Source organism: Bacillus rossius, chromosome 12 (genome assembly GCF_032445375.1).
Source record: "Bacillus rossius redtenbacheri isolate Brsri chromosome 12, Brsri_v3, whole genome shotgun sequence".
NCBI lineage: Eukaryota > Metazoa > Arthropoda > Insecta > Phasmatodea > Bacillidae > Bacillus > Bacillus rossius.
In genome coordinates, this window is record NC_086339.1 from 19,328,077 (window position 1) to 19,467,626 (window position 139,550).

The 139,550-nt window shown below is 40.2% G+C and overlaps 1 protein-coding gene across 1 annotated transcript; it reads right to left on the minus strand.

Moving 5' to 3' along the window:
- Positions 1-2,585: 2,585 nt before the first annotated feature.
- Positions 2,586-71,248, minus strand: LOC134537657 (lactoperoxidase-like). Its single transcript, XM_063378339.1, has 15 exons — positions 71,198-71,248; positions 69,595-69,722; positions 67,574-67,700; positions 47,574-47,803; positions 45,377-45,529; positions 41,685-41,770; positions 39,349-39,568; positions 35,093-35,389; positions 27,422-27,604; positions 22,733-22,885; positions 21,048-21,222; positions 20,022-20,140; positions 16,902-17,061; positions 14,650-16,155; positions 2,586-13,955 (listed from the first exon to the last, which is right to left on the minus strand). Exons 1-15 carry the CDS (start codon positions 71,230-71,232, stop codon positions 13,787-13,789), a joined length of 3,741 nt encoding a protein of 1,246 aa, XP_063234409.1. The 5' UTR covers positions 71,233-71,248; the 3' UTR covers positions 2,586-13,786.
- Between the last annotated feature and the right edge of the window lie 68,302 nt (positions 71,249-139,550).

Genomic DNA, 139,550 nt, shown 5'->3' on the forward strand with positions numbered 1-139,550 from the left:
AGAATAAAGGAGAAAGAGGAGAAAAGAGGAGAGGAGAAGAGAGGAGAGGAGAATAGAGGAGAGGAGAACAGAGAGGAAAACAGAGAGGAGAAAAGTGGAGAGGAGAGGAGAAAAGAGGAGAGGAGAGGAGAAAAGAGGAGAGGAGTGGTGAATGGTCTGGAGGGCAAGCGAGCGGCGAGGCGCGCAGCCTCCTCGGACACCCTCCATCCACTTCAGGGGCAGTTAGGCCCTTGGCTGCGACACAACGCACCCCACATGTTCCATGATCGTATGGAATACTTTAGAAGATACCATTAAAAATGTATACATTGTGCATAAAAACACTCGTGTTTCGGAAACTATCACCAGGATAAAAATTAAAAATGGTAAAACAATGTGATGATAGTAGATCTTTGTGGGCAAACCATGAATTCCGTGAAGTACTTTATTTAAAGTAGTGGAAATATTTTAATTTTAACAGGGAACCAATTTAATGCTTAAAGACATTAATTCAGCCGTTCTCATCTAGTGCAGATTTTTGTCACAGACAGTGGCAGTTCAGTAGCACCAATGGTTCCAACACTCTCTAGAAAGATTCAAGGTCACGCAGCTTTTTTCAGACCCCATCTTCATAAAATTTTCATTAAAATTAATAATATATCAAATCAGCACTAAAAAACGAAATTTGTATTACAAACAATCCTAAAATAAGAAAATATCAACCTCAGATACAAATAGCAACACTTAAACAAAGCTAGGAAAAAAAAACTCAAAAGCAAAAAGCTCAGACCAAGTCATAAATAACATTTGAACAAAAAACTATTTGTAAAATCTAGGAAAATTGTAATACAAACTGATACCCCATATCAAGGTCTTAACTATATCTAGGCCCAATAGAATACTTACTAAATATTAAAACCCTAATCCAAAATATAAAGCAAATAAAACATAACTTAGAAAATTCTATCTTGTTTGTTCTAAGTTTATGTCCTGTTTTAAGTTGCTGGCTTCTATGTTTTGACAGTTCTAAGTTGTGTGTGTTTCTAAATTGCGTGTTTCTAAGTTGTGATCGTTCTGACTTACGGCAGTTGTAATTTACGTGAATTTGTTTTCTCGAAAACTCCAAGTTGAACCGAGCAGTGGCTGCGGCCAGCCCCAAGAGGAGCCGGAGAATTGATAATCGCGTCTGCACCGGGTCAGTCGAGGTCAAGTGACCTCGGGACACTTCTGTGACTGCCGCTGTTCCCCCCTTGCTTCCCGCCACACGCGGACAACGTGTTGCACTTCCACGTAGAGAAGCCTAAGATGTACATCACGCCCGAATATTCACCTTCGGCCAACCTCGGGATTTGTTTTATTTTTGCGCAGGAAAAATGAATTCAAATATTAAAAGTGGTCCGTTAGGTTAGCTACATTAAAACACTTTAAAACACTATGGACGGTTAGTTAGGCTAGCATAGCTACATTAAAATAAACAGAGATATATAAATATATAAAAATAAACCCGAGGTTGGCCGAAGTACGAATATTCGGGCGTGTTCGGGCAGGGACAGAACTTGATGTACATCTTAGGCTTCCCTTCCACGTACATTGGCAACTATATAGTCCCTTTCACCTTAATGTGAAAACTTTTGGAATCAACTTGTAGCGGTCGTTTCCTGTCGACATCTGCGCCAGATTCAAATTAAGTCACAAAGGCGATGATGATTTAAGTAGAGTGAGTGCTCTAGAGTTTAAATTTACCTACCCCCGTGTTATAAGTTGAGTTTTTGAAGTGAAACTACTTTGCTGAGGGGGCTACACTTTTCGAGCGTTACGAATATACCGATCGTATGAGGGGAATAGTTGTTAGGTACGTGCTGGGGTCGAAAAGGATACGGCAGGGTAGAGGTAGAAATGACGCAGCATACTTGTACAGTTGCATACTTGCACACATGCATACTTTCACACTTACATGCTTGCGCTCGCATACTTGTAAAATTGCATATTTTCGTACCTGCACACTTACTTACATGCTTGCATTCGCATACTTGCATAATTGCATATTTTAGTATCTGCATACTTGCTCACTTGCACGCTTGCATGCTTGCATTCTTCACACTCACATACCTGCTTACTTTAACACTTGCATACTTGCGCAATAACATAATTTAGCGCTCGCATACCTGCATATATATATATATATATATATATATATATATATATATATATATATATTGATCTGAAACCTCAGCCAAAGAGAATTAGGTTTCCGTTTCCTAAACATAATATAAAAAGCAAGAAGTTTCACTTCTGTCGCGTGGACTTCACTACTCTGTGACATATTTGGTTAGGATCGACGGAACACTTTCCTCACACACTATTAGTCTGAACAATATCACAATAGCTTAGGGGGAAGAAAAGGAAGGTTGTGCCGGTGTTACACAAAGCATGATCTCGGACACCATACCACCCCAATACTTTCATTTGTAAAGATAAAATGCTATATTGTGGCAGTTCATTTAGTCTAGATCGTAAAGAGAAAACAGCTTTGCTACATTTCTTTACGATACACATTAGTATGTTAGTATTGGGAGATGGGTATTAAATAAATATACAAATTAAAAATCCTATATTTATTAAAAAATTATATCAAATATTTTGAATGACATTTTCTTTTAATTTTCACAACGTAATGATTTATTTAGATGATATGTTGATTTTAATCTATGAACCTTATCATTTTGCCTCTTTGCTAATATTTATTAACAGTTGTTGTAAAGTGGAATAAACTTTACCCTTTAATAATTATGCAAAATAAAATATTTACATTCTCAAACATAAATACATAATTTATAGTAACGCAGTATCATGCATAAATAATTATAAATTAATTTACCACCTTTTACTATACATAAGTACTTCGCATGATGTTATAACATGTGTTGTACATTGAATATAACATAAGTAAACCAACCATAGAGGTCTAATAAAAGTTATTTACAGTAACTTTGATATATTACATATCTACATTAAACATGTTTTCAGAAATACTATTTACAGTGGTTTATCTCAGGTACAAGACTTAGATTTATTAAAAATTGTTAACATTTAAATTATATTTGTAAGTCATGATTACAAACATATAATATAAACAATGACGTACTTTACAGCTGAAAATCATTCAGTCTAGGCAAGATAGGCAAAAAAAAGTGTTTCCTGGAGGATTTACAATTGTCTTCTGACATTGCAGTTGTATGAATTAGAAAAATAATTATTCTAATTATTAGTTTAAATCGACAACAATGATCTTGCTATTCTCAGTGGCGAGTTTTAGCACCGAATCAAAGAGTGCTGATATTCTTAGCCAGCAAAAAACTATAAAATTGTTCCATGAAATTTTTTCTTCTCCTGTTGTTATAGTAAAAATGCTGGTCAACATTTTTTGAATGAGACACTCACAGTTTAATACCTTGCTTGTGTTTGCAAACTTTGAGTCATCATTATTATTATTAATTAATAAAATTAAGCCAAAGTCTTGATAGGAATATTATATAATTTGGTTCTTATTTATCACTCGCGTTCAAGTACAAGCATGATAAAGTTTGTATATTTAATTATAGACTCCGCATATGTTTTTTTCTCCCAATATAACAACCGAATTGCTTACGGGTGTTCTTCGATCCTTGCCAGGTTTCCAACCATGTTATTATATTAAATTGTCATTAATCAAATGTCAACGAAAAGATTTTTTAAATGTAAAGATCGCAAAACCATAGTAATTCCAATAAAGTTACTTAAATAAGCACTCTTGGAAAACAGTATTAATAACAACCATTTCACATTCATTTTTCATAATATATAAATTAGAAATGTTATTAAATATAGATTAGCCAATGTTTAAATTTAAATCATAGATAGAAATTAAAATATGTCAAACTTAGTAGTCAGGAAAGTAATAATTTTCGGTATTAAGAAATGTGTGTCTGTTCGTAAGGTCAGTATGTTTAAGTTGAACAGTTGAACAGAAAAGTAAACCATATTCGCTGTCTTCGAGCAAACGTCGGTCACTATTCTGTGGAATATACTTCGGTCGCTCGTTTGTGGAGTAAACGTCTGTCACAGATCTATTCAGTAAACGTCATTCGCTGGTCCGTGGAGTAATCGTGAGTTGCTAGTCTGGGGATTGAATGTAGGTTTAAGACTTTTGGAGACTCCAAAAGTCTTAAACCTACATGCAATCCCCAGATTGGAGTACATGTCGGTCGCTGGACAGTGGAGTAAAATGTCGGTCGCTGGTATCTGGAGCAAACGTCGGTCACTGCTATGTGGAGTAAATGTTGTTTGCTGGTCTGTGGAGTAAACGTCGTTTGCTGGTCTGTGGAGTAAAATGTCGGTCGCTGGTCTGTGGTGTAAACGTCGGTCGCTGGTCTGTGGAGTAAATGTTGTTTGCTGGTCTGTGGAGTAAACGTCGGTCGCTGGTCTGTGGCGTAAACGTTGTTTGCTGGTCTGTGGAGTAAAATGTCGGTCTTTGGTCTGTGGTGTAAAATGTCGAACGCTGGTCTGTGGAGTAAATGTCGTTTGCTGGTCTGTGGAGTAAAATGTCGGTCGCTGGTCTGTGGTGTAAACGTCGGTCGCTGGTCTGTGGAGTAAATGTTGTTTGCTGGTCTGTGGAGTAAACGTCGGTCGCTGGTCTGTGGAGTAAACGTCGGTCGCTGGTCTGTGGAGTAAACGTCGGTCGCTGGTCTGTGGCGTAAACGTTGTTTGCTGGTCTGTGGAGTAAAATGTCGGTCGCTGGTCTGTGGAGTTTAATGTCGGTCGCTGGTCTGTGGAGTAAAGGTTGTTTGCTGGTCTGTGGAGTAAAATGTCGGTCTTTGGTCTGTGGATTAAATGTCGGTCGCTGGTCTGTGGAGTAAAATGTCGAACGCTGGTCTGTGGAGTAAATGTCGTTTGCTGGTCTGTGGAGTAAAATGTCGGTCGCTGGTCTGTGGTGTAAACGTCGGTCGCTGGTCTGTGGAGTAAATGTTGTTTGCTGGTCTGTGGAGTAAACGTCGGTCGCTGGTCTGTGGAGTAAACGTCGGTCGCTGGTCTGTGGCGTAAACGTTGTTTGCTGGTCTGTGGAGTAAAATGTCGGTCGCTGGTCTGTGGAGTAAAATGTCGGTCGCTGGTCTGTGGTGTAAAATGTCGGTCACTGGTCTGTGGTGTAAAATGTCGGTCGCTGGACAGTGGAGTAAAATGTCGGTCGCTGGACAGTGGAGTAAAATGTCGGTCGCTGGACAGTGGAGTAAAATGTCTGTCGCTGGACAGTGGAGTAAAATGTCAATCGCTGGACAGTGGAGTAAACGTCGGTCGCTGGTCTCTGGAGTAAACGTCGGTCACTGGTCTGTGGAGTAAATGTTGTTTGCTGGTCTGTGGAGTAAACGTCGGTCGCTGGTATCTGGAGTAAACGTCGGTCGCTGATCTGTGGAGTAAACGTTGTTTGCTGGTCTGTGGAGTAAATGTCGGTCGCTGGTCTGTGGAGTAAATGTCGTTTGCTGGTCTGTGGAGTAAAATGTCGGTCGCTGGTCTGTGGTGTAAACGTCGGTCGCTGGTCTGTGGAGTAAATGTTGTTTGCTGGTCTGTGGAGTAAACGTCGGTCGCTGGTCTGTGGCGTAAACGTTGTTTGCTGGTCTGTGGAGTAAAATGTCGGTCGCTGGTCTGTGGAGTAAAATGTCGGTCACTGAACTGTGGAGTAAAATGTCGGTCGCTGGTCAGTGGAGTAAAATGTCGGTCGCTGGACTGTGGAGTAAAATGTCGGTCGCTGGTATCTGGAGCAAACGTCGGTCACTGCTCTGTGGAGTAAATGTTGTTTGCTGGTCTGTGGAGTAAACATCGGTCGCTGGTATCTAGAGCAAACGTCGGTCACTGCTCTGTGGAGTAAATGTTGTTTGCTGGTCTGTGGAGTAAACATAGGTCGCTGGTATCTGGAGCAAACGTCGGATACTGGTCTGTGGAGTAAACGTCGGTCACTGGTCTGTGGAGTAAACGTCGGTCGCTGGTATCTGTAGTAATCGTCGGTCGCTGGTCTGTGGAGTAAAATATCGATCGCTGGACTGTGGAGTAAATGGTTGTTGCTGGTATGTGGAGAACACATAGGTCAATTGTCTGCGAATAAAATATTCTGGAGTCTGGTCTGTGGAGTATATGTCGATCACTAAGTTGTGGAGTAAACATCGATTGCTAATCTTTTAAGCAAATGTCGTTCGCTAGTCTTTGGAGTAAATTGTAGTCATTGATATGTGAAGTAAACATCAATCACTTGTCTTTGAAGTATATGTCAGCTGCTAGTGGAGTAAATGTCGGTCGCTAGTTTTAATCATAGTTCAATAGTCTTAGGAGTAGATGTCAAGCACTGGTCTCCGGAGTAAACTTTGGTTATTGTCTGTGGAGTAGGCCTAATCGTCAGTCGCTGGTCTGTGAAGTAAACGTCGGTCACTGCTCTGTAGAGAAAATGTTGGTCGCTGGTCTACAGAATCAACATCGGTTCCAGTCTGTGGAATAAATGTAGGTTGCTGGTCTGTGCAGTAAAATTGCATTCGCTTGTCTGTTGAGTAAACATCAGTAGCTGATCTGTGAAGAACTCTTTGGTCACTGAGATGTGAAGTAAATGTTGGTCACTAGTCTTTGGTTTAAATGTGAGTCGCTGGTCTGTGGAATAAACTTCGGTCAATATTTTATTGTGTAAATGTCTGTTACTGGTTGGTGAAAGTAAATTATATCACTGTTCTGTAGAGTAAAAGTCGGTTGTTTGTCTGTAGAGTAAATTTCTGTCAATTGTCTGTTGGTTGCTGGTCTTTTGTGTATAAGTAAGTGGCTAGCTTTTGGAATAAATTTCGGTCATTAAACATTGAGTAAACGTCCATCGATAGTTTTTGAAGTAAATGTTAGTCGCTGCACTATGAAGTAAATGTCTGTCGCTGGTTTTGGAATTAAAGAACAGGTTCGTCTATTTGGAGTGACCGTTAGTCGCTCGTCTGTGGAGTAAACGTCGGTTGCTGGTCTGTTAAGTATATGTCGGTCCCTGTTCTCTGTAACAAACATCGGTCGCTGGTATGGGAAGTAAACGTTGTTTGCTGTTCGATAGAGTAAATGTCGGTCGCTGGTTTATGGAGTGACCATATGTACTTCGTCTGTGGAATAAATGTGGGTCGCTGGTCTGTGGAATAAATGTGGGTCGCTGGTCTGTGGAGTAAATGTCGGTCTCATGGTCTATGGAGTAACCATCGTTGTTTCTTCTGTGTAGTAAACATCAGTTGCTGATCTATGGAGTAAAAATTGTTCGGTGTCCTAAAGAGCAAATATCGATCAATTTTCTATGGGATAACCTACAGTTACTCTTCTATAGAGTAAACGATGATCGCTGATCAGTGGAGTAAACATAGACTGCTGGTCTCTTGATTAAAGATAGGTTGCTCGCCTGTGAAGTAAATCGTGATCACTAGACTGTGTAGTAAACGTCAGCCACTTTTTTATGGATTAACTATCGGTTGATCGTCTGTGAACTAAACGTCAGTTGCTGGTCTGTGGAGTAAATGTCAGTTGCTTGTCTGTATAGTAAACGTATTTCGCTGGTATATGGAGTAAACATCCGTCGATCGTCTGTGGAGTAAACACCATTCACTGGAATAGGAGTAAATGTCGATCGCTGGTTTTTGAATTAAAGATCGGTCGCTTGTATATGTAGTTATCATTGGTCGCTCGTCTGTGGAACAAACGTCGGTTTCTCGTCTGTGTAGTAAACGTCAGTCTCTGGTCTGTGGAGTAAATGTTGTTTGCTGTTATATAGATTGAAAATCGGTTGCTTATCTAAGGAGTAACCATTGGTTGTTCTCCTATGGAGTAAACAATGGTCGTTGGTCTATGTAGTAAAAGTAAGTCGTTGGTAAATGTAGTAAAAGTAGGTCGCTGGTCTATTGATTAACAATCGGTCACTCGTCTGTGGAGTAAATTTAGGTCGCTCGTCATTAGAGTAAATGTTGGTCACTGATCTGTGGAGTAAACATAGGTCGCTGATCTATGGAGTAAACATTGTCAGGTGGTCTATGGAGTAATCATCGGTCGTTCGTCTGTAAAGTAATTATCGGTCTCTTGTCTGTAAGTAAACGTCGGTTGCTGGACTTGAGTAAAACTCTGTCGCTGGTTTTTGAAATAAAGTTAAGTCGCTTGTATATGGTCGCTCGTCTGTGGTCGCTCACTGTGCTCGTATGTGTAGTAAATGTTGTTTGCTGTTCTATAGATTGAACATCGGTTGCTTATCTATGGAGTAATCATTTGTCGTTCTTCAGGTCGCTGGTGTATTAATGTACAGTCGGTCACTCGTCTGTGGAGTAAAATTAGGTCGTTTGTCTAGGGATGTAATATTAGGTCGCTGGTCTGTGGAGTAAATATAGGTCACTGGTTTGTGGAGTAAACGTAGGTCGCTCGTCTGTGGAGTAAATGTCGGTCACTCGTCAATGGAGTATCCATTGTTCTCTCAGTGTGGAGTAGACATTAATCGCCTATCTGTGGAATAAACGTCGGTCACTGGTCTGTGGAGTAAATCATTATAGTCACTTATCAGGTATCATTTTCGAATTAAAACGATACATTGGGGGGTACTTAAATGGGTATGTAAGTTATTATCAAGAAAATATCATAGGGTGTCTTCAAGATGGTTATGACGGTTGCTAACCGTGGGTATAAGTATTGTTCGCAGTGCGTAGGTGTAATCGGCTTATGAGTTAATCGTCTTATTTGGGTACAATAGATGGTCGCCATCCATTGTCGCAAGGGTCATTCACTGTCATAAGGACGTAAACGTCGGGAGCTGACAACGGGCTTGATGGATTGCCGTCTTTGGGCATAAGGATTGGTCGTCGTACATGAGCATAGGAAAAGTCACCAGCCGCGGACATAAGGGCCGTTCACCATCGTTAGGCATAATGCTCGGGCACCATCGATTGGCATAGGTTAAGGCACAGTCGATGGGTTTAAAGGTTTGGCGTTATTGGTCGGTGTAATTTATTATTGGTACAGTCAGTGATGGTCTCCATCCGTTCGTTATCCGTTAGTGTAAATGTTATTCGCAGTCATTATGCCTACGAAACTGTCACTATCAATTAATGTTACTTTAGGTAGTCTAAATGAGTTTAATGATAAATTTAATCCTCTTTGAATATCTATGGGTAGTATAAAGATTGTTTCCCTCTCTGCAGTAGTCAGTCAGGTCAATTACTTCCCCTTGGTCAATAGTAAGGTTTCTTTCCATGCCTTCCCAGTCAAACATGTCTTCAGTCCCAAAAAACATTTGGTAAATTATTTGCTCTTTCCTTTTCTACCTCTTTGAAAATCAAGTCTTAAACCTACTTAAAAATCTTTCCCATCAACATATGATAGATCCCAACTCGTTTTTCACTACCCTGCAATCTGACATGATCCTCTATATTACACTGAAGTTTGTCAACTCTCACTAATACCCTGCAGTTGATTACACCTCTAACTTCTCCCTCACAATCGCTCACATTACTCACTACTTACACAAAGTCGGTAACGTCTCACACAAATCCCACAAAGTAAGTCCAATCATTCACTACTCATCCACAATCGATTGCATCTATCACTACTCATGCACAGCAAATAAGATATTTCGCTACTCCAACTCAGTCGGTCACATTTTCACTACTCCTCATATTATGTTACATCTCTCACTACTCCTCCAAAGTCTGTTACATCTTTCACTTCTTCCCCATAGTCATTCCTCCACAGCCCGTTACATCTCTCACTACTCAAACACAGCCATTAATGTCACTCACTACTCCCCCTCAGTCGGTAAAATCTCGCAAAACTCCCCACAGTCGGTCACATCTCTAACTGGACTCATACAGTCGGTCAAGTTACTACTGCTCCAAAGTTAGTTATGTCTCTCACTACTCCCCCGCAGTCGGACAACTATGTCACTTCTCCACACAGTCGGTAACGTCTCTCACTACTCCCCTAAAGTCGGTCAAGTCTCTAACTACTACCACACTGTCGGACAAGTCTCTAAATATATTACCTCCCAGTCGGTCACACCTTTAACTACTCCTCCTATGTAGTCAGTCACATCTCTCATTGCCCTTCCGAGGCCTTTTTCACATATCTCACTACTCCCCACAGTCGATCACATCTCTCACTGCTTCCCACAGTCAGTTACGTCTCTTTATACTTCCTTTAAAGTCTGTTACGTCTCATTGTACCCCCCACAGTCAGTCAAGTCTTTCACTACTCCCCCACAATTGGTTACGTCGCTCACTACTCCTCCACAATCGGACATGTCTTTCACTACTATCCCAAAGTCGCGCTGTCTGTCAATACACCTCCACAGTCCGTTACATCTCTTTCACTTCTCACATACCTATATTCAGTCATGCCTTTTTCTACTTCCCTATATTAGGTCACATCTCTTACTACCCCGCTGTACGTCACGTCCAACAATTTCCAGTCATTGGTAACATAACTCACTACTCCTCAGTCGGTCACATCTCAAACTACCTCCCCACGGTCAGTTACATTTCCCACTACTCCTCACACTAGGTATCAACCTAACTACTCCACGAATGGTGACATATCTAACTACTCTCCAGAGTGAGTTCCATCTCTCAATACTCCCTTGCGGTTGGTCACATACGCAGTATTTCCTTTTCAGTCAGGTACATCTCCCACTACTCCCCCGCAGTCTGACACATCTCTCGCACTCAGCAGTAGAGTGATATATCACAGCTATACATTATGACACATCTATCACTACTCTGCAGTCGGCATTCTATCTCACTACTTCCCTGCAATCAAAAATGCCTCTAACCTATTAATGATATCTCAACTAGTTAGCAGTTCTTCGTGTCCTTTCTCTTGTTTTCTGTAGTCAGTCTAATCTATATTACTACTTTTCCTCAATTTGTCGTGTCTCTCTCTCCCTTGTCTTCCGAGTCTGTTGTGTCCTTCTACCAACTCGTCCTCAGTCAGCCATATCTCTTTCTCCTTTTCCGCAGTCAGTCATGTCTCTTTCCCTATTCTTCACAGTCGGGCACGTCTCTCTCCCAATTCTTCACAGTCGGGCACGTCTCTCTCCCTACTCTTACAGAGTCGGTCATATCTCTGCAGTTGGTCTATCTTTCTTCCTTTTCTTCCGCAGTCAGTCGCGCCCTCTGAATCCCATTATTTCGTAGTCTGTGGTACCTATCTCATTTTTTTATGTTTCCTTTTAGTCGGTGGCGTCTCTTCTCCAGTTCCTATTTTTGTGTGTTCGGTCCAAGCTCTTTCTTCACCCCTTTTTTTCCTCATTATCCTCGTTAGTTAGTCACTTATCTTTGTCAGTCAAGTTTTGCTACTCTTCTCCTACTGACACCAGAATGGCAGGAGCATATTCGTCTCAGAATTACTTCTATGGTTACTAACAGCGATGCGAATAAATGAAAATTATAGTCTACTATAGACTGAAACATCGTTATATCAGTAGATTTCAGTTCGTTCGTCATGGTAAAATTGTACAATGTTTTGAAATTTGATTTAATTTACACGTGAGTATTGATAATCAAGAAATTTTAAAGTTAGGTAGTGATGTAGGTCGCATATGATTAGATAATGCGATTGGTAAACAAACATTTTTGTGGGTTCCGAATCACATGGTTCCAAACTCTGTGCTTATAAATTAAGTAAGGCTGGGGATGGAGGTCGAATTAATGTCTTGCATCACGCCAGTCTTACGCGTCCATAAAAAAAAAGAGTGTAAATTATGTTAACGGTATGAAAAATGTAAAACTTTCCACAAGTCAGTGGAAATAATTAATGTCATAGAGATTTTTAAAACACTATAATTCTTAATATGTAATAACTTTAATATTATGTTAGTAAGTTTGATTCTGTGCTATACTGGATTAGTCACTATTTAGTTCATTGGTAGTTTGTATATATTTTAAGGCAATGTTTTTGTCTACAAAAACATATTAATTTAAAATTAATTAAAAATATATTTTTTATTTAAGCGTTTACACTTTTCAGGTATTTAAATGAGGAGGTAAAGGTTGGTTTTTAGAAAATGAAAAAGCTGCATCAAAATTACTGAAAAATATTACTATGAAAAAGCTTAACTTCCTAATGATACACAACAATAAATATTTTTTTTATAAGTAAGTTTTATAAATTCATTAATATTTTACTAGCTGTGCCTGTGATTTTGTTCACAGGAATAATTTTAGAGCCATACGTAAAAAAAACTAGATGTGCATCCATATAGGCATAAAAAATAAAGGCCCTAAATGTTACTCCACGACATTCATATTTTCATGCTGAAATTAATTGAAATCCATGGGATAGTTTAAGCCTGGTGCTCCAACAAATTAACTGATCGAAATTTAAAAAAATATATATTTATTTATGAATCTGTCATTATTTTGAAATTATTTTTTATGCTCAAACACGACTTCATTACAGTTTTGTAATGTATTAATATTAGCACTTTTTTTAAAGGTAAAAACTATATCTTAGAACGTCCAACGAAAAGTATTTTATTTCATACGGCTGACTTAACTGTTGTCCATTTGTTATTATGAATCTCGGCAGTGTGGAGATTGAGAGTTATAGTTCAGAGAGTAATATTTATTTCGCAATCATTTTGACTACTGTTTGGGTCTATTTACTGAGAAATGATTTCGGTTAGACCAATGAACGTATTCGATTTTTTAACCAACGATTTGGTTTTCAGTTGGCATATAATATTTTAACTTAATATTTATTAGTGTCTCATAAGTGGAACAGTCTTTTCATCATTAATAATTTTCTCTTTAAAAAATATATAAATTATTGCGTGATATTTGTGACTCATTCAGTTTATGTTCCTTCTTGGATGATATGTAACATGGATAGTTTAGTGCCAAGGATAACTAGTGGTTGGATACTTTCAAAAGTCAGCGTCGGGAGAGTCTTCGTGTGTGTTGTTCATTGTACAGAGTGGAGTAGTCAATAAAAGTTTTAAGTCAGTTGTAGTAATTTTCACAGAACATTGTCGTTTAGTCAAGTCAGAAACATATTTCATACATTCAAACTCATATTAAAAATACACAAAATATAACATTACATTTTCACCTCAAATCTCAACCAAGACTAGTTGGAAGCAATTATTATAGAATTAAGTAGGATTTCCACTTTACACACAAATGGAATTAGATTATAATATAATAAACCAGAAACATGCCTATTACACTTAAAGGAATATTAAAAATATTAATGAAATAAATATATAAATAAATATAAAATAAATAATAGCTTAGTTTGTGGAAAGTTTGTGTAAAAATATAACTACACTCTATTTAATCAATAAAGTACATGTTTAAAGAGATTATTAATCATTTCATACTCTTTTTATTACTTCACTACTTGCGATATTACTTTTTATAATTTACTGAATTGAAAAGATTTTCTCATAAATAACGAGATCATGAACTGAGCACCATTTAGTCTTGTGTCTCACATATTATGAACAATTCCAGCAAACATTTAATAGATATTCGTTAAATAGAATCCAAAGAAAATATACCTACCAGTTTAATGTTTCTATTGTTCAAAGTTAAATCCCAAGTTTTGTTATCTTCTCGAGCACCAAATCATACGAGTCATACATCTGAGTTTTACCTAAGAAATCTGCATTTTTTGATAAATGTATTTTCTAGTGGCTGTTGTTTTGAGGTGTCACCTTTACCCATTCAATAAATTACAGGAATTTTTTTTTTTAAATTCTCAAACCATCCGTCTCTATGATAAATGAATCATTTATTCCTCATGCCAATGACCTGCTGTCGTCACCTGAACCTAGCTCTTCCTCGTCGAATAGGGCTATAGGATTCGGTATTTCGAACAAGGCTAGCGGATCAGCGGCAATCCGAGGCATTTCCGGCAATTTCGAGTCGTCTTCAACGTCATCTTCGACGAAACTCCACTCGTCGTCTCTGAAACGAAACAAATGAACAATAACTTAAGGTACTTAATGAGTGGCGTCACTATTTTCTCGCGGGGTAGTTGCATTTCAGTCTATACTCTATTTGCTGACAATATACGTCAAGCCGAGAACAGTTGATAGACCAACTATATACAGTTCTGAATCAAAAACAGAAAAAAAAGTGACTTAGTTTTCGAGTTATATACATAATTCCCCCCCCCCCCTTCCCAAAGTTGGCTATTTAAAACAAATAAAATGTTAACAAAAAACATTTTGACAGTAAAAAAGTCAAATTTAACAACAAAAAATTTGCCGCATAAGTCGTGCAAGAATTATTTTTTCCCCCAAAAGTGTAGCATGTTTGATTTTATTTTCATCTTTTATCAGTACTAGGGATATATTATTGTGTAGAAAAAGTCTTTAGTTAACATACTTAATAATTTAGTGCAGGGTGGGAATTTAAAAACCTTTGAAAAAATGCCTATAACTCGAAAATTAAAACAATTTGTTAATTTTTTTTTTGTTTCAGAACCTGACCTATAATTTTTTTTTTTCCGGCTTGACGTTGATAATTGGGACACCTTTTATAATCAAACCCTTTTCAGAGAGCCCTTTAGTCAGTAGTAAAATTATCAGAGAAATGTTTAAAAACAAATATATTGATAATATCTCAACTTTAGACTATTTGTAAAGGAAGGCCTTACCTGCCGACCGTTGGAATGCCGTCGCCCGAGCCGTCACTTCCCTGGGAAGCTTCATCTCCGAGACTCGTGCTTGTTTCAGGGTCCAACTCCTCCGGCAACCAAAGTCCTACGTACTTGAGGTAGCTGCTCGCCTGCTGCTCCCTCCTGTCACCGTTGTAGTAGTAGACCGGCTCGTTGTAACGCTCTATGAAGGAATACGGTCTGCTGGTGGACTTGTACCCGGAGCTGTGAGCGAATGTTTGAGGATGGCCCGGTCTCTGTGAGGACACGCGGTGTTCGTCCGACCCCGGCAGGAGGTACTCCTCGTACATGTGGGCGGGTCTGTCGAAGGCAGAAGGTCCAGTGGAGTGGTACTTGTCCGGGCGACTGTGCTCGTGGTAGCCGGAAGTCTGGGACCCCGGTTCTTTACCAGGGATGATGATGTAAATAGGATCCTCGGAATCGGATGGACGATACCCGGCGTAGTGATCGTCAGGGTTGCTGGAGCCAGGGAAATGAGTTTCTGAGAAAGAGTTCTGTGGACGTGTTGTGATCACCTCGATAGTTGGCTTGGACCCGAATGGTCTGGGAGGTTTTATATATTCTTCTTCAATTGATGTGTTGTGCGACTGAGTATTGTATGGATTATTTGGGTTATGGTTATGCTGGTAATCTTCAATTATGATAATAGATGGGCGAGAATGTGCATTGGGTGATTCGGTAGTGTATTGATGATTTGGTTTATTGTAATGCTGATCTTCAATAACTATTATAGACGGGCGAGAAGGTGTATTAGGCGATTCGTTTGTGTATTGATGATTTGGTTTATTGTAATGCTGATCTTCAATAACTATTATAGACGGGCGAGAAGGTGTATTAGGCGATTCGGTTGTGTATTGGTGATTTGGTTTATAGCTGTGCTGAAATTTGTCATCAATTAGATATGATGGCTTTGTCTTCTCCGTGGTGTAATGGTGATGTGGTTTGGACTGATATTTATCCTCAACAAGATATGATGGTTTTACACTCTGTGTGGTGTAAAGGTGGGTGGGTCTGGAGGGTTTATATTTATCATAACTCGATTGTGAAGGTCTTGGGTCATCTGAGGTATAGTGGTGATCTGTTGGTTTGGACTGTTGAAATTTATCATCAATCAGGTAAGAAGGTTTAACACTTGCTGTTACATAGTGATGGTCCGGAGATTGCGAAGTTTCCAGCTTGTCAGTATCCACAAGGAATGCGGGCACGACACTTTCACTGGCGCTCGCAGAATTTTCCTCGTCAAACGGGTCTTCGTCGATCAGAAATGATGGCAGGACTTGCTCTGCCTGAGGTTTGTGCTGACTGCCGCCGGTCTCTGAAGGATAGGAAGGCAGCTCTTCAGCTTCGTTTTCCGGCCTAGCTGACGGGAGTCCAGCGCCATTGTAGGTCTCATCTCCAGGGTAGTGGGGGTGCGATTCCTTATGGTGTTCTACCCATGGCTTCAAGTCGAACTGCGGGATGAGCTTGCATGATACATGTGGGTTTCTGTAAACACAAAACACATAGTTCATTAGTTTTCTTTATTAATTTTTACATGACTACACTTATTTTTAATAATGACATGTTAGAGATACAATTAGACAAATATAAAAATTATTTCCAAAAAACCTAAATTTGTTATACATAAGATAGAGGCATGATTAAACACAAACTGATCCCAGAGCTGAAACGATCGCATTAGACTTCGGGTATGGTTTGATGTCGTATAGTTATGCCGAGAGGCTTATGGCTACGGGACCTCCAAGATTATTGTCGGTTCCAAACCACTTGGTGCAAATAATTATGAATCATGCCGGGGGTATTGGGATAGAATCCACGATACTTGTCACGCTAGCGAAAAGCGTTAATCACTGATACCGTGAACGTTTTTTTCTCACCCCACCTGTCCGTTTGTTTGGTCAAAAATTCAAGACTTCTGGTTGGTGGACCAAAGGTCTTGCTTGGGCTATATTACCGGTCGGGTAAAGATTTTTTTTTTTTCACTTGCGGAAAATTTCCTTTTCGGGTTCATGACTGGGTGCTGAGTTGTCCTCAACCTACATAATACTGCGGAAGGCAATATCATTCCACCTCTGAATCATCTCGCCTCATCTGCCACGTACGCGGGTAATCTCGACCAACCCATCATCGCCCGTCATCAAGGATGTACAGTCTTTGTCGAGAAACTTGTTTCGAATACGAAGGTTATCCAACGTACATAGTACCAGTAGGTCAACCCTCGGGGAACCCACCGGTCGTGGTCCGCCATGAGGAAGACGAACGGCTGTATGGTGTCGATGGAGTCCAGGTTGTCACACATGATCCTCGCCAGCGTGACCCTCCTGAGCTGCTGCAGCTGGGCCGGCGTGAAGGACGACTCGAACTCGCCGTTCTCGTACCAGAACCGGTCCCCTGGAACCACGACAAAGTGCGTTGTCGACACTGGAGCGCTGCGTTCATGAGTAGGTACTGATACACACCCTGTGTGCAGGGGGCGGTTACTCTTGGGAGGGGCACCGAGTGTTTTCACACCCTCTTCCCAGTCAAATCGGGGGGACGAGATTAAATACCTACATAGATGCTGATAAATTAGTCGATATATTAGATCCAGACTATGTTATTAATATATACATCCTTAATTTCGTTTAAAATTAACCCAAGAATTTATTAAGATTATTGTCAACCATTTCATCTTCTGGACCAGGAAATTAAGAACTCCCATCCCCCTCAAAATAAAAATTTACGCAAAAAAAAATTGCGAGATATCAGTGAAGGCAATGCGTTATTTTGAGTGATGCAAGTTGATCTATGACAAGTGGAACTACAAACCACATAGGAAATTCTGCACGCTGAGAACGATAAATGTAACAGTCTAGACCTCTTGACGTATTTTTTTTCCAATACACAAATTTTATTTTTTCTATTTTTAAAATTCCCCCTCCCTCACAAAAAAAAATCCCTTTTCAACATTTACCCACGCATCCCAATGAGCTACATTTCCCCGAAAATTATTTCCAATTTGACCATACTGAATTTTATTTTCTAAATCTGCATCTACACAAGTTAATAAAATTGAGGTTTCTCCCGTGATTTCATAATTAAATGTTATATATTTTTCCTGTTAAAAATTTTGATACTAAAACCAAAATAAAGTTTAAAAAAATATTTTTTTTCCTCTCTGTATGAAATGGTTTTAACCCAAAAACTGTTAATGTTATTGTCTTGAAATTCACACGTGTTTTAAACAGGAACCGTTATACATTTGTCTTTATTTTATTTTGATATCTCAAACGGTATAACAAAAATGGATTTCCGTAAAGCATTACCATGCAAGGTTATAATTTCACTGCATATTTAGTAAATTAGGATTGATTAGTAAATATTAATAAAACAAAGTTGTTTACCTTTTATATCTTAATAACCTGTGTGAATTGATTTTTAATGCAAACAAAGATGCGGGCACAGCAAGTTTTTCATCAAACGTTTGAGTGTAACACTTCTTAGTTTGGCCGTTTGAAAATAGTATTACAGAGTTTTTGACAGCACGTTGTTACGTTACGTATGTGTAACTTGAATCCATCACGTTGACATTTCAATGCACGAATTAAGTGTTGTTTAGATCAATTTGACAGCAGAAATTTTCGTTTTGTGCAAAATTGTGGTCATTTTCAGAAGAGCATAATGAGTATAGCTAAAAATTCTAAGAGTACAGTACTTAATGACCTCAGTTTTTTTTTTTGCTAGGACTAACATCATGTACCACCCATGCTAAGATAACGCGAAACTGTACGAAATTGGGTATTTTTCTTGTAACCACTAAACTTTAGTCTTATATTATACCAACCATGAGAAAATAAAGTGAAAATGTCCGAAATTGTGTCAGTTTCTTGTGATCTTCAGACTTTCCAAAGAAACATTCTACCAACGTGGGTGTCAGCTTGAGGAAGCGAGTATACATCCCCCCCCCCCCCCCCCCTTAAAGTTTTCTAACTGAAGAATTCTCTTGGCTATCGTAGCTGTTCATGTAGTCTTTTGTGTCAGGCGATGAAATTAGGCGGCATTGTAACTCAATTGCTCTCAATCTTGGCCTTGACACACGCTTTAGAAATACAACCTCGTAGGTTGAGCCATTGACACGTATATTTGTTTGATGAATGACTTGCTTTAATTGTGTATACATGCCGCCGGAAGCTAAATCATAAATGTCAGTAGTTTCATCTATGATTAGTTTTTTGGGAGGTATTATCAACGTATTGCCACTTAACGTTGTAAGCCTGCACGAAAAGTGACCTTTGACCGAAATTTTTAAAAATTTATTTCGTAAACTATAGGCGCTATAGAAATAAAAGCTACACGATTAATTCAAACAACCCCTGCACATACGTACATAAACAGATAATGAAAGAAATGTGATCTTTAATTGTCTTGCCTTGCATTTTTTCTTAAACACGACGCAAAAAATAATAATTTGCATATTCAAACTAACAAAATATTAACACGTTCTAAAATATTTTGTCCGCTACTAATAACCTACGACTTTTCGTCTAGCATTTCCTCAGGCGTCTGTCCTTCAGTTGGTCTCACTACAACTACTGGTTAAGGGGGAGACGACACAATGGTTTCAACATTTTTCATGCCAAGGCATTTTTTTTTTTGATCATTTAATATTGAAAATTTTCAAAGACCACAATGACAGTATTATTACAGTTGAATTCATTAAAATCATAATAATATTAATACAATACAAAATAGCAATGTCTTCAACAGGGTAATATATTTGTAGCACCCAGACACTTTTAACTTCAGGCATTCCATTAAATTGTATGATTTTCTTTAAAGAATCAACATTTTGGAAATCAAATGACAGGAAACTTTTATGGCCTGGAAAAAAAATTATCGTTGAAACCAAGATGGCGCCTTACAGATGCTATACTTCTCCCTTGAAGATACCCCAAGCAAGTGCAGAAAAAACAAACTTGCATCTACGAGTCCCGCCGAACGCAAGACGGATGACGTCACTTGCAGTGTTGGTCTTGCAAAATAGGAGGGAAGGTGGAGGACAGGGAGGATATGTGTTTGTCCTCCCCCCCCCCCCTCCCCAATCACGCACCCTTCTTCGCATCCATGAAGTTGAGAAATATTTTGCAAAACTTTCAGTGAAGGCAGTTCGTTATTTTGGGCGGTGCAAGGTGAGCTGTTTAAACACCTGGAATTACTGTGTGAGAAGCCTCGTCGCCTTTACGGCTGCTACTGCCGGCGCATATTTCAGTGTGTTAGTGTCAATATTAATGTAAGTTTACGTGTTTTATATATATATATATATTCCAATTCCAAACCCTCCCTCCTGTGCCCGCCACTGCGCCGCCGCTCACCTCTGCGCAAGTTGCTGAACTGCTGCGCTATGATGCAGGCGAAGGTCGGCCCGACCAGGCCTCCGGTCACGGGGCGCTCCGCCATTCCTCCGGGGAACAAGTCGATGTCGTCGACGTCTCTGAAAAAAAAAAAAACCGTGAGTGAATCTTTTAGTACTCACCAGAGAGTAGTAACACCAGTGGCGTAGCCAGGATTTGTGTATGAGGGGTGTTAAGAAGCACCCCCCCCCCCCCACCCGTATTACAGCGGGGGGGGGGGGGTCCGGGGGTCCTCCCCCGGGAAAATTAGGATTTTAAGGTGTGAAATAGTGCTATTTTAGCAGTTTTCTGTACTTAAATTTAAATATTGTAAAATTTTATTAATTTTAATATGAAATTTGTTTGAGTGATGAATAAGAAATTAATTAAAGATTTGGTGCTAAGGGGGGTGGGGGGGTGGGTTTGAACCCTTAACCCCCCCCCCCCCCCCTGGCTACCCCCTGAGTAACACACAACCTCGGTGACGAGCGTGTTCACGTGGCTCTCACATCGCAAACACACTCACAATACGACATTTAACGTACAAATATATTTCAAATAATGCCGAGAGATCGTGTTTCCAACTACATCATTTTTCGGATGCGAACCACGCGTAGTTTCCGCGCCCCGGCCGCTAGAATTCGCTGCCGGGGCAACTACGTCGACAATTGGATCATTTCATTGGCAGACTGAAAGTTTAAAATTAATGATAAAAAAAAATAATCCCCCAGTTTCGGAACTGATTTTCGACAAAAACAGTTAATACTGTAAGGTTTCCCTTGGCGCCATCCGCCACAGCCGGCACCACGCGCGGAGGAGGAGGAGCAGGAGGAGGAGAAGGAGGAGGAGGAGGTGCAGGAGGAGGAGCAGGAGGAGAAGGAGGATGAGCAGGAGGAGGAGGAGAAGAAGGAGAAGGTAGGAGGAAGAGGAGGAGAGGAGGAGAAGGAGGAGGAGGTGTAGGAGTAAGAGTAGGAGGAGGAACAGGAGGAGGAGGAGGAGGCCGCTCACCTGTAGACGCCCCGCAGCCGGCGGAGCGTGTCGGCGGACACGAGGCCCGCGAGGTCGCCCCACCCGGACAGCCGGCGCAGCCCGCACAGGCGCCTCCACGCGCCGTAGGGCGGCAGGCCGTGGTCTCGGCCGCGCTGGATGTTGATGGCGGCCAGGTCCGCGCCGTACGCCCGCCCTGCGACCAGCCAGCCCCTCCCGTCAACCGCCCTGCCGTCCACTGGTCGATGGTGCGTTACCAGAGAATGTATTGAAAACATCGACCGTCAACTTATTTTGTTTAAGCTCGAGCGGTAGGCTCCAGATAACTTATCAGTCCAGCATAGTTGAGTTAACATTACTAATGAACGCCTCAACACTTGTACGCTCCATACTTTCGGTATAGAAACCATTATTATTTGCATTATGGACTGTATTATACCGGCTAATTTCATTATCTTCAATAATTATAGAAACTATCAGGTGGTAACACATTACCGTAAAACACATCCGTACTAAACAAACAAAAATATTAAATAATTTTATTTATTTTTTTAACTTCTGTTTATTAATTAGTTATACGTATTAACGCTATCTATGATTTTACGGGGGGGGGGGGGGGGGGGGGAAACTAGCTAACTGCAGTAGCGCTATGTATAGTTTCGATTTTAAACACTACTCGGGTACATGTCGGGCTGTTTGAGGGTCCGCTCGCTGGCTAAAACACTCGTCTCCCGCCGAGGCGATCCGGGCTCCAATTCCCGACGGTCCGTGGGTTTTCTCGGGGTACTCCCGTTTCCACTACCGATTCATCCCGTCGCTGCTACTCGCCCCACCTCGCCTCACACTCTCTCCAGGTCTGTCCCTCGGGTGGGACAGCCAACACCTGTGAGTGTCTTGTCAGCCCCGTTCCATCCGCGTAGACCCTGCCCCAGGCGGGAAACTACGTGTCGATTTTCATTTTCATGACTGGTATCCCAAAAAATAAAAACTTTTACAACAAAATCTACATAAAAAACTGTGATTTATAGCTGTTTATGCATAATCATAGTTCGTGTTAAATTTGAAATATATATTTACAAAAAATACACTTATTAAATACACATAAACATACAAGCATAGTTTCATTATGACTTTATTTAAAATCATGAGCAAAAATTATGAAATTCATAAAAGTTGAATAATTTAAAAAAATATCCCCTTAAGACCAAGTTGGTTATTACTTAAATTTTCTTGTAATTACTGTTAGTTATAAGATTTTTTTTAAAAACATATATTCCGATAGCCGTCTTGGATTTGTTATTGGGTAAAAATTTCCCCACCAGATATCTACTAAACGTTATTTCTTAGCTGTGGAAGATAGTGTGAGTGTTCACAACTGTGTTGTATGAAAATGTAAGATAGTATTAAAGTGAATATATTTTGAGATAATTCGAGACAAGGCATAAAATGCAAAAAATAGCTATCGTGATACGAATTCACACGAGAAGCCTTTAAATAACACGAATGAAAAGAAAGTGAAATAACTATAATATATGACAGTGAAACCAGACCACGCCCGGTTTACAAACTGCGCAAGAAACCGAAGGAAAAAAAAAAGTTCATCAGCGACGTTTTCAAATACTCGTTTAAAACTGCGCACGGCGCAAAAAAAAAAACTCAACGCAAGCATCTCTTGCCACACTGGAAGTGACGTGGGCTTGACGTACCCGGCCCCTGGAACAGGTGGTTGGTCAGCTGCTCCGTGATGAACTCGTCTCGGCGCTGCGACGGCTGCGCGCACAGCCCCAGCAGCAGGCGGTCCACGGCGCCGATGTTGCGCAGACTGGCCGGGTCCGCCATCTCCTCGTGCAGCGACACGTCTGCTGACACACACGCGCGTGTCTCGCACTGCCCGTCCAAGGCCGGTGCAAGGTAAATTTGGCACCCTAGGCGAAAAACCTTAATCCGCCCCCCCCCCCCCCCTCGCCGGACACCCCAAAAAAAATTTACCTGCCTCAAAATACATCACGTAAGCCTAAGATTTTGTCAACAATCAAATGATGTAAGCAGGCTTGTGTGTTTTTTTTTTACTTTTTTACTTATTACAAATCATAAACAGGTCACCGTGGACTTTAAATAATTACTTATATCAATATAAACATTCCAAACTGTTACAAAAATCCATTCTCATCTAGTTTCAATGATCGTTAAACATATTGTATGAGCTGTTATGTGTCGTGCTGCGCCGCCCCCAGCTACTTGGCGCCGCGCCGGCCCTGTTAGAGGTGGGTTGTTACAGCAATTTTCGGTATTTGTTCCAACCTGATACTGATACAGCATTGTACCATGTTACAAGTCTCTGATACTTCTGTATCAGACGGTCCCAGGAGGCAACAAAGCTCCGCGTACGCAGACCGTGCGACCGGAAGGAGAATCTGATACATTATTTATCACGCCTGGTAATTCTCTACCTCTGATACTCTCATGCCCGCCTGATACAACCAGTATCAATCAGTTCAACATTCACTGCAGTTCGTCCTGGCCGTGTATCACCATGTTGCGGGCTGTCATGCTTTATAGTTAGTATCTTTATAGTGAAATAAGGAATGGATAAGTGCACGAAAAAGACTTCATTTGTGTGGAATTTTTTCACGGAAAATAATGAGTTTGCTAATTGTAATTTGTGTAAACAAAAACTGAGTTATAAATCATCGACTAATCTGAAGAAACATTTGAAAAAACATTGATATAGTATGCTCACTAATGTACCTATCTGTTTTTTTATTTTTTATTTTTGATAAAATCGTGAATTTTTAATGTATAAAAACACTAGTTACTAATTGTTTTCGAAAAAAGAAAGTCCATATGTTGATTACATCTGTTATTAGTGTCAACTGAGAATTTATTTGCATTGTCATAGCTGTTAGGTGCACAAATATAAATATTATATCTTGTATTAATGTACTTTTTAATATTAAAATTTCATTAGTTTTATTATTGAACGAGACGGTGCACGCACTGCGCACTGAGCGTACTTTGAAGTAGGACAATAAACAAAACGACTTGTAACCAGGGCTGCCACTCTGATATTCATGAAAAACCTAGATAACCTACAAAAAAAACCAGACACATGGGTAAAAAACCCAGATGCATCTAAAATGCTATCGTTGAAAATGTTTGCGTACTAATTCAAAAATATAAACATAACTGGTTTTAATATAAAACAATTAATTACCTTACAAGACTGAAAACGGTTAAATACAACCAATACAAGAAAATTACACTGCAGCAAAATGGCTGTATAAGTAATTCTTGGACCAGCACATATCATAAAAAAACCTACAAATATATACATGACAAAACAAACACCATCACTGCATTCTTTAAACCGGTAATTGTTTTTATAAAACTGCATCATGTACGTTAGTCTTTATTCAGTCTGATTCTACAAGATTGGTTTGAAGGTTAATTGTTGCATTGGTTTTGTGTTCTGCAAGCCTCTTTGAAGAATGTGTCTAATTTAATATTCGACTTAGCTTCTTGATAACTAGTTTTGTGTTTATATGTATTTTTGTGTGTGAAACACATAGACTTGTTTGCATTTATCAAACAGATATTGCAACAGATACAGTAGCTACTACCTTTATTATTGTTTTAGGTATAAAAATAATTAAAATTATAAAAAACCTAGAATTGTTGGAATTCATTATTTAAAAACCCAGAAACCCAAACACCATTGGAAAAACCCAGATCTGGGTGGAAAAACCCATGAGTGGCAGCCCTGCTTGTAACAATATCGCTTTGCGCCTCTCCTTCAAGGCTTCAACGCCTTCCCCTGCGCTTCCTCCCCTACATTCTTTCCCTTCTTTATCCCTTATTCGTCGTTCCTGCTCCCTCCCCTTTCACAAGCTCCGCCCAAGTGACCGTCATCTGCGATCGGGTACTGCGCTCATTGGCCGTGGTGTTGTTCCAGGCGAATTCTGAACTGATACTAAAGTCTCTGATACTTTTCAAGTGTACTCGTTTGCTGTTCCTGATACAGGCGCGTATCAGTGACAAAGTATCAGGTTGATACTTTTCGACCCACCTCTAGGCCCTGTGCCCATCCCCCGTCCCCCCGAGCGGGTCTTCGCAAAGGGCAAACTCCGTTCAAGACGCTATTCTGGACATACGTCACTGCTGGCTAACACTGTGAGTTAGAGATCGTAAAAAAAAAAAAAATTGTTCCGCAATAGACTAGAATCCAAATACGTTAACTTTTTTTCTTTCTTTCTGCTGCTTCAATTTTTGGGCCACAGTTTATCTGGCGGACTCTGAGCCGGTGAAAATACCCACAACCAAACATTGTAACATTGTAAAACACATGGAATTGATTATTTTTGCATATTTGAAATACTGAGTAATTTTTTTTTAAGAAAATTTGCGCATAATTTTGTATTTAAATTGATGTTTCATTCAAGCATTAATTTTTTTTAATCATGGAAAAGATAATCGGCAGTTATATAATTGGACTTTATGCTGGAAAGCTATTCAGGGAATGGTTTAAAACTAACTTTAACTATTTGAGGTACCGTGACAACACAAAGCATATGTGCCCGGGTAAGAATCCGAACCTAGTATTACTCTGCGAACATTATTTTTTTCGTGACACAGTTGTTCTCGTGTAAATGTACAACTTTATCTGTATTTATACATGAATATTTCTGTTACATTTAGTCTTTCGACGAAATTTGAAACATAAATTGCCAGGAGCTGCCTGTATTTACAGGAAAAGCCTTCCATAATTGTTATAAAGATAAGGAGCCAGCCTTAAGGCCCCTGCCGTATTCTCATGGTCGCGACTGATGCGTAGGATCTGATGGCGCAGATGCGTGTATGACTTTTGATTGGTTCACGTAACCTACGACGTCAGATGCTTGATGGTCCGACCAGGGCTGGCCAACTTGACTCCGAGGTCAGGCACAACCATCTGCATATGAACAATTCTCGCTAATGAGAAGCATGATAAGTAAAATCAAACAATAAAATGGCAAGAAAATAATAATTCCCCACAAAATATTTAAATTTTTATTTATTGTCATTTCTTCTTTATCATCTATGTAATTGTTTTCCGCTAAGTTGCTTTGAGACGGAAAACGAGGCAAACTTACCAGAAAATATAAATAAAAAAATTTAAATATGTGTAGGCATTAAAATAATGGGTCCGGCCACAATTAAGTTTTCGTTTTCAAGAAATGTATCGAAATTCCATTAATCTTTTTTTTTTGTATAAAGCTGTCGAGTAAAGCCAGGATAGCAGTCAACTAAGCTGTTCTATATGTGGCAGGTAAGGATGCATGCCTGCAGACAGGCAAGCAGACTGGCAGGTAAGCAGGGTGGCAGGGAGGCAGGGAGGCAGGGAGGCAGGGAGGCAGGGAGGCAGGGAGGCGGGGAGGCAGGGAGGCAGGGAGGCAGGGAGGCAGGGAGGCAGAGAGGCAGGCAGGCAGGCAGGCAGGCAGGCAGGAATGCAGGCAGACAGGAAGGCAAGGAGGCAGGCAAGCAGACTGGCAGGCAGGCAGGGAGGCAGGAAGGCAGGCAGGCAGGGAGGCAGGCAACCAGGCATGCAGGAATGCTGGTAGGAAAAACAGGCAGCCAGTAATGCAGGCATGCAGGCAGGGAAGAGGCCAGACATGCATGCATACAAGCAGGGAGTCATGCAGGCAAACAGGCAGGAAGGAAGGCAGGCAGGCAGCCAGGCAGGCAGGCAGGCAGGAGGCAGGCAAACAGGCAGGAAGGCAAACAGACAGGCAGGAAGGCATGCAGGCAGGCAGGCAGGCAGGCAGGCAGGCAGGCAGGAAGGCAGGCAGGCAGGCAGGCAGGCAGGCAGGCAGGCAGGAAGGCAGGCAGGCAGGAAGGCAGGCAGGCAGGAAGGCAGACAGGCAGGCAGGCAGGCAGGCAGGAAGGCAGACAGGCAGGCAGGTAGTCATGCATGCAGGCAGTCAGGCAGTCAGGCAGGCAGGCAGGAAGGCAGGAAGGCAGGAAGGCAGGAAGGCAGGAAGGCAGGAAGGCAGGAAGGCAGGAAGGCAGGAAGGCAGGAAGGCAGGCAGGCAGGAAGGCAGACAGGCAGCAGGCAGGCAGGAAGGCAGGCAGGCAGGCAGGCAGGCAGGCAGGCAGGCAGGCAGGCAGGCAGGCAGGCAGGCAGGCAGGCAGGCAGGCAGGCAGGCAGGCAGACAGGCAGGAAGGCAGGAAGGCAGGCAGTCAGGCAGTCAGGCAGTCAGGCAGTCAGGCAGTCAGGCAGAAAGGCAGGAAGGCAGGAAGGCAGGCAGGCAGGAAGGCAGGAAGGCAGGAAGGCAGGAAGGCAGGAAGGCAGGAAGGCAGGCAGGAAGGCAGACAGGCAGGCAGGAAGGCAGGAAGACTCCGGAGGACGGGCCACTCACTGGAGCTGAGCTGCTGGTGGTTGCGGTCGCCGCGCGCCAGACTGCGCTCCACCAGGCTGTGGCCGAATCGGAAAGCGGCGGCACTGAAAGCGTTTGCGATCGTCGCGTCCGCCCTGATGTCGTAGCCGTCGTAGCGGCCGCTCCGTCGTAGCTGCAGGTCGAACCTCTTCATCACGTCCTCTCCTGCAGACAGCACAGTTGTGTTCCAGACGTCAGCATCGCGAGGAACATTGAAACATCCTTGCAGACGTCATGTGAACGTAACGAAAAAAACGTGTAACCCCAGTGGTGAAACTGCTCCATCTGCGGGCTGTCTATAATTCACTAATCCTTTGGTACACGCCCAAATATTTGTCTTCGTAACTTAAAGTTTTTTTTTTTTTTTTTTTTTTTTTTTTTTTTTTTTTTTTTTTTTTTTTTTTTTAAGTTTTAAAATACGCGCAGTGTTAAAGCGTGACACAAATTTATAAAGTGACGTTACAAAGATACTTATGCCATTATAAACGAGAAAAATATCGATTTGAAAATTGCACCAAGTATCTTTGTTACGTCACTTGATAAATGTCGCTTCGCAAACAGTTATTATTTTAAGGTATCTGTCATTATTGAAGCAAGCTGTTTGCAAGCTTAGTAGAGACTATGGCGGCACCAGTTTAACTGCACATGCAAACACTTGTAGTTAAAAAATAGCCCGAAGAATCGGGCGTATACGAAAGGATGTGTGAATCCTGTGTATCTGCACTGCTATTTGGCGTCATGTCTGTGCCACTTGACGCCTCATGCCGAAACTGAGCAGTTCGGTGTGGCGAGACCTTGAGTCTGCGGATACGTCAATTGCAAATTACGCACATTATTTTTCGTAAAGGTCATTAGAGACGATTAAGCTGAGGAGGTTATTAGATGGGAGAGAAGTAGTGACGGATTGATAGAACGGGGAAAACGGGAGTAAAACTGAAGGAAAAAACTCAACCGTACTGGAACTGATTCAACATTTAAGATTTAACGGTAAACATTTAATCACGATATTCTTTTATTCAACATGGCGTGGAATATATGTAGGCTAATAATTTGTTCTTTCACTACAGTATGATGAACACTGAGTTATATCTACATTCCAAAGTTAACCAAGGGTTGTCAAAATTGTAATACCAGTGATCATTATTTTTTTACAACAATGAATTACTAAACACGTACCAGTATATATATATATATATACACACATATATATATATATATACACATATATATACAAACATATATATGTATGTATATATGTATATATATGTATATATCTGTATATATGTATAATGTATATATATATCTGTCATAGTATGCCGTATGCAATTAGGAACTCGGATGAAGATTTTCGAGGAGGAGGACACCTCTTTGGACGAAGTGAAACCCAGCGCTCGTGCGCGCGCGCCGTGTAACGGAACCACGGCATTCGCGGGCTCGTGCGCCGATTGCTCCCACGCACGGAACGAACCGCGGCCTGGCGTTCAAGGGCATGGTCAAGGAGGGAGCAGTTTAGGGACATCTCCCCCACTACAGCCAGATTTTATTTTCAATAAGAACGTAAACCATTAACCGGCTTAAAACGACTGAAGCATGTCCTCTAAGTTTTTGCCACTGACCAAGCAAAATGAGAGTAGTCATATCTTTAAACACGTAATAAGACGTTAATGCAAGAATATACCTTCTAAAACTGAAAAATATTTTCAAATAAATACAGATTTTGAAAATATACTGAAGGGGTCATGAAATAGAAAAAAAAATTAGAGATATTTCAAGAATGATACTTTTCCGGGGGAGGATTTACATAACTCTCAGATACAGGTCTAGCCAAAATAGTTATGAATCACCTTCCCTCTCCTCTTTCAACAGTTATTGGCTACTCCCATGCTGGCGTTTCCGCAAGACTCGTAGGACTGGGTCGGGTCGATGAAAAAAAAGGGGGGGGGGGGAGAAATTCCTTTAATCGTGTTCGGAATATCTGCTCAGTGAAGCAGTCCCATCGCAGCCTATAATGGCCTTACTGTCGACGAGAAGGTTAACTCCCAAATAAAAATTTTAATAGGTTAATGCCTTTCCTCCACTGCAGCCGGGCAGTCATCGCAGCTGGATGCGGACCCTGAGGGTCGGATGCCGAACTGGGGCATCGAACCCCGGAGCCCGCAGAGGAACGCCAGTCGGCGGAATGTTGCCCCCGAGCTTCCAAATTACACGGGTTTCAAATATCAAGTGTTATTTTATTGTAAAAAAAATTGTGAGGGGGAGTCTTTCAGTAACTCGCCAGTGATGTGTAACATCTTTAACTCATTCATTCATACGTTCTCATGCTGCAAATACACTTACAGCACGAACTCCAGCAGTGGACACGAAAATTCAAATTAAAATCCTTTAAAATAATGCCGAGCGTGATAAATATATAAGCAAGTACGTGTTTTCAACTTCATTTCTTGACGCGAATAACTCGTAGTTTACGCACTCGCCGCTAGAATTCGCCGACGGTGTCCCTGGCGTGTGGTGTCACACGTTTCCGTCTTTAAGGGGCCCACCTCGTCAGGGGTGTATGTGTGTTAGTGAGGCGGGATGATAAGTGCGACGCTCGATGGTATTTCTAGCGCGGTGTCGCCTCTAAGCGCAAGGTTCTGAATTGACGCGTAGTCTTCTCGTCGTCACAGGATAAATGTGAAATTTGAGCGGTGACCGCAGCATTATATGGCCGATAAATGAAGATGAAGGTGTAATGCAAGTCCCTTAAGTGTTTTTAAGAATCTGTACCGGTTGTTTTACGACTAAAAATTACTCTGAAAACATGCGTTTTAGCCATTTTAACTCTTCTATAAATACAGTTTAAAAACATGATCCAAAATTAAAAGTACTTTTCGGGCCTCAGCGAAATCTTAAATGTTTTTTCGTAAACATACCCCACTCGGATATCTTGAGTAGTTTTGAAATCGCGTTGTTTTTCCTGAAGCTCTGCACACCGTATGTGTGCCCAGGTAGGCGGGGCACTTAAATGATCTCGATCAGACGAATATCGATCTATCGGCGGGGATCGATCGACTCACCGCCGGCTCGGACCCGGAGGCGCGCAGCCTCGCGTCGGCGGTGACCTTCAGGTTGTTGAAGTTCTCGGAGGCGTGTCGCAGCTCCATGGCTCTCCTCTGCGGCGACTGAGCCCGCGCCGCGTCGGGCCGCGTCCGATATAAGTCCGCCGGTGTGCTTTCTAAACCCCCCCTCCTCCTCCTCCCCGCCTGCCCCGCGGCACACTTCGTCCACGACCTAGAACTTGGCCCGCGGGCGTTGCTGTAGGAGGAGGGAGAGTCGTCCCCATTCCTCCCGTCTCTTCGGCACACTTCTGCGCCAAGCCAGCGGAAAATCCGACCCGGAGAACATTATAAACAGCTAAAAAAATCTGCTCGTTGTAGCAGGTAACGAAAGTCAAAACCCCCGCAAATAAGACAATCCTAAACTCAGACGAAAATCAGCTGTCGCCACAAAACTCTCAACCACGGCCGAGGCCTCGAAAATTAAATCTAAAGATGCTACTTTAGCTGCAGTCGCAATGCCACGTCGGGCTCCACACGCTCAGCAGCCAATGAAAGACAAGGTCGCCGTGACGTCAACACGACAGAATACGCGCCCCGACGGCCCGCAAGAAGTAGATTCGATTTCTAATCTCGTCTTGTCGTCGAGCCGCGCGAAGGAGAAGCAAAACGGAAACCTTACAGAACTAAACTTTAATAAAATATTTACCTACTTGTTAAATCTTTCTTGCTGAGAAACGAAATTTCGTTTTACGTGTAGGCACACTTTCAAATTTGTAGCGTGCCTTCAACTATTTATTACGTTTTTTTTTTAAATATTTTTAGCATAGCTAACAGCAGAATTATTTTCTGTCCCATATCAACATATATAGCCTATAGCCTGCTTTGTGCAATAGACGGCAGAGGTCTTCAAGGGTGTGTTAATTTCACCGCAATCAATTCACCAGCACGAAAAGCATACGTATTTTTGCTTCAAATCTATTTTGTTGAACAATGAATCTGCAGGATAGTCGCGGCTGTAACTGTGACATGAGTGTCTGGCACAGCGGCGCGAGGCGTCTAGGCCGTCCAAAACCGAGTTTCCCCTCTCTCACCGCCTATCCGTAAATACAATGCCGGGAAAGAGGTGTTTGACCTTGCTTTCACGTCGTCAGCTCGTAAGTGGGTAGCGACCCATTGGACTTTCCCTTCCAATCCACGTGGGAACATTCGGCCGCGCTGGAGAGAAAACTCTTCTCCCCCGCATGTGTTCTACGCAGTTACAAATTACTGTAAATCTAACGGATTTTCATCGAAGGAATAAAATAAGCGTTGTTCGTAGTTCAGATAACTGTGTTTTTAAGTAAACTATGCAGGATTCTAAGACCTGGTTCATAATATACGCAGAGAAACATAGGGGAAAAAACCGATAATGCACAAAATTCTAAACGACGTTTTACTAATACTTGAACAAAATTCACGCCAGAAGCAAAAGCCGCAACATCGGCAAACATTTTGAGTTTCGGCATGCGATACCCGCCTTTTATATTTGAAGTGAAATGTGAACTTTTTAGACGTTGACGTCATGTACTTAGAAGGCTACGATGTTATTTTTATTATAGACATCACATTTTCACTTGATTAACTTTTGCACAGTGAAAGAATATAACCAATTTAAATCGAATTACTAACGATTTCATAAGTTTTCACGGTAAATATATATTGTCGACTGTAGTCGGAGGAAGAAAGTTTTTTTCTATTGTTTTACCATTTCAAGTTTTAGGTTAGTGACGTCTTTAGACTTGGGTGATTTTCTTGCGTTGGTTACGTATTTTGTAGTTGCGTTCCCTGTGTAGTTTATAATTCCGGTCTAAGTTCTGTGACGAATATCACTGTATTATTTACGATCAGAGTTAGACCGAGTTTATAGTACGCAATAAACGAAACTACGCAACAACGTAACATGCAACCAAAACAAGAAAGTAACAGTCTTTTACAAAGCACGCAAATCGCACGTCGTCACCAACCGTATTACTTAAAATTGTAAAACAGTAGAAAACAAATTTCGTCCTCGGTATTTTATATAATATATATTTATCATTAAATCAAAAGAAATTGTCAATATTTTTATTTAAATATGTTATTTTATTTCACACTGCGAAAGTATTACAAGTGTATACATGATGTATATAGTAAAAAGAGCATCGTGGGCTTTATATGCACATACCATCTGTCTCTTTAAAAGTTTTTGGAACGTCTCTTTAAATATGGCCGCTTTGCGTAGTTTACAAACCAAGCCTTATTAGTAAATTCAAGGGGGAAATTTTTGACAGTGTAATCTTCGACTTTGCTGCGTGTTTCCCGTAGCGCAATCGTGCTCGTATGCATGACAAATTGTTCGAAAGCGGGAACAGAAGAATAAGTGAGTTGTACCTGATTCGTAGCGTACTGGGGAAATGTCTGTCTACGGAGAAATTTCTGTCTACGGAGAAATTTCCCGCCTATGGCTGTTTATTGTGAGAAGCCAGAAAAGGTGTCCATAAAGTTTTGAAAGTTTGTATGAAATCTATTGCATAAATATACGTTTATAAGATTTTTAAGCAAGAAAGTGGTAAAATTTGTTGTCCTTTTAATGTTGTTAATAGAGACGATTGTTATTGGCGTAGTGTAAGAGTTCATCTATTTTGTTTCAATAATATTTCATTAGATGCCTTTATAGTGGAGTGAACCCTTTTTAAAACATATTTTATGGCGTAAAGCATTTAAAACACTGATAGAAATGTGGTTAAAACATTATATAAATAATGATCGAGAAGTTTTAATACGGATTAGCAAAATGCAAGTTTATACGTTTCCAAAACAAATTTTAAATTATTATTACAAACATATCCTAAACGTGATCCACAGGGCAGTATTCTTGGTCCAATATTGTTTCTTATTTAAATAAATGAAGTGTAATATAGTGACATAAGGGGCAAATCGTTTCTTATGCAAATGATACAGCAATTATACTTTCTTCAGACAATTGGCATTCCGTATTTGACATAGCCAATAGAGATCTAATAAATACTAAATCGTTATAAGATGATAATTTTCTTTCCCTAAATTCAAATAAAACTACGTAAACACATTCTCTGCAAACATTTCTGGTCAGCCTAGAAAACAATGTAATAAAATAAGTATAAGCTGCGGAAAATGTAATGTCACAGAAAGACTAACGTTTCGGGCTCAAATTTTTTTTTTAATGGTACAGCCACGGTCCTTTATCTTACAAAAATGGTTTATAATTTCGTTAAACTAATATCGGCATTATTTGTTGAAGGTATTTAATTGGTTTACTTAACACTAAATCATATATCAGCAATATATTTTGTAATCCTGTTCTATTCTCGGAGTGAGAAAAGAAAAAAAGGGGTGGGGGGCGTTTAACTGGACCAGACCATCGTAGAGAAGCCCGCCTTGGAAGTGACAGTCAAGTTTCACGAGAGACCCGCGCGGCTTTCTAACGCCCCTGGCTGGTTAGCGCGAAGCCGAGGTCACGGCTCCGCGCGAGACAGCGTGGCCAAACAAACATCGCGCAGGTCGCAGGGGTCAGGGGTCAGGGACATCGTGCTGCACACTCGCCAGCTAGGGTCGGGAACAGGCTGGTCGGATGGACACAGGGATGACAGCTACAAGCGCAACCCGAACAGCCCCAAAGTTTACCGAAACAAAATGTTAGGTTAGGTTCGGCCCGCACTACAATGGCACGGAAACGAAACAAATGGCAACCAATAGGATTGCATTTCAAGGTTACGAAAAATTAATTTAATTTTTTGAAAAATATATTATGCTTCGAGATCATGACACGGGCAGAATTTACATGTACAATAAAAATAAACGATTAAATAATAATAGAACACCACATATTCTCTTTTAAGTTTTTAGAATATGAACGAAAATTGCTATTTCTTCTGTGATTGGCTCACAGTTTATGTGAATTACTCCGAGCCAATGAAAAACCTCCAACCAAAGAAGTATCGAACGGCAAGAATCCCAGTTGACATGTCTCACGAGTGGCATTTGCCCAAGTATGTAGGGGACTGTGGAGTCCATCCTAGAGGTCTTCCAGTCCCTGTACATCTATGTCTTTATATATCAGTATTTTTCTGACACACATTCTCTCTTTCCATCTATCTCTAGCACTCGGATCATTTTCGCCAGGGGCGCAAATCTTTACGGATTCGCAAAGGGAGGGTTCCGCGGAAATTAGTAGGGGCTGGGTGGCGACCCGACAGTTTACCAACACGTCATCTCTTGTGTTGGGCCACAATCAGGGGCGTAGCCCGGGGGGGGGGTTTATGAGTTCAATTCCCCCCCCCCCCTTAACACCAAATATTTAATTAATTTCTTATTCATCACTCAAACAAATTTCATATTAAAATTAATAAATTTTACCATTACAATATTTAAATTTAAGAACAGAAAACTGCTAAAAAAAATAGCACTATTTTACAACTTAAAATCCAAATTTTCCCGGGGGAGGACCCCCGGACCACCCCGCTTTAATACGGGGGGCCATGCTTCTTAACACCCCTCATACACAAATCCTGGCTACGCCACTGGGCCACATGCATGCAGTACGAAGGGAGGGGCTCACCCAGCACGACGGGCAGGAACTCGCCGAAGGTGACGTGCTGCAGCATGGCGCCGACGAGCCGGCGCGCCTCCTGGTACAGACGGTCGTCGTCCCAGCGCGGGTTCAGGTGGGCCAGCTCGGTGGCCAGGCGGTTGTGCGCGCGCAGCCACAGCGTGTGCACTGCCGTCAGCCCGGGCTGCTCGTTGGCGCGGCCGTCGCCCGCCTCGACGCAGCGCCGCCCCCGGCACAGCCCCTGAGGCGGCGGCGAGGCGGGCAGCAGCGGCAGGCGGTACTGCACCCGGCTGTAGCGCAGCAGGCCTGCCCACCCACAACACACTCGCTCAGTCGACTGTCCGTACTGTCAGGCGGGAGTGGGTCTGACCCCTTCGGGGGAAGGTGATTGCTCTTTTGAGGTGTCGGAGCTATTGCCGGCTCTAGTATCCGAGACATGACCCAACAGGCCCACGGAAAGGGTGCGTGGATGCGAATATAGAGCCTCTCCTGGCAACCACCTGCCTCCTCGTGGCACCGCTGATGGGGGTGAAAGTGGTGACTGTGTAGGGATGGTAGCCCCTACTTCCAGTCATAGCGGAAACCCTGTTAACTGAAGGTGGCTCTGCCGGGAATACCCCTGCCTCGGGCATCCTCAATTGTCTGGCTGGGTACCAGAAATAGTGGAAGGGCTGTATCTGCGGGCAGCAGCAGACAGTGATTGAAACCTTTCTGGGTGGTTCGACTACCGAGCCATGGTGATGCATCCCAAAGGCGGATTTCACCTTGAAGAAATTCATGCCCATGGAACGGAGTGCTGTAAGCTGTCGACATTCCTGGGTGGCGACCGGGCCCGAAATGGCTGTAAACTGATGAGCTTAGCTCAAAGGTCGGTGGAGAAGCCGCGATAGCATCAAGGCTATCCTGCTTCTAGGAATGTTTGTGGACTGCGAGGGGGTACCTGGGGCCACGGCCTGTAAACCTGGGCGATTGCCCCAGGTCGGGGGAGAGACCGTGATAACTTCTAGGTCCTCCACTATCCCAATCGGTTCGAGATGGCGGACCAGACGTCACCGAAATTGGTAGTGGCGCGGGGTGGTCCAATTGTGGAATAGGTTCCCCGCTGAGGTTTCCTTTGTCGGCCCAGGACCACAATTTATTGGTATCGGCCTCGCACTAGGCGGTGGTGCCCCGTGTGCTTTAGGGGCCAGCACGAGGGTTCCCTAGCCCTGAGACATGCTGACGTAGTGAGCGACGGAGACAGCTCCGGTTCACCGGCCTGGATAGCCGGGAGAGATTGGGTAGGCCTCCACCGGACCGCGGGTTTGCTGGGTGATTGAGTCCCAGTTACCAAGTCATGCAGACGGGACCACCCTCTGACGGACACACATTATAATTTTTGTTAAATTTTGTAAAGTAGTATTTAAATTGAAGCTGATTTACAGCCGGCAGGGTGATTATTCGAGGCGATAAATCTTCAGAGCGTAACGAAAAGTGCAACGCTCAGGATTGGTGCGCTTGTTGGTTGGGAGTGGGAGGGGAAGGAAAGTCATAGATTCTCCAAGTGGATCGTGTAAACACGGTGCTGCTATCTGTGGAAGTCTCAGAAATCTCGAAAAGATGGCGGACCCACGTGATTCGTCCATAAATATTGCTGTCTTGAACATCTCAGATATTACGCCGCGCATAGTTATTAAAAATAAAACTTTATAAAAATAAAACTTTATAGAAATAAAACTATACAAAAATTAAACTATATTAGAATCCTTTAATACTATGTATTAATTTATAGTCATTAAAATTAATGACAACTTAAAATATCCGCATTACAATTTTGACAACCCTTAGTTAACATTGAAATTAATAGATAGTGCAGCGTTCATCATACTGTAGAGACACATGAAATTCTAAACCTATATACCTTCGACGCCATGAAAAATAAAAGACTTTCATGAAGAAATTATTACAGTTAAATCTTAAATACTGAATCAGCTCAATAACGTAAAAGTTTTGTTTATAGTACAAATTTAAAGACAGATTTGTGTCGTTTAAGCAAAAACAAATATAATATATGCTTTAAAACGTTTCTGGTTGATATTTTAGTAATTAATGTCATGGACGTATAACTTCTAAGATGTGTATCCAAGTACACATACCCCTTTTTTTTTCCTTCGGAAGGGTGGGAAAGCTGCCACCTCCCTCCCCTGATGTTCCCCTTAGACATGCCCTTGAAGAATTCAACGGTAAACATGTGCGATATTTGGGTTGTAATGCTGTTGGACGGAGCGGGCCGGCACTACTAGATGACGTCAGCACTGGCGTGACGTCACTGCTGTCCCTCATTCGAAGCGGAGCCAAGGTTGCTAGACCACGCGGCGAGGCGCGAAGGCCATAATTTTCCTGGTGTGTGTGTGTGTGTGTGTGTGTGATGGATGCGACAATAGACTCGAAATACGCTGAAGGCCGCGCGGACACATTTAATTGTGAGTCTCGTGAAAGTGCAGTTTCTTCCCGAGAAAGGATAAACGCAAGGATTACGTCACACGGCTATTCACAGGGACCTAAAGACGAAGTACAAGTGGGTTCCAAACCATTTCAAAAAACCGCCCGGTGCTTTGAGTCATAACTCATTACTAACTTATGTTCTGTATATACAATATATATATATATATATTTTTTAATTCAACCAATTTCGTTGTAAAAAATTTTAAGCTTTCAGTCATGGTTTTTAATTAATGTTTTATATTTCGTGCATAAATATAGATGTAAAATATTTGAAGTTAGCTTTCATCACATGTTAGTTGATGTTTCGAAACAAGGCCGCGTGTTATTGGCGCTACTTTAACTTATACAAAATGTTTAGTAGAGACCCAATAAAAAAAATTTATTTGATTTATTGTGTGGCTCTAATTTCTTTCTAGTGCTGAAATAGTTTCAAATTTGTATTTACCTTTTGTCATTGTGTTATCATTACAATACTGTTAATATGAATAAAACAATTAACTGCAATCTTAAAAACTTAATTTCCTTGTGCCATCCCTTGTGGTGTATCAGATATAGAATGTTTTTATTTACTTAACTTAAAATTTTTTTACAATAACATTTTTACTCACTACCTTTCGCTTTCCAGTGTACTTAGAAAAAAAAACATAAAATATTATCTGTATATAGTACATAATTGATTAATTTAAAAAAAAAAACTATATTTTATTGAATTTTACATTTTAAGAACAAAATTAAGTAATTCAGGTTAATTTAGTTGCGTTTATGTGTTATGTAGTGTGTCGACATGCTTTTTTATGTTTCGGTTTCATCGCTTTCCGTCGTTGAATTTCGTTTACGAGTTTCGTATTATAAGCTTATTTTTAACATGCGGACACATGAATTGGCTCGTTACCGAGGTTAGATGTTGCACAGATCTGGCGAGTACTGGGAGACTCAACCGCATTATATATATTTTTTAATTTTATTTTAGTTCCTCCATGTGTGATTGCTAAATATGTGTGCCTTGGTGACACTGACCGTGCCGTGCTAGGCTGGGTCTGGTAGGGTCTGGTAGGATCTGGTAGGGTCTGGTAGGGTCTGGTAGGATCTGGTAGGATCTGGTAGGATCTGGTAGGATCTGGTAGGATCTGGTAGGATCTGGTAGGATCTGGTAGGCGGCGAGTGCGCGCCCTTTGCTTCAAATATTGTGCCTAAAAGTAACATAAGTAATTTTGGAATAGTCATTTTGGCACTTGATTATTCCTCCACTAAGGGGATTTTTTTTTGTCTTAGAATCATTTTGGTCCTAGGATCATTTTAGTGTTTGGATAATTGTGGTCCTAGAATAATTTTGGTTCTATGATAATTTTGGCCCCAGGATCATTTCGGCCCCAGTGTCAATTTGGCTCTAAAATCTTTTTGGCCACAGGGTATTTTTGGTACTTGGATCATTTTGGTCCTAGGATTATTTTAGTCCTGGAACCTTTTTGCCCAAGTGTCAATTTTGACATATTTTTGGCACTAAAGTATGTTTTTTTCCCTGGGGTCTTCTTGAACCTAGGAACTTCTTGGCTCTAAAGTCTTTTTTGGCTCTAGGGTAATTTTGGCCCTATAGTAATTTTTGTCAGAGGGTAATTTTGGCCATATGGTAATTTTTGTCAGAGGGTAATTTTGGCCCTATGGTAATTTTTGTCAGAGGATAATTTCGGCCCTGGGGTCTTTTTGGCTTCAGGGTCATTTTGGCTCTAGAGTCTTGTGTAGTCTTGAGTGTAGGCGTGACAGGCGTGACAGGTGTGACGTACCGTCGCGGCCCAGGCGCAGGCGGCGCGCGCGGCGCTCGTCGCTGCCGTACACGACCGAGCCGTCGAGGTAGGAGGTGACCTGGTTGATCTGCTCGCGCGGGCCCAGCGCGCAGCCGGCCCGCGGCGCCGGGCTGCTGCGCACGAACTCCAGGCAGCGCACCCCGTGGCGGCCGTAGAAGCCGTCTCCCGGCGGCACGGCGATGGCGAGGCAGTCCGGGTGCTAGACACGCGCCCCACGTCACTCCATCAGTACCAGTCAGTGGCAAACAACTTCAAACACACCTGCCTCACCTGCCTCATACAACCACACTACTGTGATGCAGGGGCGTAGCCAGGGGGGGTTAGGGGTGCAACCCCCCCCCCCCTTAGCACCAAATCTTTAATTAATTTCTTATTCATCACTCAAACAAATTTCTAATTAAAATTAATAAAATTTTTACCATTACAATATTTAAATTTAAGTACCGAAAACTGCTAAAATAGCACTATTACAAATTAAAATCCAAATTTTCCCGGGGGAGGACCCCCGGACCCCCCGCTTTAATACGGGGGGGGGGGGGAGGGCACGCTTCTTAACACCCCTCATACACAAATCCTGGCTACGCCACTGCTGAGATGATAACCACTTAGGCTTTGATACATCGCAACTTAGACTTAGAAACATCGTAACACCTTGAAACATTGAAACTTAAAAAAATCATAACTCAGACAGTCATAGCTTGTAAATAAATATCCTACTTAATAGCCAATAACTTAGAAACCCATAGCTCAAAAACCAATAACTTTGAGACAAATAACTCATAAAATTCATGACCTAAGACACAACTGAAGACACCCACAACTGAAGACACCCGCAACCCTCGCCCATTTCTTTTTGTATCTTTTAGCTGCAGATTTAGTGCTAGGTTCTAACTACTGCTGTACGCACACTAGCGCGACGGCGCGAGGCGGAGGATGCGATGCGAATGAAAAAATTACTGCGTTATTGTGAACATAGCGACTAATAAACATAAACGATTAAGGGGGGATTAGGCCATGCCATCTTACAAGTTCATGTATCCTGATACTGCTTGCAATAAAACTTCCGTGTTCCATATTTTTTTTTTTGTGAACGGTTGTGATTATCACGATAGTTGTAGTCGCCTTGTAAAATAGTAAGTTATTTCCTCGCGGCGCTTACAGACTGGAGCTTGTTAGTAAACATGTGGTTGCAACAAGGTGTAGAAGTCCAGGATATATGATATATGTCTTAAAATGTCACAAATTTGTATATAGAGTTTAAAATTAGAATTATAGCAAAACTATAGAAAAATCCAAGATGGCGGGACCTAACAACCCTTAATTTTATACATCAACAAACATACGGCGGCCATCGAAATTCGCAGGGTTTTATAAATCGATATATTTAAGATAAAAATGTATAACTAAAATTTAACATTCAGTTAAAAAAACTGGGCGTGAATACAAATCAGAGAGTTCTGAAATAAATTTAGTAAATAAAACCTTAAAAAAACCTAAAATAAAAATAGCATTACCAACGCACCGTTGAAACCTTTCGAAAACAAAAATTAATTTCAGTAACGTCGCGGTACGCGACGCGATGGAAATATATGACGTCCACCAATTACGTCACGCTGACGTCATGGATTGTCGAACGTGAATGGCTTTTGGAAAAAAAAAATATTCGCGCATCCAACGAATCGTGCGCTCATCGCGTTGTTGTGATTCCAGCATTTACAGAGACCGGAAAATATTAGCGGATTCATTTCGCGACAGGTTAGAATCAAAATAAAGATAACTTTGTGCTGTTCTTGAAATTGGGCTCACAGTTCGTCCGGAAGTATCTGGACCAATCCGAAACCCTTAACCAACAGATCGGAGAAATCACAAGCTAACCCAGTCGATACCTTGATAAGTAGGGACACCTGTATTTTGCGAGTACATTTCGTGTCTAGGTACATCGCAAAACAACGTAGTTTTTTTTCTTGTAGTTATTGGCTGTGGTCGGCGAGAGGTGTTTTCCCGCACTTGACGGGGCCAATGGGAATGTGGATACCGTATTGCTGCACGCACACGATTCGCCATCACTCTAAGAAAAATCTACAGTGTTTTGTGACACACCTTGACACGAAATGTATTCGCGAAATACAGGTGTCCTTATTGATAAGCAAACGTCACCTTATTTCATTGGCTGTTGACTTGTGAGGCTTTTCAACTGCGGGTAATCTGTGATTCGACACTTCTTTGATCTAGCATCTAGGGTTTCTAACTGGCCCAGAGTCCGCCACGTGAACAGCGGACCAATAGCAGAATCACGACGCGGGTCGGTTTCTTACGGTGAGTTCAGGTGGCTGGAAGCTTCGTCCGCCGTCGCCGCAGCACTTGGGGACGGATCCGTTGAAACCTCTGGACTGGGCAGTCGCTGGAAAAAATAAAAGAAAACAACGATGCAACATTTATAGTGTTTTACAGAGCACAAAAATTTACAATTTATTTGAACACTGAGAATATTGCCGCTTACTACAGAACACTATTACAGAGAGAAATATAAAAAAAACGTAATGTAAAATTATAATATAAAAATTAAGTCCATATAATTATAATATGCTATTATAGTTTCAGGGCCGGCGCGTCCATATAGGCGAACCAGGCAACCGCCTAGGGCGCCAAGTAGCTGGGGGCGGCGCAGCACGACACATAACAGCTCATATAATATGTTTAACGATTATTGAAACTAGATGAAAATTGACTTTTGTAACAGTTTGGAATGTTTATATTGATATAAGTAATTATTTAAAGTCCACGGTGACCTGTTTATGATTTGTAGTAAGTAAAAAAGTAAAGAAAAAAACACAATCCTGCTTACATTTGATTGTTGACAAAATATTAGTGATGTATTTTGAGGCAAGGAAAATTTTTTTGGGGTGTCCGTCCCAAGGGGGGGGGGGAATTAAGGTTTTTCGCCTAAAGCGCCAATTTACCTTGCACCGGCCCTGTATAGTTTGTCATAATCGGCTGGACTGTGTTTAATTTATCAACTCGTCACCACTGTTAATTGCTTTTGTTTTACTATTTTTAATTTTTTATTTACTGTAAATTCGTGGTTATTTTTATTTCATGGTAGCGTTCGTACCTCGGAACCTGCGTAGTAGCCTTGAAAACTAAAATTAACTACTATGCGGTACATATATACTGATGAGTGATGAGAAACAGTGTATATCAGCAGTTTGAATGTAATGTTAGGTAGGCATACTGTCGGTAAGGTTTTTTTTTTACTATGTATCAGACCAAGTGATTTCATTTGACGTAAGTCCGTAAAGATAAATTAAGTATTGTTTATTCTTCCAATTCTTAGAAAATGTTTTTTGTGAACGAAGGTAGCAAGGGAAAATTAATTATGTAGTTTTGAACAAATTATATTATAAAAATAATTACAAATAGTTCATTAAAAATACAACGTTGTGAGCGTCAATATTCTCCAAAGATACATAAAATAAATCATATGTGTGCTCATAATAAATAGCAACTGTGATGTCATATTACAGTATAAAATAATCTTGAAATTACCTTATTTGACCGAATATAGATTATGCCATGCAGTTGGAATTTCGACTTCGTCATACTGTTATACATTTGAAAATATTTACGCTATGTAACCTTCGTAATTCTAGCGGGGTTTTTGTGTTTGCAATTAGTTTAATTTGGCTAGATAATGATTAGAAAAAGATAATGTACCGAATATGGCACTATCAGATGTTCGTTCATATCTTTATAATTAATTATGTATGTGTATTTCAATTCATTTCTATGGACCCCTCCTTCTCACTCTTCTTTCTCCACACCATTCAAACTTTATTATCCCCAAAAATCCTAATTTTGTAACAATGTAGGAAAACACATGCTTAAAGAAGTTAAGTCTAATGGAAGACTCCAGTTTATTCAAGTTACCTTCAACTGTAAGCTGTTTTTTTTAAATAGGCTTGAGTTTAAATGGCTTATGTAGAAATTACATTGAAATTTTACTTTTTTTGCTATAGTTATTACAGCAATTTTGGGCATGACGGGACATAAATTATACTAGTCCTACCAAAAGCTGTAAACAGAGAGCTAAAATGTTAACACATAAAAAAATACTGTCAATACTGCAGTGATCAATTAATTTTAAATGAAAAAATAACTACTGGATAGTCTGGTCGATAGGGCTAGGCGCAACCACCAAAGACACCCCCCCCCCCCCCCCAGGTTTTGGCAAACAAAGCACAGATAAGCAACATATCTAGATGACATCCATCTCGCGTTTACACAGATGTAGCTTGGCCTTCCGTGTAGTTAGACGTCTTAACGGGTCGCCCGTCGCGTTTCTTAAGCCCGTCTATTAGGGGCCTTTAGGGCCCCATAAGGTATTAACACAATGAACACATAAGGTATGCGGGCACACATAAGGTATGCAGAGCTTCAGAAGAAACCGCGCGATTTGAAAATTGCTCAACATATACGCTGTGGGAGGATGATTAGTTCTGTTCCCAGATTTCGTTTTCAAACTGTGCTTTTAGGCTTGTAACACACGGTACAGATTCTTGAAGTCGCTCAAGAAACTTGCATTACACGTTGATCTTAATTTCTCCGCCATATACTTTTATTTGTAATTTTTCATTATACCTACGGTAAATTTGTAATAGCTGTGTTGATTGGCCAGTATACATACCAGGAAGAATTTCAAATATCAGAGTGTGTTTGTTTGGAAACTTTTAGTCTTGTTCGAACCTCCACGAAGAGCTATCGCGTATCGACGAATTCCAGAGTTTGGAAACGTTATTTCGAACCAACAGGATTGAGTTCCATGTTTAAAGATAATTCAATTTATGAGTGGTTGGAATTGGTGAAATTCCAAGAGAAGAAGTTAAAACTTATTTTATTCGTCGTCAAGTAAGGTATGTATTATAAGGACATTAATTTTGTCGTAACAAGATAATACAATTAGTCTAAGCAATGAGAAGAGGCCTAAACTTCAATTTATTCGCAGCGAAAATTATTTTTCTGCGAAAACGTTTAGAATGAAGAAGAGTTGGCACGAGACATCAGTGTGAATAGTCGGTGAGTGGCCACAGCTGCGTAGCTAAGGTGACTGGCGGCCCCTGGCCGAATTTGAAAATGGCGCCCCCTCTTGGATTAAAAGAGAAGGGGGGGAGGGTTCAGTAACCGCTTTGAATATATATAATGTATAGAAGTCGCCAGCCCAGGTTAAAATTTCTAATACGGTTTTGAGGTAGTTGGTTAATTCACCGCCCGCAATAGCCACCATCTCTAGGGCATCGACTTGTGGTGGTCCCTAGCGGACAAGTGTCGAACCCTTCAAACACCCCTTCCCCCTCCTGTTGAACGACCTTGAGCTGCAGTGAAAGATGGGTGGGGGGTGCGGGGAATGACAGCGGGCGACAGTGCTGCGCTCTAACGTGTAAATAACAACCTAAGACGATACAGGGCGTTACGGCAGCGCACTGCAGCGGTGAAGTTCCCAAGATGCTCATCATACGCTTCTGAAAAACGTAGAGTAAATCCTATCCACTCGCGACTTCAATACAATGTCACTAGTAGGGTTTCCCCCCTTTTCTTTGTTGACCCAGCGCTCTTAGCCTTGAGGCCCTACCGCCCTGGGGCCCCCATGGGCATGGATGCGGATACGCCGCATACGCAACCATGAAGAGCGTTAGAGCTTTTGGCTATGCAAAGAGACTGAGGCTACCCATCTCAGCTTATGCACCACCTCCGGCCCCCTACCCCACTCAGCTCACCAGCAAGTTGGATGCTCCCTTAGCCCTCTGGAGTTGTCATCACTTCTGGCGCCTACCCCAGTCTCCCGCTCTCACACTGGGACTCCTCAATCACCCAGCGAACCTCGCGACTTCTATACAGTATATATATTCAAAGGTAACCGCGAACCTTCGCGGCAGTGTGCCCCCCCTGCTCCGGCGCCATCCCTGCCACCCGCTTGCTACATCCGCTGAATGGCCGGGGTCTGAACACTCACCGGTGAGGTCGTGGTCGAGGAACTGGCCCCACTGCATGACCATGTGCGACACCCCGGCCAGTTGCACGTCGCGGTCCCCGTGGATGGCGGAGCTGACGGCGCGCGCGCTGGGCAGGGCGCCCCCCGACACCGAGTCGCGCACCCGCTCCAGGCCTGCACACCGCGCACACTCTCCTCACTGTGCCCACTCCACACACACACTCCTCACTGCACACCGCGCGCACTCCACACTGCACACCGCGCACACTCTACTCTGCACGCCGCGCACACTCCACACTGCACACCGCGCACACTCCTCACACACTCCACACTGCACACAACGCACCAGTGGCGGATCCAAGGGGGGGGGGGGGGGGCACCAGGGCAGGTGCCCCCCCCCCCCCCCGAATAACCAGTTGTCTGCTATATGTTAATATTGCCGACAAAAATGATTGTTTCTGAAACCAGTAAAATAATTTAATATAATTAATGAATTTCTTGTAGAATCATAAAATCTGGTGGTCGGATGTTATGTGTAGTGTGAGTAGATTAAATACAAATTTAGTAATTTTAAGACACTTTTTTCTTCTGGCTACTCTGAAATCCTAGAGTGCCCCCCCCCCCTCCGAGGTGAACCTCTGGATCTGCCACTGCCGCGCACACTCCTCACTGCACACCGCACACACTCTACTCTGCACACCACACACACTCGACACGCGACAGTCGATTTAGAGACAATTAACGGGTAAATGCTCCGGACACCTGATTCTAGGAAGCGACGAAGGGGTGCAAGGGGTACGGGGAGGAAGCTAGCGTAGAGGTAACTTGGGGGAAACTTGGCCTCTCTGGCGCGTCCTGGCGATGGCGAACAAGATCTTCACCCCTGATTGAAAGTCGCCGAATTAAGGCCCGTCTACAATAGCAATGTCCTAAACTGTGTCCCGAAGGACACTCGTCGCTGATTGGTCCACGTGACCCTCTGACGTCATGCGTCAAGTGGGCGAAGGTCCGAACCTACCTGGGTCCGAAGACATTCGTCAATTTGAACTTTTTGTCCCAACCTGTGTACTTCGGACACAGAAAAAGAACATAACACTCACGATAATTGAATTTCCGGTTCCCGTTTGAAAACGTGGTGCTTGTTTTTGTTATTGAAGGATATGGAAGGTGTTGTAAGTCACTTATAACTTACATAACTTTCATAAGTTCAATCTCAAACTACAAAGCATCAAAACAATAAACAAAAAACATTCGGTTTGGCACATTTACTGCGCTCTGGTGACAACTTTAGAAATCAATGCATTCGGACATCGGACATCGCAATTGTGGACAGGGCAGTTTTCGGTGAGACAATGTGACGTCACTCACATTCGGATAAGGACACGGACCACGCACAGGTTCGGACTATTGTAGACGGGCTCTTAAGGGCGTATGTCCCGTTCCAGGTCATGATTTTAGATTTATATTAATCACTGATTAACTTTTAGGCATTTTCAATCGTTTAACTTTCACGAAATGAAAAATATATATAGTTGCATACTTTTTGCATAATTAGCTGCCAAATTTACATTTTTAACCTTTTTGGGTTGTACAAATAAGGAGAATTTAATTTATTGCAGAACTGAAACTTTTTAGGATTAACTGCAATGCCACTGGCTACTTCAAGAAATGGTTTGCATTTCTTTCAGAAAATATTAATTAATTTTACCTGACATTTGAAAATTCTCAAAATTTGTATGATCTTGACAGCCAAGAAACATGAAATGAGTTTTTGCTCCCCGCAGCAACATTTTTCGGCGTTTGGCATTCGGCTTTATGGCATTCGGCTTTATGGCATTCGGCGTTTTTGTACGTTCGGCGTTGTCAGTGGTGTAGCCAAAATTTGTGTATGGGGGTTTTTAAGAAGAATGCCCCCCCCCCCCCCCCCCCGTATTAAAACGGGGAGTTCGGGGGTCCTCCCCCGGGAAAATTTGGATTTTAAGGTGTAAAATAGTGCTATTTTAGCAGTTTTCAGTACTTAAATTTAAAAATTGTAATGGTAACATTTTTATTAATTTTAATATGAAATTTGTTTGAGTGATGAATAAAAAATTAATTAAAGATTAGGTGCTAAGGGTGGGTGGGGGGGGGGGGGGGTTTCAACGCCTAGAACCCTCCCCTGGCTACGCCCCTGGGCGTTGTGGTAACGGGGTCGGTGACCGGGAAGGGGGCGGCTCACCGTCGCGGTAGAGCGGCGGCAGGAAGCGGCGCGCGCGGGAGACGGCGGCGCCGCGGCGCGGGTGCGCCGGGTTGTTGCAGCGGCCGTCCGGGAGGCGGTAGCGGCGGCCGGAGGCGTGGCAGTCGACGACGGGACCCTCCATGGCCTCGGGGCACTGCTCGTGCAGCCTCGTGTCCAGCGGCGAGACGGGCGGAAACCTGGCGGGCGCCGGCCCGCGACCCTCGTACACCCTGAAAATTCATCCCGCGTGAATGTGCCCAGGGTTTTCCCTTGTGTCCACGCAGGTTTTTTTTTTTTTTTACCTGGGTCCAACATAATCGCACTGTCAAAGTAATAGAGCCATATCTCAAAAAAAAAAAAAATCTGAAATTTAAGTTAAGATCGCCAATGCAAACAACATCTGCCAATCTTACCAATGCAATGTAATGTAATGATATAATTCTTTGACCTAATAACAGATAAGAAAACTAAACTCTGGTAAATTTTTATTTAAAAATACATCACAAAACAAGAAAAATATTGAGTTTTGTAAACTAACTCTTCACTCTGAGGTTTAGGCTTAAGTTTATACAATTTCTTGTGTACCCATGTTCTTTTTTATGTACCCGTGTTTTTTTATTATTACTTTTGAAATGTAAAAGTACTGTGTAATATCTTGTTTTTGTGGTTGTACAGTTTGTTTGTATATATGTATATATTTGTATTAATTGACTTGTTCTATATCCCGGAGTCCTTACCTCCATATGGGATCTACAGAACAAAAATTGAATAAATAAAAATAAAAATAATAAATAAAAAGTAATAAAGTCATACCTGAATCTTGAAAAATAACTGTCAAAACACGATGTTGCGATGGACGCAAGTCTGAAATTTAAACCATGTCATTGCAATAATATAACCTCTTCTTTAATTGTGTTAAAAGTTTCTACTTCTGACATGCGGCCGTATTACTTTGACAGTACGAATTATCTCTAGTTATAGTCTAGATTTAAGAGTGAGGGGAGTAAGTCATGGCAACAATCGCTGCCATGGCTGGCCAATCCTCTCCTAGCACATGATGCATGCGACCCTCTCCCTGCATGGCTAATCCCAGCATGACTAGGCGTATAGGCTTCGGCCTGAGACGCACCTAGGTCCCTCCCTAACCCGGACCCCTCCAAAATACACTTAGTTTTAGTTAGGTTAGGAAAAATAAAAATAAAATAATAATCTCGTACGCCCTGCGGCACCAGGCGCACACACCGTCAAAACTCGCGGCAAGCAGGGAGACTCATGCAGCGCGACACGTTAAGTATAAGCATCGTCCTTTTTTATATGATACAACAATTGCTAATCCAACATATTTTTTTTCCAAATTACTCTTTGCAGTTCCGAGTGCAACCTTTGTAGTTAGTGGAATAAACCCACAGATTCCATAATAATCAAAATAATATATTATTGTTCTCCATCGTTTGTTTGGTATTCTCAAAAACTAAATTACCTTCACGTTAAGTCGAATTTCATGTCTTGTGCTCACTGCAAACGGTAACCTGACATTAAAATCACAAAGTGACTTAGAATCACTTTTTGAATATGAAAAATTTAAAAGAAAAGCCATCTAAGGTCCATTAGAAAAATTCGCTTCGAATTACTTACTCAGGAAAAACCAACATCACCAAACTTTTTTTTAGAAAAAAAAATTAAATTTAGCTATATTTAAACAATTTTTTTTTTACCTTGTAAAATGATTTTACCTTAATGACCATGAATTGTAATGTCCTTATTTGAATTTAATAATTGTATTCTATTATTTTGTACAAAAATATTAATTTATACACCTTAAATAAATCTTAGTTCATTTTCAATATAAAAAAGTTTTTATTTTAATTAAGTTATTTTTTTTTACTTTTTATCATACTGTAAAATAATGTCAATAATATCCTCGTGAGAAAAAGTCATAATATTTATTGCCTTTCAGATACAATTCAGGTCCGCAAATTTCGTTTAAGAGGCCACTCCAGTGTTTCAGGCGGCACTACGCAACCCGCGTTAACTTCATAAGATACAATGCTATTTTCATTTTGCTTATAACTAATTAACTATTATAGATTTCGAAATGACGCTTGCTTGATATGTAAGACAACGATGCTCTTATCAAAGCCCCTTTCTTCAAAAAAAAAACGTGCATAAAATTTTGGTTCAAACCCTAGACAATACACTTATGCATATTAGTAAAGATTAGTATAAAACCATAATCTATGCGCACGTTTTTTGAAGAAAGGGGCTTTGATAAGAGCATCGTTGTCTTACATATCAAGCAAGCGTCATTTAGAAATCTATATTAGTTAATTAGTTATAAGCAGAATGAAAAAAGCATTGAATGTTATGAGGTTAACGCGGGTTGCGTAGTGCCCCTGAAACGCCTACCTGGTCACACAGACGGTGCGCAGAGCTTCAGGAAAAACAACGCGATTTCAAAACAAGTCAAGATATCCGGGTTGAGTCTGCTTACGAAAAGCATTTAAGAGTTCGCCGAGGACCGAAAAGTATTTTTGATTTCAGATTAAAGTTTTAAACTGTATTTTTAGAAGAGTTAAAATGGCTAAAACCCATGTTTTCAGAGTAATTTTTAGGCATGAAACAACACACACAGACCCTTGAAAGCACTTAAGGAACTTGCATTACCCCTTTATCTTCATTTCTCCGCAATATAATGTTACGGTCACCGCTCAAATTTCACAGTTATCCTGTGACGACGAGAAGACTGCGCGCCATTTCAGAGCCTTGTGCTTAGAGGCGACACCGCGCTAGAAATACCAGAGAGCGTCGCGCTTATCATCCAGCCTCACTAACACACATACACCCCTGACGAGGCGGGCCCCTTAATAACGTAATTGGCCGCTGTCAGAAGATCCGTCGAGGCTGTGTCTGACTCACCACAGGAGGCAGCCCCTGTCCGCGCGACGCCCATGTCTCCGACTACGTGCCCGGCCCTGGAATGAGCTCTGCGCGGCGCCTCGGCGCCACTTTAATGAATTGTCCCCCACCCCTCTACCCACGGTGGCGCCGACAGACGCTCCGAAGCCGCGCGGAGAGTCGCGGACGGCTGCCCGAGCGAGGCGGGACCGCGGGAGCCATCTCGCGCCTGCGGTCCATCGCCGGATTCGGCGCGCTCTCCCCTCCGACACGACACGACACGACACGACACGACACGACACGACACGCCGCGCCGATCTCTTCTCTCTTCCTCCATCCCTCTCTCGCCCCGGTAGCCTACAACTCACGTAGTTTCGGTTCCCCACCACGTTCGTGCAACTTTCGGATTTCTCTCAAAAATTGAAATTAAAAAAAAAAAAAATATCGAAGGGTTGGGTCAGGTCAGGTCAGTCACAACATGCTTGTTTTCATTGGAAACTTTCTGATCTAGCGGCTGAAGTGGCGTTAGTACCAAAACGCAAAACTTCGGAAATCTTCGGGAATTCTTGCAGGGAACCGAAACTACGTGAGTTGTAGACTTCCCCTTCTCGCCCCTCAGTCTAACCTTCATGCAGCTGACACTTCATTTTCAAACCTAAATTTCATTCAATTTTAACATTACATTATGCAACTGTAGGAAAAAAATCATTAAAATATATTAAGTTTATTAATTGTGTTTTTCTTATGTGATTTTAATAATATTACAGCCAATTCGTTAGAATTTTTTTTTGTGAACCCCTTATTTTATAAAAAAAAAAACTTTTCGTATATATATTAAACTATACTGTATTGGCTATTTCTATAATTTCAGGTCTCCCAACCCCATAGAATTCTGTCAAGTCGTTCATTTTCTAATATCGTTTTTTTATATTGTCGTCATTCACGCACCATGCGACCTTTCCTATCCTCTTAAATTTAGTTAATTCTGCGTTATTTCACATCTATCATAAAGTTTTCTTATTGGAACACGTGTAGTAGACTAATTTGTATTGATTTTTTAGATTATATTTTGATTTTAAAAACATATTTTTCCCATAAGGAAGATATCAATTTTTATAAAAGCCTATATTGAAACTAAAGCGTGTTTCATAAAATAAATTGTTTAAAAAATAATAAATTATTATTTTTTAACGTTTAAGCTTTTTTACTTAGCTCCAATCAAAATAGTAACTATAAAATATTTAATTGGTGGTGTTTGAAACAAGCTTTATCTTTTGTCTCGTTACTGGACCGCTTTAACCGTGAATAAACGGTCATTCTCTCACTGTGCGCTGAGCCAGTTACTGCTTCATGGTGACGCGGGCATGATTATTATTATTACGAAATTATTGCATAATTAATTTTACTAACTTTTTTTTTTCAATTTATAGCTAACAACTTTAAGCCAACAGCTGGCTAACACCAAGAGAGTAGCGGATATGAAATTTACGTTTTACGCGGCCTTGCCAGTATTAACCTGGCATTGTGATGTTTACCGGAGGAGAGGTTGTGGGTTGAGGAATCGGTTGAAGTTACGCCCTTAGTGCATCTGCGAGCTGATTTTTAAACTCTCGTTTGGCGTCATAAGACACGGTAAACAACGAAGGTTGTGTTGTTTTACCGCAGGAAAAAAAAAAACTTTCACACACGTGAGTACTAACACGACGTTTCTCGTCGAACTAACGGCTACTGATAACGTGGCGGCGGTATAAACCGTAACCTTTTGAGTATGAACACACATTTCGTATGGTGCATAGCGCACCTGTGCTATGTGCTGGTCGGGATCACAACGACCACATATCGAGCGTAAGTCACCTGCATAGTCGAAGACTCAACGTAAAATTCGTAATTTCATTTTGCTACAAGCTGAAATTCGGACACTTTTACCTTGGCGCTGCTTTAACGACGGTCCCGTATTTAATGTGGGCGACTTCGGACCAAAGAGATACCCTCGACCAAAGAGCGACTCAGTTAGGTCATCTCAAGTGAACAGGGATCTTATTCCAGAGCACTGCGGCTCGGTTCTTAGTTGGCGGTTTAGTTTTCTCGCCGTTGCTGCTATCCAAGGGACATTCCCATTAATTTGCCCAGATAGCTCGCTTGCAGTTCTGCGTTGCACCACACGTTTTGTCACTAAGTATTTCCCAAGCGTTGTGCAACAGCGCTGAAAAGTCACGCTAGTGTTCGTAATAATAATTGTGGTCACTTGGGTGACATTTTACAGCGCGCAAACGACGCTTAGTATAATTATATTTGGTGACGACATCTGTGGGAAACTTAAAATGCACAAGAGCTATCGTGAAAAATTTAAATTAATAGCTATTAAATAATATAACTGGCAATTAAATGCAATAACCAACATAGAGGTGTGTGTGTGTGGAGCCTGTCTAATAGGTCATTCAACTTGATTTTTTTCAGTTCCTATTAATAGCGTGTACGTGAAAATCAGATCAATTTTTAATCAAGTTGATGATTCATGATGTTTGATGATTGATTGATAATGACTGATGTTTGATTGTTAATGGATCCATGAATGCTGATTGATAATTGATTGAATATTGCTGATTGAATGATGATTGACGAGTGATTGGTAAATGATTTATTATTATTGGTTGATTACTGATAATTATGGATGATTGATGTTGTTGATGATTTATGATGGCTGATTAATGATGTTAGTGATTGATAATGTGTTGATAACCCGGAGGCACACTCCCAAAGCCGTCGCCATGGGCAGATAGCCAAGGAGTAACTCGGGTGTACCAGACGATATGATTCTACAATGTTAAAACATCGCCTTCCGCAGCATAGAGTGAAAGGAACCACAGAGCACCCAGCCCTGGAACACGGGAAGGAAATTTTCCAATGACCCGGCCAGGAATCGAAACCGGGACCTTTGGCTCGCCAGCCATAAACTATATCCACTGACCATGGAGAAAAAAAAATTTCACGGATTCTAATTTTAAAATGTTCATAGCATTATTTATCGGTCAATTATTATAAATTCCGGGGAAGACTTGACAGGACCTTCAATCTTAAATAAATTTCGATTTAAAAAGAAAAATGTTCCAGATTATTTTATTTGCTAACGTTGCTTCTTTTCCGTCGTGGCAAATCAGTTGTATTCACGTGAACTGCGGCCCAAGGGTTAAGCTGGGTAGGTTGTATGGAGGGGAAGAGGCATGTTTGAAGTTCACGCTGAAATATCCCGCCTCACGGCTTTAAGAATATAGACGAGTTAGGCGAAAATAACAACAAAACTCATGAGTGGGACTATAAAGGTGTGTAAAAATTATTTTTCCTCTTCCTTTCAACAATACATATACCATTGTAAATAATAATCTGACATGCATGCAATGTAAACGATCAAGTTCGATATCGTTGAGTAGTCTAGGTCTATATGCCTGCAATTAGCGGTTAACTTAAAAATATTCAATATGTCTTTTGTCTTATATTTAAGTGGAACAAGAGTGGTTAGGGATATGTAAAAGACGCGGTATTAATATCAAATTGTCTTTATATAATCTAAGATTAAATTCAAATCATTATTTTAGACATACGCCATTAGTGAATTTGGCTCGTTTTATGTTTATTTGTGTATTCATCTTTCTGTGTCCGTTCTTCGGGTTTCCTCTATGACCTACAGTACAGACTAGCATTGGCATTATGTCCAAAATAATGATTTAAATCATTCTTCCCCATTGCAAAAATCTATTCAAAGAACACCCCAAATTAAATGTTTTATCTATTAAGACTGTGATTTTTTTTTCAAGGAAACAATACGAACTTTCGAAGAAAAAATTATTATGATAAGCGTTACTCAAAAACTTGGTCCAAACTCAGGGATGACACGTAACCGTTTAAAGGATCTAGATGTTTTTACTGCAGAAACAAAATGTAAATCAGGCAGTGTTAAAAGAGAAGTAATTTATTGCGGTGAGAAAGTCACTGAAATGTTAAACGTGATTTCCTGAAGCGACTAGACCGCATTAATTTCGCGCGCTACTGATCAAACGAAAGATTAAGTTCAGAAAAGCTACTTTCTCCTGCAAACTTAGACAGCATTGTTCAAGAGTTCGTTTCCAAAGCTAGAAGCAATTCCAAAAATATACCCTTTGATAGTTAAACATGTCCATATATTCATTCATATATCTTATAAATTGACATTGGAAAGTAAGAATTCCATAACGACAGTCATTAACTAACTCTTTGCTCAAATGACAGTCTTACTATCATATACCATCCTTCCCGACTTGAAACGAGTTTTCAGTAGACCTCAAGTGAGTCGTAAAATATAAAGAACGAAAGAATTAATTAATGACCTAATACTGGTACATGTTTTAAGATTGACTAATATATTTGCTTCCTTTGTTTATTTTTCTTGCCAATGTTGTATTTTTCTGTACAAATTGGTCGCTAATTATTTTAGTTCACGATTAAATTATCAGTGCCATTAAATTATTCTATTGCTAGTTTTCACCCACTACTTCGTCCGTATTGTATTTTTTTAAAAGTGAATTATGTCTTTAAAAAAAATTTAATCAGAAAGTTTTTTTTTTGCTTTATCATTCTAAACTTTTTTTTATTTTTTAAATCCCATAAAATTACACAATTATGTAAATTCTGGTCCCTCAACGCAATTTGGGTGTGATATATCTGCTTTTCTCTCTGATGGCTTTTATTTTAAAGGAAAACTAAGTTTCCAAACAGTGGGTATATTTAAATTCTGTGCGTCAGCAGTGATCCCGATTCTAAGAATGGGTTAAAGTTAAGAAACCTTTTTAGGTTAGTTTGGTATCATAATTTATATTATTGCTGTTTCCTTTTCAAAAAAATTTAAAACATTATTAATGTATCGTTATTGTGGTTTGCGAACAGGAATTTTTAAAAATATTATAACTATAAAATAAATGTAACTAAAATAATTGTTAATCACTATCTTATAATATTTTTAATTCTTCAAATAATAAATTTTAATCTGTGCAATAGTCTGAAAGCTGTAACATTTTTAGTCAGCTTAATTTATGGTTTAAGAAAAAGATATGTGATAGATTTAAAAAAAATGGGGTGAATGGTAAAGTTTTACGAAAGCAGTTTAAAGTATCTTTCACGAGGACACTTTTATAAATCATTGTACATTTGCTGACTTTTCGACGAAGAATGCGCCTAACAAAGATTCTTTGTGATTCACGGACCTGAATATTCGTAGTAACTGCCCCGCCTTCTTACTTCAGAGTTGCGTTCCGTTATAAACAAGGTAAATACGGAATAATTAAAAAAATAAAGATTTATGGTGTAGACTTGACAAGTTTTTAAAAGTAAATAGACCATAGGCTTTCCTTTGTTTGATTCTTGGTCGATGAAAAAAATTAATTTTAACTTAAAATTTTTATAAAAAATAATTTTATTTTCATTAAATTTCGACAATCATACTAAACATCCTCACCACTGCCATTACCACGACCATCGAGGCAATATTCGACGCATCTTATGTTCACTAGAGTGCCAACTATAAGCATAAGTATAGACCAAGCATCTCCAAACCTTCAAACCTTCATAAGTCAATACTTGGTATTCTTTGTAAACGATGGTGTGTCCGTCGTTTGGACATGCCTTGTCGCAACCATTTTTTAAGTTTTGAATCGTCCTTGAATATGGTTGCAAAAAGGCACGCCGAAACGTCTGGCACATTTTCATTTACAAGGACTTGGCCTCAACCCAGAAGCCATCAAGTACATAGTTAGTTTTTAAAAGGTTATACTAACAACTAGCTATGCTCGGCATGCGCTGCTATGCCTCTTTCAATTATTTTTTTTTTTTGTAATTTGTTTGAAGTAAGTACACATGTTCAAAGCATCCCTCTTTATCGCTATATATATATATATATATATATATATATATATATATATATATATATATATATATCCCTCTATAAATCTCACTATATTTCTCTCTATATATAACAATCTCTATATCTCTCTACATCTCTAATTCTAGATTTACATCTATATATCTCTATCCATGTATCTCCGTATCACTATCTTTCTATATCTATCTATGTTTCTATTTTTATCTAAATCTATATCACTCTACATCTATATATGTATATATCCCTCGCTCTATCTCTTTATACATCTGTAGGTATATCTCCCTCTCTATACCTCTATCTCTCTATGTATATATCTTCCTATCTATATCTTTATCTTTGCAAAACAGAAGACGAACACACAACCAGTCATATTGAACACACAAACATATTTTTATCTATCTTTTTACCTGTCACATGTGTGATATAGGTATATAAAACACGCGCGTATTCGAATGCAACGTTGTGTCAAAATCAAAGCAATCGTTGAAGAACTTTAGAAGATTTAATGTTTTTAACCAATATTTACATTTTTATTTATATAGATTGGGAGTAAATATTCTTAAAGAAATGTAAACTCATTATCAGGAAATTTTCTAAGATATCCGGATGGTTTGTGGCCAGTGTCAGTCAAAATTTTGAGGTGAAAATTATTTTAACATTATTGTATAACAGGTTCTTTAGACGAGTATCGCATCTTATAGAAAGACGAAACATTCCGATGTTAGGTATGAAACCCTCATTCCTTTTTTTCTTCCCCCAGGAAAGCAAACGCGATGTCTTCGTGATGGGTGATAGCCACAAACTAACTTACCGTGACGAAAATGCCTTTCTTTTACGTCACGGTTGTCAGCCCCTCCTTTTTTTTTTTTTTTTTTTGCGGAAGAATCTAGCATCTTCCTGGACGTGACAAGCTCACCACGTCCGGCTGTGTCTGTCTTGGACAAGACTCGACGTCTCTGAAAAATAACTACAAAATTTAAGGACTTGCTACGGGAGCTACTTCTGATATAAATTATTTAATTACTACTGTTTCCTCAAAGTTATGAGTATTATGTAGTACCATCTCCAGTGGAAAAAAAACACACCGTGGTCGTTCTTATGTAATTTCTTGAATACTCTTGTAGGTTTGGTAATGAATTTTTTTTTCACATGTAAAAACTAGTGTTCTTTGAACTAGCCATCGCTGATTAATTAAAATGGTGCTAAATATTTATTTCAGAGAAGTAAAATAATACCCAAATTTAAGCACAATTTCAATAACTGTAAGATAAACGTTTGAAAATAAACGCATAGCATATAAGGCTATATTTTTCTCAATAAAACCATATAAATAATCAGTCAAGGTCACACAATTATAATTTCATTCGGTTTACAGAAAACGTCCGTTAAGTTTTGCGCTCAAACAGTGACCTTGAACCTAATAAAACACTCTTAAACTATCTTCGTAATTTTTTAACCGGTTAATCACCCTTGAATCATTTCGAAATACAGAGTTTTTGAGTTTAAATCGGTTTATTCAAAAGCATAGAGAGCTTAAATTTAAATTCCGAAAAAGTACCTATCACGTTTATAAAAAAACGTAATGCCGATGAAAATTAGATTTAGAACTTGCGGAAGTGTGGCATGACGATTTGACGGTTCCAATCGATGTGCCCACGAATACAAGTCGCCGGGCCCACTTGAGGCTCACAAGGGGACCACCATGTATGGTACAAACCGATTTTAATAGGTCTTATATATGTTGTGGAGGGAGGCCCCCAGATTACTAAGCTAAAAGGGTTTTGTCCAATGCGCCTTAGTTTTCGCGAAAATGGTGGTTAAAGTTTTATACGAAAGTTTTACACCGGTACATTTTCCATCGCGCCAGGCGAGCCAGCCTAGCCTAGTGGTAAGGCTCTTGCCAAGCAGCCCGCCGGTCAGGGTTCGCTTCCTGCTTATAGAAATAGTTTTTTTTTATTATTTCATAATTTTAACGCTGAAATAAATAGTCAAATAATATTTTATTTTTGCGTGATATATTTTTTTTTCAATCATACTTGGGCTACCTGATTTTGATTGCTACCTGATTTTGCCGTTCCCAACCTTTCTTTTAATAATCACTCTTATGCTGTAGTTACGGTAGGCGAGGCCTAATGGGATTCTAATATTTTAAAGGGGGAAATAAATGGTCAGGCAGAAATGAATTATAACACATCATTCACTCATTGTTGTATTTAATGCTATTCAATGTGATTTTAATACACTTCTAGTACGAATTTAATACATAGTCGCTAGCGTTAAAATAAGAATTATTATACAATTATAAAAAAACAAAAAATAAATTTTCTATGAGCAGGAAGCGAACACTGACCGGCCGGCTGCTAGGCAAGAGCCTTACCAACTAGGCTAGGCTCGCTCGCCTGGCGCGACGGAAAATGTACCGGTGTAAAACGTTCGTATAAAACTTTAACCAACATTTTCGCGAAAACTAAGGCGCATTGGACAAAACCCTTTTAGTTTAGTACTCTGGGGGCCTCCCTCCACAACATATATAAGACCTATTAAAATCCGTTTGTACCATACTTGGTGGTCCCCTTGTCAGACTTGAGGCTCAGACTTGTCGCTCGAACGGGAAACACCGCCGCGGGATAAGCCGCAACTGTGCTGCCGAAGAAGTCATTGCGGGCCTTGTGGTCTAACTGGCATAGAAAGAGCTCCCGGCCGCGAACTGCCGCCCACTGCCTCTACTCATAAAATTTGCAATTAGGTTTCTGATTTTGACGTGAATAAAGGATGTTAGGTGACTTTGAAATTTTCTCGAGTCGAATAAACAAAAAGGGTTGCGGTCGGGTCTCAAACCCCGAAGCTGAGGGCAAATCAATAATAAAACAAGTTAGGGAAAGATTACAAGAATGATATTCGGGAACAAGGTTGTGTAATCCGCTTTATAAGTGGTGTGTATTAGTTGTGTGGTGAGGCGGGATGATGAGCGCGATGATCGCTGGTGCTTATAGCGCGGTATCGCCTTAAAGCGCAAAGCGCGCAGTCGTCTCGTCGTGCATAGGACAACTGTGAGAGCTGAGCGTTGACCGTAACTTTATATGGCGGAGAAATGAAGATAAAGGCGTAATACAAGTCCCTTTAGATTTTTCAAGTTTTCCAGTTTTTATATCTAGATAATATCACTGAAAACACGCCTTTTAGCAATTTTCAATTTTCTAAAAACACAAGTTTAAAAACTAAATCCGGGAACGAAACTTCTTGCAAGCCCTCAGCGAACTGTTAAATGATTTTCGTAGACAGATCCCACTTGAAGGTATATCTAGATCAGTTTTCAAATCGCGTTGTTTTTCCTGAAGCTCTGCACATCGCCGCGTGTCCGCCTACCCGGGCACACACACGGTGTGCAAAGCTTCAGGAAAAACAACGCGATTTCTAAACTAGTCAAGATATCCGAGCGGGATCTGTTTACGAAAAGCATTTAAAAGTTCGCCGAGGACCGAAAGGTACTTTCGATTTCGGATTCAAGTTTTTAAACTGTATTTTTAGAAGAGTTAAAATGGCTGAAACCCATGTTTTCAGAGTAATTTTTAGGCATGAAAAAACCCACACAGACCCTTGAAAGCGCTTAAGGGACTTGCATTACCCCTTTATCTTCATTTCTCCGCAATATAATGTTACGGTCACCGCTCAAATTTCGCAGTTGTCCTGTGACGACGAGAAGACTGCGCGCCAGTTCAGAGCCTTGTGCTTAGAGGCTATATACCGCGCTGGAAGCACCAGCGAGCGTCGCGCCTATCATCCCGCCTCACTAACACACATACACCCCTGACGAGGCGGGCCCCTTAAGGCACATATCGCACAACGAAAATAATCGGGCCACAACTCAAAAAAAATTTTTTTTTTTTTACATTTTTGTATATTTGTAATGTCTATAGCTATATCTATTCGGTATAACAAGGCCATATATGTAGTACAACAAATATTCACCTGAGATGAGATATGTCCTTATTACATTTTAAATTTGTAAAACAGAAATCAGAATAATACAGCCACATGTTGACACGCGGCCTTATTATTCGTACAGCTGAGGGTGGGTTGGAATACACCATGGCCATATTTTGACTTGTGCCCTAGAAACAGTGCCGACATTATGCACTTCCTGATTGCTGAGGCTAAGAATAAACTTTCAATTATTCACTCTCCTGTAAAATGTAGTTTTTTTTTTTTTTTGATGTGGCCCTATTATTCTCGGTGTGCGATATATCCGCCGCACTGAAGCGGATGTCGGATCGGTGATAGTTGTTTCGCCACGGCGCGGCTGTGAGGCAAGCGAGGGCGGAGCTGCGTCGTGCGGCTTTCTCGTCCCTCCCCGCGGGACGGTTTACTGGATGCTCGTGGTTTCGGCAACAGGAAGATATTCCGCGAGAGACACGCCCCCTTCCCCCCCCCCCCCCCCCCTCGATGAACAACGGGATTCGAACAAATCTCCCGGCAAGACACATCTCGTGCCCGGGCGCCGCAAACGTGACCACGTTTCATCTTCGCAGATTACCCTTTCCGCTTTTATTTATTTACTTCTTACTTTCCCGGCTTTGGATTGCCGGCAACAGAATGCTGCCGCGTCGCAACACCACGTTGTTCTGAGCATGACGTTTTCACCCACCACGCGGAAAACAAAAATAAATAAATAAATAAATAAATAAATAAATAAATACAACATTAAAGGTTTCTGCCTGTCAGGGCCCGGTCTACAATGACACGGAAACGGAAGCGGATCTCCCTTAACATTGCATTATCGCGCCTGCCGCTTCCACGAATGATAACACGGTTACGAAAAAAATTAATTCAATTAAATTTAAAAAAAAAAATTTGAACTTCCGAGAACATAAAACGGTCAGGAGTTACATGTTTAATAAAACTAAAACAATAAAGTAATTATGGAACACAAAATACGCTTGTACTTGAAACAATTATTATTAACGTATCAAAAATCGTAAAAAAAATATGACTAGCACCGCGGCCAAACACTCGGCTTCTATTGTTTTCATGGAGTAACGTAAACTAAGAGCCGAGCGCTGCCAAGATGATCCGTATAGGTCCGCGTGCCATTGTCGATAGTCCATTTTTCATGAGTTCGTTCCCTTTCCGTCTTACGATTGCACCACAATGCGACAACCGTCAATGTTTAGTTTTTTTTTTAAATCGACATGCTCGAGATAAATCTGTTTAATACAAATGTAACGTTCATTATGAAGAATCATTGTGCCTTAAACCCATTCCGAAGAGTTAACAGAAAAAAAAATCAGTAAACGAAACCTCAAAAATTCACGAATAATAATTTCATTACCAATGCAACAACATAATCAACATTGGAAAACTAAATTACACGCATACTTCGGTAAAATGTCGCTCGCGACCCGATAGAAATAAGAGGGGAAAAAAAACTTTAATCAGGAAGTCTTTCGCGTCCACCATTTTCGTCGTGCTGGCGTCAGAGATGTGTCGAATGTGATTGGTTATACAAAATATTTCAACCATGTCGCGTCCATCGCACTGCACTTGTCGCTCTATTGTAATTCCTGCTTAAGGCCGTACTTATAAAAACTCAAGAGTGCGAGGAAATAACACGTAGACAATGAGCAAACACTGTATTTAATTAAAATTAATAATTAGTAAGACTCACCCTACTAGTTGATATCATAAACTTCTGTGAGAAACTTTTGCCGATAGAGTGCCTATTTATTGATCCGTGTTCATCTTAAAATAAATACGAACATTATTTTGGATACATCTAGCTGTTTGCAACCCAATTGTTCGTTAACCAGGCTTCCAACTTAAATTTCAAAACTTTATATCCAATTCCAAATTCTGACTCATTCTGTGTGTGTGTGAATATATATATATATATATATATATATATATATATATATATATATATATATATATATATATATACTCTATTTGAAATATGTTATTAATTTACCGGATTAAAAGAATATAAATTTGCAAATCTTGGACGTTAGATACCCAGATATGAAAATAAAGTTGTTGCAGGGTTCAAAAATGATGGTTGAATGTTATAAATCGTGGCTCTAATTGAATTTTTTTAGAAGGGATGGAAATAAATAACACACTTTATATAAACACAAAATAAAAATTTTCCCACATTTTTTGAAATATTAAAATTTTATAACGGATCGTGGTCAATTGTTTACGTAGACTCTGAATATTGAAAACAAAATTTCTGACAGGAAATCTAATGTTCTTCCCAATGATGAAATTGTATTGTTATTATTTTCGTATATCTGTAATTATTGGCGTTTTCATACGTCAAGGTAGCTAAATTCTGGGAGAACACATATAAATTATTTTTTTCTCGCAAATGGTGTTTTTTTTTTTTAAATTTTTTATTGTAACTTCGAATGTGAAGTTGCACGCTTGAGCGATGAACTTCGATTATGTTCGGAACTGCTCAGGCGTCTGGCTCGGTTTCATCTGGTCATTTTAGCTTAGTTTTTAAATGCGTGATTATCAGATATCAAGATTCCCGAGTCCGAAACCCGCCAGCAGATAATTCATTTTTTTCCCAGGGCCTCCCCTCCTCCCCCTTCCAAAGATCCCACGTCTTCTGTATTCTCCTACGCTATTAACGCATGTCCATCGCACCCCGCATGTCGTGAGCTCAGGATTTTCACCTATGTCTGTGCAGGATTTACCTGGGTCTAACTTGAAATAGTTATAATTACTTATATTTAAGATAGGGGAGTTAGTCATGACTTCAATCGCTGTCATGAGCCACAGCTAGGTCCCACCAAAACCAGTATTCTCCGAAAAAAAAAATTCACTTAGTTTTAGTTAGGTTAGAAAAAAAATATAGACTCCACTTCACGGAATCTTAATCTTCGCAATTATTCGCGACTGAGACGCTAGCATGGATATTAAGTTTCGCCAACCGAGGAAGCGAAAGAAAAAAAAAAATCGTCTCTCGTTAAACGGCGAGCTTCCCAGCGCGACAGGGTCAACGGACCGAGGAGAAAACATCTCCGATCGGTGTCGACATCCGCCGGCTGTTTTCTTGTTTTCTCTTTCCCCCGCGAGTCGCTGCGGTGCGGCGGGGCGGGCTACTTCCGCCACCGTGCGTTGTAGTCACTTCAGTGTCGTTTAGCGTCGCGCTGGAGTCAGCGATGTCACTGCGGAGGATCGCGTTGCTGAGAACACGCGTATATATGTTTCTCCAAAAAATGTATTTAATCTATGCTAAAATAACCCTAGTCATGGTTGTACAAAGTTACAATATATATTTCTTGTAGTACAACAAACTATTTCTTGGCAACTGGTTTCCAAATGAATCTTTTTTTAAAAAACACAGAAAATATTTTCTTGGTAACATGGTGGATATTGCCCTTGAGGTGGTGGATTTTATCAGAGCACTCTTGTTTACTCCTTCCCCCCCCCCCCCCTCCCCTCCCACGAAAATAATTCTGCAACAACTTCATCTCACAGTCCTGTCAGTCTCTAATAATCATAATATTGACATTAATCGTCAATTCCTTTCGTCATTTCCTCCCTTAATATTGTTAAGTAAGCCATTCGATCAGATTACACTGTTGAATCATTCTGGACAATGCTGTTATAAATCCAGGCCAGGAGATGGCTGATCATTGGTCCGTTTTTAAGATTGCATTTATTTTAAATTAATAGCGACGTTTTGGCAAACCAGATCCATCTAAGAAAAAATTTCTTACCAGCGTTCAAATCTACTGTAACAAAAAAAGCACGCATTATGTGGAATTTTACTGACGTTTAAAATTAAGATATGCAACAATACTTTTAAAAAATATAATTATTTATTTCCTAAAATAATATTTGTAGTAACACCTCTTCCCGTTAGGTTATGTTTCCTCTCTGTCCAGTAGGCACTGTAGGCTAGTGATGAACGTAGGGAACGCAGAACACACACGATCATTGCCAAATAGAACTTTAAAAAATTTGTGTCGTGTTGGACGCAGCCTGAGCGTTGTTGAGGTTATGAAATTTCTTAGCACTTTGTTAAGTCCGAGTTTCAGTGCTTACATCGGTGGAATTTTAGTTATTTTGTTTAGCCTTAACGGTCCAAAGACCTGGGCATGTGATGGGATAGGGTTTTACACGTTAAATAAAAGTTAGAGCTATTCAGTGATTTTTTTTTTCCACAAAATAGTATTCAAACCAATGAATTTAAAATAAGACATGGATAAAAATGAGTGTTTTATATTGTTTTTTTTTTAAATACAAACCAAACAATAACAAACCAAACAAACCAACAATAACTTTTTATATTCCGAGTTCTTTTTGTTTGAAAATGGTATTGAAAATACCAATAATAGTATATGTCTGGGTCAGGATTATGACCATAATCCGTCATTATGTTTTCGTAAATGGTCGAAGCATATTTCAGGGACTGTTAGCAATGCACAGTATTGACTGAAGTACCTACAAAAAATTTAAACATATTGTGTTAACCAATCTTAAACTTTAAATCTGTGACATTTCGGTTCGTTACCGTTGAACTATTGTGCAAAATAGTTCAAAAGAATAGACAAATATATTCAACATAGAATTCAGAAACTTCATAACGCATGTCTTCGACATTAGTACAACTTGAATAGAATACATCATTTCACAGAATATTTGCAAAACACTAAATGGTCAAATATGGAAAATAGAAGATTGCTCCAACTAACTAGGCAAGCAGCAGAAATAAAAATGCTTTAGAAAACTGACTATATATTATATAAACTATTGCAACTGACCCCTTATCATGGTCATCTCACCAGACACATTTTACAGAAAATCCTTTACTTACACGTCATCAAACTGTGGAAAAAATGCAAGAAAAATGCAATTGAGAGTATTGTTCCAGAAGTTCAATGTAAATGAAATCTTGGTTAACAATGGTAATGTAATTATAGTTGATTTAAATATTTTGTTTATATGTTTCAATATTAATTATAAGATCCATTATTATGGTAAAATATGTTACATTTAGGTTTATGAAAGACAGGTATTTGTTGAAAACCAGCACTTGGCTGAATTGTACATAGGTAAACAAATCGTTTGTAGTCAAAGAAGGCAGCCTGAATGAAATAGTTAGCATGCCTGCACTTGACTGGTTAAGTACCTTCGACTAAAAAAAAAATTGTCCATTAAAAAGTGAGATTTCTCAGTCTGCACAAATCCACATCGACTGGATAAGTTACTTCGCCATACTGGAAGTACAGGGACTCTAATTAGAAGTTATAAATAATGAGTCTGAATTCGACCGAAGAACTCCGGCTACAGGTTAATCGCGACAAAATAAGTTGAAAACATCTACTCGACTAATGGTCTAATGCGCTTACCAAGACTGGTATATCTCATTGAAGTTGGAGCCGAAGAACACTTTTATTGTAAATAATAGAGAAAGTATTTAAGGTGGAACACTGAGCATCCGGATTATTTTTAATTGACTGAAGTTCTACAACCACCGCGGGTTTTGTCGCTATCGCAAAATTATTTCATTTATATAGTTGGGGTAAAACATTTATTTTTCACATATTTTGGTGACGTTTAACTACCCACCAATTATTTCAACGAAATATTTTTATACCGCGAAAAAATTTGCCGTGGTTGGATAACTTTATTCAGTTAAATATAATCCTGATGCTCAATGTTTCATCTTAAATTCTTTGTTTATCATTTACGATGAAAAATATTGTTCAGCCCCATATCTAAAGATGTATACCAGCCTTAAGAAGTGTAGTTTGTCCATAAAATAATGTCCCAGTTTCAATGGTATATTATGATCTCTTTGGTGTTCTGCAGGTTCATGAGGATGTTCATACCCCCAGATACGAACATTATGAGTAGTTTACCTTCCCACTTAGATGAAAAGTTGACTCATCGCTGAACACCACACGATCAAGAAAATCATCTCCCCGCATAAACACTTGGAAGTAAAAAGTTACAGCGTACACCATAGTCATATGGCTTTAAAAACATGTAACAACTGTAACCGATATTGATGCATGCGTATACGTGGTCTTAAAACCTTCCACACGGTCACATTTGGTAACTGAGGTTCAATACTTGCTTTCCGAACAGATTTCTTATGACCACGCAGGTAAGATGCTCTGACACGGTCAACATCCTGTACATACACTTTTGGTCGTCCCGAGATTTTCCCTTTAAAAACACTTCTGGTCATTTCGAGTCATCTATACCATCGGCGGATGTTTTTGCCACGTGGGGGATCACAGTTAAACTTTAAAAGAAACCCACATTGAACTGAAGTTACAGATTCACTCTTTGCAAACTGCAGAATTCCAAATGCTTTTACGCTCAGGAGAAGCCATTTTCTGTAGGTGGCGCTGCACGCAAAAGAAAACAACAAAGCAGTATTCGCACATGCGCTTATCCAAAACTGTTTGATTTACTCTTTAATTTCCAACACTCTACAACACTTACTGTTGATACTATCAAATTTTATAGCTGGGACATTATTTTATGGACAACCTACACTTCTTAAGGCTGGTATACATCTTTAGATATGGGGTTGAACAATATTTTTATCGTAAATGATAAACAAAGAATTTAAGATGAAACATTGAGCGTCATGATTATATTTAACTGAATAAAGTTATTCTGTTATTCAAAGTTATTCTGTACTTTATATCAGCGGTTCCCAAAAGGTGTTCCGCCGAACCCTGGGGTTCCGTGGCAGGGTCACAGGGCTTCCGTGAGTCAGGACGAAAGTCACATAAAGCAGGCACAATTATTGTCAAACAACTTTCTTTGAAGAGGTTTGCGTTCTGCCAAAATAAAGGTCGATCATGGCGTTCCCTGGCCGGAAAAAAAAAGGAACCGCTGCTTTAGGCCATGAGTCGTCGCGATAAACCTGCAGCGAGAGTTAGTTGGTCGAGCTGAGGGAAGCCTACAACTCACGTAGTTTCGGTTTCCTTCCACGTTCATGCAACTTCGGATTTCTGTCAAAAATTGAAAGTAAAAAAAAATCGAAGGGTTGGGTTAGGTTAGGTCAGTCACAACATGCTTGTTTTCATTGGAAACTTCTGATTTAGCGGCTGAAGTGGCGTTAGTACCAAAACGCAAAACTTGGGAAATCTTCGGAAATTCTTGCAGGGAACCGAAACTACGCGAGTTGTAGGCTTCCCGTCGAGCTGAGGCTGGGCACACTCACTGCTGCGCGAGCCGGGAACTGGCCTGCAGCGCGGCGTAGCCGAACCGCGCCAGCCGCCTCGCCCGCTCGCCCTGGTCGTTGAAGGCGGCCACGTAGCTCGCCGGCTCGTCCCTGCTCAGCCGCATGCCTGCCAACACCACCACCACCACCACTCAACACTCAACACTCTCCATTTCACAGGCAGAGATCTATAGAATTTTTGCTTCCAAAAATTGCAGCTATTCTTCCTCAAAAAAGTAAATAAAAATAATTTTTAAATGAAAAAAAAAAGGCTCAATTTATGGCACGACAGTTTATCTGAAGATGTATTTTCTTTTCTCTGGGAGTATTTTTAAAGTTATTTTAAATTTAATGTTTTTTTTAATCAAATTAATACTTCATTCTACCAAAAAAATAATTATACGATCTTTTAAAAAAAAGCATTAAATAATTAAGTCAATTTTTTTAGGTTTTGTATTTTTGTCATTTATAGTATTTTTTGAAATATTTGTTTTTCATTATATATGGATTATATACTTGAAATACCGCACGTAGCATAAACAGACTAGTAGCACTTAAACGCACTTAACTTACTCTCTAGGAACCACCACCCTCCCATGCTCCCTCGACTACTTTAAGTGCTTCTATACATTTCCAGTTTCCGTACGTGATCCACATAAACAAAAATTGTAAATGTTCGTTAGTTCAAAAATGTAGTAACATATCTACTGGCAGTCAGTTACATTCTTCCATTCAGCCGGAAATGTCTGGAAACGATACCTCAAAAGCCTTACGACTGGCGCATTACGAGCCAGTCCATTCTCCCGTCTCTAGAGACCGTTAAAAAAAAAAAATCCGCCTGATTCATTTCGCGATAGGCTACAATCCAAACTAGTTCACCTTCATGCCGCTTCGGTGATCGGACCACAGTTCATCTGAAGGACTCTGAGCCACTGGAAAACCCTCGACAAGCATTCCCAGTCACACAGGTGCCGTGGGTCAGTAGCCAATGAGCACGCGTAATTTGCCCGAGCACGTAAAGGATCGTCGAGTCTACCCCAGAGGGAATTTTACCAGACTCCAGGGACGTCGGAACAGGGGGGGGGGGGGGCAGCAGGGGCGAGTTGCCCCCGTGCTGTTATGCATGGGGGGGGCGGCGAGAGTAGCATTTCTCCCTCTTCCTTTTCCCAGAATAAATGTTTGGTCCTAGTAGTATTTTTCTCAACCAGTGGTTACAAACGTTGCATTGGTGATCACATTGATTAGAATATCAAATTTATGATTGTCAATATACTGTAAAATGATTGCAAATTCCTAGATGGTATTTTATTTAAATTGTACTACATCTACTGTCAGAGTAGTATTTAATACATACTACTTCATCAAATTCTTGGAATGGTATATTTAATATTTTGGTTTGGAAACTCATTAAATAGCACAATTTTGCATCTAAAATTACAAATTTTTCCAGGACAGGACAAAAATACAAAACCTAAAAAATTGACTTAATTATGTTTTTTTTTTAAAGATCATATAATTTTTTGGTAGAATTAAGTATTAATTTGATTCCACAACAAATTAAATTTAAAATCACTTAAAAATTACTTCCAGAGAAAAGAAAACACATCTTCAGATAAACTGTCGTGCGATAAATTGAGCCTTTTTTTTTCATTTAAAAATTATTTTCATTTACTTTTTGAGGAAGAATAGCTACAATTTTTGGAAGCAAAAATTCCATAGATCTCTGCGAAATGGTTACATGAAGTAGTGGAATAAGGTAAATTAATTTTCAATTATTTCCTTGTGGGAAAATATTATGAGCCACATAATGACACAAAATATAAATGATTTTTACGTCCACACATTAATCATTTGCAGCTATAATTTAATTTTTTACACTCCTACCCTTAAAGTAAAATAAAAAATGTTCCTGAATGGGCACGTAAAGATATTTTCTAACATATATATGATATAATATATATAATATATTATGTATACATAATGTAGCAAGTGGTTAGAACGTGCCGAGGTCCGGTGCTCACCCATCTTGTAGAGTCGCGGCTCCGTCTCCAACACCAGCTCGTTCATCTTACGGAGGCCGTACTCGGCCGCCTCCCTGACCGCCGCCCGCTCGAACAGCCGCCCCCGACAGCCCGCCGCCGCCACCAGCCTGCCGGAAAAACGCACCTCCCAGTCAAACACGGGATTCCAAGGGAGGAGGTCGGGGGAATAAATGCCACTTCAAAAGCCATTTCAACGCATTTCTGACGTCTCGATGAGCCACGATTCAAACTGTGGTTCCACCGCACCTGTACCCTAACAACCGTATTCCTAGAGCACGATGGGACACAGGCCAGTTCCTCATATTCAGGGAACGGATTGTGGTGTCCTATCTGTTGCCCGAATTATTCCGCGCAAGCGCAGAGCTCACTTTTCCTTTGATTTCGTACAGGTGGCGGACCCCGCATCTGGCGCCAATAACTCGTATATAGTAATTTGCAACCCGCATGACAGTGCCCAGGGTTTTCGCTGTGTCCGTGCAGGTTTTACCTGGGCCCAACCTTTCTCTATTTATAGTCTAGAGTTAAGAGTGAGGGGAGTTAGTCATGGCCTCAATCCTTGCCATGGCTGGCCGATGCCCTTTCTAGCTCACGATACATGCGACCCTCTCCCTGCAGGGTTGATTCCCAGCATGACTAGGCGTACAGGCTTAGACCTGAGACGCACCTAGGTCCCTCCCCTAACCCGGACACTTCCCAATTACCCTTAGTTTTAGTTAGGTTAGGGAAAATAAAACTGAAAGAGAGTCGCTGCGGGCTGGACGAGGCAGCACCAGTCACGCCACTCCCGGGACGAGCACGTCAGGACCTGCCACGCATTGGCGGGGGGGGGGGGGGGGGGGGAACCGCGAGCCGAGCCGACCGGGGTGCTGTCACAACTTAGAAACATACAGTGGCGTAGCCAGGGGGGTTTTTAGGGGTTCAACCCCCCCCCCCCCTTAGCACCAAAATTTTTAATAGAATTTCTTATTCATCACTCAAACAAATTTCATATTAAAATTAATAAAAAAAATTTACAATTACAATATTTAAATTTAACTACCGAAAAATGCTAAAATAGCACTATTTTACACCTTAAAATCCAAATTTTCCCGGGGGAGGACCCCCGGACACCCCGCTTTAATACGGGGGGGGGGGGTGGCCATGCTTCTTAACCCCCCCCCCCCCCATACACAAATCCTGGCTACGCCACTGGAAACATATTACTTAGAAACACACGATAGAATCTTCTAAGTTATGCATGTTCTAAGATGTTAGAACATGCATAACTTAGAAGATTCTATCGTGTGTGTTTTCTAAGTTATGTGTTTCTTAGTTGTGTGGTTGTGCGGTGCGTGTTTCTAAGTTACGTGTTTCTAAGTTATGACAGCTCTAAGTTGTGTGTTTCTAAGTTGTGATGGTTCTACGTTATGACAGCTCTAAGTTGTGTGTTTCTAAGTTATGATCGTTCTAACTTATGACAGTTTTAAGATACGTGGATTTTTTTTTCGAGGTTTCTAAGTTATGACTGTTCTAAGTTGTGTGTTTCTAAGTTACGTGTGGTTCCCGAGCGGACCCACTCACACGCCAGTGCACGCAGACTCACCACAGTAGCCACAGTGGCCCCACGACGAGCCCCATCGCAGCAAAGCGTCTCTCCCGTCTCCCCCGGGGCAGGACGCCGTCTGCCGTCGTCGCCGGGCCGCGGCGAAGGACTGCCTACGTCCGAACCTGACCCGGGCACGAGGCGCGCAACCAACCAAACTCCCGAAGGAAAACAACCAAACAAACGTCCTCACTTCGCGGACGTTCAACCACACAACACCGAGCTTCACCGGGCGCAACTACACCAGCGACCGGCTGTACGTCCGCCAGAGAACAGGTTTTGCGAAGATTAAGGCCCTTGCTTACAATCCATTGATGATTTTTTTTGAAGCATGAACGTCTAAGCTCTCGGTATACAGCATATGGTAGGTGTAATTTTGAGAATGCGACGGAAGTCAATGAACTGAAAAACTGTAAAAACCACGGAGCTGCCATCTGTGGCGGATGGCGCTAACCAAAGTTCACAAAGCCAAAGGGGTATTTTATAATATTAAATTTTTTAATGAGTTTTAACAATGTGGGCAGTATTTTAATAATATTCCTTTGTCGAAAATCAGGTCCAAAGCTGGGATTTAGTTTTTTTTTTCAAGTCTTTTTTCGCTTTCATCGGAGACGTTTAATTACATAGTTTAAAATTTAGGTCTGCTCGTCAAATGATTTAATAATCAAAGTATCTGCTCCGGCAGCGAATTCTAGCGGCGGGTGCGGAAACTACGTGTGATTCGCTTCTAGAAACTTCGCTGAAAACACCATTTGTGTTCATTTATTTCGTATTATAAGTGTATTTACAACATGAGAACACATGAATTTGGTCGTTACCGAAGTTAGATGTTACACATCTCTGGCGAGTACTAAAAGTCTCACTCACGTGTTTTTTATTATTATTAATACCTCCCTTCAATTTTAGGTAGATTTCAGAGATTGACTACCTATTGTAACCGTTACCGTAGTGCGACTCTCGGAAAAACATTATATAGTTTTTCGTTTCATGGTTCATTGACCAATAAACCATCGTCAACTCCAAATTTTCTATAGGGCTATACCTATATATAATCATAATTAGACTGGAAATATTCGCGGCTTCAATGACCTTTAGGATAAACTTCACGATAATCTACATACTACGGGAAAATTACACATGCTCATTGGCTATAAACTCATGACACCTGTTAACTGGGATGATTGTGTTTCGATAGTTATTTTGTCGAGGGTTTTCCATTGGCTCAGACTCCTTCGCGTAGACTGTGGTCCAATCACTGAAGCAGCTTGAAGATGAACGAGTTTGGATTCTAACCTATCGCGAAATGAATCCGCGAAGTTTTCCTGTCTCTATATTCATAATTCTGATCGCTTGCGCGACCAATAGCTCGATAGTACAGTAAATATTAGCTGAGGAAATTTGGGATTAACCAGAAATAAAAGCAAGAGAGCCATCGGAATGAATTGACAGGAAAATAGCTTCATTAACAGTTTAGACAAGAAAATGAAATAACTGGGGACATGCATATTTCGCGAAAAGATTCCGAGACTAGCTGAAAGTTAAAACACTGTAGCATCGTCTGTGTTTCACGGTTGGTCGAGTTTCCATCAAGTTCGTGTCTCCTGTCAGCAGATCAATCACAGCGATCCAGTGCGGAAGCAAACGCGTCCTGAGTCGAATAAGGCAACGACTTCTCTCGCCAGCCGGCCGCCAATCATAAAGAAGACATCACTGGTGCAGGTGTACGTTGTTACGGTCTCAATAGGCAATCAGATTTTTTTTTTGCGAATAATGCCTGCCTTGGAAATGACCAGCTCGGGGTGTGAGGCAGAGCCTTAAGTTTCAGGATTACCGCGTAGAAAAAAAAAAGGTTGAAGCAAACTTCGGAGACGCCCTCGGGCCACTACTGCAGTGAATCCGCGGCCGGTACGCTCGCCTTCCGATAAAACTTGAGGCGACCACCCGCGCGAACCACGAGGTCTTGACATCCTCCAACCCGTGACTCGAAGTCACTCCAGGCGAATGATGGGACGGTTCTTTCGAAATCCCCTCCCTCCCCCCCCTCACCAAAAACCATTTTAATTCCTTTAAGGAGCCCGCCTAGTCAGGGGTGTTATTTGTGTTGGTGAGGCGAGATGATAAGTGCAACTCTAGGGGCCGGTATTCCGAGACACGTAAGGGTTTAGGTATTGAATATGCTACATCTGTACCCTAACCGTATTCCTAGTGCACGATAGGACACGGCAAGTTCCTTATATTCAGGGAAGGGATTTTGGTGTCATATCCGTTGCCGATCTGTTGCCCGATTTCCGTGCATGCGCATAGCTCACTTTTTTTGGTTGATATCGTCCAGATGGCTGAACCACGTCTGGCGTATACAGGGGCGTAGCCAGGGGGGGGGGGGGTTAGGGGTTCAACCCCCCCCCCCCCCCCCAGCGTCAAATCTTTAATTAATTTCTTATTCATCACTCAAACAAATTTCATATTAAAATTAATAAAAATTTTACCATTACAATATTTAAATATAAGTACCGGAAACTGCTAAAATAGCACTATTTTACACCTTAAAATCCAAATTTTCCCGGGGGATGACCCCCGGACCCCCCCCCCCCTTTAATACGGGGGAGGGGGGCGGATGCTTCTTAACACCCCCCAAACACAAATCCTGGCTACGTCACTGGGCGTATATAGTCATTTTTGTGATAATCGGGGGACGTACCAAGCGTGTTGGTGTGCCAAATAAAACTTTATGACAGCGAAACTATCCTGGAATACATTTTGTACAAGTTAATGGTCATAACAAGAAATAATCGTAACTTAAAAAAGTACTTGAGAAAATTAGAAAGGCAGTTATATTTTCGTGCGGTGGTGCTCCTAACTATTGAATTTTTGCAGTAACAATTAAATCGATGGTTGCGAATCGTCCGCTAGAATGCGTTCAAACAAGTTTCTATCTTCGCGCAGGGCACCGTTTATTGAAACTGTTGCCGATTTGACATTATTATTAAGATCCAGTTTTATATTCCATTTAATTCTTCTTATCCATACTGCAAAAATACGTTAAAAATGCCACTTTGCCAGCTAATTATGCAAAAAGTATGCGATATAATAATTTTATTTTTCAATTTGTGTCAGTTCAGCCACTCAAAAAGTCGGCAAGTTTAACAGTGTGAAACGTAAATATAAAATAACGACATGGAACAGGACATATACCCTTAACATTTTTTGGTATTATTCTGTTAGTTGCAGGCCATCACGCAGATGTCATTTCAAGTAAAATTTTTAAAGCATTTTGAGGGTGAACTTTTAGCATGCAACGGAAATTTTACAGAACGAAGTACAGTGCACACGCGCGTTTCGTCCAGTTCTGTTCAAGCGCAAGACATGAAACGTAACACGTTATGTTTTCATAAATGGAATTTATAGTTGAATGAAATTAGACACGAAGATTTGTGGTAGTTTATGCGAGGTATAAGAATCATAATTGTTACGTCGTTGTACAAAAGATTGACACTATGCAATATACTGCACAAGTTAGATATTATGACGTGGTTTTTTTTTCAAACGGATGAAAAGTAGTTCATCCAACAAACAAAATGGAAAAAAAAACAAATGCTGTCATATATTTTCAACGTTGAACTAATAGTAGCCACTGCTAGTATCAATTTTTAAAATGAATACAATTTATGAAGATTAGTTTTATTCAAGTTTACATAATTTCACTCAAAAAAATGGTAAATTACAAAAATAGTAGTGTGTTAATATGCCTGTGATTGATAAATTATATAACTTATTTATAAATGCCTATGCGATTTATAAAGTATATAAATTATTTATAAATAATATGCATATGTAATTTATAAATTATATAACTTATATATAAATATATATTGTTATGAATATAAACATTTATTTAGATTCTTAAAAATTATCTTTTTTTACTAAGATTTTATTTGTTTTCGGTATAATACCCCCGTTTCTCAGGGTTACACAATGTGTAATAGTTCTGCTGCAATAAACACGAGAAGTGCAGTCCAAACTCTTCCGTTTCTTAACGAGAAGCTTCCTTAAAAGTTTTATTTGACATGACTATCCTCTTTCTTTCAATACGCGGGAGATTGCATCACGTGTAATACTTTGCAAAAAAAAAAAAAAAAAACAGAGAAGCCATGCGTGCAATCTTCTAAATAATTACGACGGGAAGCTGGCGTTGTAAACCTGTTCTTCGAAGCAGCTACCCTAGGTTGTTGAAGATCATAATCGGTAGTGCTACTACGGGTGTATCTACTGTTGAACCTTGGCTCCCTCTTCGTTACAGTCTTTCTTTGATTATCTCCACACCCCCCCCCCTCCCCCACCAACCTTTTAAAACAATATAATCCCGTATGCTCTTCGGTCCATACAATCCTTTGATTTCCTTCTCACCCTTTACAAAGAACAGAATGAGAGAGAGAGAAATTTTATAGTTTTTTTTTTTTTTTTACCCTTCAATGGTTGAAGTAGCTGCTGCGGCAACGAATTCTAGCGTTTTGAGCGGGAACTACGTGTGATTCGCGACCTAAAACTTATATGAAAACACAGTTTGCGTATATTTATCACTCTCGGCTTTATTTTTAAGAGTCTTACGCTAAATTTCTTGTCCGAGTTTTAGTATTGTAAGTGTATTTGCAAACATGCAAATAGGTTGCCTAGCCTAAAAGCTAACTAATGTGACCCAAGTAAAATCTGCATGGACACAGGGAAAACCTTGGGCCGGAAATCCTCCTTGCTATTGCAGTCGCGAAGTTCACGTCTCTTTCCACCTGTACTTTCAAGTACACAAAGTGGCATAAAATACCAAACGTAGACGATTCAATGTGGTTCAGTCGTTTATAGAGTAATGAAATTTCTAATTATTTTTATTTATTTTTTATTAATTCGAATTCAAAACGAAGACGTCGATTTTTTTTTTCAAGCAAATCACTCGTTTCATCTCGAAAATATTTTTTTTTATTTTTAAATTATATATTATAAACCACATGAACGATTAAATTAATGAATCATTGTACTTAGTTCTCTTAAGTCACAGATTATTTTTTTTAATTTATGTTAGGGAGTTATCTGGAAAATATTTACTCCAACTTATCGTACTTTTACGTAAGATCTACCAGTATGGTGGGGCAGTGACTGGTGGCGGCACCTGTTGGTTGCTCTTGCAACTACGACGGCGCAGCAGCGCTCGCGCGGTGAAAATGGGAAGCTCGAGTTCCATGACCCCTAAAGCTGGGTTTACGATTGATTTCCTTAAGAATTATAACTTAACATCGAGCACACGATTAAGTCAAAACTACATTTTCCAGTTTATGATTGACATAGAAGTCGTTAATTCTAACCAATCACAGCACAAAACACATGGTCGGCCATTGTTCGAAACGGACAAGCAGGTTTGAAATAGGTTATTGACAAATGGGATATCTATTTTTCGAAATGGATGATGATTACAAATGACAAATATACGAATTCTAACCAAAAATACTGCCTCGCTCGGTCCAATAATAAGACATAACTTCCGGTTGAAAGGTTCCGGTTTGTTGTGATTGGTCGCTTCCCTTAAGTCTTAACGAAAAATATAAAATATAACCATTTCTGTTAAGTCTTAAGTCATCATATGGTTCGCACACGACCCGTCAAAATTCACACACGACAATCATAAACCATTCCACTAGTTTACATAGAGTCATATGGTAAGTACACGACTAAGTCTTAAGTCTTAATTCATAATTTTCAATCGTAAACCCACCTTAAAGGGTCGCGGAGGAGCGTTTTTGACATAATTTCGAGAGAAATATATAGCTATGCCGTGCTCTGTCGTACTCGCGCTTTTTCTAGTTCGCACAGAGCGCTCTCTTGGGTAAACAATTAAAACACTCTGAAGATACAGGCGAAATATTTTTTATAACGGAAACATCTGCTTATATTTGGCAGAGACCAGAGACCTAATTAATTTTTTAAGATGCCACGAACAGCTAATACTCGCCCTATAATTTCAAACGTTAATAGACCAAAATATAGAAAAAAAATTAGGTACTTCATAAGGACACGTGAGAAAAAAAATTCTTAGCACTGCAGATATTATACTGATTGCTCTTAATAGCAAAAAAAAATGTAATTCGTATATAAATTAAATTAAAATTAAGTATTTTTTTATTTGGAGCAGATACATCAAACTGTCACTGCTTTACTACATTTCACAGATTTGCACAATTTTAGTCGTACTAACCGTGCAATAACATCAACCTGCAGTTGTACAGCAACAAAGAAGAGACAGACAGTCTTCAAGGGTGACAAACCACGCTGCTGGTAAAACCACGCCCTTACACAATAAATAACATGCCAGTAGGATACAAGCTATCCTGCAAAAATTATGCCGCCAATAACCAACTTAAACTTATTTTTGAGCTTATTTTTCGTGCAACAACATTATACAGTCTCGTGCTCACTCACTGTACGTGTTATCGCTCTTTCGCGCCCTTATATAATTAATACTAAGTAACGATGTTATTTTTCATTTAAACATGAACAATAAAAAAAATATAAGAGGGCAAGGCTGAATGGTGACAAATAATTTGAAAGGGTTAGTTAGATTGTTTGAATGCAATCAACATAGTCCCTTTCTTCCACAGTTGTGTAATATGTGTTTTTTTTTAATAATGGGCTGAAATAATTTATAGTTTCGTCATTAGGTACATGGGAAACCTGAGTGCCATAGCAGCGTTTGTGTACTTCTTAGTGGTGTTTAGTCGTAGGTTAAAGCAAGTAAAATATAATAATCAAAGTTCAGGACGTGGCCATAACACGTCGAAATTACAGTCTAAGGAGGAACTAACTGCTCAAAGATATTGGTCACGCACTCTAACCAGTGACCTCGAATCAATGGCGAAGAAAAGTCAGTACCAGGCGCGGAATATTTCATCCCTCCTCCACCTCCTTTTCCACCTTCTTCAACAAAATGAAATTACTAAAATAAGTAAAAATAATACACGTGTTATTTTCTGGTTTATTTACTTACCATTGTGAGCATATAAACTTTCAAAACCTTTGTTTTCCCATAACTTTGGTCTCTGCAAATTGTAAAATAAATTCACCAAAATCACCTTTAGTTTATTTGTTTTCAGTTATCAATATGGCTAAGCCAGAGAGCCAAAAAAAAAAAAAAAAAAGTTTTGGATAACTATTGAATAATTCTAGTCTGGAAAAACTATTCTGGCATGATGCTACTGAAACGCATAACCTTAGCAAGAATCATAAGGCTAAAGTCAGATTTGGTACAGAATCATATTTATATTTAACAAAAAATCTTGAAAAGACGATTTTAAAAATTTTCGATGCCTATCATTAGGGAAAATACGTGGATTCAATGACCTCTAGGATAGACATCACCATCCTCTACATAATATGTACTTGGGAAAATTACACATGCTCATTGGCTACTAACTCATGACTCCCGTTTCTGAGATGCTTGTTATTCGATACTTCTTTTGTCGAGGGTTTTCCACTGGCTCAATCACTGAAGCATGAAGGTGAACTAGTTTGGGTTCTAGCTTATCGCGAAATGAATCCGCAATTTTTTCCGGTCTCTGCCTATCATGTTCTCTTATGAAGTTACTTAATTGTCTGACAAACTTGTTTATTGAAATAATTTTAAATGATATAATTGTTTTGTGAGTCAATTTGTATTAATTTTGTATTTTTTTTTGACGTGACAACGCCTAATAAATCGATGAACGCCGGCTGCACGCACGAAAAAGTGTCCCGTTACGCTGTGTCCCGTTACGCACATTGTTTCGTTACGCTGTGTCCCGTTACGCACATTGTTCCGTTATGATGTGTCCCGTTACGCTCATTGTACGCTTGCGCCGCATCTATCTCTCTTCCACTCGACTGTTTATAAAGTGAAGTGAAAAGTTAATGTGGTTTTCATTGCTTATTACAACAACAATTTCTGCAATAAAGGTTAATTACTCTTGCATTTTAAAAATCTGATTACTAGTATAATTTCAAGTATTTATTCTTTTATTATTAAAATAAAAATGATTCAATTTTATTCATAAAGTATGCAATAATTTCATCAATGTTTTGTTATGACGTTGTCACGTTAAACTATCGTCCGTAAACCGACTTTACAAACAACCAATTTTTTTTTTCATCCCCTTAGTTGATTACACCCGAGGTGACCCGTACTAACCGCACTGTAAAAAACACAGTACGTCAAATACCTCGAAGTACAGATGTCTGCAATGTAACCCACCGAGGATCGATGCCGGATCATCGCAGGCGTAGACAGGCGTGCTAGTGGACGCCCACGACCGAAGGTATGCGTTTTGTACACACGCCGCTCTTGTGCAAACAGCCTGAGTGGAGCGCCGAAGCGTTAATAGTTTGTTTTTCAGTGCCACATTTCTCGCGTTGCTGCCGGTTCGTTGTTTTTAACACGTTAGGAGATGAGTCCGCGTTTTCTTGCTGCATTTAAAAAAAAAAATGGTCAGTGTCAATACGAAAGTGTGTCAAGCGACATCACGGATGTAAATTATTCTTTTTCGTTCTCTTGGTTAAGCGGTGGCTGATGGACCGTTGTTGCGCAAACGGAGTTCCGAGTATATACAGAATGTTTCGTAGCGAACGTTGTCGTGAGCTGGTAGGTTTTTAAAAGGGTCCTACCGTTTCCCAATGTTAGTTCATGCCATCGCTGCTCCGTTTCGCAGTTTCACCACTCATCTGTCTGCAATGACTTCGATGTTGACGAGACAGTATAAACACTCATTCATTCAGCTATTAATTTACTGACTTGTAACATCTTAGTTCTCGGTAAACGGCATTTGGTAGGAGTAATTTCGCGAATGCGAAGGAAGTCGCGTGGGACGGAAAGGTGAAACCACGGTGCTGCCATCTGTGGCGTGCGGCGCAAACCAAATTTCACAAAGCCAAAGGGAAACATTGTAGTATTAACTTTTTAGTGCATCTGAACCTCGTGGGCAGTATATAAACAAAATTGCTTGTCGAAAATCGGGTCCGAAACCGGGGTTTAGTATTTTTTTCAAGTCTTTTAATATATTCTATATGCAAATCGAATTATTCTATAGTCGACGTAGTTGCTTCTGGAGCGAAATTCTAGCGGCGGGTTTGGAAACCGCGTGAGATTCGCGTTCAGAAATGTAGTTGAAAAACAAGTTTGCGTGCAGTGGGGTGAATTTTGTCGGTCGCCCTCATGCGCAAAAACCATCGGACCACAAAATTCCGAGAGAGGTGGAGGGGGTAAATTGGGCAACGTTTTTGCGGGTCCTACATATATATGCGACCTTGGCGGTGGCCAACCCATGGCCCGCGGCCCATTTCTCGGCCCGCCAAGTTCTGGCCCGCTGCCACGCCGGCGCCGTCGGGACTGCTGAACAGACTCAGAGCACGTGGTCTCTGTCCGAGCACCCGCGACAAGCCACCCCATTACCTTTACATCTGGACTAAACTTCGGTTTTGGAGGAGGATTGTAAGAAATGACTTGGGGGAGGGGGGGGGGGGCGAGTTAGTGTGGGCCGAGCGGCCGTGGTGATTTGTGGTGTGCCCTACCTTTGAATATATATACTGTATAGAAGTCGCCAGCCCAGGTTAAAATTTCTAATACGGTTTTGAGGTAGTTGGTTAATTCACCGCCGCAATCGCCACCATCTCTAGGGCATCGACTTGTGGTGGTCCCTAGCGGACAAGTGTCGAACTCTTCAAACACCCCCTCCTGTTGAACGACCTTGAGCTGCAGTGAATGATGGGTGGTGGGGGTGCGGGGAATGACAGCGGGCGACAGTGCTGCGCTCTAACGTGTAAATAACAACTAAGACGATTCAGGGCGTTACGGCAGCGCACTGCAGCGGTGAAGTTCCCAAGCTGCTCATAATACGCTTCTGAAAAACGTAGAGTAAATCCTATCCACTCGCGACTTCTATACAGTATATATATTCAAAGGCCCTACCCAGGGAGGCGGAGCAAGGAAGGAGGGGGGGGGGGGGTGATTGTTGTTGTGGAGTAGAGTGTGGAATAATAATTGTTATGGTGTGATGAGATGTGTTGTGATTTGGTGGTCGAGACGGAATGAGGAGTGGGGAATGGTGGGGGCAAGGAATCGGAGTGGACCCATGTTCCAGACGTTCCGTCCTCGCATTAGCCCGCTGGTTGTGGGAGTCTTATCTTTTGGCGTGTAGGGTTGTGGGTTTGGTGTGCGGTGTGATGAGGAATGAAAGGGGGCTTGGTGACATGGGGGGGGGAGACATCCCCCTCCATGGGTTTATTGAGCCGATAGGAGCAGGGGAGGGGGGAGGAGAGGAGGTGTGCTGGCCGCACCGCGGAGGGAGGATTGAGGACTGCTGAAGAGACTTAATTTGAACAAGACTTAACACTATTGTGCAAAATGTTTAACTCGTAGGCAGCTGCGGATCAGAGCTATTCTTGTTGCTTGTACGCTAGGGACGGGGGAAAATTCTCGGGTTCACTGACATCTTAGGCTAGATTAAACAGTTCTCTGCGTAATCCAGGAGCGACGGTGAGGGGTGGGAAGGAGAAAACGACGCCTGCTCATTGACCACCGACTTACGAGACCGGTTAGTTAACTGGAATGCCAATGATTCGATACTACTTTTGTCGAAGGCAATTTTTTTTCAAATTGAATTCATAATTTATTTCAAAACTATTGGCCAATCGCAGAAGCAGGATGCAGGTAAACGTGTTTGAATACGCAGCAGGCTTACTAGACTATCACAACGTGAGCAGGGTCTCCACAAGGAAAAAATATTTCGTACCAACTTAGGCGAGAAAAAAGTACTAGATTAGAAAAAAAAGTACTAAATTATAATTTGTTATGGTTTTTAACAATTTAGGAAGTTATTATGACATTGCAATGCTCAAACTTAAATATCACACCACACACACATACATTCCATAGTTTTTTAAATAAATTACGCTTAATAATAAAACATATTGGAGTTACAATAATATTATTATATTAAAGAAAAAGGTACTAGATCTGTACTAAACCACTAATAAAGTTATAAAAGTACTAGATCTAGTACGAAAGTACTAACTGTGGAGACCCTGAACGTGAGTCCACGATCCCCCCCCCCCCCCTCCCTTCCCCAGTTTATAGTTATGTACTGTTACGAACCAAAAACTACATAAACTCAGATACGGTGAAAGGGCCCACAGTACTGAAAGGTTTGCCGCGGTGTTTTGGAGTGTTGGGCGACCGGCGTTCGGTTTCCGGCGGGGTCAAACCAGGATTTTTTTTTTTTTTCGCAAGTGGGCAAACGTGGCGGACGTTTGCCGTGTGAGCCGGTGGGTTTTTCTCGGGGTGCTCCCGTTCCCTCCACCGATTCATTCCGTCGCTGCTCCACACCCCACACACTCTCCAGGCTGGCTGGAACGACGCGACGGGTCTGTCCCTCGGGTGTGGCAGCCAGCTCCTGTGACCCTGTCTCGGGAAGGAAACTACATATTCGACGTGTATCATCTTAGCTAGTAGTATAAGGCATTTAGTAGGAGTAGTTTCGTAGCATGGAACGGAAATGTGCAAGGGCGTCACCAGGGGGGTAAGGGGGGTGGGGCAACTAGAGCCCCAGAGATTCAAAAAATGTAGCCAAATGCAAAAAAATACACACTTTTCCCACAACTTGCCCCCCCCCCCCCCCCCCTAGGCCATCGGCTGGCGACGCCCTTGGAAATGTGTAACCGCGGTGCTGCCATCTGTGGCTGACGGCGCGAACCAAAAAGGTTCACACAGACAAAAAGGAAAACTTTATAGTATCACTGTTTAATGAATTCTAACAAGATGGCCAGTATTTCAATAAAATTCCTTGTAGAAAATCAGGTCTAAAGCATGAAGATTCGTATTATTTCAAGTCTTTTTTCGCTTTTTATCGGAAACGTTTCATTATACGGTTTAAAATTACTGTCTGAAAACGGAACGATTCCGACAGTATGCAATAGCTGCTCCGGCAGCGAATTCTAGCGGCGGATGCTGAAAACATGGTTGATTTACGTCAAGAAATGTAGTTAAAAACACTATTCGCGTATATATCGATCGCGCTCGGCATTAAAAAGAAAAGGGGGGAGGGGGGGGGGTTCTGTAAAGTCGGTTTACGGACGATAATTTTACGTGATAACGTGAGTGGAAGAGAGAGAGATAGATGCGTCACAAGCCGAACGCTTAGGCCGATCGTGCCTCTCTATCGCTTGTTCCGCGCTCTCGCTTGCAGGCTCGGCTCAGGCGGTAACGTGACAATGAGTCATGTTTTTTTTTTGTGCGTGCAGCCGGAGTTTATCGATTTATAAGACGTTATCACGTCAAAAAAATTCTTCATTAACTTTTGGTGTCCGATGTTCGTATCATGAGAGTATTTGCAACCATGAGAACACATGAGTTTACGCGTTACCGAGGTTGTTAGATGTCGCACATCGCTGGCGAGTACTTGGAAAGACTAGCTCACAATTTTTTTTGACGTGACAACGTCTAATAAATCTATGAACGCCAGCTGCACGCACGAAAAAGTGTCCTGTTACGCACATTGTCCCGTTACGTTGTGTCCCGTTACGCTCATTGTACGCTTGCGCCGCATCTATCTCTCTTCCACTCGATTGGAACAACCATCGATTTTACTTTTTCGAAGCACATTAAACTTGAAACACTCCCATTCGTTTCCTACTTTTCCTATCATCGTCCTATCCTTAACAGAATAACACAGATTGGAAGAAGTTAAATAGCAAACACGTATAAAAGTTATAGTTAGAATAATCTCTTCGTTAAAGTAATAAACAAATTTGAATTAATGAGTGCAAATAAAAGTAAATTTATCAATTAAATTGTAGATTTCATTTCACTCCTTCTTTGTATCTATACAAAATAGTGATAATTCAATAAAAATGGTTCAATTTTATTCATAAAAGTATGCAATAATTTCATCAATTGTTTGTTATGACGTTGTCACTTTAAACTATCGTTCGTAAACCGACTTTACAAACAACCAATTTTTTTTCTTTGTTGTTGTTGAAAGGTTGGCCACCCCTGGCCCCGTGGCGTAGGGAATCGCGGCCCAGCTGGCAGTTTCACTCCTGCGCGATCGGGCGTAGCGCCTCTCCGCTGGCGAGCGACCAGCACTAGACGCCGACGTGCGGTCAAGTAGGCCACACGCGCCAGCGTGTTGGCCAGAAGTGTAGTCGGAGGGGGGGGGGGGAGGGGGGAGAGGGGGGACGCCGCGACTTTCACCCGTCCCAAGTGTACCTCCCTCCCCCTCCCTTCTCCAAGCGCTGCTGCCGAGAGCCGACACACGACACTACAGAGCGATGTACCAACACATGTGGCCCAGGCCGTACAGACAAACCAAGGGCCCCCTCTCCTGTTTTCTTTTATTGTAAAAATTCTTTTTTTTTTTAACCCACAATTATAATATGAAAAATTAAAACTGAACGAGTTGTTCAGTACCTACTCGCCAGTGACAACATATCGCATCACAAACTGTGTATTAACACAACACGTATATTCATACAACATTGATTAAATTAATGAATTTAAATGATTTATTATACATAATTATTTCACAACTTCTTTATAACGTACTAGCTAATACTCATCATGCGTTGCAGTGCCTCCCTCCTTACTCACCAAATCTAAACCCAATTGAATTTTTATATTCCATACGCTAAAAGTTGCGCTCGGAGGACAGAGATTTTTGTAGAAAGTGGAGGCCATCACCTTCGCAAATAACTATTTTTGCAGAGACTGACACAAACGATCGTTAAAAAACAATTGCGTGTCCAAAATGGCTGAAATTTCAGAGAGTAAATTCCATAGCATGAGCAAATACATTTCCCAATTTTTGTTGAGTCCTGCCATCTTCATGTTGAGGTTGGAAACTTTTCAGACAACCCTCGTACTTAAGCGGAAAACATCATTAAAATCTTTCTGATAAACTATTAAAATTGTTTCCGCACTTATTTTGAAATTCCTGTGGTATTACGGATTTTACTTTTTGATAAAAACTTTTTTTAAAAATGAAATTACTTGACCATCCACTCCAACAATTACTTTCGCAATATAATAAATAAAGAAATGTGGTTAAGTTTAGATCCACTACAGCCAGGCCACTGTGTTAGTCTTTTTTTTGTTAGGGATTATCGCTATAACTATCCATGCGTCAATGTTTGTGTTTATTGTAGCGATGCACACTGATGCGCTTACGAGAAGGGAACGGAACACACCTGACGCGGTGCAATGCGCACTGGGGCAGGTAACGGAACACGAAGGAAGCTGCACGCTGCACTGTGAACAGCCACTCCGGGTCAGACACGCGACCAGCGCATGAATAATATATAAGCCACAAGCAACATGGAGCTGGAGGGGGAAGGGAAAACTCGTTTAGGTGCGTCACTGTGGGTACAGTAAGCTCGCTAGCCGAGTTACCTCTCAACACGATTCCAATCTGCACATATTTAATTATATAATTTTTTTCTTTGTTTTGTTTTACGTCTTGTCGGCAATAAGGTCATTAGAGCAATAATCAGCATATACACATTCATATTATTAAATTCTAATGGGAAATATTTCTTTAAATTAAGAAACTTCCTCAAAATAATTTACTAGTAGTTTTATATTAAACTATAGGGCAAACACAATTTATTTTAAGGAAAACTAATAGTTTTTTTGCTGTTGTTGTGTATAGCGTGTTAACAACTGCAGTTGTTTGTATAAAACCCTTTTGTTTTATGATTATCTTAAAAAATGCTGTTATGTGCATTACATAATATACGCCGAAAAATTTAAAAAAAATATGGCAAAATTGATTGTTCACAAATATCTGGCGAAATCTGCAGGGCAATACTCAACTTAGTCCTGTAAAGGTAGCAGTTACCTTCTCTCTTGCAGTGCAGTAACTTTGGACCTCGCGTGCTTCCTGCACCGACCAATCAGGGACTAGTAAGGAAACCAACACTACCGACCAGTAATGGCTGGTTTTTAAAAGTTAGACCAGCTTTCACAGTCGTGACTTAAGACAGAGTAGAGTATTTCTCCATATTTTTTTAACCGGCAGAGTTTTTACTTACCTCACTCTGCAAGCGGCACTTACAAAGTGTTTAAATGTGATTGGATCAGGTTAGATCAAACGATTGAGTCAATATACAGACGCGCGCTTCAATCAACCCGTCAGTCAACCCTTAAAATTGTTTGATCAAAACTCATTCGTAGTGGAATTTTCCGTATGGAAGGCAGTATTTCTTTAGTTGCGAGATTTTAGTGAATTAAATTTTGTGTAGCTACTTTTTCGTAGCTTATCTAACATAGTGTGTACCTACATACCTGCATTGATACAATTATTTATGCTTGCTTCAATAAAACTTCCCATCACTCAACGACAATGCTTGGCTCAATCGGTTGACGCAACCTCAATTGATTGACCGACACTGACCGACCAGGGCCTTTAAAAAGGTTCTAGACAGCTAACCTGATACAATCATACCGGAGTAAACTATTTTGCAAAGCAGTTGTTTTTTTCAATAAAGTCATCTTTACATTGTACAATCAAGTTGCAGCACAAACTCCACGTTAGAATTTCTTCAATATTCACGCGGTAGGATAACATTTGAGCACTCGACCGGTGAAAAAAAAAAAAGAATAGATATTGCTGACAATTTTGAACTTAAAGCACGTTACATCAGATAAATAATATTTACGAACAGCTATATGTAATTTACAGAAGATTCGCTGGTGAAGGTTTCCACAATTTGGTTTTCTACTTCTTCCGTGGCTGAACTATAAAACTAATTGAAGTTAATTAATGGGATTATTTCAGAAAAATGTATATTTTTAAATTTAATTGGACCTTTAGATATCAGCTTCACACGCCATGTTAGTTTATTGCATTTCCATGCCAATTTTTTACTATCCAGGCCAATTTCTACGTGTTTATTCCTATATAGGCACTTCATTATGTTTTCTGTGGTAATTATTTTCGCCAAAAATATTAATATTGTTCTTAGTATTTTACGAAAACATTCCAGCAAAATTTTATGATAAAAATATTTGCCTGACTAAATGTGCTGTGCTAACTCGCTGCTGGCTAACACACAAAAAAAAAAATACTTCAGTGAATTCATTTTCGAAATATTTATGCGTAGGAACCTTAAATCTCCAGAAACAACTAAAAGTCATAAAGCTAAGTGATGTTATTTTTTTTTGCTAATTGAGTATTTTTGTGAAAAATTAATTTGAAAGCAAGATTAGGTAAGAATTTTGTGTGTGCAAACATTTTTGTGGGAAACCGAAAAACCCCACACAATCAGTTCAGCTCCCAGTTCGGATTGAGGCCCTCTGCACACACGAACAGTTCGAACTGACAAGACTGGACTGGACTGAAATAAATGAAGCATTCCCCACACACGATCGGTCTCGTGGTTGCTGTTGCCGTTGGATGTATGTTCCATCGTAGAATATGGAAGAAACTTTTGCATGTTCCCAATTCAATTTGCACTTCTAGTTAGAAAAGAAGAAAACATAGCAAGGCAACCAAAGAGTATAGACAAATATGTATGCCTCGACCACTCAGATGATGGATCGATGGATTGGACTGATGGTTTGGACTGGCGAGACAATGTTCCCGCACACGGCAGTTCGGACTGATGAGGGCTCTCGAAGTCCACAGTCCGATTTTATGGAAAGCCACCAGTTCGTCAGGCCATCAGTTCCGAGTGGTAGGTCCGAACTGACTGATCTTGTGTGTGGGGTTGGTTGGGGGGAGACCTTCAGAGTGACGGTGTTAAGAGCCGCGAGCCCCGGGCTGTTATTGCGGTCACTTCCAGCGAGTGCCTCGTGACCCGCCCACCAGAGCTCGCCACAGTTCCTCCACCAATCAGGACGCCCTCATTTTTCGAGTCCGCGGCGAAGGGAGGGCACGCTTTCCTGCGTCCGAAACATCGTTCGAGCTTTTTTTCGGAGCATTCCACCGAGGGCATTCCATTAAGGCACCCGCCTACCCGGCCGCACACAGAGCTTCAGAAGATACCACGCTATATGAAAACTGTTCGAAGATATCCAACACTGCGGTCTGTTTAAGAAAAGCATTTAAAGAATACGCCGAGGGCAGATGAGTAGTTCCGTTTCCGGTTTACGTTTTTTTAAACTGTATATTTTCAGAAGACTGAAAATGGCTAATAATAACCAGACATTAAAAAAAACACTCGGCACAGATTCTTTAAAGCATTAAAGGTACGTGCATGACACCTTTATCTTCATTCCCCCACCATATAATTGGTACGGTTACCGATAAAATCTCATAGTTGCCCTGGTGCACGACGTAAAAACTGCGCACCAGTCCACAGCCCTTAGAGGCGATACCTCGCTAGAAGCACCAGCGAGCGTCGCACTTATCATCCCGCCTCACTGACACTAAATACACCTGTGACTAGATGGGTGCCATATAAAAGGTTTGTTTCACGGGGCTCAAGGTAAATGGTTTAACGCGAGGCATATACAAAATAACGCCTCGACTTAGAGGAGCCTTGCACCAAACTTATCGCATGTGTCGCCTAACTTGTCCCAGAAACGGTCCATGAAAATAATTAAAATAAATATTCTACCTTGCAAGAATCATTCAAATAAAGTTTTTAAAAAAATATTTTTTGTCACGTGCATCTATGAATCGCAGGTAATAATTCATCGTGACACTCCGGCAAGCTTCGAATCTCTGACACGGACATTTTTCCCTTCCAGAAAAGTGTTACTTTACGGCGACATCCCGTTAAACGACAGCCATCTTCCTACGACTTGGCTCCATTACCGTTCCTCATCGCGTGGTTCCGTCGACTTCCATTATCTCCCGGCGGGACGAGAGGGGTTTAAACACCTCGTCTCACAGAAAACCACCAGGAACTGTCTCGGAATGGAACCAGGGTGTGTTAATGACTTGACCTTGAAGATTTATAGATTTTTTAAAATGAGTTTTCGCTAGTTCTGTCTTTTGAAGTGAAATTTCTTCACAGCCGATAGGGCAAGTCAAGTACTCCAGTGTGATATACCTTTCATACATAGGCTAAAAATATTACATTTAAAAACAACTTAAAATTAAAAGCAATCTAGAAAATTTTCATTAATGTCTACGCAATAACTATGTGTATTAAAAAAAAGCACAACTATAAAATTAGATTAAAATAAATAAGGTTTTTATATATATTATACGGTTTTCTAAAAAGGGCCCTTAAAAAATGTATAAGTCTTACGTCACTTAATTACGTTGTGATGCAAACACAGCCAAATGATATTGATTACAAAAACGCTCTGTGTTTCATAGTGCTCAAGCATTTCAGCTCAGTTGAATGCATGCGTCATAGTCTTCTAACACTGACCGTTGTTGTATTAAGTTCATAATGATCATTTTAAAATTTTAATCTAATTTTATAGTTGTACTTTTTTTTTGGAATACACATATTTATAGCGTAGACATTAATGCAAATTTTCCAGCTTGCTTTTAATTTTAAGCTGTTTTTGAATGTAATATAATATTTTTAGCCTATATATGAAAGGTATATCAAACTGAAATCCTTATTTAGTAATTACTGTACGGTCAACATATCCAGATAACTTGCCTTGATTTCTTGGTAATGGTTTACGAATCTATGTTTCAATTTGTTAATAATTTTATTATACGTTCTTTTTTAATTTTATAACTTTTTAGTGCAATTTTTTAATTTGTTCCGGTTATGGTATTGGTTCGCTACTCACGTCGTTCTCAAGGGTTAAGAGTAAATTTGGGTAAATTTAATTTCTGCACTTGCTGGCCAAGTTGGTAGGCCTTGCAGTGGTGAGTGACGTAACACAAGAGTCGTTCCGTTGCGGTCGTGGGTTTTGGGTGTGTGGGTCAAGCGCCGAGGAGGCGATCTAAGGACAACACGAATCGCATCCGTGGGATCCGAACCCGGAGCCCCCCTCGGCACCGGAACCCGGGCGCGTAAACAAACATCGTCTGCGCTACGGGGCTCAACACTACTAGAGCACCGCGCCTCCTTCGCTGGAGGATTACGTGTACTCGCTTCTCCCGTACCGGCAGTGGGCCGTCCGGAACTGGTAAACAAACCACCGAAATGGTAAACACCGGAAGGGGGGGGGGGGGGGAGGGGGATGGCGCAGCCCGCCGATAAAACATCTGGTTACGGTTGTCCGCAGCCGCTGGAACGCGGAATAAACTGTGGGAGGGGGGGGGGGGACCAGGAAGAGAAGGGTTGAGAAGGGGAGGAGACGGAGGCTCATAAAGGAATATTTACGGCACGGCAACCGGGCGATAAACGAGCCCTTCCTCTGCTTCGTTCCCGAAGCGGCGATGTTTAATTTTTTTTTTTTTTTTCGAACCAAATGCTCGCACCTTGCTGCGCATAAACACGTGCTTGGACAATGTTGGAAATTGCAGTGGAATTTACGGACTTTCCTCCGTCGAAGCATGCGCCCCAGATAAACGAAGCTGTTCCCCGCGGTCCCGGAGATAGCTGGGATAATCGTGTAAACCGCGCCGGATCGCGACTTCCGAGTTCTGTGTTCTGTTGCAAACTCGCGGTAAACACACACGCGAAAGGTAGGAGAAAGAGGTTGTTTTTTTCTTCTTCTTCTTCTCGAGACTAAACAAATTTTTGGAGGGATTTTTTTTTCTTTGTAACATGGTTTTCATACTATTGCACATTGCATGCCCGGGTCGTCACGGTTTTCAAACGTGCTCGCTAATTAAAAAAAAAAAAAAAAAAAAAAAAAAAAAAAAAAAATGGAACTACCGCAACAGAAACTTGAACTGTACTAACGTATTTATTTTAAGACATTTCGCAGTTGGCAAGACTTTCGTGATTTTGAACGGTTCGCAGAGAAAATTATATTTAAAATATAAAATAAAAACAGTTTGTATTATCGTGCGCACGTCATTTGAACTATGTATTAAAACAAATTTTATGTGTATATATATATATATATATATATATATATATATATATATATATCTTTCATCCAGTAAAGTTATAAGAAATTTTCTTTAATGTTTGTTTTTATACCTGTTTTATATTTTAAAAATTAACTGATCATGTTTATAGAATAACCTACTTAGTATGTAAACAGTAATAATTGCAAATGTTTTAATATTTTATAGTTATATTTATTTATTTTGCCAATGCGCATTTACCTTTTGCCAATAAGTTAAATAATTTTTCGAATAACATTTTATAAGATCTTTTCATGTGCTTTAATCCTTCGCAAGGGCTCGTATGGTTACGTTGAAGCCTAATGCCACGATGATTTCTTTGAGTGTGCCTTTAATTTGAACCCAGTGAAAGAAAATCGCAGTTGGAACAGGGTGTATGCGGATGGAACGGGGCCGACACTCACAGGTGTTGGCTGTCCCACCCGAGGGACAGACCTGTCGTTCCGGCCAGCCTGGAGCATGGATATGGAGCAGCGACGGAATGCATGGGTGGAGGAATCGGGAGCACAGCGATAAAACTCACGGCAACGTCCGTCACGTTTCCCCACTTGCGAAAATCCGAGTTCGAACTCGCCCTGGTGGAAAAGGGGGGGGAGCGAATTTTCTGATCACTCGACCACCGCGCCTCTCTGAACCAAGTGAATATTTTTAAATATGTTTAATTTACCTACTATTCCCCCCCTTCGTCTCCTAAAATTTGTTTACTCCGCGCTCTTCATCCTGTTTACTCGGCTATTGATGTGTGCTTGAGACACCACTATAAAAAGGAATTTTTTGAATAATGTTTTTGGGAGATTAAATTTTTTTTTCCTTGTTCTTTTTTTTTTTTTTTTTTTTCCCGTGGGTTTTCGCCCTCTCGGTAGCGGTTATCGGCCTTGATCTTGGGTTTAGAAGTTGAGGCGGCGACATTGTTTAAACTATATATATGTATGTTTCAATCATGATTTTTTTTTCGAACACAAAAAAATTGTTCAGTTATTTTAAAAAAATTCTGATTAGAAATAATTAAGTTTTGTTTTCTTTGTTATTTTATTGTAAGTTTTGGATACATTTTTATTTTTCATATTTTTCTTTCTTTCGTTATATGGATTATATACTTACAATACCACACGTAGCATAAATAGACAAGTGCTGCTCACGCACAAGCTTGTTTTTTTCTGAGTGTGGCTGTCTTAAATTGTCTATCACTTTAGGATAGAGTCATTATAAAAATGAAAGAAGAGAACACACCACGCTTTTATTTTATTAAAATTAATTGTTTTGTTTATTACTTGATTATTATTTTAAGCTTATTAAAAATATTACGTTACATAGAGCTGTAGTTCATTCTATCACTGTTGAACAATTTATTAAATTTAAAAAAAGATAGTTTTTAGTCCATAAAACAATAAAGGAATGGTTTTTTTTTTTAGTTATTTAAAACATTTTTGTATTGTGTCTTGGAATGCCGGCCTGAAGCACACAAGAGGCCAATATCAAATATCAACTGATGTCAAGAATGGCTTGTTCTCCGTGTGTTTATTTATCCAGCTTTTTTGTCTTTTCTTGAAGTTTTTCTATGACAACCAGTGTAAAACAGCCAATTTTGAACCATGAAATTAATTTCAATCAATTTTACCCATTGCAAAAATCTTCCAACGAACGTTTCGATTGGAAGGTTTTAAGATTTAAAAATACAGTACTGTTTAAATATCCACGTTTGTTTTGTTTAAGATCTTCGGAATAAAGTTTACTAAACGCGAAATGTCTTGAAAATTGGCATCCACACACAGTAATAAGATGATTTTTTTTTTCTGGGGATGGCTGAATACTATATGGCGGAATTCAAAGTGGCGGACGTGAAATAATCCAAGATGGCCGCCGTGGCGTCACAATCCAAGATGGCGGACATCGGCATCGGCACCACGCTCTGGCTCCAGGGCCAGATCATAACCAATATATGTACGACAGATACGTCCAGTATAGATTCCTGTAAGTCATTTTTAAAACATCCTGCAGCCAGAAATATGACCAGTGGTGGCAATCGAGAGACCTTGGGAGTTATGTCTGTCTCTCTTGTGTGATCGTCGTCAAACGTAACAGCCCGGCACTTTCGCCGAAACTAGAACATTAAGTTTCCCCTTCCGCTGGTCTGTTGTGTGGCTTGTTAACAGCTACTCGCTCGGCGATCAAGCGTCCAGACAAGGTGGAGAATTAGTTCGTTCACCTAATGAGTACCCTGAGACGCTGCGCTTAGAAGAGTGGTTTGTGATCTCGCCTCGAGCGACAAAAAACTACTGTGACTCGTTTCATACAACCGCTTGAATTATATTGCAGATATGGGGATGATTTTAACTTTCTCAAGCACACTGCTGAAAATGTTCACACGTAATTCACCAAGAACGCTGGTTTACAAGTTATCCAGAGATCTTCGCGATTTTACGGCTTTCTTTGTAAATTTACGGACACTGAGTTCACTTACTGTGGACTTTACTCGAAAAGAATATTATTGGTGTACTAACGAAACTAAGTTAAACGTCCACAGTAAGAACACTCTTATTTCGTCCAAATGTTTGTTTACCTTTGTTTAGAAAGAAACATAAAACTCAAAAGTCAAAATATGGCGTATTTTCTACGAAGATTCAGTTATTTGAAATTACGAATAATTCTTCGTTTATTTGAGTTGAATTATTCGTTGAAAAGTTCGTAAATTTACAGAAATTTCTAACAGTGCAAGTAAAAATTTAGTATTTTTTTTTCAAATAACTATTTTTTTAGGTGAAACTTCTTTACAGACGGTAAGCAAAATCAGTGCTATGACGTCATGTAACGAAAATGTATCAGAGGGCAACAAAGATTGCCACTGTCATGAGCGAAGCTGGATGGCATGTTTCCACTATGGCACAAATATTTGCGCACTCGCATACTTGCTCACTAGCATACTTGCACACATACATATATATCATTTTAATTCTATCTGTTAAGTTAATCTTCTAACACGCGTAGCGGCCACGTACCAATAAGTTTTTTTTACTAAAGTAATTGTATTTTTTTTAAATTACAAAAAAAAAAAACTTAAATTGCGTATGATATTCAGCTAACTAGAAAATATATCCATGAAAGTAAAACCGGTAGAAAGCTATGGACAATAAATTTTTTTTAAAAAGTTCAAAAACGGGTTTGGTGACAGCATTTAATTTTGTTCACTTTACATAAAACTGTAGGTAATTTTCACTCGAGAGGCCACCAGGCTGAGGCGTTAGTTTGAAATTCTTGCTTTCAAACCACATTGACCTTGAACCCTATAAAAAAAAACCTCAAGATCAGGACCGGTACGTCCGTGAGCATACACATCGCGAAACATAAGTGCCGGTTTGGTGCGGGGTGACATACGGATACCAACCCTCCCTCTGTCCCTTTTAGATTTTATATTCTCGACGAGTTAGTCACTCAGTAAGAAAAAGCCTGAAGACAAGCGACAAAAAAAAAAAAAACTTTGCATAACGCTAATGGGTGTGGGGGGAAAACATCCAAGCTGTTTGATTAAGTTGCATTTGGAGAAATAAATTATGTGTAACAAATACAAGGGAACATGTGGAACTTCCGTCTAGATTGTAAACATACGATGATATAGTTTAATGCAGTTTAAATACTAATAGTAGCTTTAAGTGTGAACTACAAAGTCCGGCAGTTTATTATAAATTTTAAGTTAAGTTTTTTTATTTTATTTTAAATACTATATCACTCGCTCGAATGAGTGACCTGTGTGAATAACTTTACTAGCACCGCCGGAGAGCGTAAGCTTGCACTGCCGTAACAGTGCACCTCATGTTATTTATATATAAAAATAGCTGTATTAATTAATATTGCCAAAAATAAATTCAAATGCTATAAAACATAAATTCAATTTAGATATGATAGTTTGTGGGTTTGCGCTATAAAATTAATTTTAACTATTTTTGACACGGACCTCATACTGGTTTGTTCTAGAGGCGCCGCCGGAAATAATTTAAAACGTTTAAGAACATTTGGGATAAAGTTTAGGTGCAGATAATTTTTTTTTAAGTAAGTGTAGGCATAATCCTGTTGATGTGGAAGCCTATGCATTTCAACATGTAAAGTACAGTCCTAATATTCTGAGACATTAAGATGGTTGAAGTAATAAAAACAAATAATGAAAGTCGTTAGAAACCTACACTGCGTCATCACATGTTCGTAGCGATGTATAGCTCTCGTCGTCAACGGGAAATACATAGCGTGAAAAGGAATAAAGATATCTGTTCAGGTTTAGTAATGAAAAATAAAGCTGCGGCCATTAAAAATAAAAAAATAAAAACTAATAGCTCTCAATACGACATATATGAATGAAGTACATCTAGAGAGTGTAGCGGTACAATTAAAGTCCTGCATTAATTTTGAGCTGTAACTTCAAATTTATTCCTCCACTATTAATGTCTAGCGTTAATACTGAGTTGTGGTCGAAACAAGGGACTACTCTTACCCAAACAGCCAAGACGTGTTTTACAAAATAATTATGATTTCCTACCTGGCAAGGAATTATGCAGTCGATTATGGTAACGCCACAAGTCACCAATCGAAACGCGTAAACCGAAAGGTGCGTGATAATAAAAAATCTCATAGTGGGATGAACGCTTGTATTTGTGTTGGTGAGGCGGGATGATAAGCGCGACGCTCGCTGGGGCTTCTAACGCGGTATCGCCTCTAAGCGCAAGGCTCTGGAACTGACGCGCAGTCTTCTCGTCGTGCATAGGACAACTATAATATCTGAGCTGTGACCATGAAGTTATACGGCGGAGAAATTAAGCTAAAGGTGTAAATACAAGTCCCTTGAGTGCTTTCAGGAATCTTTAACGTGCTTTGCACGCCTAACATTTTTAGACATTTTCACTCTTCTAACAACATATATTAAAACTTAATCCGGAAAAGTAACTATTCATCCACCTTCAGCGCATTCTTAAATAGTTTTCATAAACAGACACTACTCGGATATCTCGAACAGTTTTCAAATCGCGAGGTCTGAGGCCCATTTACCGAGTTGTTTAGCTTTAATCGAACACATGACCTTCGGCACACAAACCAAAAGTGCTAACCACTTTTTTTTAATGTTTAGAGTTCCATCAACGTTCCCAGAACCATTTTTTTTTTTTTTTTAGTTACAGTACAACCTCGATAATCCGTGTACCGAATAACCGGGCATTCGGTTAACCGGGTTCTCAAATTAAACTTTTTGGGGGGTGAGGGGGAGGGGACCAAGTTTGCGAAGTGTAATTCATTAGGGAAGGGACAAGAAAGGAGTAAAACTAAAAACGACGTATTCAAAGTAGAAACGAATAGACAAAGAAACGGACTAGAATTGCCCGTAATACTTGTACATTTGTTTTTGTATAAATTACGAAATTTTGCTGTAATGTGTAACCTAAATACATTTGAATTCGATTATCCGTGATTTAGAACAATTCAGACGATACAACTTCACACCCCCCATGCCTTGCAATCGGGACTCACGCACAGGACCTATCACATAGAAACTCAGTGTGTGTCCGTCTGCACCACGGACATATCGGGTCCACTGATCCACAGGCTGCACTGATTATTTCTAAAAAATTTTTTTACCAGAAGTGTAACGTTGTGTACAGCTTCAGGAAAAAAAAAGACAAGCTATTTGAAAAACGCTCGAAATATTAAAGTGGTGTCTATTTACGAAAATCATTTATTTATAAAATACGCTGAGGGCGGATATGTGTCACATTTCCGTTATAGATTTCCATTCCATGTTCACGAAATTACTCTTACCAAATGCCGTGTACTGAGAACGTTTGTTTACACAATAATAAAAGGTTTTGTTAGGTTAGGCCAGAGACATTTTAAAATACGTGAAAATGTGTGAAAACTCGGAAAGTGGCTTGTTTTAGTGTTCCGACCACGAAGTTACACGAGCGAACGGGAACTTCGGAGTAGTGCTCGGGACCGGGTCGTTACCACAACGCCGAAATACCATAACGCCGAATGTCAAAATTGACCACAACGCCGACAGCTAGAAAACTGCTGTGTACCACAACGCCAAAATAACAACTGAATGAATTTGTGTGTGTTTCTTAAATGTACCTTAACGCCGAAATACCACAATCAAACCTAACCTTACCTGACCTGACCTAACCTAACCTAACCTAGCCCATCCTAGCCTAGCCTAGCCTATTCTAACCTAGTCTAACCTAACCTAGTCTAACCTAACCTAGTCTAACCTAACCTTTGTGGCAGTCCTGCAATGACATTTTTCGGCGTTAGTGTATTTCGGCGTTGTGGTAATTCGGCGTTGTGGTCAATTTGACATTTAGGCGTTGTGGTATTTCGGTGCGTCCCCCTCGGGACCTGACCGGGGTTCAATGAGACGTACGCTTCTCTGCGGAGCCCCTCTCGGCCCATTCGAATTCTTGGCTAGGCTCATGGGCGCGTGCGCGCGTTTTAGTCGCTTGCTCCAAGGTCGGAGCGACCTCGCGGGCTTAGCCCGACGGACTTGGCAAACAAGCGCGTTGGAAGTGAAACTTCACACTTCACTTCAATTAGGCCTACCCACTTAATATAACAGAATATTCGACAGTAAGTATACAATTGACGTTTTAAATTGTAACAAAAATGGCGAGGAAAATCCTGCAAAAGACCGACTAGCTTCTTTATCCGTTATTCCCCCTTTTCCTCTCACCAAACATCGAACGCTCCACTCCTGAGGGTTGAACTTTTCGTTACGCTCTGATGAGTAATCGCCCCGAATTATTCTACCTAATGTAAAGAAGTATCGTTTTAAAAAAAAGTATTGTAATATATCGCTGAATCGGTTTATTTATTTCTATTTCTAACATGCCCACCATGTGTCCACGATCGCTGACGCTTTACGGTCGTGGATTCGAACCCTTATATTGGAACGAGTTAATTTTTCAGCACTGAGTAAGAACCTGGCGGTACAGAGACAATTTTAATAAGGGGGAAGGGGAGGCCATTGCCCTTAGCCTTTGTGCGTTAACTCGCGACGTAAAACCTTGTTCAACATATAGAAACAAAAAATAAAGGTAAATAACTAAAAAATTATTTTATATTGACAACAAAACTTTTTCAGTAGGTTTGTATAGTATATGTTTTTCAATATATATCTATGTAATTATATATATTTTGGTTTATGCATATACAAACAAATGCTCGATTGTATTTCAGTATAACTATATATAAATATATTTCAATATCCCTTTATATGCATGCCACATGGGCGCAGATCCCGGGAGGAGGGGGGGGGGGTAGCGGGGGGGGGGGGGTACGGGCCCACCCTGGAATTTTTAACCCCCCCCCCCTTCCCTTTTTTTCCTCAATGACAGAAGGGCCGTATGCGCTTACAAAATCGTGACTGTAAAACGGGGTTGATGAACGTAAACTATGAACGTGAACGAAAACTACAGATTTGCGCCCCCTGAGTATACATTTATTTATTTATTTATTTATTTCAGTTTACATGAATGTATTAATGTATATATTTAATTAGATACCGGAAAAATTCGCGAATTCATTTCGCGTTAGGCTAAAATGCAAATCGTTATACCTCAGTGCTGCCTCTGCTATTGGTTCACAACTCACCCGGATGACTCTGGGCCAATGAGAAACACCCAACCAAAACTTTATCGAATAACAGGCTGCTACGCTGAAACGTCTCACAAGACATCAGCCAACGAGTGGGTGGGCATTTGACCGAGTGTACGTAGAACTATGGAGTTCATCCTGCAGGTCATTGAACCCGCGAATTTTTCCGGTCCCTAAATATAATAATTAGAGACCCGTGAATTTCGCGGATTCAATGACCTCCAGGATAGACTCCAATATTCTCTACACACTCGGGCAAATGCCAACTGTTCATTGGCTATCAGACTTGTGAGTCGTCTCGACTGGGTGGCCTGTGATTCGACATTTCTATGAGCGAGGATCTCTAATTGGCCCTCAGTCCTCCAGATTAACAGAGAACCAATGACAGAAGCAGCACTAAGGTATAATTATTTGAATTTTATCGTAACACGAAATGAATCCGCGAAATTCACGGGTCTCCAATTATAATGATTCCTGTGTATATTTTTATATCAGCAGGTATAGCCGCAGCACCCACCTGCCTACTGCGACCTCTTGCGGCTCGCCTTCTCCGACGCCTTCATGTTGGAGATGGCGGCGACGGAGCCGAAGAGGATCTTGGCGGTGACCTGCACGCGGCGCTGGCCCGCCGAGCCGCCGCTCGAGCCCGTGTAGCCGCTCGACGACGAAGAGGACGACGACGACGACATGCCCGGCTGCAGGCCCTGCTGCCCGCCGAAGCACGGGTTGTTGTTGGCGTCGCTGGCCACGCACGAGTCGCAGCCCTCCGGCATGGTCTCGCCCTTCGCGCGCGCGCACCGGCGTCCCTCGTTCCCCGACGAACAGTCCCAGGGGGGATCCTCGACGAACAGTCCCAGGGGGATCCTCGACGACCAGTGCTCAGGACTGCAGAAACCACCTCTTCGGCGGAACCGGACTTCGCTTCTTGCGCACCTGGGGCGGCCGACAACGGGCGATGTTCAATCACGACCGGTAGGGATTGAGCGTCCAGGTACCCGTTGGGGGTGTCACGTCCTCGTCTTCTCCCGGCTAGCTGGACGCCGGACGACGGCGGCGAAGAAGGAAGACGGGCGGGTCCGCGGGGAGGCGCGCTGTCCGACTGTGGCGGGGCAGAGCCGGCGTCGGCGTCCGAGTGAGCAGCGCCGAAACATCGGCGCGCGCGAAGGAAGGTTACGGTCGAAGGGGGAAGTTGTTGAGGTACGTCGTCGTCGTCGTCGCCGGGCCAGCCGGGCGGTATTCGGGGAGGACCGAGAGAGAGAGAGAGAGAGAGAGAGAGAGAGAGAGAGATGAGCGGCGCATCTGCAGGGGTGTCGCTGGCCCGGGCGCGAAGGAGGAGGGGAGGGGGTAAATGAGCCGTGACGGGGGCGTGGTAGAGGACCTATCCCCCCCACCTTCTCCCCCCTCTCCAACCACGAACGGAGAAGTGAGTCAGTGGGCCAGAGGGGAAGCCAGGTGGGTTTCGGGAAGCAGACGGGTGGGGAGGGGGGGTCACGGAGGTGGGGAGAGATTGTCATGTCGGTGGGACCACATCCAGTTACTCGGTCACCTACTCTCCGAAGAAAAGTAGGTGAAATCGGCTGTTGCGCGTTCCCTGCGGGGCAAGAACCGGCTGCGGGCATAGCCCTGTCCTTCTCGCCCCATTAGATACAACTCCCCGAGCTTTTGTTTTTTTATCTCTCTCCCGACGGGTGGTACGGTCATCTCGTTGGACTAATGTCCACCCTCCTTGTCGACACTCAGTGGCGTAGCCAGGATTTGTGTATGGGGGGTGTTAAGAAGCATGGGCCCCCTGTATTAAAGCGGGGGGTCCGGGGGTCCTCCCCCGGGAAAATTGGGATTTTAAAGTGTAAAATAGTGCTATTTTAGCAGTTTTCGGTACTTAAATTTAAATATTGTAATGGTAAAAATTTTATAAATTTTAATATGAAATTTGTTTGAGAATAAGAAATTAATTAAAGATTTGGGGCTAAGGGGGGGGGGGGGGGTTTGAACCCCTAAACCCCCCCCCCCCTGGCTACGCCCCTGCCGACACTGACAAAACACTCTACGCGCATTATTCGAAAAAAATAACAATTTTATTTTTACAAATCCATGGAATAAAAACCTTAGTACATGTGCTATGCATTTTTAATAGATAGGTACTCTTTCAGATACGCAAGTCTTTAGTGTATACTCTAAAGAATATGTTAGTAATGTTAATAAACATCAACATTGTACAGGAAATTTACAGTAGGCCTAAAAAAAAATATGTTATTTTTTTTCCTATGAATATAACTAGGGGCATGTATTTTTCGCGAAAATATTTTTACTTTAGCTGTGTATTAAAACATTGTAGCATCGTCTGTGTTTCGTGATTGGTTGAGTTTCTCTCAGTCATGTTTACTGTCGGCATACGAAGAGCAAGCAATTTTGCGCGGAAGCAAATTCGTCCTGATTTAACTGGTCAAAGGTGACAATAACTTCTCTTGCAGACGACCGCCAATTACAACGAAGAAACTGTTGGCGCGTCATACTTTAATGTATTCTAACTAGCGCTAGATTGTTTCACGAAAAATACATGCCCCTACAAATTATATTCCTAAACAAATAGAGGAGAGATATCATGGATTCGTGGGAAATATCTTTACCAATCTTAATTCTATATCACGTCCTCACATTAGTATGGTAAATTACCGAGAAATTTCTTAGTGCGTTTGCTCACTTTCCTGATTATTTCTTGACGAATATAGGATATTCATAAAAATTACTGGTATTGTATATTAAAATGTCCATTTTACTTACATTTTACATACTCTTTGCAATGTTATAAGTTAAATTTCATCGTACAAATGCATTCATTTTTGAGAATATGCGTGTGGTTGCTTCCGAGAAAGAAAAGAATTTCAGCCTTAAAACTTAAAACTTTCGCAATCTTTTCTCTGTGCTAAGCGTACCCAATTGATCAACACTACTTTGAACACTAATTTAAATAAAGCTTTAAACGAAGCGAGGAAGAATATTCTACTCGAATAGCCTAATTGTTTTGCTATGTGCATTTCAGTGATAACAGTATAGGGTGAAAATAATTGGGGTATGGTATTTATTTCTCGTAATTATTTTCCTTCTCAAGTCTTTAAATAAACACGAGAGATTAAATACTTTTGTTTAGATTAAAACTGTTTTATATATTAACAACAGATTAAAAATCAAAATTTCAAACCAAATTTTTCGGCAAAAGTAAATGTGAGGTAAAGCAAGGGGAATGTTTAATCAAACCGCTTTTGTGTTATTTTTTGTGTCTTAATTTTTTTAAGGTATATGGTAGGCTAAATAAATCAATTTTAAAAAATAAAACGTCTAACAACAATTTTTAAAAACTATTAAAAGTAAACAAATATATCTAATTGTTACAACATAAAAATAATTTAATTTTGTTTGATTGGATGTTTATTGTGAGTTGATTAATTGCAATATTGTTTGTAATTAATGTAAAGTTGAATTTTTCAAATTCTGGTAACTTATCTTCAATAACTTCTTCTAATGATTAGAGATAAGTTTAACTTTATATATTTTAAAGAAGTACATTTATAGAATTTGATTTTTCAAGTGGGGAGGAATTGCAAGAGTAAGAACGCGTACTTGCAGTGGTCTGAAGAAAGAATTAATCAAGCAAAAATAAGTGTTCATAATGGCTAACTAGGTACGAGAGCTGCTGAAACGCACCTCAATGTTCCATACACGACTCTGCAGAGAAGGGTCCGTAAAGCTCATCTTCAAAAAGTTTTTATGGATGATCCTAACCATGCACAAATATCCAAGAATTTGTCATCCCTCAATATTTTCACCAGAGCAATAACCTGATCACGTGAATAGACTCAAATGTCTTTATAACCGTGGTTTCGGCCACTCATCTGTCGGTGTGAGAAGGGCAGTGAACCATTTTGCAAAACTAATGAACTTGAGTAAGCCATGGAGTGATTACCTAAAAATGGCACGGAAGGATTGGTTTTCACCTTTCATGGCCCGACATAGAAATGACATTTTCTTGAGGCAACCAGAAGATCTTTCTAAAACTTGGGCAATGGGTTTGAATAAAGATCTTTCTGATAATTTTTACGACATCTTGAGAAGGGTATCAGTCGAGTTTGGTATTCAGGACCAGCCCCAGAACATGTACACTGTGGAAGCGAGCTGTTTTCCAATTGAAGGTAGTTAGTGAAAGGGGGAAAACAGAAATCGTATGGTTGACAAAAGAATTTAAGTTTTAATAAATCAGCACTGACAAAAAGCAAGCCAACAACAGGTCTTCATGCAAAGTTTGATAGAAAAATTAGCAAACAAAGTGAGACCTCCACGAGCTACAACGAAATTTTGTCAGAAACATCACATGAAGACAATACACTATGTGACTTTTAAGGTGTTATCTACTTGGAAGAAAAGTCACAAAGCAAAGGTGACTGGATAAGTTGTCAAAGACGCTGCGAATAGTCCCATGCAATTTGTGTTGGTGCTTATATATAACGGGGGTAGGGGGGGGGGGATCGTTTTTGTGGTAAATTAGTTTGAAACATTTTTAAGACTGATTTATTATTTATTATTGTGTTAATGTGTGCACTTTTCAGCAACAAAATACGTGATTCGAGTAGCCTCACGAACAGTCCAAACATCCCCACGATTTTCGTATCATGTTGAAATATGGCGGTCAGAAACACAAGACGTCGAAAGTTTTCCGATGCTTGCGTTGCATTTTTACGTCTTGGGTAGGCCTACTTAACAAACAGGTATTTGAAAACGTCGGTTTTGAACTTTTTTTTTTTTACGTGATAACGTATCATAAATCGATGAACGCCGGCTGCACACACGAAAAAGCATGACTCATTGTCACGTTCCGCCTGAGCCGGGTGTGCAAGCGAGAGCGCGGAACAAGCGATAAGAAAGGCACGATCGGCCTAAGCGTTCGGCTTGTGACGCATCTATCTCTCTTCCACTACGTAAAATTATCATCCGTAAACCGACTTTACAGACAACCCCCCCCCCCCCTTTTTTTTTTTGCGTCTTGTGTTTCTTGCGTAGTTAAGGGCATGCCTCCCATTCAAGATCATGTTTTTATATTTATATTAATCACTGATCAACTTTTAGACTTTTTCAATTGTTTAACTTTCACGAAATGAAAAAAATTATACAGCGCATACTTTTTGCATAATTAGCTGCCAAAGTAATATTTTTAACGTTTTTTGGTTGTACAAATAAGGAGAATTTAATTTATTGCAGAAATGAAACTTTTTAGGTTTAACTGTAATGCCACTGGCTACACTTCATGATATGGTTTGCATTTCTATCACAAAAACTCATTACATGTTTCTTGGCTGTCAAAATCGTAACAAATTTTAGAAATTTGAAATGCCAGGTAAAATTAATTAATATTTTTTTTGAAAGAAATTCAAACCATTTCTTGAAGTAGCCAGTGGCATTGCATTTAAACCTAAAAAAGTTTAATTTTTCCAATAAATTAAATTCTCCTTATTTGTACAACCCAAAAACGTTTTAAAAATGTAACTTTGGCAGCTAATTATACAAAAAGTATGCGCTGTATAATTTTTTTCATTTCGTGAAAGTTAAACAATTGAAAAATTCTACAAGTTTATCTGTAATTACTGTAAATATGAAATCTTGACCTGGAATGGGAGGCACCCCCTTAACAAACCAGGCCTGAGAATCGGGAAGGGTCCCGGGACAGGGCTGCAACTAGAGTCTCTGGCACCCGGGGCATGAATGGATTCATGCGCTCCCCCCCCCCCCCCCCCAACTTTTTTTTGCACATACCACACCAATAAAGCGGGGGGTCCGAGGTACCCTCCCACGGAAAAATGGTGCTATTTAAGCATTTTCCATACCTACATGTAACAGTTTCTGTGCTACAGTAACTTCCATGCAAAAACTGTATAGAAGTCGCCAGCCCAGGTTAAAATTTCTAATACGGTTTTGAGGTAGTTGGTTAATTCACCGCCGCAATCGCCACCATCTCTAGGGCATCGACTTGTGGTGGTCCCTAGCGGACAAGTGTCGAACTCTTCAAACACCCCTTCCCCCTCCCGGAGAAATACCTTGAGCTGCAGTGAAAGATAGGTGGAGGTGGTGCGGCGAATGACAGCGGGCGACAATGCTGCGCTCTAACGTGTAAATAACAAGACGATACAGGGCGTTACGGCAGCGCACTGCAGCGGTGAAGTTCCCAAGCTGCTCATCATGCGCTTCTGAAAAACGTAGAGTAAATCCTATCCACTCGCGACTTCTATACAGTATATATATATATATATATATATATATATATATATATATATTCAAAGTTACAATATAAGCGATTTCGGCGCCCCCCACAGCTTTGCACCCGGGGCGTATGCCCCGCTTGCCCCCTCCCCCCCCCCCCTAGTTGCGGCCCTGTTCCAAGGGGCGGCTCGCGGCGGACAGAGTTCCGCGAGGTCAGTGGACTGGCGCGGGCCGCCCACGCCGCCTCCAGCGCCTGACTGGTGTTCGTCCCGCCGCTCGGCACGTCCGTCGCGGCTTTGCCAAGTCTCCGATCGTGCTCGAGCTACAGCTACACATCAACAATGCACACATCTAAATATATATAGTTTTGTTACCAATACTCCAGTACAGGGGGCGCGCAAATATGTAGGATTTTTCAACGGGGGCCCGCGGAAATTCTCGGATGGAGGTTTTGAGAGTTTTGCGCGTGGGTTGTTTTAACAGACACGAGTCATCTCCGGATAGGAAGCTTGCACGTTGCATGCAACCCATATGTGGGCCTGTGTGCATGCCAATAAGCAGAAAACTTTAGAATACACATTAAGTTTTCCGTAGGACATATAGTTTTGACTTTTACGTTTATAAGCCCCGTTTCACAGTGACTATTTTGCGACTGCAAAGCGGGCCCCCTCCGTAAGGGGCTTCTTAATTCCGGGGGGGCGGGGGGGGGGAGAAGCGCCTCTGCTTTCCCTACCCTTCTCCCCCCCAAACCGTGATCTACGTCCATGCCACAGTAGATGTTAAGAGAAAATTATTCACAAGTGTTATTCCAAAACAATAAGTCAATAACTAAACAAACACCGATGAAACAATAAAGTACTCAAGTAGGCCAATTATGTATAAGCGTGCGTTATCAGATTACACTGTAGCGACGCGGCTAGCGACGAGGCTGGTCAAGAAAGACGAAGCGCCAGCCGGTAGGAGATAAGCGATGCAGGTAGCGCCCAGCCTTCTTCTACCGACACGTTCATCCGATTAGCACAGCCCTTCTTCCAAGGGGATAACTTTCAGGATTTTAAAGCAGAAAATAATGTGCATTTTAAGAAATTGGAAAGGGTACCTTTCCAGTTTATTTTCTGCTGTTCACTGTACAGAAAATCCTGAAAGGTACCCTTCCTGAGAGGATACCTTTCCAGTGCATATTTGCATTAAAACCGAAACATTTTAAGAAATCGGAAAGGGTACTTACCTTTCCAGTTCCTACCCAGCTACACTACCGCCACCATAAGTCTGAAAGGTACCCTTTCCAAGGGGATACAATTCAGCCCCCCCCCCCCCCCTTCTCCCGAGGATTCGTCACGTTATAATTTTAGGTAAGAGGGGTAACACGTGGATTAGCATGGGAAGAAGGGATACTGGGTAATCTTAACACCACCCCCTCCCCTTTTTGTTTTGTTTCCACACTCACCCGTTCGCGCGCGCGCGCACTTCTGAAATTCCTGTAATCACCAATGGCTACCATTTTACATTTTCTGTTTTGAAAACGTGTTGTAAGTCAATATTTTGTATAATTGAGTAATTATTACAACTGCCATACTCTCCCGCGAGGAATAATCAGTAATCATTTTAATTCCCAGTGTTTACAGTAAAAGCTAGTTACAATAATTACAAGCCCGTTGCTAATAAAATCCATTGAAAACCTTACAAGTTATGAGATACCCACATATGTATCACGTTGCAGTTATGACTACGGTAAAGCTGTTTTAAGGTAATTTTTTTTTTAAATTTAAGGGTTTGCAAAATTGTTCATCAAATAATTGTCAAAATTTAAACTCAATTAATGTCGTTATATATATATATATATATATATATATATATATATATATATATATATATATATAATTAACTTTTTTTGTCTCTAAGCGCTAGTCTGTGGACTGACGCGCAGTCTTCTCACCGTGCATAGGACAACAATGAAGGTTGAGTGGTAACCATAACATAATAAGGACAAAGGTGTAATGCAAGGCCCTTGAGTGCTTTCAAGAGTATGTACGGGTAGTTTCATGGCTAAAATTTATTCTGAAAACATACTTTTGAGCCATTTTCACTCTCCTAATAATGCAGTTTAAAAACTATATATGGAAACAGAACTAACTTACTCATCCGCCCTCTGCGTATTATTAAATGCTTTCCTATTATCTTTGAAAGATTTGCGCAATGGAAGTGCATGACTTGATGTAATATTTTGGACATACGCCACTGCTAAGCACTTTTTCTGTAGAAGAAAACTAAAAAAATACCCAACAGACAAAAAACACAAATTAAGCAAAAAATTGCTGTTGTCAACAGGATATAAACACCACATAATATTCCATAACAAGAATATGGTCAACAAACAAAGAAAAGCAAAGAAAAATGTACTAAGAGAACGAAAAAAAAACCACAAATGATGACAGCACAAAGATATTGAACACAAAAAAATTCAGCACAACAGTTGAAACGAGACAAAAACACGACAAAAAGAAAAGACAAAACAAACACAATAGTTTTTTCCTAGACAGAAGAGAACGAAAAAAAAAAAAAAAACACAAATGATGACAGCACAAAAATATTGAACCCAAAAAAATTCAGCACAACAGTTGAAACGAAACAAAAACACGACAAAACGAAAAGACAAAACAAACACAATAGTTATCCCAAACAGAAGACAACGAAGAATAAAAACCATAATTGATGACCGCACAAAAATAATGAACCCAAAAAAATTCAGCACAACAGTTGAAACGAGACAAAAATACGACAAAACGAAAAGACGAAACAAACACAATAGTTTTTCCAAAACAGAAACAAGCGACGTTTCGGGAACTGCTATCTGCTCCCGTCCTCAGGCAGAGACGCACATGGTATGAAAACACAGATGCGGCTGAGTAGGGGATGCTTTTCGGATGTCTCAAGCAGTTTTCAAATTGGGTTGTTTCTTCTGAAGCCGCCGATGCACACCGTACGTGTGCCCGGGTAGGCGGGGCTTTCAACTATGGGTCACCCGGCGTTTGCGAGTAATCGTTAAAACTAACAGTACCGCGGCGTTAAACTCGACAAACCCAGAAGAAATCTCCCGGAAGTGGAGCGTTAAGCTGTAATTAATTCTTCTACTAAGAAAAACCCCGATGTAACTCTAAAAGTATCTAAAGCAACAAAAAAAAGCTATTAAATAAATGCAGGTCACTTAGAACGGGTAGTACAAACAGGTTAATTCCTTTTTTTTTTCCCCTTAAAGAGTAACGTTGAACGTAAAATATGTTATAAATCTTGAGTCACCCGTGAATAAATAGACCGGATCAGGAAACTATGTGTTGGGTCACTTTTTATTTTTTATTTTTACATGTAACATCTTATTTCTCGATATACGACATTTGTTAGTAGCAATTTCGAGCATTGAATGGAAGTCGCTTGGAACGGAAATGTGTAACCACCGTGCTGCTACTCTGGCGGATGGCGCGAACTCAAGTTCATAGAGACAAAAGTAAACTTAACGTTTTGACTGTTTAATAAATTTTAACAAAATTTGACAGTTAATTAAAGCTTACCTTGTCAAAATAAAGCCAAAGCCGGGATTTAATATTTTTTTTTCAAGGGTTTTTATAAACTTTTCTTTTGCTTTTAACGGAGCCATCTCATTATATAGTTTAACCTTTCGCTCTGCAAATCGAATGATTCGGTAGTCGACGTAGCTGCACCGGCAACGAATTCTAGCGGTGGGTGCGGAAACTACGTGTGATTGCGTCAATAAATGTAGTTGAAAACACAATTTGCGTACATTCCATCACGCTCGGCATTATTTTGAAAAGTTATACGTAAAATTTCGCGTCCGAGTTTTCGTGTTATAAGTTTATTTGTAACATGAAAACACGTGGAATTTTCTTGATGTTACACATCACTGGCGAGTACTGAGAGACTAGCTCACAAGTTTTTTTTTTTTTGACGTGACGTCTAATAAATCGATGAACGCCGGCTGCAAGCACGAAAAAGTGTCCCGTTACGCTGTGTCCCGTTACGCTCACTGTACGCTTGCGCCGCATCCATCTCTCTTCCACTCGATTGGAACAACCATCGATTTGACTTTTTCGAGGCACATTAAACTTGAAACACTCCCATTCGTTTCCTACTTTTCCTATCATCGTCCTATCCTTAACAGAATAACACAGATTGGAAGAAGTTAAATAGCAAACACGTATAAAAGTTATAGTTAAAATAATCTCTTCGTTAAAGTAATATACATATTTGAATTAATGAGTGCAAATAAAAGTAAATTTATCAATTAAATTGTAGATTTCATTTCACTCCTTCTTTGTATCCATACAAAATAGTGATAATTCAATAAAAAATGATTCAATTTTGTTCATAAAAGTATGCAATCATTTCATCAATGTTTTGTTATGACGTTGTCACGTTAAACTATCGTCCGTAAACCGACTTTACAGACAACCAATTTTTTTTTCTAGTTGGAGGGGGGTGGGAAGAAGTTCGGGAGGGAGGTAGGGACGGGACTAGCTCAAGAATTTCTCGTGTTGTTACAACTGGCGGTGTGTCGCGTGGCGTGGGCGCGCGGGGGGAAAAAAGAAAAGAACACGACGCGTGTTTGTGTGTTCGTTGCGTCCGGGGACCACGCGACGCCTCCTCTTCCGACGGCCGGAATGCAGATGAGAAACACCGCGAAGGACAGTCGCGGAACGTGCCACCGTGGTCCGAACGCGGTCCACAGCATTTCAAGCGATCATTTATTTATTATTTTTTTTACTCGACTTAAAGTCTCTTCCAGATAGAGGTCAAGGTCATCAGAGATGATGAGATGAATATAGATGGACTCACAATGATGTCTCTTCCGTCAATCACGTGACATTAAAAAAAAAAAACTTTAACTTTCGACGGGCAAGCGGGTGAAATTATAACCTCAATAATGTCTGAAAGGCATTGTCCTTTTAAAAGTTTTTATTTAGAGTGCTTATTGGTTGTTACCGTTTTGTGTTTTAACTTGCCTAAAAAAAACACCTATTGAGTTTGAAAAAAAAATCTCCGAGACATAAAAGTAATTCATAATTCTTCTTAACTTGAAAATATATTTAGATTTTAATTTTTAGAGTTTGTTTAGTCATTTAAAGTGCTCAGAGTACATGATCGTCAGACTCGTAAACATTTACAAGATAAAGTTTCTCATAAATGTAAGACTTAATAGTTGTTGGCAGCATCCGAGTAGAAAATATTATGACGGACGTGCGGATGATTGTGAATCGCTCCGGTGGTTGACGGATGGGCGCGACGGTTTTTTTGTGAGTACAGCTTATGGAGCACTGACGAGGTGTATCAGTCTGGGAGCACAGGCCAAACGGAAATATTCCAAACGTACACACGATATTCATTTAAGGTCTATGCAAAGAATTATGCGAATTTTGCATATGTCCCTACTAATTCTACCGACAACGGCAATAAGAAAAAGGTACAGCTGTTTTGAGAAATAAATATAATTACGTGCCATTTGTCTGAGTTGGAAAGATACGAACCGAATGACGCCACATTAGTTTCAACATTTATTTTCTATGCCATAATTTTTTTTTTACGTTTAATTGTTTTGGAAATTTGTCTTCGTCAAGACAGAGCTATAACATTGTTATTTTTAAAGGATATAACTTACTGTTTAAAAAATTAATTCAAACAGTGAAAGCTATTCGTAGCAGAAAGTCGCTATTATCGTGGCATCCTATAAACTATATAGTATGCTTTAACGAAGCCAAAATTTTGAAAAGTCAAACGGTAGAGTTGTTTTGGCACTAGAGGGAAAAAAAAAACTGTTGAAACCAAGATGGCGTCTTTTGATTCCTATCCTTTCAAACCTTTTCTCGGGTGCCTAATACCAAAAATGACGGGAAAGGAAGTAATGAAAAGGAAGAGAGGGAGAGGATAGAGGAAGAGAGAGAGAGAAAGAGGCCGCTCTCGCGTTACCTCATCGTTACGTGATCAGCCTTCCAGCCGAGCTCGTGGTTTTCGAACCGGAGCGAGGAGGAGAAGAAGAAGAAGAAAAGTGTGTGAATCCTGCTGAGTCATAATTCTGAGAACGAGCGGTGTCTGGTCGATCCCTCGGTCCCGCTGCTGCTCTCGTTTACGTGCGGGCATTTCTCCCGTCTCCGTTCAACACTGCAGCCCGAGTGTCCAGCAGAGGTAGACCCAGACTGTACCTCAGGGGCGTATACACAGTTTTGGGAGCCCGGGCCCCACCGCACCGGGGGCTCTGGCCCCAGAGGCGTAGTCAGAGGGGGGTTTATGGGTTCAACCCCCCCCCCCCCCCTTAGCACCAAATCTTTAATTTCTTATTCATCACTCAAACAAATTTCATATTAAAATTAATAAAAATTTTACTATTACAATATTTAAATTAAAAAACCAAAAACTGCTAAAATAGCACTATTTTACACCTTAAAATCCATATTTTCCCGGGGGAGGACCCCCGGACCCCCCACTTTAATAGAGGGGGGGGGGGTTCATGCTTCTTAACACCCCCCCCCCCCATAAACAAATCCTGGCTACGCCACTGTCTGGCCCCCTACCAGAATGTGGTCTGGGGAATGTTTTAAAATTCAGAAGCAAAATGTTAAGTTCTATGGACTTTCTGAGGCTAATTATTTATCTCTGAAGTCCAATTATTATTATTATTATATTATTATATTATTATTATAAACGTATAGTTGCATGTCAACAAAATGTACTTTAATACCTATTAAGGTCACAAAATTAATTATTAGGATTAAATTGTTTTAATATAAGGTGACTATTACCACACAACTCGTACGTTAATGTTAAAGTTTCAGGTCTAGTGGCTGTTCGGTATAGTGCCTTTCGGTTTAGTGATTTTCCGGCCTACTGCCGCGTCACCGTCGTAGCCCCGGGTGGGGAAGGGAAGCCTTTTTTTCACAGGCGAGAGAGGCAAACGTCCGATCGTGCATCTTCGGTTTTTTTTTATTTTTTTATTTTGGACAACCCATGATAACTAATGGTCAAATAGGTTAGGTTAGCTACATTATAAATACTTTAAAACATTGTGGACGGTTGAATTGGTTAGGATAGCTACATTAAAGATACTGCGAAATCATGTAAACGGTTTCCCAGCCCTGGATAGCTACGTATTACAAAGTTATTTGCTAAGCAACCTTCGGGGGAACTTCGGGTGTGGCTCTCTTGCCTGTGAAATGAAGGCTTCCCGGGTGAGGTCGGTTGGAGGGGGGGGGGGGGGAAGCGTCATGCGTCGCAGCCGCCTCGTTACCACGTGACCACACTGACCCGGCCTCGGACGCCGACGCGACAGTGGGTCAGCAGCAGCGCCCGACTCTCGGTACCAGCCGACCTCCTCGTGGGGGGGGGGGGGGGGTGGGGGGGGACAGCTGAAGCATGGCCGCTTCCTCCCGCCTGGGTCGTCCACGTGTTCCAGTCCACCGAGCCGCGCATGCGCTTACCGCGAGGCTGGACAAAAAAAAAACATTGGCTCGGTGCTTGGCATCGTATGTGCAGTTTTGAGAGGGTAGTAGCCACGATTATTTCGTGTCTTTTTTTTTTGCACATGATTTTAAATAAATTCGCCATATAACCACATATAAGGCAAAATTTTATGCCAAACCTAGCATGTACTATAGTCAATAAAAATTAAGCTTCTCCAAAACCATAGACACCTGAGTTTTCGATTTTATAAATTAACATATAAAAATATTTTTTTTTCTGATTCGAAAGCAATTATACGAACGGTTAATGCATAACTGTATATCACATAATTTCATGTTTTCGGTAAATTACTTTAAAATATACCTTATATTCATTAAATCATTAAATAAGGTCAGTGTTTTGTATAAAAAGTTTTATAAACAATCAAATACGATTATACTATGTATTAATTTAAAGTTTTGTCAAAAAACTGAAATAATAGAAGTAAAATAACTTAGAATACTCGTCAAATGTAAGAGTACTGGGGCAATACAAAGCATAAATACCCGGGTAAGAATCCGACCAAATATTACTACGAACACTATTTTGTAGTAATATGTTTTTTTTCTCTTTTCATGTAAATGTACAAATTTACAAATGTCTGTAACTTTCCATGAATATTTCTGTTCAATTTACAAAAATAAATTTACAATGCATTCGTATATATGACACTGGTTTTCTATGTTTGTATTATTGTTTGTGCTTAAACGACTGAAATCATTTTGTAAATACTCTTTAAAAACAAACCTTAACCTTATTGAGCTGATTCAACATTAGTATTTAATATTATTATATTATAAAAACTTTTTCCAGTGACGATATTCAAACCCCTTCCAGTGATGTTAACAAGGGAATTCAGAAGGAGAATATTATTAAAATAATTGTAATACCAGTTTTCTTAGGTATTTTAAAACTTGAGATTACTTTTTACTTTCTAATTTACCAAATATATTCCAGGGTAGTGACACTATCATGAAGTTTCATTTGGCACACCAATTCGTTTGTAATGTGCTCTAATGTTTACGAAGGTTTATGTTTCTACACGTGGGTCCGCCATCTTCGTGTCATATTTCCGTTCATTCATTTTCGTTCCATTTTCACGAAATCGCCAATGCCGTACACCAAGAGCTTAAGATGTTTACACAAACAAACAAAAAAAACTGCAACCATTGATAGCTGTGTCGTTGTTTGATGCGAATGTGACAGCAAGAAACATTTAATTCACAATCGTTTATTTTCCTTGGTTGTTGCACGGGTAAAAACGTGTTCGCGATAACGCGATATTTTTTCTGTCGCATCGCGCCGTCGGGCTACAGTGATTCCAGCATCAATGGACCGGTCCGAAGGGATGCGACAGGGATGCGACCGGAACGCGACTTGGACGCGACCCAGATGCAACCCAAACAGGACGCGCCGACCACTCAACCCCCCCCCCCTCCCCCCTCACGTACGTCTCCCATGCGACTAGTTTCTCCGTCGGGGGGTCCGGACGACATTCTTGATTGCCGATGAGTCTGACCACTCAATTTTTCTTTTTTCACTAACCACCGCTTTAAATCATATCCGCCAACCTCCCTCCCTCCCTTCTTTCACCCCTCTTTATATTCTAGTGAATTCCACGGTGAAGATCACGCTAATCTTTTTTCCCTCGAAGCTAACCTTTTGAAACCGGCCCCTGTCCGTAGCTGCACAAGTTGCCCTTTAAACTCTTTGGGATTTATAGGTTACGCATGCCATTAACATATCAATCGAAACATTTTTATTTAGTGGGGAAATCTGACTTGTTTGTCAACGATGTAGAATAAAAGGTGGGGGACTTTTCCTGTGCAAACATGAGGTAATATTCTAGATTCTTGTATAGAAAACCTATTTTTTCACACACACACAAAATATGGCAATGTACGATGAATTCCACATACTTTACTGTAAAATACAAACGAACATGTTTCAGGATTGTCTACGGAACACCTTGTGGTGTTTGAAGGCAGTGGCAAAACTAAGTGATCATTAAACTTATAAGGAAATTACTGTAAAATTTAACTAGTAAAGATAAATCTAAGTAATGTGTGTAAATTAAATTAACATTATAACTACACAATAAATGTAGCATACAATCCAAATTCAGTGTATGTCAAAATAGTTCAGAGTTTTAAAACTAGAGCAACAAAAAATATAATATTCTATACCCCCTACCCCTTTCTTTCCTTCAGGGGGTACAACAAAAAAGTTAACTGACGTCCAAAACGTTAAATCTATTTAAATTTTAAAAAAAAAATGTGTAGCAAACGGCAGAGCGAACGGAGGGACAAATAATAACAGAGAGCCGAAAGTTAAGACCATTCAGAGTGCAATAATCTGTTTTGACTTCTTACTTAATTCATTGACTTATTTGGTCAAACAGCAAAACCTTTACACACGCGTGTACATAAATCTTAAAACTACAAAAATTAACACTTAAGTAGCAATTTAATTTACAGTCTGTTAAGTCTATGATTTGGGTGTGCCACCAATCTAGCACTGGTCTCGAGTGTAAAATCGTGTCCCAGTACGACTCGTAAGGAAAAATAATGTGATGGCAAGTTTATTGAAGATGTCTCCAAAACTTAAAATGATTTGCGCAGTCAGATCCGGAATGAAAACTGAAGCAACAGTTCGTAGTAAACTTGCAGTACTGTGCAAAAAATATGAAAATGTCAAAACTGATTTTCGCAACAGTTCTGGTGGTGCAGGCCTAGTGTAGAGAGCCTGTTACTCCTCCACGCCCACCTCCTTCCCACTGCAGACACGCAGGTGGCTACCGCAGGGATTACACTGCACGCGTGCGCCGCGCTCGCAGTCCAATGCGCGCGGCTTGATTACCCTGGACGCAAGGGGGGAGCTGAATTGTTGCCCCTTGGAAGGGCAGCCCTTCAGGATTTTTCTGACAGTGGTTAGTTTAGGTTAGTTTAGGTTAGGTTAGGTTAGGTTAGGTTAGGTCACTTTAAAAACTAACCACTGTCAGAAAAATCCTGAAGGGCTGCCCATCCAAGGGGCAACAATTCAGACAACCTTTCAAAAACACTACTGTCAGAAAAATCCTGATGGGCTGCCCTTCCAAGGGGCAAGTTTTCAGGATTATTTAAACACTTAAAGAAACGCGTTTTCAGAAATGGGACGGGCTTCCCTTCCAGTCGCTGTACAAACAAACCACTGCCAGAAAAATCCTGAAGGGCTGCCCTTCCGAGGGGCAGCATTTCAGTCGCCCCAAATACTTGGACGCTTCTCCAGCCGAGAGAGCACAGCCAGAATGTTCGGGCTCGCGCAGGCGAGCGAACGACCCTCTCCAGTTTACCATCCCAGGGACGGTAGTCGCGGCGGGGCTTAACTGCAGGTGAAGGACGAGAGAAGTCAGAGCCGCGCCTGGCGGAGTTTATCCTCCGCATCGCCGTAAACACGGCGCCGCGGCCCGGTTTTTACGAGATCGCCCCTGAAGCGGCGGTAGATGTTTTTTTTTTTCCTTCGCGTCCCGGTGTTGGTTTTGGCAACCGCGAATTCCACCACCGAGAGCTTTATTATAAATCGTGGTAAATAAAAAATTTTGCTTGTGCTGTTTAAACAAACCCAGGATCGTAACACAATTTCAGATTTTTTCCCTGCAGTTCAAATTTAGACAGAGTTTGTTTTCTCTTACATACCTTCCTTGCCCCGAGTAATAGCAGCCGGAAGTGGAGAAGTAGGCTTACGGAAGTATGGAGTACATGCGAGAACTAATGCATAAATAGCATTATAAGTAGGTCTGAACAAAATAAAATTGGTGCAGGCGAAATTTATGCTGTAGTAACTGTATTCTTACACTGTTGGTCTAGTAAAATTTTAATGCTGTTACACTAAACGTATGTATCATTCATTTTTAACGTGCTCACTGGTTTAATTTGTGTACTAGTATTCCTAGTAGCGAGTGCTGAAAACTAGATGGCGGCAGCGCCCTCTAACAGACGTCGTATGTACTACGTGTCACTAGCACTCTTGGAAGGGAGTAATAAAAGATGGCGCCTCGGTTTCGAACAGGTGTTGCTAGTATTTGTTCAAGTAAAAAAAAAAAACTGCAAGCCTGAATGTGTGTTTTCTTTGCATGCGTTATTGAATTTTCAGTCTGGCAAATGTCTCAATGGCCCTGCGGTTAAAGGCGTATGTTTTCTAACCCAGAGGTTAGAGCGGTCATACGGCAAATTACAGCGTTTCCAGTGTATTTTGTACAATAATTTAAATTTAATATGTCGATTAGGACCATAAGAACACTGGTACGTAAGGGAACATTGACTTTACGTGCATGAGAGATAGTGATGCTGGCTCTCTTTAGGAACAAACACCACAAACAAATATGGAGGCATCCAAGATGGTCACCTCCTACAGAACTGAAAAGAGAAAAATGGCGAATGTGACATTATACAAGATTTTAATGTTAACAATGCAATAATAAGTTGTATAAAACTTAAAAAAAAAATTTATCCAGTGCCGGGATTTGAATCTTGGTTTTCTAATGTGGTTACTAAGAATTTGATCACTAACTGTAAGCTAAATAGACAGAATACAAACATTATGGAGAATTTTTTTATTGTGGAGGGTTTAATCCCAGGGTAATAACGTATTACCGAAGTTGCGATTAACTCTTTTTATGACTATTAAAGTTCATAATATGTGTTATAGGATAGTTTCGCAATCTCGAATATTTATTTGGCACACTTCTACGCTTGGTACGTCCCCCGATGTTCACGAAAGCGGCTATATACAGGTTAATGCCGCCTTACGAGGTCGGTTCGTGGGCACATCATACACTATCGTGTCAGACTTCCGTCCTTGGTGCGCGCACACTTCATTTCATTCCCGTTGCTAACTACAATTTCATCCTCGATACGCCTGAGGAAGTACAACTTAAAAAAAAAAAATTGGTTGTCTGTAAAGTCGGTTTACGGACGATAGTTTAACGTGACGTCATAACAAAACATTGATGAAATGATTGCATACTTTTATGAAAAAAATTGAATCATTTTTATTGAATTATCACTATTTTGTATAGATACAAAGGAGTGAAATGAAATCTACAATTTAATTGATAAATTCACTTTTATTTGCACTCATTAATTCAAATATGTTTATTACTTTAACGAAAAGATTATTTTAACTATAACTTTTATACATGTTTGCTATTTAACTTCTTCCAATCTGTGTTATTCTGTTAAGGATAGGACGATGATAGGAAAAGTAGGAAACTAATGGGAGTGTTTCAAGTTTAATGTGCCTCGAAAAAGTCAAATCGACGGTTGTTACAATCGAGTGGAAGAGAGATAGATGCGGCGCAAGCGTACAATGAGAGTAACGGGACCAACGGGACACTTTTTCGTGCGTGCAGCCGGCGTTCATCGATTTATTGGACGTTGTCACGTCAAAAAATTGCAATTTCGCGAAGTGGTGTGGATTCAGTCTGAGCTGCTTGCTGTGTTTCTCGGTGGTTGTCGGTAAAGGTCGGGGCACGTGGAGACAAGAAGAGTCTTTTCCCTCGGTTGGCAACAGGCGTCGCGGAGTGGATCCCTTTGGGAACGAAGTTGGAGAGAAGGGGAGAGCGAGGAGCACCCGTTGAACAGGGGTGGGGGGGGGGGGGGTTGCAAGAGGGGAGGGAGATCTGGAAATGCAAAACGAGATCCTGCTTCGGGAAACCTTTTCCAGTCCCTTCGCCCCGACGACCCCGCCAAGCCACGCGCGTGCCACATTTCCCTCTCCCCTCCTCCATGCTTCCCCCACCCACTCCACTTCCCCTATCCCCCTTCAGTTGTCTTACACCCCCCCCCCCCCCGCAAACGGTCAACGTCTCTCGCGAGGGGTGCTGTCATAACTTGGAAACAAATAAGATAGCATTTTTTTTTTTTTTTAAGTTAGGCATGTTCTAAGTTATGTAGTATGGCATTGTGTTGCATTTATAAGTTATAAAGTTCGGTGACGTGTACGTGTTTCTAAGTTATGGCAGTTCTTAGATGTGATTTTCCAATTTATGATAGTTATGTTTTCTTAGTTGCGAACGTTTCTAAGTGTCCGTTTAGATGTTATTTGTTTCTGAGTTATGATCGTTCTAACTTACGGCAGTTTCTAGGTTATGACTGTTCTAAGGTGTGCGTTTCTAAGTTATGTGCGGATCTCCTCTCGGGGAAAGCCTGAGATTCATCGACCTCCAATCAGTCCCTGTCCTGACGTATCGGAAGCCCCACCGCTTGCTCGTGCAACTTCGCCGATACGAATTTAAAGAAGAAAGCAATTCGTTGGTTTATAGGTGCTGCTGGAGGCGTGCGCCCCTGGTTATAAGAATCCAGAATTAGATTTAAAAAAATTGGTTGTCTGTAAAGTCGGTTTACGGACAATAGTTTAACGTGACGTCATAACAAAACATTGATGAAATGATTGCATATTTTTATGAATAAAATTGAATCATTTCTATTTTAATAATAAAAGAATAAATACTTGAAATTATACTAGTAATCAGATTTTTAAAATGCAAGAATAATTAACCTTTATTGCCGAAATTGTTGTTATAATAAGCAATGAAAACAACATTAACTTTTCACTTCACTTTATAACCAGTCGACCAAACAGTTCACGTGTAGATGTAAGTTGTGTGCTGCCGCTGTCTTTCTTCTCCTCGGACGCATAGGCCAATCGAGTGGAAGAGAGATAGATGCGGCGCAAGCGTACAATGAGCGTAACGGGACACTTTTTCGTGCGTGCAGCCGGCGTTCATCGGTTTATTAGACGTTGTCACGTCAAAAAATGGCTAAAACACGTGTTTTCAGAGTAATTTCTAGGCACGGAACACCCGTTACAGGTTCTTGAAAGCACCCAAGGAACTTCATCACTCCTTTATCTTCATTTCTCCTCCATATAATTTAATGGTCACCGCTCAGGTAAAACAGTTTCCCTACACACAGCGAGAAGACTGCGCGCCAGTTCAGAGCCTTGCGCTATAATGATCAGCGAGCGTCGCACTTATCATCCCGCCTCACTTATACTGACGGGGTAGGCATGCCTACCGTACCCCGAATATTTTTAGTGAAATCATATTGTATCAAATCAAACTAAAATAAATCATGAAATCATTCAACGATAAAAGCCGTTTATTTAATTAAGCGGACGGGTTCGCCCCAAGGAGAAAATTGACGCGGCGAGACCTCGTGGACATAGAGAAATGACATACACTCACTATTTTTGTCTCTATGAAACATGATTATTTCTGCAATTTAAATTGTAATATACAAAAAGGGTATTGAAAATTGAAACAAATATGGCGACACTACAAACTGTCAGGATCTTTATTTTTTTCTTACTCTCCACTTAGTACGTTGGAATATTGGACGCTACTCGTTGCTAACGCTTGCGCATGCGTTCGAGTGCCACGCATTCACTCTCGCTTTGTCTCTTTCTATTCCCCCTCCCCAGGAACGTTAAACGTTTAACGTAACCTTGTTGGAAGTCGCATTAGAAGTATAACTTCAAAAAAAAATTTCTGTACTGTTACGAAAGATTCCTTTGGAAACCAGCGGCCAAGACATAGTTCGGAATACTTCACGAAAAGGTATCGTAAATTTGTATGACTCATGGCTATGGTTAACTTTGTATAAATGAAATAGGTTTCTTGAGATAATACTGAGTAGTTCTTACGAAAATTGGCGCACAATTTTATATTTTAATTAATGTTTCATTCAAGCATAATTGTTATGAACCGTGGAAAAATATAATTGAATATTCAATAATTTGAATTTCCTTTGTTTTAATATGCTTATGCGCAGTTAATACTGGAAAGCAATTCAGGAAACGGTTTTTAAATAAATTATAACATTGGAGGTGCTGGGACAACACAAAGCATAAATGCCTGGGTAAGAATTCTAACCCAGTGTAACTGAGAACACTATAGTGTAGTGATAAAGTTGTTTTCATCTAAATGTAAAAATTTACAAATACATATATGTAATTTTACATGGATAGCTATTTCTGTTTCCTTTACAAAAAATTGGTTGTCTGTAAAGTCGGTTTACGGACGATAGTTTAACGTGACAACGTCATAACATAACATTGATGAAATGATTGCATACTTTTATGAATAAAATTGAATCATTTTTATTGAATTATCACTATTTTGAATGGATACAAAGGAGGAGTGAAATGAAATCTACAATTTAATTGATAAATTTAGTTTTATTTGCACTCATTAACTCAAATATGTTTATTAATTTAACTATAACTTTTATACATGTTTGCTATTTAACTTCTTCCAATCTGTGTTATTCTGTTAAAGATAGGACGATGATACGAAAAGTAGGAAACGAATGGGAGTGTTTCAAGGATGATGTGAAGGAAAATGGCTTACCCATCACCAAGATGCAGTCAAAAATAATATATTTGCGCCACGGACTCTGCAGCAATGCTAGGAGGAACGGGTTAGCAAAGAGCAACGAAAATGTTACATTGAAATGCATGAAAACAGAATCACGCCACGGACTCGGTCGCAATGCTAGGAGGTTCAGGTTAGCAAAGAGAAATATAAAATGAGCGTAACGGGACACAGCGAAACGGGACAATGTGCGTAACGAGACACTTTTTCGTGCGTGCAGCCGGCGTTCACGCCAAAAAAAAAAAGTGGTTGTGGACGAAACGTTTAAGCTCTTGTTAATTCGGCCCACGCACCCAGGCGGGCGATTGTTTCGCCACAACGTGACACGTGGTGCCGCCAACACCCAGCTCCAAACAACGCCTGACCTTAAACCGCGAGAAGCCACGCGCGAACGGGTTCATGGGGCTGCGGGTCGTTTCGCAACAGTTATTCTCTCTCGCTCTCTTTCTCACCCTCCCTCCCCCTCTTTTCGAATTCCTTTTGTTTCGCCGCGGCTCCCTTTTGTCTGGGCCCAGCTTCCTGCCTGCGCCCCCTCGAACCGCACGCACGCGCGAAACAGTTCTTCCAGCGTCGCTGACCCGTCCGTCGCCCCGAGGCCCAGCTGCTCGCCGAAACTGACCCTTGTGACCGCCCGTCGGCGCGGGTAGGGCCGCCGCGTCGCTCCACCCTGCGACGCGCGCTCCGCCGACGAAACAATTTCTTACTGCAACGACACGGCACGTCATTTACACTTTGTAACATCTCTGCAGTGTCACGAAAAAAAATTGCCCGAATCTTCTGAGCTGTGTGGGATCACGATATACGTAATTTGTATTGCAAAAAAAAAAAAAAAAAAAAAAAAAAAAAAAAAAAAATTATAACATCGCATTACCTCAGAAATGTGTTAAATACGACGACCTGGGAGTTAGCCTTTTGAACCTTTTGAACCTTTTGAGCCTCTCGACTCTTTTTAACTCTTTAAATGGTGCACCGATCCCCAAAGTTTTTGCAACAACGGCTTATAAATTACGGTAAACTGACGGACTTTTAAAATAAGAACTCACCTCGCATAAAAAAATACGTTCTTCGTAATTCAAGAAGGTTATAATGTATATGCCATTATCCAACTGCTGAGTTTTGTTTTTACAACGAAACAAACGTGTAGGAGGAGTGATGGATGAGGGGAAGGGGTAAGATTTTTTACGTAGAAACATCCTAGCCCTCGGTATACGGCATTTGGTAGGAGGAATTTCATGAATGGAACAGAAGTCGATGAACGGAATTGTGTTTCAAAGATGGCGGACCCACGTGTAACAACATAAACCCGTGTACAGTCACGTGCGTAAACAATAGGAGACATATCAAACGTATTGGTGTACGGTGTACCAAATAAAACTTCATGATAACGAAACTACCGTAGAATATATCTGGTAAACTAAAAAAAATAATCGTCAATAGTAATCACAATATTTAAAATACTTGAGAAAACTGGCATTACAGTGATTCTAATACATATTCACCTTCTATATTCCCAAGAGGCTTAGTAACACAGCGATAGACCGCGTGCTTGGTAACCTCTAGGGGAATTGTCCAGATCTCGTAACTGGATGTTTTACTTTTATAATAACATTATAGCATAATAATAATGTTGTATCAGCTCAATGAGGCTAAGGTTTGTTCGTAGGAAGTATTCACAGACTAATTTCAGTCGTTTAAGCAAAAACTAATATGCGAACATATACTTAGTGTTATAATATGTGTTTTATAACGTGTCAGATTAATATTTCAGTAAGGCCACATAAGCATAACTTCTATCGTGTGCTGAAACTTTAAAGTATTAACTATTTGGTGAATTTTGATGAGATTGACAGTGTTTTAATAAAATTCCTTGACAAAATTAGGTCCAAAACCAGGGTTTTCTCAAAACCGTTTATAATAGTTTAAAATTCCCGGTTGTTTCGTACTGCTAATTGCTATCTGCGTTTTATTGTGGCAAGTAACGTTTACGATTCAGGCAGCGAATTCTAGCGGCGGGCGCAGAAAGTATGTGTGTGATTCGCATCCAGAAATTTTGGTATTTGAAAAGCGAATGTTTTATTCATCATGCTGGAGAGTATTTTAAAAAATTCTACGTTAAATTTCGTGTTCAGATTTTGGTATTATAAATTTATTTGCAGCATGAACAACATGAGAACACATGAATATTTGCTTGTTACCGATGTTAGATGTTCACACGTGACTGGAGAGTACATACTGAAAGACTCGCTAATATATTATTTCTCCCCCACCCCTCCCCGTAAGGGGGGGGGGGGTATATTTCCAGCAAAGAAGGACCGTGCGTATGAATTGACTCACCACCAGATTCCTATCTTTCAAACTCACCCTTACGTGGCGATATCCCAGACACGCAATTAGGCGTATGCGTGGGTGTTGCAGCCGAGAGCTGTTCCTGACCTCCGAGTAGACTCGGCCTCGAGAAATGGCTGAACGGGAAAAGGGACAGGGGCAGGGGGAGGAGGGGGGAATTCGCTCGTGATGAACTGTGCTCTTTTCAGACAGTTCTAATTGCGCAGCTGTAGTTCCTTACGGCTGACAAGCTAACGCCTTCCGGCCGTCGAGCGAATTATTTACTGTTCACGTTCCGAGCCGATTCACCGTTAAAAGATGATTCATAACCGCTCATCCTTCGTCTCGCCGATTGCACCTTTAAGGGGGTGTCTAACATTATAGGTTGTTATTCAATATTTAAGTCAAAACACCCGTAAACATAAATTAGACTTTTTCAATGGTTTGAATTCCACGAAATGGAAAATATGTACATCGCATCCTTTTTGCACGATTATCGGTCAAGTGTAAATTGTTAGGGTATATTGATCGTACAAATAAGAGATCGACCGAAAAAAAACAGTACTGAATCTTTTTAGGTATAACGGCAATGCTACTGGCTACTTCAAGACATTGTTGGAATTTCTTTCTGAAATTTTGAGTTAATTTTACCCTGGCCTTTCAAAAATTAAAGTTGTGAGGATTTTGACAGCGAAACAATATAAAATAAGTTTTTGAAACAGAAATGCAAACCATATCATGAAGTAGCTAGTAGTAGTACCATTATTAAACCTAAAATGTAGTAGTTCTGCAACCCAATAATTATTTCTTTTTATTTGTTTTTGGGGAAAACAAATAAAAAGAAATAATTATTGGGTTGCAGAACTACAGGATGTATCAATAAGAATCATCCGATTTGGCAAGTCTATATTTCTGAAACTAATAAACATATAAATTTTTTTTTTTTTTGCTGAAAGAGAAACTCAAATTTTTTTTTTCAAATGTGTTCCACGGCATATGTCAAGGCGGTATTCAAATTGGTCCCACACTGCAGCGAGCATGTCTTGCGTTACTGCTTCCACGGCTTCTGTTATGCGATGTCTCAGTTCATTCATTGTAGTTGGTAAAGGAGGCACATAAACAGTCTTTTATAAATCCCCACAAGAAAAAATCACATACAGTCAGCTCCGGTGACCTTGGAGGCCAGTAATGTAAGGCTGCATCATTTGGTCCAGTGCGACCCACCCATCTTCCAGAAATCCTTTGATTTAAAAATTCCCGCACTTCCAGATGCCAGTGTGGCGGTGCCCCATCCTGTTGGTAAATGAAGTCGTTCGAATCAGTCTCCAACTGCGGGAAAAGATAGTTCTCAAGCATATCGAGATATGTTATTCCTGTGACAGTGTTCTCAGAAAAAAAATGGACCGTACACCTTTTTCCGTGAAACCGCGCAAAACACATTAAATTTTGGAGAGTCCCTCTCATGATGTACAACTTGGTTGTTCTGTACCCCATATTCTCACGTTATGGCGGTTCACCTTTCCATTTAAATGGAATGTTGCCTCGTCACTGAACACTAAGCGTGGAACAAAACTGTCATCATCCTCCATCTTGTCAAGAACGAACTTACAAAACTCCACACGTCAGTGTCACCTCCACGAAGAGTTTGCAGTAGCTGAATTTTGTAAAGTTCCATGTGTAAACGTCGACGCAACACACGCCACGCGGACATCGAGGGCATGTTGAGTTGTCGAGCTGCACGGCGAACGGATTTCTTCGGACTGCGTGTGAAACAATGGCGGATGCGCTCCACGTCTGCGTCGGGCACTCGGGGACGGCCCGGCGATTTGCCTTTACACAAACAACCTGTTTATCGGAATTGCTCATGCCATCGTCTAATGCTCTGTGCTGTAGGAGGATCAACACCATACCTAGCACGAAAGTCACGTTGAACTGTTATTACTGACTTGCAATGCGCAAAACGTAGAACACAAAACGCTTTCTGTTGTCCAGACGCCATGTTTATTAGAACTGAAGTGAGCGCTGCTACCTAGCGGGAACCATGTAAAACTCAAGAGCTTTCTCTTTCCAACAGTACGTTGTTCACGCACACCTATAAAAAAAACTTTTTGAGTTTCTCTTTCAGCAAAAAAAAAAAAAAATTGTATATGTTTATTAGTTTCAGAAATATAGTCGTGCCAAATTGGTTGATTCTTATTGATACACCCTGTACTACATTTTAGGTTTAATGGTACTACTACTAGCATGAAGTAGCCTTTTGAGCCTCTCAAAGAGAAATCTCCTCACTCCCTCTTTGTAACCCCGTCTGAAAGAAATTCGGCACATGCTATGCCACCCTATACACCTCCGCGAGTGAAGCGCGAGGCTGTGTTGTGTCGGGAGTGGATGGTGTGCTGCAGACGCGGTGCTTGTTCGACATGAATCATCGGCCAGTGTGCTCGTGGGATCCGACCACGTCTAAGAGCTGAACTCAGCTGGCCCAGCACCTCTCCGAGATGAGACTACTGTCACCACGTGGGTGGGTGAAGAGAATGACGACTTGGGTGGGTGAGGCGGGTGACGGTGAGAGCGCAACGGAACAACTGTGTATGAGGGAGAATGACTAAATGACTATTAAAGTTTAAAGAAATTTTCGAGATTTTTTTTTAATGAATTAATTTGCACTGTGTTTTGGTTGCCAGTTTTATCAGATCACTTCATGTTGGTACGTGTTTCTGCAACAAGTCTGAATGCTGAACTCTTGACTGAGAGGGGGGATTGGAGGAAGGGGCGTACTTCGATGAACGCTGTATCAGCATCCTACCATTCCACTATAGGACACACTACACACCACCGCTGCCTCTGCTTTATGCTCAGCTGGATCATCCGAATGGTGAGTGCGAACACATTTCTGCAACGTTGAGGAAACAGTGCAAACTTTTCAGTAGGCTGATGTTACATTTTTGTATTGTATATGAAATTTTGTATGCTGTTTATAATACACATGTCGGTAACTGAAAATTTGCACAAGAATACAAATTACTGCCAAAAAAGGTTAGCGTAACACAGGTACCAGCATGGTAAATAATTTACATGCTGTTACTGTCCCAAAGCAAAGGCTTTTGCTAAGCTAGAAAAGTGGATTAACCATAGTAAAATTTAAAATAATTTTCTGAGAAATGTGGTCTATAGCTGGTGGCATGTGTGTGTGTGCAGAAAGAAGTGTGTGTGTGTTGTCTCCTCAGGAGCCACTCACCACCAAGTTCCCTCCCTTGCAGGAAGGGATGTTCGACCACCCGAACTGCCTCTTCACATCCCTGGGCCTCTCGTGGAATAACTGCCAATAGGACATATTTGTCGTCTAACGTCAAGTTCAGACCATACAGTAAATAAGGTACTAGCACAGTCAAAATTAATCGCAATTGAAGCTTCACATATTTTTCACTTTTTAGTCGCTTTATAAAATTGCAGACTTGACAAACCATACAGCAGGGGTGCCCACAAGGGGGGGGTAACGACGCAGACTGCGTCATTAAAATTTCAGGGGGGGGGGGGGGGTTAAAAGACGAGAAAAATGTATATATTGTCACGATCCACCTTCAGAGGGGGGGGGCGAGAATCGTAGCTCTTTACATAGAAACAACTCGCTTGGCATCAACTAGTCTTAACTTCATAAAATACTTTACTGTACCTAGGATCATAGGTTCGTCATCCCGTACAGGATGTCTGGTGAGAGCTGAACTAAGGAGATTTTGCAAAATAACATAATACTTAATTAAAATTATTTTATTCTTAAAGTCAAATACTCAACATCATTTTAAAGAACATTTAAATAGCGGGATTACAATTTAAAACAATAATCTCTTTACTTCCTTAACGATTGAACGACCTTACAAGAGAGAGAATGAGAGAACTTCACTAAACACTTCCCTAGTCCTTCCGAATACCTCAAATCATAATTAATACTTAAAATTAAAACAAAGATAAGTCCATACTCACATTTTCCGAAAAGCCTTTCTTGATCGATTACTTTAAAAAAATAACGTAGGGGCCTCTCCTGCCCTTGAAATCCCGAACGAACATTACATTTTAAAAACTATGACGCGTGACCCCTGACGAGGGCCATAGCCTCCGCCCGAAAGCTTGACGACTACATTATGACCTAACTTAAATTAAACGACTCGTGGCCTCTGGCGTCGACCATAGCTTCCGCCCGAAAGCTTGAATTCCTACATCACGAACGAACTAACAACTCGTGACCACAGGTGAGACGCATAGCCTCCGCCTGAGTGAGCCCCGAGTCACCAATCACTTGCGCTTAAATTCGCGCGCCCTGCCGCGCCTACCATAACAAAAGCTCGTTATTGAAGTCAAATTTACTAAACAACTAACTAGAACATCTGGGAAGACTACCCCCCCTCTACCCCAATGTGCAGGCCACACCGCGCGGCTTGTTACGACAGCGCGCCCCAGTAACTGCGGCCCGTGGCTGCGCCAGCGTGCGGCCAAACAAACAAACAAAATTCTGCAAGCCCGCAGCGCGCCGCGCCGGCCCCGTGCCCCAATTACATGGTCACGCCACTTGCGCTGACGAGTGAACAGAGCAGCCAGCCCAGAGTCCCGTCAGTAAAGTCCCTAAATTTGATTTCAACAACCCTGCAAAATTTCAACCCGCGACATAACCCTCCCCTCACAGAGCTCGAGCCCCATCGAGCTACCTCAAAATTACAAATTGTCTTTTTCCATTAAACCATAACTATAAATTCCTCATTTCACAAAAATAATAATTTTCTTAGTTCCTTGCTGTCTGAACATACATCTAGATTCTGCATAAGATTTATTTTAAAACAACAAGTATTCATAAAATTAAATGTAAAACTTTTATCTGGTTTGTTCTCACAGGAACCTTCAGAGGCTCGAGTTCTCAATTCTAAAAAAATTGTTCTGTTAGTGAAGCTCTCTTTACAAATTAAATTACTGTTCTTAGTTTCTCAGTATTCGTTAAACAATGTGCAAATTCTTGATAATTATTATTATTTTTTTTTTTTCGGTTTCCGTTTATTACCATACTTCTTTCGTTCTTCAAAAAAAATTAAGTGTCCTTACAGTGTTTCAATTAATTAAACTCTTATCTCGTGAAGGTTGGTGCAACTCCTCGAAGTCAGTGTTGTCGAGAAGAGTAGCTCCCTGGGCTGGCCATCAGCAAACACCACTCAACTCCAACAGCTACTGGACTGGCTTCCAGGGCAGCTCACAACTTCTCCCCACATCTGCTTCGGAGTTGTGCCATCCTCATCACGAACAGATTACAATTCTGAAACATCATCAACAGGCATTACCATCACGCCTGACAAATACAAAACTAACTACTAAACTGCAATCGATGGGCAAGGATGCAAACACACAAAAAAATAAAATTAATTAATTCAACTGCTAACATAAAGTATCCCACCCTTAGCATAATCTAATCAGGCAAATAATTTGATAGGAAAAACTTAAGGAAGGGAAACATGACCTCCAATAATTTTCCCTAACTCTTGAGTCTTGATCTTCTCTATACAGCAAATAGTCCCCACGAAGTAACTGGGTTGAAGGTCAGTTCACATGACCCACCCATAACCTCTTCTACTCTTCTTTTCTTCTGGGGGCAACCACAATGCCCACCAATCTCTCTCCATGGTGCCGAACCAGCTATCCCATGAGAGTAAACAACGTAGTCAATAGGAGCGCAGAGGGGAAACACCAATCTCTGGCTTGTCGAGTCATAAAACTGCTTTATCTTCTTCTTCTTCTTCTTCTGAGTAAAACATCTGATTAATCTTGCTACTATTCTTCCCAACAATAAAAAAAAAGTTCATCAGGTATCTTCATAAAAAAACATTCTAACTAATAATAAGTCTTCTTTTTCTTCTTTTTTTTTTCTGTTAGATGTAATAGAAGGCCATGTTAGGGAGGTTATAGGGAAAAAGAGTGGCCAATTCCCACCCCATCACCCACCTAGATCATGACTAATTAACTTTTAAACTTTCTATTTCAAACAAATAAAAAAAAACATTTTTTTATTCAAACTTTTAAATTATAATTACTTTTACTTCATAACCTCAAAAGCTAATCAATAATTCTAAATGAAATTGTGATTTACTGCATCCTTGTTCCATCCGATCTGTTTGTTTATAACCTTTCTTGTAAAGTATAAAATTTTCAAACATTACTAATTCAAAAAAAAAATTAAATTCTGGTGTCCTTTGAGTTACAATTAACTTTACTATTTCTTAGCTTGAAATAATTTAAGTTTTCAGAACTATTTCATTGTCTAATTCACAACACCTAAAAATCAACTCAAAACAACAAATCATCAAAATCAATAAGATCATCTGACCTACCTATCAGTACTGTGAACTTGAACTGTTCGTACACATTTATAATAAGCTATTGTATTTAAATTCCAACCTAAATAAGGTTTAAAAAAAACTACTAATCCCTCTGTAAATTAAGAAAATTAACTTTAAAAATTAAACTTAAGGTATTAGTTCTTTTTGACAGCTACCACAACTCACTAGTTCCATTACATTACTATAACCTAAAAAGTTCTGTAAATAATGTTTATAACAAAAAAAAACTCCAGTTACTGTCTTCCATAAAAAAAATAAAACTTTACATGACCTTATTAATCTCCACTTGTAAGTCCATGGCTGCCAGCTTTCTCTTCTCTTGAATCTTCAGTCTTGGCTCTTGTTTCAGTGATCTTGTATCTTGTCTCTCGAACTCTTGTCATCTTGTAAACTGGACTGCTGCTCAGCTCATCTTAAGGAATCTGTAACAGTTTCAAAAATACATGTTAATTTAAATTACATAATTCCTGTTCTTTGGTCCTAAAAAAAAAATTGTATTATTAGTACACATTACCCTGAAACAACATTATTATTCATTGTTTATTACTTTAAAAAAATGCTTTACCATAAAATCCTTTTTTGTTCTTTTCATTAGGCCTATTTATTTTCCTTCTTCTTAATTAAATTCTGCTTCAAATGTTAATCCTAACTTAAGACCTACCATCTATTTATTATTCATTACCTACATTATTTATGTTACCCTAAAATTCCCATAAGTTTCTAATACTTCCTATCAAAGACATTCTCTCTAAAAAAAAATTTACTTGTGACTCTTAACTTAACAAACTTAAAAAAAACTTTTACACTAGACTTAACTTATTATTCATTCTTAGTTACTAAATTTCTATATGTAAACTTTAGTACTTACAAACAAAAACTGCCTATTTCTCTCTACCTCTTAATCTCTTTCAATTATTACAATAATAATGTTACCTTGCATCTTTAAACTTTCTTCTTTTCAATTAAATTAGACATCTCATAACAATAAAAATTCTGCCTATACTCTTCTTATGGGTGTACAAACCAACAACAAAATTTCAAATTCTCAAGTTTCCTTATATTTAAATTATGCAATGCACATAACCTCTGTGGTGCCTGTACCCTTTTAGGCCTACCACCTTCTCCTCTCACAGCATGACAACTCTTATTCCTCGGGGTCTGTATTCACTGTTACAAATCAAATATCTCAAAAAAATTAAAAACAAATTTATTATTTTAAGAAAACAAAAATTTACATTGACTTTACTATGGAGCCTGGAACTCTTAATGTCTCACAGCAGCTAACATGACTAAATCCCATGGAACCCCAGGTTTACATAACCTGTGCCCAAAAATTTAAGCATACCAGGCTTTCCCTGCACTGGTTTTACAGCATCACACACTATTTAGGGCCCCTGATCTGCCATCAGTCCCAAGGAGTTTTCCCACAACCCCTCTCTACACAAGCGCCTACCGCATTCCTCTCAATTGGCTATCGGTTTTACGGCATTCTTTTGGGATCCGACCATCAAGTTAGGGCTAATCGAACACTAAACCTCCATACTTCCAAACTAATGTAAATCAATTAAATTTTCTCTGTAAATTCTAAAAATCAAAAAAAATTATTCCAACATGCCAAAGAAACTTCCAAAAAAAATTCATAATCTTATCTTCAAACCATTAAAATAAAAATAAATAGATTACTCTGTTTTCTCCTTAATAACTGTAAACTGTCAACAAATATCATGTCGTAAATTTTAACTATGCTTACTGACTCTTAATCAAAAAATCTCATTTGTCCTAATTAATAAACAACCGATTTCCTTAAAATCTCACTGTATCTCTCAAACTCAAACTCCACTGGCTGAATATCTCAATAAATTCAAAAACAATTATCTAAACTCTTAAAGAAATTCCTCCCCAATTATTCAAACTTCTTCACATTATTTTATTTCATTACTTAAAACACCTTACTCAAAAAAAATTAATTAATTCCCTTCCATTATTATTTATTTACCGAACAAAACTTTCTCCTAAATTAATTTAGTAAAATTCAATTTCACATTAGGCAAGTACACTAACTCTCTACAGCAATGTTTCTCATTTCCCTCCTTCCTAACTGAATCCAATCTTACTTAACCTCCAGGGAATTTACCTCACAAAATAACCAAAAATTTCACTGTAGTGCCTATCTGCTATAGGCCCACTACACAGGGGGCTCTAACCCCACCAACAAACTTCATTGAAATGGTACCCTATCCCATACAGGATAGCCACTTCGGTACTACCATGGGGAACTCCTGCCCCAAACTACTCACAACTCTCAGGATTCTCCTGACCCTTAATTCCGTAGTCAGCCCATCTCCTATGGTCTGCGCTACAATTCCCTTTCTTCCCAGGGACACAACGCCTCACCTTAGGGTCCCTCGCCCTAATGAAAACATTAATTTTGTCTCTCTGTTCTTTTGGAGTAAATTCCCTCTACACACAAAATCTAGCCTTCCCAGTTTTCTCAATGCTTATCGATTTTATAGTGTACCTCCTTAATAATGTTTACAAATCCCAAAAAAATATTTTTAAAACCGAGGTAGAATTTAACTAACAAAAACATAAACAACTTACAACGAAACACTTCTAGCCTATACATCATACACTTCTTAAATTAAATTACTTACATACTGAAAGTTCCTCTTCTCCTAAAACACACTTAAATTTAAATGTATTTAACCAATAGTCTATTTTCTTATCGCTAAGTTACCGTACAGCTGATCAAAACAAGGTCACGGCCTGTCCACGTCTCCGTATGAGCCCGTGACGTCACCGAATTCCATCAGGTGCGCCAACCCTCGCTTGCGGTTCCTCCGTTCTCCGCTAGGTCTCAGCACCTCCCCGTCACGTGTTCATTCTGCCACGTCCACTGACGTGTCGTTCTGAAACAACTCTCAACATTTTTCTAATTAAAACAAAACATCACTATAAATTCTATAACTCTCTTTTACATAAACTCTCGTTTTCTCTTTAATTCCTTTCTAACGTTTATCCTTCCCTCGACTGATTTAATTCGTACGTCTCGTCTCCTACGCGCACGAAAACAAAACAAACTTCTCTTGAAAATAATTCCTATTTACGACAAAAAACTTTATTTTAAATTATAATTCTCTTAACCTACAATCTTAAAATGAACTTCAATTAAATTAAACCACTTGCATTATCTCTAATAAGCATTTAACTTATAACGTATTCTCCTCACGTAATAATCCCCGATATAAATCTACAATAAATTCAACGACTTAAAACAACTTATCACTATAAACTTTATCCTTACAAGTATCCTCAAATAAACATCTGTTACGTCAAAAAAAAAATCTCAAAGACTTCCTCCACTATAGACTAAAATTCCGTAATCCTCTCCTCAAGTAAACTCTTAATAACCTGCTATCAGAAGCTGAAACTAACTTAATAATAAACATAAAAATCTACCTCTCTCTCTCTCCAGAAATAGAACCTACCCGGCGCCTCCACCATTTCTGTCACGATCCACCTTCAGAGGGGGGGGCGAGAATCGTAGCTCTTTACATAGAAACAACTCGCTTGGCATCAACTAGTCTTAACTTCATAAAATACTTTACTGTACCTAGGATCATAGGTTCGTCATCCCGTACAGGATGTCTGGTGAGAGCTGAACTAAGGAGATTTTGCAAAATAACATAATACTTAATTAAAATTATTTTATTCTTAAAGTCAAATACTCAACATCATTTTAAAGAACATTTAAATAGCGGGATTACAATTTAAAACAATAATCTCTTTACTTCCTTAACGATTGAACGACCTTACAAGAGAGAGAATGAGAGAACTTCACTAAACACTTCCCTAGTCCTTCCGAATACCTCAAATCATAATTAATACTTAAAATTAAAACAAAGATAAGTCCATACTCACATTTTCCGAAAAGCCTTTCTTGATCGATTACTTTAAAAAAATAACGTAGGGGCCTCTCCTGCCCTTGAAATCCCGAACGAACATTACATTTTAAAAACTATGACGCGTGACCCCTGACGAGGGCCATAGCCTCCGCCCGAAAGCTTGACGACTACATTATGACCTAACTTAAATTAAACGACTCGTGGCCTCTGGCGTCGACCATAGCTTCCGCCCGAAAGCTTGAATTCCTACATCACGAACGAACTAACAACTCGTGACCACAGGTGAGACGCATAGCCTCCGCCTGAGTGAGCCCCGAGTCACCAATCACTTGCGCTTAAATTCGCGCGCCCTGCCGCGCCTACCATAACAAAAGCTCGTTATTGAAGTCAAATTTACTAAACAACTAACTAGAACATCTGGGAAGACTACCCCCCCTCTACCCCAATGTGCAGGCCACACCGCGCGGCTTGTTACGACAGCGCGCCCCAGTAACTGCGGCCCGTGGCTGCGCCAGCGTGCGGCCAAACAAACAAACAAAATTCTGCAAGCCCGCAGCGCGCCGCGCCGGCCCCGTGCCCCAATTACATGGTCACGCCACTTGCGCTGACGAGTGAACAGAGCAGCCAGCCCAGAGTCCCGTCAGTAAAGTCCCTAAATTTGATTTCAACAACCCTGCAAAATTTCAACCCGCGACAATATTATTTACATAATTATAGCTTATAATGTGAAAATACGTTTCTGGTGCTTTGATAATTTAAAGGGATCTTGTAAATCAAATTGACAACCCAGCACTTTCCTCAACAAAAGCAGTTTGGCATCTGTCGGTTCAGGATGGAAATATTACCTGATATGACCAAAATTATTATTAGAAAATCAGTTTTAATTAATGCAAAATGTGATAAAATATAATACTACAAAAGTATAATATTATAAAATAATTAAGTAAATCATTGAGAAAATGGCATAAAAAATTTCGGGGGGGAGGGGGTGCGCATCATTAGGTTAGGGGGGGTGAGTCATAGTGTTTGGGGGGGGGGGGCACATCTGCATACAGTGCCTTAAAATACTATTAGGAAGTTATGTATTTATAATATGTCTAAATACAAGCCATTTATATTGGCAGGCAAAGAAAATTGGGAAGGTTTATCAGCATATGGAGTATCAGCCCTGAATGTAAGAGCCTCATTTATTGTTTTATTTAGCTAATATTGAAGTAAAGCTTATCAGTGTTGTTTGGTCTTCTGTCCTTGTGGTACTACACACAGTAAATATCAATTACATGTGTATTCAACCAAATTGCAGCCATTTTGAGAAGTGCCTTGCAGCCCACACAATGCCAGTCATCATCGTAATGCTTGTATATTGCAGCATTTTAAATTTTTATCAGCATGTATTCATATTTTTATTGAACTTTTTTTTTACCACAATTGCACTATTCTATCCATGCAGCATTATCATAGAATTTTTTAGAACTTTTTCGATAAGAGTGATGGGGCCACAACTTGAACTTTGCTGATAAAGTAGTATCCATTTTTTGTTGCATAGGCTAAAATTTAAATTTATTTTCCCCTTGCAATTAGGGTTGCAGCAATCAAAAAATGTTCCTGATAATATATTTAAAGTTATTAACATGTTGTCCTTCAAACCCAGTTTTTATGCCAATAACAGTAATAATTTGTTGTATCAAAAATTTTGGTTGATAAAAGTTTTGGATATGAATGTTCACAATACCTTAGAACGTATTTCATACAAAGCCTACTAAGGGAGTTATGAATTTTTTTTTGTCCTTCCGTTACTATACTTTACCCCTTGCAGTGTTAAATGGTCATATAAATACTTGTTTAGGACCAAGATTTAAACTAATCTTTTGATGGTTTAAGTATAAGTTAGAAGAGGTTTCATAGGGTACATAGTAAGGACATTCTACTTTTTTTATGTGTAAACATCTTAGCTCTCTGTATACAACAATTAGTAGGAGTAATTTCATGAAAATGGAACAGAATTCAATGAACACAAATGTGTAAACTAGATGGCAGACCCACATGTAACAACATAAATCTGTACATGGTCACTTTCAAAAAATATTAGGGGACATACCAAACGTGTTGGTGTGACAAATGTAACTTAATGATGGTGAAACTACTCTGAATATATATTTGGCAGGGACTGGAAAGTTACTTTTAAAAAGTAACTCAGTTACAGTTACAAATACTCCATTGGAAATGTAACCCTGTTACAACTAGTTACACTACTGAAAATAAACCAGTTACAGTTACAGTTCTGAGAAAAGTAACTGTAAGTTACTTTAACAGTTACTTTGTGAAAAACTAAAAATGTGATACGTAATATTGTTATAATTAAAAGCTAATAAAACATATTGTGTTTAGTAAAGATATATGTTTATTTAAACTGAAAATTTTTTAATTAGGTCTTAAATTACATTGAGTAATTTTTCACATTACAAAATAATGAAATGTTCGTTCGTTCGGATCATCTTATTGTTCACAGCACCACACAACAAGCACTTCACAATAAGGTTATTTTGATCACTCGACTGAACTTCGAAATAATTAGAATATGAAGGCCACGGCAACGAAAGTTCTGGACTGCTTTATCGGCTTCTCGCTTCATTAGATTTTGACATTGCTATCGCGCATGTGCACAGGTAGGTTAATTAATTAAACAGCACAGCAGTTAGAGTTGGGTTGCAGAGTATCAACCTGCTACTTTGCAACTGATACACACCTGTATCAGGAACTGCAAACGAGTACACTATTCAAGTATCAAGTACTTTAGTATCAGTTTAGAATTCGCCTGGAACAACACCACGGCCAATGTGCGCAGAACCCGATCGCAGATGACGGTCACTTGGGCGGAGCTTGTGAAAGGGGAGGGAGCGGCATGACGAATAAGGGATAAAGAAGGGAAAGAATGTAAGGGAGGAAGTGCAGGGGAAGGCGTTGAAGGAGAGGCGCGGAGCGAAATTTTTACTAGTCGTTTTGTTTATTGTCCCACATCAAAGTACGCTCAGTGCGCAGTGCGTGCTTCTTGCGAAGACTGAAGACTCTAGTTAGTACGCTAATAGCGATACAAGACCAAGGACAATGGTTCTAGATCCATCATCCTTAGGTGATAGATATGTGGATCTACGATCTAGGGAGCAAAGCTAAAACACCGTCTCGTTCAATAATAAAACGAATGAAATTTCAATATTAAAAAGTACATTAATAAAAGATATAATATTTATATTTGTGCACCTAACAACTATGAAAATGCAAATAAATTCTCAGTTGACCCTAATAGATGTAATCAACATATGGACTTTCTTTTTTCGAAAACAATTAGTAACTAGTGTTTTCATACATTAAAAGATTACGATTTTATCAAAAATTAAAAATTAAAAAAAAACAGATACGTACATTAGTGAGCATACTATATCAATAGACATTTGAGTTACATCAGGCAGATAGCAGTGCCAATATCGATAAAAAAAACAGAACACTTTGCAAGTTCAGTCACTATTTAACAAATAGTATTGCATTATAACTCAGTTTTCGTTTACACAAATTACACTTAGCAAACTCATTATTTTCCGTGAAAAAATTCCACACAAATGAGTCTTTTTCCTGCACTTATTAATTCCTTATTTCACTATAAAGATACTAACTACAAAGCATGACAGCCCGCAACAATGTACGTGATAATACACGGCCAGGACGAACTGCAGTGAATGTTGAACTGATACTGGCTGTATTAGGCAGGCATGAGCGTAACAGAGGTAGAGAATTACCGGGCGTGATAAATAATGTAATAGTTTCTCCTTACGGTCGCACGGTCTGCGTACGCGGAGCTTTTTTTTTTTTTTACTGTTGGAGAGAAGTAAGAACAGGGAGGGGAGGTTGGAAGAGAGTGAGAAATACTCCTAAAGTATGACGAGGAGAAGGGGGGGGGGGGGGGGGGGGGCTGCAGATTACGAAAGGCGTGGAAAGAGAACACCGATACCTTTTTATGCTGGTGATGACGGCACGGAGGATGTGTAACCTGTAACGAGAATGCTTACTGCTCTAGCTGATACAGAAGTATCAGCTACTTGGAACTAGTACATTACTGTATCAGTAACAGGTAGGAACAGATACTGGAACAGATACAGATTGCTGTAACAACCCACCTCTAACAGCAGTAAACCCGCATGTCGCAAATATTAAATAAATGACAATCAAAATATGAGCGCAGGCTAGCCAACAGCAGTTTTACAAGTACAAGCAATACCATCGCAAATAATATGCTTGTCGGGATTTTCGTTCTGGGATTGAAAAAATCAACAAATCGTTGTTCGTTCAATAAGAAATACATTTAAAAAATGTAACGCAAGAAGTAACAACAATTATCGTTACCTTAAGGCGGAAAAAAAATGTAATTCAGTTACAGTTACTGATAACTTAATATATTGCGTTACCACGATCGTTACCATAAAAAGTAACTATTACAAATAACTTCGTTACTAGTAGCGCGTTACTTCCAGTCCCTGATATTTGGTAGGTAAACTAAAATAGTCATAGTTAGAGACCGGAAAAATTTGCGGATTCATTTCACGACAGCCTGAAATTCAAATAATTATACCTCAGTGCTGCCTCTGCTATTGGCTCACAACTCACCTGGACAACTCTGGGCCAGTGAGAAACACTCAACCGAAGCTGTATCGAATCACAGGCTGCTACGTTGGGACACCTCCACAAGACAGCAGCCAATGAGAGGGTGACATTTGACTGAGTGTACGTAGAAGTAATTTTTCCGGTCCCTAGTTATAGTAAAAAGTAATTTCATGTTTTAAAATGTGTAAGAAACCTGACATTACAATGATTACAATACACATTCTCCTACTTAATTCCCAATAGGCTTAGTAGCATAGCAGTAGTGTATACGCTTTATGATTTTAAGAGACGTGGTTAAAATCTTGTCACTAGAAAAACATTTTTCAAATTTTTCTAATAACATATAATATAATAATTATGTCTGAATCAACTCAATAAGGTTAAGGTTAGTGTTTAGGAAGAATTTACAGACTGATTTCAGTTGTTTAAGCAAAAATAAATATACAAACATATACTTAATGTTATAATATGTGTTTTAAAAAGTTTCATGTTAATATTTTAGTAATGCCATAGAAGTATAACTTTTAACATGTGAGGAAACGTTATACATATATAAACTTTTTACACGATAGACAGTATTTTAATAACATTCCTTGTCAAAAATCAAGTCCAAAGCCAGAGTTGAGGACTTTTTTTTGTCTTTTCCGCTTTATCGGAGCTGTTTGTAATAATTTAAAATTTCCATCTGTTTCGCACCGCTATCTGCGTTTGATAGTGGCCGTCAACGTTCACAATTCTGGCAGTTGAATCATAGCAGCAGGCACAGAAAGTATGTGTGTGTTTTGCATCCAGAAATTTTGGTATTTGAAAAGCGAATATTTACCAGTATATGTATAATGCTTGGCATTATTCTTCAGAATTCTACTTTATAATACAAAAATAAGATACAAAATTTAGGTTTATTTGCAACATGAACAACATGAGACCACATGAATTAGCTTGTTACAGAGGTTACATGTTTACACATTACTGGCGAATACTGAAAGACTGGCTTACATTTTTTTTTTAAGTATGTATTCATTTTTAATATTTTGACTATACCAAAAAATGTATTTATACAACTGAAATGTTTTGAAGATGAAAGGGCAGAAAAAATAAATCAGCAATCTGACGATAAATAAATTGTTGCATGGGCTCATGCAATAAGAAGCTAATTTGCTATTGAACTTATCTTTAGTGTTAAGGCAACTACCTTAAATTTGTGGCCATCCGAACCATAATAAACTATTTCCTTGTATGATTGAAGGCAACTATTGTGGCATGCTAGTCCAATACTTGGAATTTGTAATACCTACATACTACTATGTAGTTACAACT

Excerpts from the sequence above, each read along its gene's own strand:
- LOC134537657 (XM_063378339.1), bottom strand. The coding sequence starts at position 71,232 with ATGGGGCTCGTCGTGGGGCCACTGTGGCTACTGTG. Across the intron at positions 41,771-45,376 it reads CCTCGACCACGACCTCACCG|CGACTGCCCAGTCCAGAGGT; the intron begins GTGAGTGTTCAG and ends TATTTTTTCCAG. Across the intron at positions 21,223-22,732 it reads CCACCTGTTCCAGGGGCCGG|GGCGGGCGTACGGCGCGGAC; the intron begins GTACGTCAAGCC and ends GGCTGGTCGCAG.